The 144,179-nt window shown below is 37.2% G+C and overlaps 1 long non-coding RNA gene across 2 annotated transcripts; it reads right to left on the bottom strand.

Annotated features, from left to right (window-relative positions):
- Nucleotides 1-37,691: 37,691 nt before the first annotated feature.
- LOC107510007 lies at nt 37,692-135,369 on the bottom strand. Of its 2 annotated transcripts, XR_001596687.2 has the most exons (5): nt 135,196-135,369; nt 130,936-131,030; nt 55,981-57,814; nt 46,836-46,972; nt 37,692-39,473 (listed from the first exon to the last, which is right to left on the bottom strand). It is a non-coding gene; the product is annotated as an uncharacterized LOC107510007 (long non-coding RNA). The 2 variants fall into 2 exon arrangements; XR_001596688.2 differs by lacking the exon at nt 46,836-46,972.
- Between the last annotated feature and the right edge of the window lie 8,810 nt (nt 135,370-144,179).

Here is a 144,179-nt window from a genome sequence, read left to right as displayed (position 1 = left end):
GTCATTAGAGTAACTACTCCTAATCAAACAAAACTCAAGCAACCAGACCCATTCATCCTATACACAGATCATCCTGTAAAAGAATGGAAAGAGGTGTTTTTGAAAGCTTGATTGTTAGTGATGCCTGTTAATGTCTTTTAAGTAGGTAAATAGTATAGCATGTAATCATAAATACAGATTACAATGGCATACAGTATTAAAATTTGGGGGGTGGGGTTAAGGAATTAGACTCTCCTCTGTACTAGATGCTATTCTATGCAAAGTTTATCATGGTCTGAATCCCTCAAAATGCATATCGTCTACTAACTGAGGAGATCTGACTTTTATAATAAAAAAGATAACCTGTAATACAAAACCTGTGCCCAAGAGCCTGCTGTATCTGTCATTACAAGAGGCACTAGTAGTAAGAGTCTCAGAAATAAGGTGGTGGTAAGTGCCTGGGTTTTGGAATTTGACTCACCCAGCTTCAAATCCAAACTCTTAACAGTCACCTGGGCAAGTTATGAAGATGCTGTGAGTTTTGTTTTCCTCCTTTGTAAAATGAGAACAAAACTACCAATCTCAGAAGTTCACATGAGATATGGAAATCATCCAGCACAAAAATGCCTTGCCCACAGCAGACACTCACATATATTGGATTTCTTCTTCTTTTTCTGCAGGCTGTTCAAGAGAGGATTTGTTAGCTTACTAGGGGTTAAAGAAAGGAATCTTGAGGAAATAGACTAGGTTTCCCTTTTGATATTTTCCTGCATGGTCCAGAATTCAAAGCCTGGAGAAATGTTTGGGAATGTCCAGGAGAAATAATGATGATGGAGGCTGCAATGGCAGTTTTTCTTAATAGCTCCCATTTACTAACAACAATTCATGCTTCCCATCACAGGTTCTGCTGAAGTGTGTGTGGTGTCAGGTGTTAACCTGCTTGGTAATGGCATTGCCATCAGCAGTGATGAGACCTTTATTTGAAGAACCTTTTAGAAAGCCTTTGAGTTCCCTTTCTTTTGAAGATGAAGTAAGGAAAAATCAGTTTTCTTGGAAATTCTTGCAGTCTTGCAAGTATTTTGAAAATTGATGCGAGCATTGAAATTGGCTTGGAATTATCAAGCAGCTTCACTCTGTTTTAAATATTAGGCTTCCTGATGAGATTTCTTTGAAAAATAGTTCCATAGCCCCAAGGAATTTGTAAACCACTAGCCTAGTGCAAGAGAGATATTGTCTGAGAATCTTGTACTAGACTGAGTTCTGTCACTCATTTTCTGTGGAATGCTCTACTGCTGTGTGCTATTTTCTTCAGAGTTATAACAGAGAAAAGATAATGTATATGAAGATTTTTAAAAATCTTAAAGCAGCACACACATAATCTAAACACCCAAGCTCACTTCGTCCTCAGTGGAAGGTTTGCATATCGTAATTGTCTTGATGACCCATCTCAAAACACAGCTGAAATTAACTAGATCAGTTAAAAGAAACAGAACATCTTTTTTTTTTTTTGCTTATGCTTTTTAAACACTAGACATTTAGAAGTTTCCTAGTTTTTTCAGTTAAAAAAACATCTATTTTTGTATAAATTTGGTTTCTCATCTATTCCAAAAAATATTTTCTCTCAGATGCAGAGTTTGAAGCACTATTATTAGGATTGCTTAATGAACTTAAGAATAAATAAACTCAGTAAGAACTTTAACAAAGAGATAGAAAACATAAAAATGGAGCTAGAAAACAAAACAACTAAAAGTCAGAAATGAAGAATACAATAACTGAAATAAAGAACACCTTAGGAGGAATTAACAGTAGATTAGATTATGTGAAGGATTGAACCACCAATTTAGAAGAAAAGGTAGCATAAAACATCCAATCCAAATAGAAACAAGAGAAAATAATTCAAAAAAATGAGAATAGTTTCAGGGGGCTCTGGGACAGGATCAAGCATCCCAACATTCGCATCATAGGGCTACCAGAAAGAGAAGAGAGAGCAGAGAATTGAAAATGTGTATGAAAAAATAATGACTGAAAACTTCTCTAACCTGGTGAAGGCCAGGAAGCCCAGAGAATTCCAAACAAGATGAACCCAAAGAGGCCCACACCAAGAAAATTTAACCATAAATAAATCACCTCTTTTCAGTCTCAAGGTGGCTGCTTCTGCGTGTTCCCAGCTATAGGACTTCTGTTCAGCTAGACTTCAGGTGACTTCCAATGATGGCTATTTTGTAGTTTAGTTGTAATTTTGATGTAGTTTTGAGAGGAGGCCAGCACAGCATTTACCCACATTGCCATTTTGACTCAAATAATGACCATTTTAATTTTAAGCTTGTCTTACTCACAACACACATCTTTTACCAGGAGTTATCATACCATGAGATACCTTTTCTATTTTTGAAAAATAGCGGATGAATACAGTTTACAAAAGGTTTCCATAGAAGCCTAATTTGGAGTTGAAACAAATATGGAAAGTTATGATTTTTGACATTTATATTTTTACTGAAATTAGAATTGGTTTAGGAAAATTTTTTAACCAGTTAGGATGAATAATTCAGTCATGGGAGACCCTAAAATGGGTTTCCGTCATTGTTGGGAAAGGAGGTGGAAGAAGGAAAATCATTTCCCTCTGTCCTTACTCCTACTTCCTGCCCTAGACCATTAAGGGGCTTGCATACTCTCGGCCCACTTGAGAGCTTCCTTAACACTCTCTATTACAAAAAGAGTGGCTAATCCGATTGGTCATTTTCAAATTTTTCAGAGTTAATTTGCAGGGGTCAAGCTCTATCAATGGGCTACTCTCTTGCTATTCTCCATGTACCCAGGTGGGTCATTAGCTTCCAAGTGTGCCCAGCAGGAGTAGGAGCAGTCCTTTCTCCCTCTCTCTAGGGCACCTCACCTGCAGAATTCAAGATGTAGAGTTAAGGTGAGAAGCCTGGCATTTGCTTTGGTCACATTTTCCTATCCAGTTTTCCCGAACTCTTGCCTTTTCCAGTTTTTAGCTTCTTATCTAGATTAAAAAGTTGATATTTCATGTTTATTTGTCTAGTTATTATTTGCTCTGTCAGAACTTGAGTGAGAAAGAGAGGCAAGTAATAAGGAGTATTTAAAGGGAGAGGGACATAGGGATTTTAAAAAGTTTTATTTAGTTCTCAGGAGAAAGAAAACATGGAAAACAAGGTCAAAGCATGTCAAGGAGGGACATCCTGGAAGAATATTTTCTCTTCCCACATCCCATCTCTCCTACCCTAGCCACTCACTGCTATCTGTGGGAAGACTTTCTGGAGGTTATAATTGACAGAAACAGCTTTTTCTAGTGCCTGAACCATTACATGCCCAGAATCAAAAGCAAGTAACCAGAGAATGAATAACTGAGAAAGAAAAATTAAACGCAATGTTTTGTTTTTCAATATAACATATATATATATTTTCTAATCTTATGTGTAAATGTATATTTATATTTGGAGAATAGAAAAGAGTATAAAAAGGAAAACAAATATCTGCATCCTACCAACCAAGAATAGTGACTTCTCTTTCTGTTTCTGAGCTCCCTTTGGCCACCTCCAAGCTGTGGGCTGCCCCACCTGGTTCTGCTTAGACTCAGCTGCTGGTTAGAGTACAGGTGTTAAAGACCTCATTAGCACAGTTTTGCTACTCACTTGGAGAATTAAATACTCTCCAGTGACTCTTAAGTACTCCCAGCACAATCCCTTTCTCCAGCTGGCAAGTTTAGATTTTTAGGAGTTTCTGTGTCACTATTGCCCCCCTCATGAGCTGTTCTGATTTGTCTTTTAAAAAGGACATGTACAACTGCACTGTGTTAGGCCCAGCTGTTCCTGATTTCCTCACTTTGGGTTACTTCCACACGGCATATTACGATATATTTTATTTGTGGGGCGGGAAGGTATTATTATTCTTTTTTCTTTTCCACAACTGAAGGTACAAACAATACAAATAAGAAGCAATGGGTTGAGCCCATTTCTTCACAACTCCATCTTAAATTGTCCAAGGAAATTAGGTCCCCACATGATAGAGTTGTTCAACTTATGTGATACTGCTGGCTGAAATGCTAGTACAGGACACTATCTTTCTAATAGTTGAATAGTAAGACATAGAAAATCCAGAATCCTAGGCATGGTATAGAGCCCAATGTGCTCCAACATTCATGTGCCTGGGTGTGGTGACCATCTTTTCTCTCATAAAATCAGTATATAATCTCAATAACACAGTTCAGGCAACAAAGAATAAAGCGGGTTTTTTTTTCCCCACAAATGTACAGTTAACCCTTGAATAACATGAAGGCAACAACCCCATGCACAGTCAAATATTTGTGTATAGCTTTCGACTCCCCTAAAACTTAACTGCTAATATCCTATGTTGACTGGAGCCTATGGATAATATAAACAGTCAAATAACATATTTTTTATGTTATATATAATATATACTGTATTTTTACAATAAAATAAGCTAGAGAAAAGAAAATGTTATCAAGAAAAATATAAGAAAGAAAATACACTCGCAGAACAGTATATATTTATTGAAAAAATATCTGTATATAAGTGAACCCCCACAGTTCAAGCCTATGTTGTTTATGGTGTTGTTCAAAGGTCAGCTGTACTTTCTGCCAACATTTTAAGCAACCCTCATCGAGTTATGTAGTTTCTTTCTGACAATTCCTTTCTGTTTTTTTTTTGTCAGCCTCCTCTTTTACCTAAGTATCAATATTTTCAGGGTTCTAATCTTGATTCTTTGTCTTTCTCTTTTTCAAATTCCCTCTCAGGGATGTTATAGCTCACTTTGACTTCAGTTACCACTGCCCCACTGAGGATTCCTTGATCTTTTCTGAACTTTCCTGAAAGGCAGTTTAGCAAAGCTATTAAGAGTGTTCATTTTTGGACATGGTTCCATAGTGTAGCCGTTAGCACGTCTGCTTTACATTCAGAAGGTCCTAGGTTCATGGCCCAGTGGAGCCATGGTCCATGGTCTATGGCTATGCCACTTTGAACAAACTAGATGTCTGATCTGATTTTGGAAGCTAAGCAGGGTTTGGGCCTGCTTAGTACTTGGATGGAGAACCACCTAGGAAGACCAAGTGCTGTAGGTATAAATGATAGTAGTAATAATAAAGTGTTTATTTTAAAAGTAAGAGCTACACCTCACTGCTCTATGCCACTGGAAAAGGCTTTTAGTCTCTGGGCCTCCACTACCTCATCTATAGAGTTGTGAGCAATGCATTAGGTAGTACTGAAGGCATTTAAATATTGATAAAGGTGTGCTGGTTATAAATTATATCAAGAGTGTTTATTTGAAAATGTCTTTATTTTATTATGATTGAAACCAATTTAGGTTCTTTTTTATCTTTTGAAAAAGTAACATGTACATATGTAAAATTTCAAAATGTACAACAGGGTGTGCACGTAAAGTAAGCCTCTCTTAACCATTATCCCTCAGCCACTCTTCCATAAGCAAACTTTTTCTAGCTGCTAAGAATATTCTCTTGTATGGCTATACAACTATTTATTTATTCATTATTTAATTTATGGATTTCAGGTTAATTTCAATTTTTTTATTATTAAAATCAATGGAGGATATGTTTGAATTTAACTGAGGATAGATTCCTGTAATTGATATTGATGGATGAAAAGATACATATATATTTAGTAGTTAGATTTTTTTGGTATAATTATAGTATAATTTACATACAATAAAATTAACTCTTTTAAGTATACAGATCCGTAGTTTTATAAATTCATATGACTGTAAAACACCAGCAAAATCAAGATAGGGAATACTTTCTATCACCTCAAAACCTTTCTTTGTGCTTAGTGATATGTTAGAGCTAGCCAAGTGCTAAACTCTGAATTTTTCAAAGCCTATGTTAAAAAAAAAAAAGCCATTGTTTAAAACTAAATTACATAAACTTACAATTCAATATATTGCATTTTTAAAAGGTGTAAGTATTAAAACTTCATTACTTCCTAATTATTTTACACTGTACTCTTATCTATGATTGTAACATTATTTATATTTATTGTGTTTGTATGATAGAAATACTATACAATACTGTGCTGATGTGCATTGCTTCCCAATTCTAAGTGCAGAGTCATCGAAATGGTAGCTTAAAATTAGACATGGTAGAAATATTTACAGTAGCATAATTGGCAAATGTTGCAAATCAGAGAGTTTTTATTTGGAGAGCTTGTTAAACATTTACCAGCATATTATTATAAAGAAATCATCCAGAATGTAGTGTTTTTGTTTTTTGTTTTATTTTGAGTTTGGCTTCTTTCACTTAACATAATACACTAGAGATTCATCCATTTTGTTGTGAATATCAGTTGTTCCTTTGTATTGCGAAGTAATATTCTTTTGAAAGGATGGATATCTCGCTATTTATTCATTCACCTGTTGATTTACATTTGTGTTGCTTCAGTTTTTGATGATTATGGATAAAGCCATTACAAATATTATGTTTTTATGTGAATCTAAGATTTTATTTGGCTTGAGTGAATATCTAAGAGTTAGATTGCTGGGTCATATGATAAGTATATGTTTAACTTTATTTAAAACAACGACAACAACAACAAACTGCTTTTCAAAGTAGCTATACCATTTTGCATTCTGAAAAGTAATGTATGAGTTCCGTTTGGTCTGCATCCTTCCTTTGGTCAGTTTTAAATTTTTAGACATTCAAATAGCTGTGCAGTGGCATCTCATGTTGCACAGGGTCAATGGTCTGACATAGCCTATTATAAGCTTCTTAGAAGTAGAATCCTTTTTCTTAATTTTTGAAGAATATTTTCTCAAAACACATAATTTATAAGTTGGATATTTTCTTGGAGTATGTTAAAGATATTACTCTATTTGTTTCTGGCTTTTAATTTTTCTGTTGGGATTCAATGATCAGTCTTCCTAGCACTGCTCTGAGAGTAATATATCCTTTTTTTCTATAGCTGTTTAAACTATTGGTTTTGTCTTTGGTTTTCAGAAGTTTTACTATTATGGGCTTATGTGTGATTTTCTGTGTAATTATACTAGTTAGAGTTCTTTGAACTTTTTCGCATCAATTGTTTGATGTCTTTCATAATTCTTCTAAAAACTTCAAAGCCATTATGTCTTCAAATTTTATTTTTTTACCAGACTCTTTCTACTTTACTTCTGAAACTCCAATTAACTAAATTTTAGACTTATTAATCTTTCGTATTAGTTTTTTCCCCCTCTATTCTACTTCTGTCTTTCTATACCTCCATTTAGATCTTTTCATCTATTTTTACTGTGTATTGACTCAGTTATTAAACCTATTCATCGATTTCTTAATTGTAATTTTATTTTCATTCTATTTTTTCCATTTTCTTATTTGTTCTGAAATTCTTCCACCTGTCATTTAATCCCTCAAATACATTAATTATAGTTATTAAAAGTCTATGTCTGAACATTCCAGACATCTACCTGATAACTGCCTTATGTTTCTGTTTGTATTGTCTCAGTTTTATTCTGGGTTTTCAGTCAAATATTTATTTTTCTCTTGTTAATTTTGGTTAAGTGTTGAACATTGTCTTTGGAACATTGTAGATATAATTTAAGTCTCTGGACGATATTATAATCTTCACCAGAGAGAATTTACCTTTACTTTTGAAAGGTAGTTAGACTAGAATAAGGTCACCTTAACCTAATCAGGGAATTAGATGATTAAATCTAGGCTTCAGTTTTTATGAGGTTTGTTTTATTTTTTCATTACTCCTAGCGTGTAAATTTGGGGGGTCCAAAATGAAGCCCAGGGACATATATATACCAAGTCTAATATACTTCGATGGGTTCTGAACTCCAATTTTCACCATCTTGTATCTGCAGTCCTATGAAAACTCTCCCACTTCTCAATCTCTCAAGCACTAATTTTGAAATTGGCCTCCTAGAAAAAAAAAATTGCCCCAAATATCAGATCATGGCTCTTGGCTTTCCCCCTCTTCTGGATCTTGGACCTCCAAATTCTCACTTTCTTGGTAGTTCTCAGGTGCTAGAGATTTTTAAAATACATTTTGTCTAATTTTTAATTTAATTTTTTGAGCAGGAAGGTGGGCCCCAAGTAGTCTAGATTGTTGCTTTTGGATGCAGTACTCCAACAGTACTTCTAAAAATGTTCCCAAGTGATTCTAATGGGCAGTTAAAGTAACAAACCACAGACATAAAACATAAAGAGCATGCAAGATTCTTCAGGAATTGATTCTTTCAAATCTATATAGACTAATATTTTACCATAGCCCTTTCTCTACCTGCTGGCCCCGTAGCCCATATGCCTTCCAGCCATATGGAACTACTTACTGAATCTGATGAGCCAAGCCACAGTGCTCTCTCTTATTTTCAGCTCTTTGCATTTACCACAATTCTTTGCCTGGCCCGCTCCTACTCATCCTTTATATCTCTTTTTAAGTATGACCTCTTCACTTACTTCACTGAACTGTTATGTGTCTTCTCCATCAGTTTGTGAGGCAGGGCTTCTGCTTTACCAGTTGTTCACTTCTTTAGGCAAAACTAGGTCCTCTGGGATAGTCTGTCAGTTTGAATTCCTATTTATTTTCCTTCCAGCTACTTCCCATTTCTTTCTCTTCTGTCCTCCTGCTACACCCAACATTTAAGGCTGTGAACTCCTTGAAGGAAGGAACTGACACAGGTGCTTAAATAATGATTATTGAGTTAAATGAAATATATTTTCCAAAAATAAGAAAAAAATTTAAAAGTAAGATTGTCTCAGGAATAGGAAGTCTGTATTCAACCACAGCCTTGGTTAAACTCAGTCCATATCTACCTAAAATAGTACAGAGAAAAATATCATTTGAAATGGTGCTCAATTCTTAGTCTATTGATTAATTATTTACTCTACTGACTTCCCTAGAGATATAATATTAGCCAACTTTTCTTAATGCTTGATATGTACCAGGCATTATGCTATTGTTCCCATGTGTTTTCTCATTTAAGCCTCACAGTAATCCTATGTGGTAATGCTATTATTATTAAAGCTAAGAGATAGTAAGTAATTTTACTGTGATCATATATCTAGTGAGTTGCTGAGCCAAGACGCTAACCAAGGTATATCTCACCCTAAAATCCACGCTCATATAACACTATACAAAACACTGGTCAGGAAAACATGGCTCTAGGGTCAGCTATACCTGGGCCTAGACTTCAGTTTCACCAATAATTAATAGTATATCATAGGACAAACTGCTAAACTTCAAATCCTCAGTTTCTCCATCTACCATAATTAGATTAAATACATCCCTGAAAAGTTCTGAGGAGAAAGTCTGGCATATTATCAAGTGAGTTATAGGTGTTTGAAAAAATATGATCACACACACAATTTTGTTCATGTCTTTATTTCTCTTATGTTGTCTTTTCCATGCCATCTGTCTTTTGCTATATCTAGTTATTTATGCATAATTTTTCTATACTCTAAACAGTTATATTATGGTTTTAACAACTTTTATATGAATTAGTTACCAACGTGACATATTTATTATCAGTTGCATAATTGCTTTATGTAGTTCTAGTAAAACATTACTTCAAGTGTAAAATATGTCTAGTTAAGAACAAATTACCTATACTAATAAACAAATTTGACACAAGCTATTATTTACTGAGCTTAAAGTGGATATTTGTTGAAAAGCTTCAAGTCATTTCATTTTTGCTGAAGACTCATGTTTAAGTAATTAGGTAATATGCTCATTTATTACTGTCAAACTATACTTCTGTCTTCTCAACAAAAAAAAAAGTTTAGTATTTAGCTTGTGTTCCACAGAATTATTTCTCATTAGGGAAGAAAGCCAAGGAGATTTCTAAGAATCCGGGATGAAAGGAAAAAGTAATGTATTAGCACTATGCAATATATTATTTATAAACTGGTCATGAAGTCATCATATTTCAGCAGACTCGTTTTTAGTCTGTCCACCTAGATTTATATTATCACCTCGATTTTTAAATAAAGGCCACACTGATATTAGTTCTCTTAGTTAGTTTAAATATTTAAGTCTGTTTAACAACTACTTTCTGTATATCTAATTGGTTCAACCATGCATAGATGGGGTGCATCTGTGACACAAGTAGGTGAAGACAACTGCAGGCTATTTATAAGACATTATAATACCATCAAGAGAGAGAACTATAGCAAAGGGCTTGATTTCCTAAAGTTTTCTGATAGAAATCACCTTGGGCACTTGTTAAACGTACAGCTCTTTCAGCCTTGCTTCTAGGGATTCTGATTCAATGGACCTGGGCATTTAGAGATCTAACAAGAAGCCCAGGTAACTTTTCAAACTTATCCTTAGGTATATTTGTAAAGCATTGTTATGGAAGTTATATGAAATTTTAAAATATTACCTTTTTGTTTGAAAAAATAGAAGAAATTTATTCTCTTGTGTCCAGTATGTACACAACAAGTTTCTACAGGCTCTACCTTCAAATGTGTGCATCTTCATAAAACAACTTCTCTACAAAGCATATTACACTAAGTTATTTGACGCCATTGAAAAAAATAGATGGATTTATAGAAAGGGCTCTAGAGATAGGAAGGGAAACAATAGCTCTTCTTGATATGACACTTGGGGCCCAGATTCTCACAAGCCATTTTCTGGAAGGGTTCAGCACTGGAATGGCTGCATTAGGTCTGTGGAAAACCCCACTTATTTACCCCAAAACAGCTATTATTTTTAAAACAAAGTAGCATTCTATTATCTCTGTAAGTTCTATGATGATTCTTGCTACACTGGCTCCAACTGGCGGAACCAAGAATTTGTGAGGAAACCAAGAACAACCATATACAAGCTAGACACATGAAAAGCCATCTGACTTTGTAAAAGCTTGGCAGGAAATTTTGCACAATAATAAGTTCCTATTAGATGGAAGAATAACAATCCAATGAAACCTTTTGAAAAAGAACAAATGCTAAGGTACAAAGAGAAGGCAGTATTTTCAAGTTTAGACTGCATATCCAATGACACTGGCCAGTTGTCCTTGTTGCCTAAAGCACCGAGATCATGAGTGACTACAGCTACTGGGATGTGTAATTTACTACACTATAATTCCTTGAAATATTAAAAAGAGGTTTTTCCTCCAAAGTAATCTGTCCATGTCCCTTTATTGCAAGCCTAAATAGCCAACTAATATGAGTACATATTCTCCAAAACATGGGCACTGACCCCACGTCAATCAACAACCATGAGAGAGCTGTGGGACCCGGGAAGACTGGTATATAAAATAAATTCACTACCTTGCCTTTAGCCCAAAAACCTGACTGTATTGATGAAGTTTATGTAATATTCATTTTATATTTATAATGGCCAATACAGCACAGCACTATCTAACCAGAATGGATGATACTATCAAATACTTTGTTCAAGTTTCTTAGTTGACACAACAGAATCTACTCTATTTTAAGCTGAAAAGGATTTATTTAGAGTTCACATAGACCCTTATCTAAGTTTTCAGGATACTTCTCAAAACAATGAAGCAGAACTGGAAAGTCAAGGCAGCTGCCACCTCTGACGTGATTAGAAAATGAAGAGTCAGGAAACTGCTGCTATAACTCCTTTCTCCAGAATCATACCACCCTCACCATGATCCACATAGGCAAGATTGATCCTTTGTGAACTGCCTCTCTCTCCACATGTAGTGAATACTGTAGTATGTCACTCAGAAACTCCTTTTAGGTCTGAGGCATGGTCCGGAAGCATGGTCCTCAGATGCCAGGAGGGTTGGCTGCAGCTTACTACTAGGAATTTCCCTTGGCCATAGGAAGCTGCCTAGCCAAAAGGATGAATTCCACACCATTTATTGGTTTCTGCCAGTGTACAAAGATCCAGCCTCCTTGTCTTAATTAGGCACAACTCTGAAGAGCCATCCTAGCCACAGAGCTTCAGCTATAGGCTTCTCAGAATTAGCTGAAGCCTCTCTTGCTATTGTTTCTTAGTTAAGCTTTTCCTTTCCATCAGAAGCAAGTGGGTGCAATTATTGTAACAAGCAACAAGGTCAGAGTGACAGCCAGGGGGCCTGACTCTTGGAGAGCTATGGAGATGATTAATAGAGTATGGCATTTGTAGGGGCAAGAGAGATGTGCAGCCAATAAAGTATTGCTCAATCTATACAAGTAAAAGAAATCAAGGATGGATGTTTAGAAGACTGAGGGCAGCAGCTTCAAGAAGTAGACATAATTCATTGTTCAGTTCCTAGACTTGAGCCTATGTCCATATCTGGAATTCTTTGACCAAAGGAGAAGCCAAGTCACCAGGAAGAAGGATCCCATGGCATCATGGAAAGTATATAAGGTAATGATTCACCCTGCCCTCCTCAAAGGGACGTACAGTTACTTACTTGGGTAACTATGAACTGGGAAAAGGAAAATACTCAAACATTTTGAGGACTAGTGAACATGGACTCCAAGGTTACTTTGATAGCTGGAGTCTTAAAGTAATATAGCCCCTTTATTAGATATGGAAGTGAAGCAATAAGTGGAGTTCTGGCCCAGATTTGGCTCACACTCTATCACTGGGTCCATAGACCCACCCACTGGTTCCTGCATGGATATTTTGAATGGTCATAACTAGTAGTTTGTAAATCTTCCACACGGATGTCTTAGCCTGTGAGGTTAGAGCTATCATAGCAGAGAATGGCAAATGGAAGCCTCTGAAACTGCTTCCCTCTCCCTGCCAAGATCATATAAAAAATAAATTATATAAATCACATCCTATGGAACACAACAGAGATAAACACCAAGACAAATATTTTAGAGGCTTTGGTAAGTTATTTGAGCTCCAGAGGATAGGAGATACCCTATGAAGTTCAGAGGCCCCTGCATCAGTGCAGTTTAGAATATGGGGAATGCCAGGGTATCTATTCCAAAGTAAAGGACAAGTATTGCATCTCACACTTCCCATCACTAAGAAGAAAGTACAATGTATGATAGACATCTCTGGTTTGGGGTGCAGCAAGTTCCACACTTGGGAATACTTCTCCAATCCATTTATTAGAAGCCATGAAAGCCAGGGCGAGTAGAGGTGGAAAGGAGGGGGAGAGTAGTAAGAGTCTCTGCAGCAGGACCTGGCTTTTGTATAAGAAGCCTCATCACTTAAGAAGTACTAGGATACTAGGCTAGAGATGTCTGTAGTGAAAACCAATGCCCTGTGGAGGTTGTAGCAAGTTTATCTCAATGCAGAAATCATAACACAAACAGCTAGCCAGGCAATTGAATACCTGCAAAAGTAATTGATATCTGCAGCAGAAAACCATATACCATTTGAAAAACAGGTTCTATTATGCCACTGAGCCCTGACCACAAAACATCAAGTGGCCATCCGGTCAGAGCTACCCATCTGTCAGATCCACCAAGTCATATGGTTGGTGGCCCAGCAGCAATCTACTGTAACATGAAAGTGGTACATCTGAGATTGGCACAAATCAGCTGCACAAGCAGATGGCCCCAATCCCTGTGTCATCTACCACTCTTATACTGGGGTCTCTCTCTCAATACACATATGTGTCCACATTGTGAGTCCTTATTGTCAGCTGATAGAAAAAGCAAAATTTATTCATTTCTCAGGGAATAATACACTCGGAACCAAACAACATTATATGGTGCTGTGACCTCAATAGATAGAATGCATATGCCTAAGAACTAAGGGGTAGAAACAGGAGTGGCCATAATTACCACCCTCCCAGTGACCACTTGCGGTGGACTCGTGTTTTTTATCCCTGTGCCTTTGGGTGCTATGGCTCATCATGCCAAATGACCAACAAGAAAAGGCGTCACCATGCAGGTGGGAGCGACTGGCCTTGATCACCAGAAAGAGATATGGAACTACTTCACAAAAGATGCAACAAACTACAATTCTGCCATTCTGATGATTTACTGGAGTTGGTACCTTTAGGCTTGACCCTGTGCAATTTTTATGATAAATGGACAAGTGCAGCAGCCACAGCCTGAAAAGACCAGACTGACCAAGGATTCAGCTCTTCACAGATTAGGATTTGGTCACCCTCCAGTGAGCCACCTAGACCAGGAGAGGTAATAGCTAAGATTGAAAGGAATCTAGAATGGAGAAAAGAGAAGGAAGACAGTGGCTGTCAGTTGTGACCTTAAAACCAGCCACAGCAGTGGGAAGCATAGTTCATTTGTCCAATTTCTTATAAATTTTCTCAGGAAATGAGCCAATCAGAATCCCTGAGAAGGTGTTTGTAGATGGGGTAAATATAGCATAGGCAAATGGATCTGAGCAGCACAGTGGGTACTCCTTAGTGGCCCTGGGCTCTGTGGCAGGCCATCCACATTTCTCCTTCAGGACCCAGGCATTCATTTTCTCAGATGCTGGAAGAGGTGACTGATGACTGTATCCATCTCTGAAAATTTCCCTTGACAGACAGGAGCTGCCGAGGTAAGCCCTGTTCCTAGGGATAGCCCATACTCAATAAATAATAAATGCAGGGTACAATACGCTGGTTCTATTTGCCTCAGTTGGGGATATCTCTGAATGGACTTCTTAGTACACAGAACCCTGTGGGGGTTGATTGAGGTCTCTCTTGCAAATGCATTGCAGTTCAACTTTTCCAAACTCTGTCCTGTCCTGCTTCCCTCTTTTCCTGTTGTCCCTGAGGGCAGACCCTAATAAACCTTCTATATGCCAACCTTTGCCTCAGAATATGTTTCCAGGGAACCCAGTCTATGATACCATATAACTTAATTTCAAATCCAAGTCTCATGTGGTGCATGTGATTACTGCAATCTACATCACACATGAAATGCTAACCTAAGGGATCTGGAAATGTACTAGCTAGACTCACAAACTGAATTACTGGAAAGCATGCCTGAATGAGACTAAACTGTGTGCAAAGGGAGTCAATCCACACTATGCACCATGCCAACACATAAAGATATGTGTGAGAAGCCCGTCTGGAATGCTAATCAGCCTTCTAAATTAGGAATTGGTGGTTGATAATTATTTTTTCTTGGAGCAGATAGAATGCCTGCTTCTACCTCAATGTCTTTGTTCTCTTATTTTTCAGCACAGATTGGTTTCTCCTGTGGAGTTAGCCAATCACTCACTGCCAACAGTCCAAGTAAACTGTTTAAATATGTGCCTAGGCACTTGAAGGCTTTGGAAGGAGGCTGATAGTCATTGATGATTTGCTTTGTGCCAGGCTCGGTGTGAGGTGATTTCCTAACAAATTCTCATAGCAACTTCATTACTAACTAGAAAACTGAAAACAGACTTAGGACTTAAATCGTTGCTTTTTTGTTGTTTGTTTTGTTTTTTGTGTTTTTTTTTTTTGTGTATCATAGTGGCAGTGGTGGGATTTGAAGTTTCCTCTGACTCCTAAGCCCATGCTCTTTCCACAATACTGTGATATCTATGAAGAGCAGGGAGCAAGGTTTCTTTTTCAACCAAAGTCATGTAGAGCTGCTTACTCTGATGAAACAAAGGGTCCTAGTTTTGTATTTCCTCAAAAGATGCTTGTCATGTGTGGTCTCACTGCTCTGGAGCATATTCTGTGCAGTGTCCACCCCGAGTACCAATGGACACAATGGGAATCAATCCATATAGACTTGGAGGCTGGACATAGCTCCACCACCATTCCTATGAAGCCAGCTTGGAGGTCAGTCAGGACAGTAGTGCTTTTGTGTCTTAAAAGCAGTGCATGGTCATTCCTGTGTTCCATGGAGATGAGCTTGAAGCTAACATGTGCAGCTGCAACATCTTCAACTTCATCATACCAAAGGACAGGAGGACCAAATCTCTGTTGGCAACAAGAAGGCAATTTGAACCCTGTTAATTATTTACCTGAACATATGGGAAAAATTTTCCCATCTCTGCTGAATATGGTCTGAGAACTGCATTTATGGAACAAAGTCAAACATTTGCTGAGTATCTACTATGTATCAAGCACTGAGCGAGGCTATTCTACAAATGATTATGTCAGTCACACTGGGAGTTGGGCATTGCTATCTAGCATTTATGGATAAGGACATCAAGCTTGGAGAGATTTAGTAAATCACCCGACATGTCAACACTGGGGAATACCAGGCTGAAATTCTACTCCAGTCTGTTTGGCCTAATGCCCACACTTTGTGTTAAATACTATCTAGGCAGAAAAGAAAGACAAGGTGAGTATTGCATAGCTAGTTTTATCTGTGAATCTAGTACCTTCTCAGAATTCTGTGGCTGAAATGCATTTGCTTCACCTATCTTAGGAATCAAAGATTGCACATCTCTCTGGAAGGGATGTGTTCACAGATGGTGCAGAGATTTCTGAGCCAAGAGCTCTTAAATATTACATGAAATATTCTCCTGAGGAATTGACCAAGTATGCTGGGTCTTCATGCCTTGGACTACACAGACACCTGCACATACAAAACTGACACTCTGCCCTCTGCATTCTTGCGCAGAGATGCACACTTTCTCTCATTCTCTTACACACGCTCGTTATTTCATGGCACACCTGTTGCTGCCTCTCAACAAAGGCAGTTTTGTATGGTGAAAGCACCGACTCGGAAAGAAAACATAAACCATATGGAGGGAATGGCAGAAGGGAAGTTCTAAAGCAAATAAATAATACAACTTGTCTTATGAATTTTCCCATTTTCCCTGGGGGTAAAGATGAAGTAAAGGGAACTAGTGCCCACTTGCCCTGATCTTCTTGGCAATTGCAGTTTGTTTCCAATTTTAATGGAGAAAAGTAGCCTTTTCTAAGACTATCCAGTCCATGACAGAGAGAGGCAGAGGCTGGAAATGTCAGTTACTAGAGGAACTGAATATGATGCAGAAAATTCCAGAATACTGAGGGAAATCAAGATATTCTTGTGCTGAGATTAATTCCAAGTCCCAGATAATTAAGAGAAGATGTAAATTTGGTACCAATTTACATAATTTTCTAATTGTACTCCTAGCTAAATTCTATATCTGTAAATGTATAAGTTGGAAGATGAATACAATATTTTAAAAAATTATCCTACTGAGTAGAAAACACCAGGATGAATCCTTCAGGAAGTTTTCTAGTACTCCACAAAAACGTCCTGAAAAATCCAAGCTTGACGTGAAACACTCAATTCAAAACTGAACAGTTACAGGATTTTACTTCTTTTTGTTGTCTATTCTTCTCGTAGAGAAGAGAGAAAATCTTAGCAAAATAAAGAAAAGCAGATAAAGTGGCCTGAGAAGAAGTAAGAACCATGGAGTGGCTAGAGATGAGGTTTAGTGTTTTAGTGGTCATTTTCTTTTTCAGTTCCCTCATTTTATAAAGATACAGGAGACCCAGAAAGGTTGCTTGAGATAGCTTTTCAGGATCAACAGCTGGCAAGGGAGGAGCAGAGCAGGGTTCTGATCCCACGTTGAGTGTACATTCCTTTATATTACCCTGCCCAGAGGGAGAATGTTAAAGAGGGTAAAAGGGACACCAATGTTCATAGCAGCATTATTCACAGTGGCCAGGACATGGAAGCAAACTAAATGTCCTACAATAGATGATTGGATAAAGAAGATGTGGTACATATATATATGGAATATTACTCAGCTATAAGAAGAGGTGAAATACTGCTATTTGCGACAAGATGGATGGATTATGAAGTAATCTCACTAAGCCAAACAGAAAAAGTTGACAACCACATGATATCACTTATACGTGGGATATAAACCTAAAAGCAACAAACAAACAAGACAAACAAAAAGAGACTCATGGACATGAACAATGGATTAGTAGTTACTAGAGGGAAGGGGGGAGGGAGGAAGTTAGATAGGGGTAAAAGGGGTCAAACGTGGTGATGAAAAGAAATTTGCCTATGGGCAGTGAACACACAATGTAATAGATATATGACTTACTGTTGAATTGTACACTTGAAGCTGATTGGATTTTATAAATCAATGTCACTCTCCCCAAAATTAATTAACTAATTAGTTAAATAATGAAAACAATTGTTATATTGACATCATCTTCAAAATGATCCATTTCCTGAATTCCATGTATTTGTCACTATTTGGAATAAATCTGAAGAAATATTAATTTGTTCTCTCCGATATCCTGGAGTGGATTGGATGGTGCAGTATTTTGCATTGTATCATCCCTAACCCAATTCCAGGGAATGTCTTGGGCACCAAAAGGGCTGGAAGCCAACATTTAGTATTTCTTGCAAGCTCCGTGAACATCTCATTTTCTAATTCTATTTCTAATAAAACAAGCCAACATCTGTCTTTTGTTATTTCTAACGCTCATTGTTTCTGAAACACTCACAGTACATTTTGAGTAAAACTTCCTTTACAGCAAATGCCTGGCAGGGCCTGGGCACAGTCATACAATTGGCAGAAGGCTCGCACCCTCCCTTTCCCCTTGTTACCCATACACCCATGGGTTTATAAGCACCCAAGGGGCAGAATGCTTCATGAGTTTACATATGGGGTTCACCCAGAAGGTTGGACTTCAAGGTGTCTGGGAATGATGAAAAAGAAATAGTCAACCAGGCAGTGTGTAGTGAGGGGATTTTATAGGATTAGATGGAGTAAAGGTGAAAGTCTCTTCACTTTTCTTTTTCACACATGGACAAATTTGTTATTTTCTCACTCTGCCTTCCATTTTCCATAAGGGACTGTAAAAAGAGACAAAGGAAAAGCTATTAAGATGTATTTTGGGGTATAGCAGAAGTGAAAAAGTAAACTAAAGTTCTTCAAAGGTGATCTGGAACAAGTTCTCTCACATCCCACTGCTGTAGAAAGGGACTGTTACAAAGAAGAATAGAAGGGAGGATTTATTCTGCCTTAATCACATGGAAATGAAAGAGGAAATTAGGAGATGGGGAGGAGAGCTTTAAGTCATGATTCTTCACCAAGAATTTGATGAATCTTTCTAAAATATAACATAGTGGCTCCATTATGAAGAAATTAATTTAGGTCACATTTTTAATTTACACTTTCTTCACTCCAATTCACATTCCTTTGAAACGAGGAACTTACCATTGCTGGCTGGAGTTGCAGGGAGACTGAGGATTTGGGGTACAGCTGACATAAGCAATGGCTACTCACCCCCCGCCCCACACACCCACACACACCACACATACATAAAGAGTTGTATAAGTTCCTTCTTAAAAGTTATTGCTACTTCACAAATCCAACCTAACCCAGGGCACACAGGGATAAAAAGAAGTGCCTATAATAGAAAATAAGAAATCAGATCTGGAATCCAAATATTAGAATTGAAATTGTACCTCTGTTGATTTCTAACTGGATGGCCTTCTTTGAGTTGCCTGAGCTCTCAGAGTCTGTTTCCTCAACCATAGGTTAGAGAGATCTTGTGGGATTTATTTGAGAATTAAATAATATAAGTTGAAAGCACTGTGAGAAAGCTTACTAACTATAAAAGATATAAAGATGATTCTAATGAGAGGGGTCATCATTAGTGATCAGCTAGTTGCTGACCATTCCTCAGGGGTCAGTTCTCTCCCAAGAAAAAACAGGGAGTCCTTGCATTAATTTTTAAAATTTTATGAAACATGACCTCATTGTGAAATCTTGAACAAACAGAAGCTTTTCACTCTTTTAATTGAAAGCATTACTAAATGTTCACTTGCCTTATTAAATAGCACATAAAGGCAGTCTTGATTTCAGCACTTTCTAAAGCCCTAGCACTGCCAACTGGCACTAGAGGTATAAATGTGGAGAGGAGACTTCACTGGGAAACAAGCAGATAAATAAGCTGGGGCCCAGGGAGGTCAGGGTACATGCCCCAGTTGATTGGTCTGTCTGGAATGGAGCCTGTACCAGCTAGGACTATGCTGAGTACTGATCTACCCTCCAAACCTGCTCCTCTTGCAGTCTTCTCACACTCAGTCAATGGCAACCCATTCTTCCATTTGCTCAGACCCAAGCCTCTGGAGTCCTTGACTCCTCTCTCACACCCTCCATATTCACTCCATCAGTAAATCCTGTGGGCTTTGCCCTCATGCTATCTGAGAATCCCACTACTCTTTACCATTTTACCACTGCGAGCTGATCCAAGCTGCCATCATTTCTCTATAGGTTATTTCAGAAGTCTTCTTCTTTCTGTCTCCATCTCAACATGACAGCCAGAGAAAGTCTTGTGTAAGTCAGATCATGTTACTCCTCTGTTCAAATTCTCCAGTGGCTCCCACTTTACTCAGAATAAGACCCAAATTCTTATGATGACCTATAAGAGCCTAAGTATTGTGGCTCCCCATTTTCTCTCTGCACTTCAATACTCTTCTTTTACTCGTTCCAAGCCTCTTCATTATTCCTTAAACATACTAGATACTTTCTTGCCTTAGGGCACTTTGTACTTGCTGTTCTCTTTCTTGGAATGCTCTTCCCCTGGACACCTGCAAAGCTGGCTTCCTCATCATCTTTTGGTCTATATTCAAATGTCACTTTCTCAGTGAAACCTTTCCTAGCCACCCTGTCTAAAATATTAATTCCCTCTCTATCCCTTCATAAACTTTCTATCTCTTTTTTACTTTTTCTATTAGCTTTTATGATCAATATATTATACAAATGGACTTGTTTTTATTTCCTTTCCTGCTAGAACATAAGCACCATGAGGGTGGATAGGTTACATTTTGTCTACAGCAGTGCCTAGAACAAAGTACTCAATCAATAATTTTGAATAGATAAATGGAGTGAGCTCAAAAAACCCTTAACTATAGCAGTTTAAATGGAGAATAGAAATCTTAAACAATTGGAAATTCCAATTAGAAAGGTTAGGAGTCTATAACAATGCCATCAGAGACCCAGTTTCATTCTATTTTCCACTTAACCATTCTTAACCCAAAGATCTTTATATGAAAGTTTTTCGCCTCATGGTTGCAAATGGTTGCCACACTTCCAGACAACACATTATCTTTCCAAAGCAGAAAGGAAAAGAGTGGAAAATAGAAAATGGCAGCATTAGGAAAGCAAAAACTTTCCCTCAAATCCTAACCTTAGATAGCATTAACCAGAACTTTGTTAAATGGCCATACTTAGTTGCCACATCAAATTCAAACTGGGTTTTGTAGTGAGGAAGAAAGGGCAGGCAGCTCGCAGCATCTGTCATAGAGCTTAAGTCTCTGTCACCTTCAACACCTCGCAGTGTTGGGCATATTTCTGAATGCTAAGATGTGAGGAGGTTCAGACAGAGCAGCACCTGCATAGCTCAGCATGTTTCTTTGCTTGGACAAGATGGGAAAAGGCTTATTAGACCTCAACATAAGTAGAAGGATTGGGGGAAGCCTTAGCGCAGACTGTTCCTGGAGAAAAAAAAGCTTTAGTCCTAATCTGGGAGAGGAGCTGTGGAGTAGTGGAACACTTAAAACTCTTCAGTAATCATATTCTCAGCTTCGATAGAAAGCTGACCAGAGAAGTTAATGGAAAAGTGTAGAAAGAAAAAGATACACGCACACAAGTAGTGATGAGCCTTCAAGTCTGCTCTTAGGTATGATGCTCACAGTGCTGATGGTGGTAATTTTATTGCATTCCTTAACATAAACAAAAGATGCTTGAGTTTCAACGTAGTTCATTCTCCCATGAAAACCAGCAGTTTTAGCAAAGACAAGTCAGCTGGGGATGTTGGCAACTCACACCATGTGTGCCTCTCCACGTGCACCCATTACAATTACACAGAGAGGGCACACGGAATCTCCAGTACAAACCTTCTCCCTTTGTCTCCAGCTGTGAATATTATGAAACATCTCCCCAGGTTATTATGATATCCAACCCTCCTTGAACAGTGGGGTGCCTCTGTTCTAAACCCAAGGCACAAGATTTGGTGCATAGGAGGAAAGTAATCTGTGTGCACAACCAAATGGGGTCACTGTCCCTGGAGTGACACGGATTTCCTATATGCTGAGCTATGCAGGTGCTGCTCTGTCTGAACCTCCTCACATCTTAGGATTCAGAAATATGCCCAACACTGAGAGGTGGCAGGAGCGGGGAAAAGCCAGGAGAGGGAGGTCTGCCCCATTTGATTTCTCGGCAAGCCAGTGTCAGAAACCTGAGCTGTGGCTCATGTATAGTGTGACTGTTCACCCCAGTCTCGTGCCAGTCACCATCCTGTCCCAGCTCTGAGGTAAAGCCCTTGTTTGGCAGCCATGCTTGCTTGTAAGCTCGAGGCCCACATAGTGGGCTGTACACATATAAGGAGCATAGCTGTTGGAAAGCCCCGAATGCTCAAGTGCTTACTGCAGAGCCAAGAGTAGAAAAGCAGTTATTAGACTTAGTTATTCATTTCTTTTTTTTTTTTCTTGTTGAACTGCCAGAATCCAGGACTGAGCAACTCTGGCAAGAAAGGCCAACAGCCCTTCTGCAGAAAGAGATCTAGGCTGTGTGTCTACTATGATTATGAAAACAAGAAGCACAGAGAATCTTACCCTTTTCCTCAGTGTTCCAACAATGTTTAGCAAGAAGATCAAACCCAATTTTTCCACCACCTCAAAGGCCACTGCCCAGAATGCCCTGGAAGATCTTGTTTTGCAACTATGAGCCAATTATGGCTAAGAGAAACCTTGCGTAAGTATTGATTTATTGGAGGGAGAAGGGTGGAGACCTACATACTGTGATGTGAAAACACTACGACATCTAGTAAACTTGAGGAGGATCTCAAAACCATCATAAAAGGGGTCGTAGAAAGATCTGAAAGTCACCCCAATAAATTTAATAAAAAAGAAAAGATTCTCAAGGCCTCTGATGTGATGCTGATTGAGTAGGTCAAGGGAAGGGTTATAATAATGCTGTCAGGTGATTCTGAAGTTTAGTCAGATCTAAGAATACTTTCCTAATCTTTTCCTGAACCAAATCTACAAAAATCAACTGGAAAGGATTATTTTGACTTTAATCTATCATGCTTGTTAATTTCTGTGGGATGCTCTTATTCTAATCAATGTGTTTGTCTAGACCCAAAAAGCTGCCTCTATCCTCTGCTTCAATGAGTCCTAGACCCACTGGCCACTGGCATTTGGTGGCCAACACTCTTCCATCCCAACCACACTCTTCTGCCAACTTCCCCAATCAGGCTGTAACTTTTTATTCTACTCATTTCAACAGGTGTTATAACCTCCTTAAGAATGGATACATTTTTTCAGCTATTTATACATAATGTTCACCTGGAATTTGAACTTGATGTACATGTTTAACTTTGTGGTCCTGGCTCGTTAGTGTATCCTCTCACCCAACCGTTCTCTATTTCTTCAAGGGCCAAGACTGTATCTTTATCACGGGATTCCCTACATCTAGTACAAAACTGGACAAATCTATGTGCTCAATATTTGGAGAAGGAAGAAAGGAAGGAGGGCCAGTGGGAAACAAGTATATGCTTGTGCCAAGAATTATGTCTAGTTTCAATAAAGATGGCTTGAGTTTGTGCAAAAAAGCAAGTGACAGACACAGGTGGAAGTAAGGCTATATGTGTGTGTGGTGTGAAATGTGCAGGGAATGGAGACTCTGAGTGTTACTAATGTTTTCTGTCTCATCATAGTTATAAGGCTTCATGCTGAGAGCACAACTCACCACTCTTGCCCGCCCCCAGCCTCTCCCAGTGTAAGTTCCAGTTCTTATACTGTTCCTCATAAAGATAGCCAGTTATCCTGACTGCTGTTTTCTAAAGCCATTCACTGACACTTTTTTTTTCAGCAAAAATCCCGAGTACTTTGAGACAAATACTTTACAGAGACAACTGTCATCACGACCACATGTGGTATTATTTATTCATGTCAGTATGAATGATTAATGTGGAAAGTGGCTGGACAACTAATAAGATTGAGGGCCCTATAGGACAATTTCTATGTGATTTTAAACAATACCCGCAGTGTCCATGGCGAGTCACAGACATATGAATAGCTGGCACTGCTGCCTCCTCTCTTTGCTGACTCCCTTTCTCAGCCGGTTTCTCCCCGCAACAATCCCACTCCCAGAGACTCCAAATTTTCCATCTGCAGCCAAGGAAGAAAAAGCAGGGACCCTTTCAATTTCAGCAGCTTGGGGGTTGTGAGTGGTAGCAGCCATCTGGCTGACGTCATTGGTGACTCCTCAGACAGCCAGAGGACAGATGAGACTCATGGGGCCTTGTAAGAAGTCCAGGATTGTTGGTGATCTTTGCCCCCTTTAATTAGTGGCTACACAGACAAAAGCAAATAGCGCTTCATTCCTCAGAGAAACATCAATGGAATGGAAGAATTTAGTAGAGAACAAGGTGCTACAGATAAGTCAGGGATTTGTTTTGTAGGCCTTTCAGGTCTATAAATATCTAGAATCCTGCTTACCAAGTATTGGTTTAATGTTTATCTCCAGGTAATAATAATTTTCTGTGTTCTCTTCTTTGTGGAAAGTCTAAGAGGCTATATAATAAAATAGTTTATCAGCATCCATCTTTACTACTAGTCCTACAATTATTACTATTATCTCCAATTTACTGAGAGCTTAACATTGAAATCTTGCTAGAACAACTTTAAATGCCTTGAATGTATTGCCCTGTTTAAATCTCAAAGTTGAAGAGGAAAATGAGGCTCAGGGACTTGAAGGAAGCTGTTCAAGGTCATGCAGTGGTAAGTGACCAGTTGAAACTGGAATCCAGAACTGTACGACTCCAGAACCTGAGTTCGTCACATATCCGCCTTGTGTGTCATCTGCTTTCATTACATTCCTTTGGTTTTGTGGTGTGTGGGGAAAGCTGGAGCTTAGTGTTACGAGAGGAAAGTGGAGAAAGTGGCAGAGTTCAACCCTTTTCAGGTTTCCTACAACAGGGCAATGAACAGGCCAGTGGATGGGATGTGGGGTGACAGGGCTGGGTGGAGTTATAGGCAAGCTGGCTACCTACCAAGCAAAAGAGAGGATCAAAAGAAACTGTGGCTTTCTCCTTCGAAGTTACAAATCATGGCACCAATCACAGCATACTTGGTTTAGGAGTGTTCCTTTCCATGAGGTCACCTCAGCTTTGAGGCAAGAGTTGCACATAGGACACAAGGTAAATTCAGCAAAAACTGAAAACTGCAAATGTCTCTTAGCATCTCTGACCATTGTTGAGAAGTTTCCTAATGGTGTAAAAAGAAAACTTCAGACACACAATGCACATATTTGGCCTCCACTGTGCTCCCCTTGGAGTCCTTGGTCCTGCTACAATATTCAGATGACTATCAAGCTTCTCATTGGCCCTACAAGATAATCTTGTGAATTAGGTTTGGGGGCATGGTGGGAAGCTGTATGAGCAGTGCTGATATCCCCAGCCTTTGTGGTTTTTGATACTAATGCCAGACAAGAGGTGGAATCAGGTTCAGTAGTTTATTTTCCTGTGATATGGAAAAAACTATGTTTTTCATGCCAGCAGACAGCAAGAAACAATCTATCATTCTGCCTGAGTATTTGATTTCTTTATTACTTGGGGCACTAATTCCTATCCTTAATTTCTTTTATTATGAAATTTTCTTTATAAAAAATTTCTGTTCCTTCCTATTTTGACTTCTGATCCAGTATTAATTATATTTGACCTAGAATAATTTTACACCACCACTGCATCAACGTTTTCCTATCTTTATCCTGCTTTGGAGGTAGGTGTGGGAATAAATATACCTTACAAAAAGAAAAATTACTTTGTAGTTATACTTTTTTTAAAAAAATGTCTGACTAGAGCTACCTGATTTGACTTACAATCTTTTTGATGTTACCTGACTTGAAGACAGCCCTAATGACAGGGTCCAGATGGTAAGCGATAGAAGCATAAACATCCACTGGAACTTCCAAAGTACCAGTCATAACATCAGCTGAGTCAGCTTCCCAGACTCTTTACTCTTTGTAAAATTTTTGACAAATTTTAATTAATAATGTGTCCACATCTATTTATGTCAATGATCCATTTTGATTATTAGTAGAGCTCTTTTCAAACTAACTATGTTATAGCATCTTGTACTCATGGTTTGAATGCAGTGTTTCTCAAAAGATGTTCCTGGAATAGAATCACCCAGAGTGCTGATCAAAATGCAGAGTCCTGGTCCCCACGCTAAAACTACTCAATTAGTGTGGAAGTGGGCTTAAGGATATGCATTTTTAAAATAAGACCTATAGGTGATTCTTGTACTTACTGAAATTGAAACCACTGGTATTTTCTCTTTGTTTGTTTTTAAAAACAATTTAGTTTCATTAATTAAAATATGTTAAATTTTACACATAATCTTATGTAAGGCATTTCAAAATCCACTGCATAATCCTTGGTCAAAATACAGAATACAAATACCAAAGAAGCATTCTTGTTCTTTATATATAATGATCTGAGAGTTGTGCTTTCTATAGCTTTCAAGAGTGAGTCTAATTATTTAGTAGACACGGATGTACAATAACATCCAAGTAACTTGAGCAACACTGTATAGTTCTACATTGTCAACATTAGTGATTAGGGAAGATTCAGAAGTCCTGAGGATTGGCATTTGTTCATTCATTCATTCATTCATTCAGTGAGCCTTTATTGAATAGGTCTGATATTCAGTCTTGGACTGAGAAGACAAATGTGGATTCTATAGAGGCCTCTATATAAGGTCTAGGTTACTGGTTCTCTAACCTGCACATACATCAACATCACGAGAATATAAATAAGAATGCATAGTCTCCCAATAAATACAGATACAGTTATATACATATACACACCATACAGACACACACACATTATGGTCTGGGATGAGTACTAGATTCCTAAATATTTGAAATATTAATTCTGATACCAAGCTGACATTGAAGAACCAATTTATTAGAAAAACTCTGTGAACCAAAACATCAAATGAGCATATTTTTATAGAGAAAGACTTCAATAATTATGGCAAAAACTTATGACCATAGCTTCATCCTGAGCAAAACCATTTATCGATTTCTTGAAGCTGATACTTAGACAAAATCAAGAATGATGTATGTGGCATTTCAGGAGGGATTATCATGAACCACAGCTCCTTGAACTCTGATTCAGGCATGTTTGAAAAATAATTAAAATATCTCTTCAACTGGATGCAACAGATAGAAATTATCACATCTTAGTTGGTATACAAATACTACTATCCTCATGATTTAACTAAATTTCCATCATGCCTCTGGCACTATACTTAGTATTATGTACATTCGCAAAATGAAAATAATTTCAACAGATATAGTGAGAGTAAATTTTAATCCAACTTTTAAGTAGAATTATTGGTTTAACGAAGTATAAAGGTTTCACGCTTTGTCTTTTTGGAAGCTTTAGAAAAGAGAAAAAATCTAGTCTTATCACTCAGTAATGATCATAATTAGTATTTGCATCATTAACCATTTCTCCTCATTGATGTTGTACAATTTGTTATGATCACTTTTTGTTTCATTAAAAGTTACTTTTGCAAGTTACTTTCAAATGGTTCAGCAGAGATAGAGATACATAGGGGTAGAAATAGAGACAGAGACAGAGACAGAGACAGAGACAGAGATAGAGATAGAGAAACTAGGTGAAGAGTATATGCTGGTGTTCATTATACTATTCTTTCAACTTCTTAGTAGGTTTAAAACTTTTCGAAATGAAAAGTTGGGAGAAAAATGCCACTGTAAGAAGTAGGGAGGCAAAAGAATAAATTCTAGACATTAGATGGTTAAGGTCTGGAACTAAAGATATTTTTTAAAAACTTAGTTAACAACCAAATCAAAAAGTTATAATCTATTAGAATTTAGTGGGGAAAATAACTTTAGGAATTATGATTCTAAATTTTTGTCAGTGTACTAGCTCTGGGGAATATTCTTATTTATGTCACTATCCAACTGATATTTGCAATGAATTAAAGGAGAGTCATGGTTTCAAATGTATATCATTAAATAATGGCTCCTAGTACTGGTCAAATTACTTTTAAATAAAATAGGAAAGGTCAAACTAGTTTTAAATAAAAGGGTCATCTGGCTGCTAACTTAATAAAGCCATTGGGGTACATGGGTGAGCATATGCACACGCACACACACACATTCTTCAGAAATATTTTTTTTTCCTAGTGATAACACTTTAAATTCTTTCTGGAATAAGATAAAATGTAGATGGATAGCCCATATTTTAATTAGTCACCTCACTATTGTCATACAATTTGATCAATTTTAATTCTTAGCTTCATAAAGAATAGAATGTTGATTTTTTTTTCTGATTTCAGTATTTCTTTAGAACAGACATCCAGAAATGAATACTGCATGTGGAAAATTCTCTGAAAGTTGACTTAGTTTGCTTTGCCCACTCTCAATGCTAAAGATAAAGGATGAGTTTATGTCACTGAGAAAGCATATATGGATTCTTAGGTGGGACTCTGACCCTAAACCATGGGATTGCTAGGGTTGAGAAAAGTTGTTATAACAAAGAAACCCCACAATACTGTGGTTTAAATCCAATGGTTATTTATTTCTCTCTCACTTTACCATTCAAATAGGATTGTTCAGGGCTGGTAGGGAGGCTCTGAAATTCTCAACACATGGCTTCCATTTCTGGGTTCAAAGTGACTAGCCCATTCTCATTGTTTTACAGACAATGGGAAGGAGGAAGTAATCTGGTAGAATGTATACTAACTATTTCAAACACAAGATCCAAAAGTGGCACTTGTCTTTCCAGATCACATCCTATTGGTTGGAACCTAGTTTCACTTATCTGCAAGAGAGGGTAGAAAATGAAGTAGTTATTTGGGCAGCCTTGTTTGCTCAGCTATAACTGAGAGAAGAGATTTGGGGGCACAAAGAGCAATCTGCCATAGCTTGCAACTGAGGTCTCGAAAACCAGAAGGTAGGCAATCCAGAGAGCATTGTGTAATTGCTCCTTTCTTCCAAGGCCCCTGTTTCACTCAACTTTGAGCCTTTGAGATGTAAGCAATAAAGATATTAGAGTCAGGTAGAGAAACCTTTGCTAATCTGACAAATAATCAAGACTCATTAAACTCCTAAACGTGAAACTTTTTATAGAATATGGCCAAACCGGAATTGGTAAGTGCAAATGTCATTGGCTACACGTTCATTTAAACTCTGTAGTGCCTTTTTCTCTCTCTCTTTCCCTCTCTCTTCCTCTCTGTCTCTCCCTCCTTTCCTTCTAACCTCTCTCTCTCTCCTTGCTTTCTCTCTGTCTTCCCCTCTGCTCCCTCCCACTCTCTACATTACCTTTCTGGTTTTGAATTCTTCTTTTTTTATTATTAATGGACAAACAAGGAAAAAGTTAAGGGTATCAGTGGGGGAAAAAAATAACAAGTTTTAAAGAGAATTTTCAGTGGGTCGCCTGATGAACAATGGTCTATTCGCACAGCTGAAAGCTCTACTCACAAATCTCTTTCTCTTTTAGATTTGTGAGGAACAAGGGGTTACAGTCTCTGCATGGGATTTTGCTTCTGGGCTAGGGTTGACTGCAAGTTTATTGGAATCAGTGCTATGTTTTGTTTTGTTTTTACCATAAGGGACTTCTGCAAAGAGCCCCAGTACTCATCATGTGCCCCAAGGAAAATGGAGAGTTTGCAGAACAGTTCTTTCCCTTCATACAAAATTGGGTTCAAGCTGAGAACCACTGGTGATTTTTCAAGTCTCATTTTGGATGAAATAAGCAGACATATTTGAATTAATTAACATTGCAAGGCGACTCTTACGACTGAGACTGAGTTAGTGCCTGATAGAGGGAACATTGAGCCAGGAATCACAAAACCTGTCTTAGCCCTAGTCATGCCACAAACTCTTTGTAAGACTGTGGGCAAATTGCCACTATGTCTGTGCTTTGGTCCCCTAATTACATAAATTCATAGATACTTACAGTTCTAAATGAAAACTGATTTTATAGCTACTCTGGTCTGACTTCTATACAATAACTCAGGGAGACCGAGGTGCAGTCAGCCCTTGCTGATCTTCCTTCCATGAACCCAGTGGAATAAACCATTCCCTTTCTGGAGACCCCTGGATCTATACCCCAGCACCCTAGACTATAAATCCTACAATATTTGGTGGCTTATATATTATAAACCTGCTTCCCATAAGCTTCTTAGAAACACAGCCCATTTCTTATCTATCTATGTTCTCCCTGCAGTGCCTCATGCACCCATAGATTGGTCCAATGAAGGTACTTGATATTGAATAACTTAATGAAATAAAGTACACCCAAATTCAGATGGATGATCAGGGGCTGATTAGAAATGGGTCAAGTCTCATTACTCCCAGACCAGTCTTTTTCATAGTCAACCTCTTCCTACCCTCAAGAGTAAGGTTCAAATATGATATCAAATGCCAGTGCTTGAGCACTAGAGATCCTGGTGCATATGTGTGATTTCCTCTGCTCAGGCTTATACTACTGTTTCAGCCTCTTGGTCCTTAATGAAAATGTATTCTCATAATGTACTTCTTTCTTCCATTTACTTCAACAACCTCCACTGAGGGTGGTCAGGTAGAGATACCTCAGGCCAAGCCAGGGAAGGAAATATTGCACTGAGCCCAGAGTACTTCTTAGGAAATTTTTTTGTCTATTGTATTGACTTAAATTTGTATTTTGAAATAATTTTAGACTTACAAAAAAATTTCAAAGATAGTACAGAGAATTACTGTGTGCTATTCATTTAACTTTCCTTAATGTTAAAATCTTATATAATCATAGGACAATTATCAAAAGAATGTAAAAGTTCAATACTTTTAACCAAATTACAGACTTTATTTAGATTTTACCAGTTTTTCCACTAATATCCTTATTTTGTCCCAGGATCCAATTCAGTATCATACCTGGCATTTACTTGTCTGTCATGTCTCCTAGTCCCCATGGGGGGGGACAGAGGATATTGGCACTTGAATAATACTGATCACTTATTTTGTAGAATGTCCTTCAATTTGGGTTTACCTGATGTCTTCTAGTGCTTAGATTGAGGTTATGCATTTTACAAGAATATTCCAGAAGTGATACACCATTTTCAGTGCGTTATGTCTGGGGGTATATGATGTTGCTATGCTTTATTTCTTACGATTTTAAGTTTGATGACTTTGTTCAGTTGATGTCTGCTATGTTTCTCGTAGGAGTTTTCTATGTAAAAATCTGAAGCCCACAATATCTGCTAAGATGAGGGCTAACATCTGCTTTCCAAGGTGAGGCTCACAGTAGCTTCCCTAAGGAAGCAGAATGCCTCATACCCTTGGAATCAGGTGCAAGAGACTGAGAGGCATATATCCAGGATTGACAGGGTTCAGCCTGTTTAAGAATGGGGCCCATGCTCTGGTAGTCAAAATAACCACTCAGACATGGAAGAACAGGAGCCAGAGTCTTCGGATGTTCTGAAAGGGGTGCTTTTAGTACATGGAGGGGAATGAGAACTGAAGCCATAGCAACAGGCCTAGGAGGAAGGAAGGCTGCTATGTGGTTACTGAGAGAAAGGCTTCCTGCCATTGTCTGGCCACACAGGGTGGGTTGAAAATAAAAATAAGTGAAATTTGAAGACTGCCTGTATACATCTAGAGCCAGATCTACAAAGAGAATCCATATGTGCTATATTTGAGGGCCATGAAGAAAGGACTTGGGCATTTTAGCCCTGTGATTATGGGACGAGGAGGTAGGAGATCCAAAGAAAGAGGCCCCAACCATACTCTCAGCCATCTAGAGAAGAGTTCTTTAGGCTATGGGTTCCACCCAGCATATTCGATAGAACAGAAAATGATGCAATTAAAAACACTAGAGTCTGATATATAACACTCATGGCATAGCATGGAGCACTCAAAATACTGTTTCATAAGAGCTGAACAAAGGTGTCGAAAGCTAGGTTCTAAAGGATTCTTTGACTTTCGCCCTACTTGTTTGTGATTTGTGGATAGTCTAATAGTCCAAAGAAGGCTATTTGAGAATCTTGTATTCTTCTCAGGTACTTTTTTTTTGTTTAGCTGTTTTGTTTTGTTTTGTTTTAGTTTGTGTTATGGGTAGTGTCAACTATGTATGTAAAATGAACACAATAATTTAATGAACCCTAATATACCCATCAACTACCTTCAGTGATTATCGATTCATGGCTAATCTTCTTTTGTCCATACCCCCATCTACTTTATCATTTTGTATTATTTGGAAACAAATTACAGACACTATTTTATCTAAAGTAGTTCATGTTGTATTTCTACAGCATAAGGATTTAAAAAAAAAACTATTCCATTATGGTGCCTAAAAATATTAGAATTCTATGTTGTCATCAAATATCCAGTAAGTGTTCAAATTTCCAATCCCTTACATATAACCATGTCTTCCTCATGATTCTCTTCAAATCTACTCTATCCTTCATCCTGAGAGACAAGCAAGGCAGACTTATCATGCAAGGAAGAAGATCTGACACCCTGGTCCTTTTGTTTCCATCCTATAGTAATGTAACAAACATGTGGTGCACCAGGAATGGAAAGGGTGACCCCCAAATTGGAGACAAGCACATTGGCAACATAAAGAAAAAGTAACTGACAAACCTCTAATTCTGGAAGATGCCCAGAGAGACTGGGCCTGCAGCCAGGAGCTTAACAAGTTTCCATTGTTGTTGGCAGCCTACAAATTTAGAAGCAGACAGGGGACCTTCTTCTCATGGAGAATTTTGTTATCTGAGGCTGTATGCATTTAAAAAGCACAATCAACCTGTAGTGAGCTAAGGGATTAAAAATGATTTTTCTCAACTCGAATGACCCTTCTCCTTAAATTAAGCTGCCTATTTAGCGCCCTTAATAAATACATAGATAATTTAAACCATGTGGTGGCAAATTGAAAACATGGGCTTTTTGAACTATGTATTTTCTTTCTCATGTTGGAACATTTCCCTTGAGAAAATCTCAGGTCTCATGATTATGGAAAAGAACAATCTGTATATCTTTCTGATTAAGTGTTTCATGATACCCACATACACATTGATTGTTTTTTTCTTCTTTCTTGGCTAAAGTGAAGCATATGCTTCTGAGAAAAGTATTCCATCAACACTTTTTGGAGGCTGCCTGGTCTATTTGTCAACAAAACAAAATGTGAAAGGATTATATTCCTATAAAAGTAATCACATTTCAAAGCATCTTATTATATACCATGTGGCATCGTGTTGAACCAAGATGCTATTTTCTGCCTGATTATTAGAAGTAATGATTTGTATTTTCAAGTCAGTAAAATATTCAAATATATATCTTTATTGCTTGATTTGGGAAAAAAAATAGCCCCCGCTGGAATATCTGGAGGTTGGACTCAATGATTTGACATGCTAATTTTCAGATATCTGTATTCATCTACTGATATTCATTTACATACACACACATTTATTTTAATATTAGGAATCTTGATTTAAATAAAGAAAGTTCATAATGTAACAAAGATTTTTAAAAATAATTTCTGTGTGATTTTTTTCTTTCCTTAAATTAATGAGTCACATCAAAGAGAGTCTCAACTTTTAGAAGCTTTGTTACAATTTGCTTTGTTCTCTTTCATCTGTGTCCAAAAAAGGTCCATAAGCAGTTCTCCATGCTCACAGACCCTGAGAGTCATCTGGTCTTCTCATATCTGTGGTCAGATTGCCTTTGAGACAATTTTGACCACAAATTCTCTAGAGACAAAGTCTGCAGCTTCCCTTCTGATTCCCAGCTTGTGACCCTCACCATTATCAAACAAAGATACTTAGACAAAACTAGATAGCAGAACAAATCTTGACATTCCAATTTTGATCTGCACTGACTTTCTCTTATTAAAAATGTGAAAACTAGAATATCCCATTAGTAGACCATTAGTGGCTTCTGTGAAGACACCAAAGATATTTTAAGATGAGATTCAGCCACTCAAAAGGGGAAGAAATATTCATATAGGCAAATTTTGTCCAATTAAAACTTTTTTTTTCATAGAAGATGAATATCAAAAAAACAAGTCTTCAAGGCCAGACATTATCAGAACAAGAAAGCCTAATTGTCTGGTAAAGCATGTGAAGATACAAAAATGTTGGCCTTTTGAGCCCATTAGACAGTAACATGACATGGGGCTTGCACCCTCCTTTGAATTAGTCCTCTGAGCATCCACTGCCTGACTTGTCTGTGGCTGACTGTCTGATGTTGAGATCAATGGTATCATTTGAAGGAGCCAGTCTTTCAGACAGAAACATGAAAGCTTATTCGGAAGCCTTTATACTGCATTAGTTTATAAATCTAAATATTGCATGCAGCTTCTAGTTCAACAATGCCCCTCTTTTTCTAATAATTTACTGAAACTAATTGGATACAGGACACAGCTAGATGGTGGGCAAGTTGAGATATTTCAGCTTCTGAGGCAATACATGATGGAAGACAGCAAAACTCCGTGGCTATTTTCTTAATGATGTGCATAGTATGTCCTGCAAGAAATTATTAACTGAAAATAGGCTGAGAGTGACCTTTACAAATCATTCAGATGTTATATTTAGAAATAATCTGTAAATTATTCACTTCAGAGGTCATTTGAACAGTTAGAAAATAAAATATAGGAGGGTTATATATAGATAGCTACTATACATTCTCATGCCTTTACTTCCTTACCAGGATTACAGAAAATAAAGATTTATTAGAAGTAAAATGACTATGTATGATGATTTTTTATGTTGGATCCAGTGTTACTTACATAATTACAAATGCAGATGGGTTTTCTCTTTTTTTCTCATATGGAACTCCTGGTGATTGATTGTAAAACATATGTAAAGCAATGCTATAACAAGTGGTACATTTTGGCAGTTTTGGCATAACCAAATCCTAGTAGAGGATGGTAAAACAAGCCTAGTGAGTGGAATTTATCTAGATTGGCTCTCTAAAGTTGTGTTGTCCAATATTGTAGCCACAAGCCACCTGTGCTTATTTAAAATAAGATTAAAATTGAAACTTGTTTCTTCAGTTGCACTAACCACATTTCAAATACTTAATTGATATCATATTATATATTTTTAATATTGCAGAAAGTTCTTTTAGAAAGTGCTTCTCTAAAGAATCATGAATTCACTGGGATTATCCTAGCCATCCACATCTGATCTTTACATTTTCTCACCTGGGAGATATGTAGTCTCTAGAGGCCCGGGATTACGTAGACTCTAGAAGCCTCCTACTTCTGACATTTTCATCTCAAACACTTTCCCTCTTACCTGAAGGCCACATATGCATGACAACTCTCAAATAGGCCATATGGTGTGAAAGATAGCAGTGTGGAAAAAACATTTTGAAACCTACAAAATTCGAATTTAGTTCTAGCACCATTTGTGCAACTGCATAACTCTGGAAAAGTCACTCAGTTCAGTTATTTTGATTATCTTTACTTATTTGTCAAATGAAGGCACTGACCTGAGTGATCTCCAAGTTCTGCTTTGCTCTAAACTTCTAAAATGTTACTGACTTCAAAAAATATCTCATGCTAATGGGGTTGAATCAACCAGATTTTGGTATTATGTAGTCTATGCTGTTTTCTTTGAAAACATTCTGAATTCTCACAACACCCATTCAAGGAAGAAGATACTTATTACTATTTTCTTTTCCATGAAAGGTTTGTGGCAATGGAGTCCTCTTTGTGCCTAGCACTTGGAAGATGTGCGAAAAATTGCCCGTCAAGCAGCTATTTTCAATATGAAGATTCTTGGCATCTGTGTGCAGGAGGGTATCAGAATGATCAAAGTTTTCACTTTTCTTACAAAGATGTGGGCATTTTGTAGATTTACCACGTGAAAAATACTTAGTTTGGTGTTTGAGTTTGGTCTTTAGCTACTTCATTGCAGCCTTTACCTTTTAATGTTATAAGCAGTATAGAAAAAAATTTTTAATCATTCGATTTGAAAATGTTGGCATAAATGTGTGCCATCAGTGTCATCTTTGTTCAGTTGACATTAAGTGATTAACCACAGAATATTTTCATTTATAATGTTTATCTAAAACATTAGAAACCAGCAATCAAATTAAGGAGAACACTCTATATATTCATTAAAGATATTTAATGGCCAGTTCCATATGGAAGGCACTATTTTAGAAAGTGAGTACTCAGCAATAAATACAAGAAACATAAAGCTCTCTTCTAAGGAAACTTTTATTCTAGAGGGGTGTCTCTGGTGGAGTTTCCAAGATGTAAACAGAGAACACACAGGAAAACAAAGATTGTGTTCAAGTAAGGTTAAGAAATTGTGTACTAAACATACTTAATTTTTTTGTCTGTTTATGGGATATCCAGGGTTTTTCTTTGACAAATGCATTGCGAATTTCAGGGATTAGACTATACTAGGCAGTATATAATAAACTCTTTTGATCATTGAACACTTTTCCTCCCACAGAATACTTCAGGAAAATGATTAAAGCTCTGTTGAAAAGGAACAGCTTGGTAGATAATCTTTATAGTTGGATGGTGACCTAAGTCATTAAGACTGAGACCTATTACATTCCCCAGATAGGGACCAACTGTGACTTTTAATTTACTAGTCTCTCCAGGTTGGGGCTTAGGTCTGGACACCATTTCAGACATATGAAAGAGTTGGGCAGGCCACCAAACACATCCTTAACAACTGACAGACACCTGAGAAAGATCACAAGGGATGAAGAGGAGTTCAACTTGTTAAATCAGCACTATAGCCATGCCATGCTGACAGTACAAGTACTCAGAGTTCTTGGGCTGTATATTGAGCAGGCCTGAGTTGGAATCTGAACTCTACCTCTTATTGGCTGAACCTCCTCTGATGAATCACTTACTTCTCTGAGTCTGTTACCCTGCCCGTAGAAAGAGGAGATAGTAGCCCCTCTGTGGGACCATTATGAGCCCTGAATGTGATCTTGTGAGAGAGTGTGCTTTGTATCCTTGGCTCTGACTACAGAGCAAGATACACTAGCATGAGCCACATGGTCATGTCCCCCATCCAAATGGGTATTATGACAATTCAGGGAGCTGGGATCCATAGTGACTTATTACATCTAAGTGATATAACGTGGCCCTTCCGTTACTTATAAAGGATTCTTGCTCCAGCAAAAATACTCAGCATTAAAGACTCAATACCAAATACAAACCACATTCAAAAAGTATGCTCACATTTCCAGCATACTGTCAAATATGGCATTGCATATATGTCACTCTTTTTAAAAAAGAGAACATGCTTATTTTCATATTAATCATGCTAGCAAGCTGATTTTTCTCAAAAGACCAGTATAATGCAGAAAAGACTACAGAAATATATATATAACCAAAATTGCCATTCAACTTTTTAGAAAACTTTGATTTTCCTTAAATTATTCTGTGGAATTTACCACCTTCCAACTGCTATTATAATTCTTGGTCAACAGCTTGTCCCCCCCAGCAGAGAGGCTGAGAAGAAATTGTTGAGTAAAATTCTTTTATCAGCCCCAAGTGGTCAGGGTTCTTTAGTAAAGAAATAGTTCTCCCCCACTGACAGCTTTGAGAAATAAAAGAACAAAAGCATGTTCTCTCCAAAAAAGGCATTAGTGATGGTTAAAAGACTGAAGGAGAGAGATTTGCTGACTTGACAAACCATGATTACTTTTTACAGCTCATGAAACTGTCTTTTTAAGAAACATGCTCTATGGCCTTAAGTTTATTGTACTCAGAGTTTTAGAAATGTCATCTTTTGGAAAGATGAGAAGCCTCGACGAGAAAAGATGAGATTAATAGCATAACTTTGCTCAGTGCTAAGCATCTTAACTTTTACTGCCAAATAGAGAAGAGAATGGAGAACTCATTTTCAGAGGCCCATGGGCTGAGGAGCTATGCCATTACTCAACACAGATAACCCCCCAACTCCACTTCGTTTCTTAATAACAAGGTCTGTTAGTCTGCTCTATTTCATAGACTGATAGTTAATGGCCTGGATCGAAGCATGGCTTTACCTCTTTATATGTGGTGACCTGGAGCATATCACTTATTAACCTCAGTGAGTCTTGATTTTTTTCCTGTGAAAAAAAAGAAGGGGGAGTAATGAACTTCTCTTTGAATGTTGAAATAATCAGCAGCTAAAGAGACCCTGTTGAAATGTAAGTCATATAATGTCACTCTTATACTCAAAATCCTCCAATGGCTGCCTATGTCACTCTAAGTAAATGCTAAAATCCTGACAGTGACGTATAAAAAAAGATTCCACGGGATCTTCTACCCCATACTCCTCTCTGACCTCTATCTTTATTAAGCTTCGTTCTAACCTTGCTGGCCTCCTTGTTATTGTCTAAACAAACCAGGCTCGCGTATTTGGCACATACTATTCCCTCTGTGTAGAGCTTTAACTCTTAGGGTCTTTGCCAAAATATTACCTTCTCAGGAATCCCTATTTAAAATTATAAAATTACTTCTTTCCCTGCCCAGCCCCTTTTCTCTTTTTCTACTTTGTTTTTTCCATAGCATTTATCATCATTTAACACATATATTTTATTATATATTTGTTATCCACCTTTCTCCTCTTGAAAGAAGCTTATGTTAATAGGAGGTTTTCATTTTCTGTTCACTGCTGTATCTTGAGTCCCTGGAGCAGTGACTGGCACATAGGAGACACTAAATAAATATTTGTTAAATGAATGGATGTTAAATTATAATACAATTAAAGCACCTAGCACTGTGTCTTTGGTTTAAAACAAGGAAGAAGGAGAGGGAGAGACACTGTCTTGAATGTGTAGCATGTTCAAAATTTTATTCTACTGATTTGTGGCAAATGTCAAAAAATCAGCTTACACATCACTTGCTAGTCACAAAATGAACATATGTTAAAAATAAATTTTACAAAAGGAATTTTTTTACAGAAGAATACTACCTAATAAATGTTGAAGAAATGACAGGATTAAAGAATCACCATTTTATAGTTTGCAGTGAAATAGCTGATTCTGGCATGGACCATCAATTAATATTAAAACTGTGAGATGAGAGATGGATGGGGAAGTGGATACCTGAGTGAGACTCAACTGTCAATCCACAGATTTCTTGCTGGTCATATAACTAGAAATATTTTTTAAAATCCAGTTATCCTACTGCCTTCACTTGCTATGACAAGAGCCTCAGGAGACAAGAGGAATGTAAATAGGAGGTGCGTGCTCCTGCATAAACAATTTTACCCACCCCAGAGCCCCAAACCCCAGGCCCCAGAGCTTCTTCAGGACAGAACCCATGGCACAAAGTACATGGCCCGAATGCTATCCCACTGGTGTATAGAGCAGCCTGCAATCTTTAACCTTACCAACAGAGCATATAAGGGAGTTATATTAGCTAATGGAAACAGCTTTATTCACAGCTTTATTTTCCCCACCATCTCCATTTTTATTTCCAGTTCTTCTTGTACTCCTAGATTATTAGACTCAAATTCTACTTATGTTTTCTTAAAAGCAACTCATTTCAGTGGTTTCTTCTAGTCTTCGCGGTTACTTGTCACTTTCATCATACGGCAGATCAATAGTCTGGGCTCTGCAGAAGCCACTGGTGAGGAGAGAGCTTCACCAGCCAGATCTGTCCACTCATCCTCTCTATAAACTGTAAGGGGTATGCCTGGTACAAGGATTAATATCTGTCATTGTCAGTTGTAAAACCATCCAGTGCCAAAGTATCTGTAAAAAGGAAGAAGACAGGATTCAGATGTAAAACGACTTGGAGGAAATCAGGAATTCATTGCTTGTAATGGAGTTATCCAGCCCTAGGCATCCTGAAAATTAAACACTCTACAATGAGTGCTCTCTAAATCCAGTCTTCCTTTTTTCTCTTTTTCTTTGTTCTGTTTATTCCTTTTGAAAAAAAAAAAAAAAGCAAAAATCCCTTTCCTACCTAAGTGTAGAATTTATTATGCTGCATAATAGGATGTCAACAAGTCTTGAGAGTAGCTGGGCCCTAGACTGCATGGGGACTTGCTTGTAATCAATGCCATTTCAAAAATCATTATGAAACTTCACAGGAAAGCAATATAATATCCAAGACCATAGCAGAGACAGGGCTGCTGGGCCTTAGAACAGAGGGGCTTCACTAACCACACTCCTTTTTTCTTAGGCCAGCCTTGGGAATATCCCTCCTGGGTTGACAGCCTTACATTTGATTAGGAAATTTACATAGAAATTTAAAAAAAAGAGCACAACTGCTTTATGGATTTAAGTTTGTCAGTGTCGGAGAAAATGGACCAAATGTGGTTTGGTATTTCTTATTATATCATAACCAGGGGTTAATTTTGTGTTGGTTCTGATAGGTGTCCCAGCCTCTGACTTATTTTCTTCTTTTGCTCTTTGAGAATGAGCCTCCCCCCACCCCCAACTTTTTATTTCCATGAACTCCTTTCCATGGACTCCATACTCTAAAAGTTGATTTTAATGCATTCACCATATTTTAAGTAATAGTCCAGATGCCTTTAGGGTTTTCATGGAGCTTTGCAAAATAGCCCTGTCTGATATTGCTCATGGATGGATGGATTGGAAGTCCAACTGGTGAGATCTTGGAGGCTAGCCTGAGCATAGTTAGAGGTGAGGTGAAAGGATATACCAGATGTTTCCTCTGAGGTTCCAGTATCAGAATCAAGGCCCAGAATTAGGAGGTGAGGTTGCTAAACTCAATTGGGCAATCTAAGAGTATTAGCTTAGATGGGGAGCCACTAGGTCAAAGAATCGAGTACAGTCAGAGTGGAAGGTCAAGCTGAGAACTGGAAAAATTCCCTGAACCATGGTTTGTCTTCCAGAGGCATTTAATGTGCTGCATATTACCTCAAGCCTGAATGAGTGAATGATGGAAAGAGCTAAGGAAAAGAGACTTCTCCAGGTACCTAATACCAATTTTGAAGACTTGCCACAGCCCAGGAGAATGTGCAAATGGGCAATGGCAAACCCATACATGCCCATAAGACTCTGACTCACTAGCTCTGCAGCAACCGGCCCAGAATGGTTAGGACCTGGTCAATGACTGTCAGCTTCTCTATATTTTTTATCTCTCTTTTCCAACTCAGGACCAATCACAGAAAATAAAATATAATCCTCTAACCAATCACATAAAATGTACTGCTTTTAGATAGCATACCTCCAGGTTTCCCCAACAATATCTAGTCAGAGCACAGAAGCCTTTCTTTTTTCATTCTGAAGCTTTACTACTCCTCTGCCTGTCTAGAGTCTTTGCCAAATGCAGTGATGAGGGCCAACTCCCCTGCTACAACAAGCTGAGCAAATATCCTGTGTGTTCCCCTACACATCTACATACTGCAGCCCTCTCTGAGTATTCCCTTTGGAGAATTAAGATGTATTTCAATGATACCATCATTTCTCAAAGTGCTTTTTTAGCATTGAATTTGGAGCCAAGATACGGTCGTAGGGTTGTGTAATGGGGTCACTCTCTCTTTGTTTTATCATGCTTTCACAGTTTCATTCTCTCTCTGTCTCTCTTCTCTCTCTCTCTCTCTCTCACCACACACACACACACACACACACACACCCACACACCCAGAACATTTCAATTTTGCCTAGAATATGCCCTGTGCCAGCATTAATATTAATCTTATTTACCAGTCACATCTTTGAAATGATTTTTAGTTATTTCTCTAATCAGCCCACACCTTCACAAGAGTTTGTTATGTATCAAAATGATATTTCAAAGAGTGACTCAATGTTTTGTCATGTATTTGACAGATTTGTCAGACTCCTCTTTAACATTTTGCAGTTTAGGTGGAAATATTTTAATGTGTTTTTTCTTTGTCCCGAATACTTCTTAAGTCCATTCTTCCCAGTGTCCTTCCTCAGATGGCAGTCATTGCCAGTGTGCAGACCAGAGTTGTGGCGGCGGGCGGAGGGCGGGGGGGAGGCGGGGACTGTCTCTCTAGCAAAGCAATTGGTGTGTTCTGATTCCCTCAACCACCCAGGGAACAGGCTCTTTCATGTCTGTGCTCATCTTGCCCTGGAAACAGTACGCCAGCATCTGTAGCAGAAATAAGTTTTGGATAATCGTAAAATATGTGAGCAAATGTAGATTGCAAGCAATCATTTTGACATTCATGCTCATTGTGAATTCTTACAATAAAATGATACTTGTCCCTATACCTCACTGTTTTTATTCATAAGGTTTATGTCAGAATTCTGCCAAGTGGCTCTTGCAGGCTGGTGAGTTTAATGTGATTCTAGCTCTCATAAAGGAACTGAACAAAGCAGCCCTGGGTCAGCAATGTTCATTTCCTTGAAGTCTGGAATGTACTGACACAAATGCTAGGGACATGCTGGAGTGTTTACGATGTACTCAGGACATAGAGCTGAGAGCCTACTGAAGGACAATTGCTGGAAACAGTCTATAAACAATCCATAATAAGCATATTCAAAATGGGCACTTTGCTTTGAAATGATAAAATCATTGAATTGTTTGGAATGCCCACATTAATCCCATAAATTTCTTCATGCATTCCCCTTGTGTGGAATGCTATGAGGATGGAGATGACTGGTAGGATATTTGAGCAGTTTCATTGCAATTTTTCACCTTGTACTACTGGTGGGGATGGCGGGTAGGGAGGAAGTCTCCCCAATCTTTCTTTTCTCATTCTTGTAGCTCAAGAAATTTCCTGCCCTTGTTGGTCTTTCTAAAACATTAATTGCTACTTAGGGACATGTATACTGACACTCCCTTCCTGTCTGCACAAATAACTTTGCGGGGCTGACAGGAAAATCAAGGGGACGCTGAGTCTGGTAGTTGCCTCTGAACATTATCTCCTCACTGGGACACCAAAGTAATGAGGAAAGAATGCTTCTCCATTGATGTCCCCTGACTCAGGAATGGAAGCCATTTTTCAGGAACCCATGCAGTTCTGGGGAAGAGGTCATCCCCTCAGTCTTTTGTCTTTTGTCTCTCCCCTGCCCCTAATCTGGTATTAGATACCTCTCCTCTCTTCTCCTATAGCACTATTTGCTGATCTCCATCATAACGCATCATTCTAATTGCTTGTATATGTGTTGGTTACTCAAAAGACTGTATGTTCCTTAGGGCAGGGACTGTATCTTAGTGCTTTTGTATTAGATGCTGAGCCAATAGTGAGAAGTTACTAAAACCAAAATTTGGTGCTGAGCATTTCAGGAAGTGAGAGAGTAAAATATATAAGTACATATATGTATATACATATATATGTTTGAATAACATAATTTCAATCCTCTGGGGATTATTGGTAGAAGTAAGAAATAAGTCTGTGTAAAATAAACCATGTTTAAGACTACACAGTTGTTTACAATTGGCTTCTTTTGAGATCCAAAACACTTAACAGATATAAAATCACTTTAAAAATGTAAGACTTTTAAGCCATAGATATAATACCAATACAATAATGAATATGACTTTCAAAAACCTTGTTCTATTTCTTTACGAGACAGGAGATTTCAGGCATCAGAAAGCTGGAAACTTTAGGAAAAGAATTTTCTATTCCCTCAGAAAACCTAATATTTCAAAAAAAAAACAGCTAACAATATTAAGTATGGTTTATCTGTGGATTTGATTCTGTCCACTTGAACATTTGATTTGTCTGTATATCATTTGAATTAGACCTTTAAGTCTCCTCGCCTTTGTAATACTATAATTTATTTATTTTTATTTTCCTTATTTCTCTTGATAGATGAGTAGATAGGTAGGTAGGTAGGTATGTAGGTAAGTAGATGATAGGTAAATGATATATAGGTAGATGATAGATAGATAGAGAGATATATACAGACAGATATAGATATATAGTCAAAATCATGACAAGCCACTCATGAAGACTTTAGCATGCATTTTCCTAGGAATGAGGGCATACTATAACATAATTGCATTTTCTTCATCACAGTTAAACACAAATCATACATATTTAAATATGATATATAATTATATGTTTATATATGATCTATAATTAACATGTATCAGATAATATATAATCCCTGTTTAAATTTTCCAATTTTCTTAAAATTGACACTTTTTCTCTCTAACTAGCATCCAATTAATATTAACACTTACTATTGGTTGTTATATTATTTTGATCTCTTTTACTATAGTATAGTTCTCAGTTCTCCTGCCTTCTCTTTTTTTCCTCCCTATTTAATGGCATTTATCTTTCTAAAGAGTTTAGGAAAATTGTCTTCCAAAATGTCCCACTGTCTTGTTTTATATGCTTGTTTCTTCATGACTGAATTGAGTTTAAACTATTTGGTAAGAATACTGTATAAAAATATTACATACATTTATAAGTGATATTGTCCATAATTGAAATAATTTTCATTTATTTTTAAGTATTTTAATAATAAATTTAGTATAATACTGTAGCAGAAGAATTGCTGTCTTAATTCACACAATAAATTTTTTATGTAGTTTCAACCTTTTCCCTATTACTATTTTTAGCACAATTTTAATTATACTGCAGATCTAAGTTCATATTCTGTTTTTGACATAACATCACATCACAAGCATTTTCACTAGAAATAATGGCAATGACACCAACATTACTAACTACCACATTAAAAACTTACTTGGTTGCAGACAGCATCGAGCACTGTCTATATACTATTTCTTCCAAAGTTTATGACAACCCTTCAAAGCAGGTTCTTTTATTATCCCCAATTTAGAGCTGAGAAATCTGAGACTCTATCCAACAGTTGGTGAGGGGGAGAGAAGAGATTTTAATCCAAGTATATATGATTCCCTTGCATCATCGGTCTTCCGTAATTTTTATTGAATGTGCTATGATTTATTCATTTCATGTAAACAAACTAGTAGACCTTATCTGCTTTTCAGAATATTTTACAAGCCCTGACTTTTTTGACCACCCTACTTTTAATTATGGGCATAGCCCCCAGACTGGCTTCAGAGACAAATGCTTTCTATTTTTTCCCTAAGAACTTAATCTGAACAAAAATTGGTTTTTCCAAAGTCTACTTTTATTCATCTAGGAGGCACTGTAATTTATAGGTTAATGACAAAGTCATTCAAGAGATTGGATAGGGAATAGGGAACAAAATAAACCAAATAAGACAACTTCCAGGAGTTAAAGTCTCAAGTACTCCAGGCCACCTTAAGCATTCTTAAAAATGGACAAGCCATGGCCAAGTTATATCCTGGGGCCTAGAGGACCCTCTTACAGAAGTATTATCTTTGACAGCAGCATGGCTGCAGGATATCTGTCTTTTCTTTGGTTTTACTAGAAAACTCAAATTTAAGCTATACAAAATCATCCTGTTATTAAAGGCCTCTGATCTATATGCACCCCACTGATCAGTAATGTGTCCTATTTCAAAGCCCTGAGAAACTCAAATTCTAATACTTCTAAATGTACTTTAATGTGGGTTAAATGTCTACTATTGTATTGTAGCCACTGGTGCCAGCCAGGAAGAGGCAGAGTAGCAACAAACTTTGCCAGTCCAGCCTTTGAGAGGGCTTCGAACACAGCAGAAAGGAGTTGAATGCATTTCAACTGCAGCTAAGTTAGTGGTTTAAACTTCACAAACATGTCTTAAATGTTACAACTCTTATCTTTATGCTATGGCATTCCTACCTCAAAGAATAGCTATTAAAATAAAAACATACATTTCAGCAAATAGTTTTAAGAACTTTGATCAAAAAAAATGTTGATTAATCATTTTTGGTTGCCTGTCTTTCTGTTGAACTTTCCCTCTATAGCCATCCCCCTAACACAGTCAGGATGATCAATCATTTACCAAAGGGTTAAAGACAATATAAGCTCCTTGTGATTATAAATAAAAATAAAACGACATACAGTTCTTCATAGTTTTACAATTTTACTTGATTCTGGAATTGGAAGTAGTGATCAGGACTTAGCTGGCTTTCACTTATGATAATTTTCTTTCTTTCATACTTGGTATTGAGAATGAGGAAAAAAATCAAGAGAGAGGATTAACCCACGAATTTAATTACATTTGGTTAAAGAATGCCCAAACCTTGGTAAATCATGACAAGATGCCATTTCTAAAGAGTTCAGAAGGCTTATGTATTACCCAGATGCCCAGATGTATCAGTTATCTACTGGCACAATGATGCTACATAACAAAGAAACACAAATTTCAATGACATACAATAATAAACATTTATAGCTCCTGCATTTAAAGTAATTGGCTACATATTTGGTAATGCTGAACTTGACTGTGCATGTTTCCATATCTAGGGATAGTCACTGTCAGCTGATCTAGGCTGCCCTGAACTGAAATGACTGGGACAACTTGGTTTTGCTTCACATATCTCTCCTTCACTAGGAGGCATATTCTCAAGGCAATAGCAAAAGCACAAGAAAGCAAGTACCAATGTACAAGATAATTTCAAGTCTTTATGTTATATTTGCTAAATTTCATAGGACAAAGCTAGTGACATGAGATTTCTGGTCAAGATGCAGAGTAGGTAAATGCTGTGCTCATCTCTTGTCATGACCACATCAAAATTACAACTAAACTACAGAAAAACCACCATTGAGAACTGCCTGAAGACTATCTAAACAAAATTCCTATAACAAAAGATGTAAAGAAGAATCCATGGTAAGACTAATAGGTGAGGTGAAATGTGAAACAGGCTGATCCCACACCATATAGTTAAATTCATGGGTTTATCATGTTTCTTGATTTTTTTCCTTCATTCTTAATACCAAGTATTAAAAAGAGAAAATTATCGTAAGAGAAAGTCAGCTAAGTCCTGATCACTACTTCCAATTCCATCTGTGGTAGTTGAGAATAAGCAGAGATATTTCAGCTGTGGAGGTCACCTCTGAAGAGTACAGAATTCCACCTCATATTGGGCTCCCCAGCTTAGAACTCTTGTTTGGGGAAGAGGAGTCCCCACAATGTCTCCCTGTGAAAATCAGCAGTATTCCCTTCAGGTGAGATGGAAGACTGCTGAAAACCCAGGCCGCCTCTTAAAGTCCCATTCGTAAACTCACTGACTCACGAACACTCATCCTAAGCTTCAGTGAAGGGACAGCAACTCAAAAGATGCCAGAGACATACATGGAGAAACTGAATTACGTGGCTTCAGGGCAAAGGCTAAAGAAGCAGCCATTGATCCTATGTTGAGTCTTCATCCCATATACCCTACAGGCACAGGAGGGCACCATTATTCCTTAGTTGAGCCTTCCTCTGCACACCTGCAAAGACAGGCACAGAGTCATCAAAACTGAATCTTCATTACCCTGGAACACTGCTTACCCCACCCTAGTGACTCCCTGAGACCAACCAACCAACACATACACCATTCAAGCCTCTTTCAGCAAGCCTCTGCATAAGCAGCAGGACTCAGATTATGCTGCCGATTTTTCTAAAAGCTCTCAAAAGTTTGCAGGCCCCCAGGCATGCAGTGACTGGCCTCAGCATGCCTTGTGCCTCCTGATGAACAGCCATAGAAATGGCTCTAATGACAGCTGGCCTCGATTCACAGCATCGCTGCTCCCTGGCACCTCCAGGACCAGGTCAAGCAGCAACCAACTACGGATCACTTTGTAGCTACTACCAGGTGGCCCTAGGCCAGGCACAGGAAGCAGCTGACCTAGGCCTGCACTGGAGCCCCTCCCAAGAGGCCCCAGAACCAAAATAGCTTGTGGCCAGCTTCAAACCACAGCAGAGCACCACCAGATTAGCTCCACAAATGGCAAATCTGAAAGGTAGTCTTGGCAGGTACCAGAGCTCTGCTAGGTTGAATCCTACTCCATTTGGTTAGCCTCCACACAGCAACTCATCTGCTGTGGTCACAGCCAGTTCTCATAGCCAGACAGCCTGAGGGTATGGAGCACCCGTTTCAAGTTACATGGGAAACTGTGCCACTTGGCCCCATAGGACACTGACTGTATAAGGCCATTCTATCAAGACCAGGAAGTATAGCAACCCTACCTAAACCATATAAAAAACAAACACAGGGAGGTAGCCAAAATAACAAGACAAAGAAACATGTCCCAAATGAACAAACTCCAGAAAAAGAACTAATCAAAATGGAAGCAAGCAATTTACCAAATACGGAATTCAAACACTGGTGATAAGGATACTCAGTGAACTTAGAAAATATAGATGAATTCAGTGAGAATTTCAACAAAGAAATAGTAAGCATAAAAAGTGACATAAAAACCATAGAAAAGAACCAGCCAAAAATGAAGAATTCAATAACTGAAATGAAGAATACACTCGAAAGCACCAATAGTAGGTTAGATGAAGCTGAGGATCGAATCAGCAATCTGGAAGACAAGGTAGCAGAAAACACCTGTTTAAAATAGAAAAAGAAAAAAAAAATGAGGTTAGTTTAAGGGAACTCTGGGACAACATCAAGTATACCAACATTCACATCATAGGAGTACCAGAAGAAAAAGAGAGAGAGCAAGATTTTAAAATCTAGTTGAAGAAATAATGATGAAAAACTTCCCTAACCTGGTAAATAAAATAGACATATGAATCCAGGAAGCTCAGGGAATTCCAAACAAGATAACTCCAAAGAGGCCCCCCACACCAAGACACATCATAATTAAAATGCTAAAGCTTTAAGACAAAGAGAGAATTTTAAAAGTAGCAAAAGAAAAGCAGTAACCTACAAAGGAGCTCCCATAAGACTATCAGATGATTTCTCTATAGAAACTATGCTGATCAGAAGAGATTGGCACAAAATATTCAAAGTGATGAAAAGCAAGGACCTACAACCAAGATTGCTCTATCAAACAAGGTTATCAGTTTAGAACTGAAGGAGAGATGAAGAGCTTCCAGACAAGGAAAAGTAAAGTTCATCACCACCGTACTAGTAGTATAAGAAATATTAAAGGTAACATTAAGAGGAGGAAAGGCTCCCAAGCTCTTATGAAGAAGAAGAAAAAATGTTAGACAGATGATAGATAGATAAACAATAAAATGAAAATAATTACATATCTATCAGTAATTACTTTAAATGTACATGAAGTAAATTCTCCATTGAAAAGACATAGTGTGGCTGAATGAATAAGAAAACAGGACCCTCCCATACATGGTGTCCATAAGAGTCCCACTTCAGAATGAAAGACACGCACAGACTGAAAATAAAGGATGAAAAAGATATTTTATACAAATGGAAATGGAAAAAGATTGGGGGCAGCAATACTTTTATCAGACAAAATAGACTTTAAAACAAACTATAACAGAAGACAAATAATGACAAAGAGATTAAACTAACAAGAAGATATAATTTTTGAATCATTTACATTTACATAAACATTTACTCAACAATGAAGGAGCACCTAAATATATAATTCAAATATTGATGGACACAAAGGGAGAGATTGACAGTAATACAGTAATAGTAGGGGACTTAAACACCCCATTAACATCAATGGATAGCTCATTCAGACAGAAAATCATTGAAGAAATACTGGCTTTAAATGACCCATTAGACCAGATGAATTTAATTAGCATTCTTTGAGCAGTTCACCCCAAAGCATCTGAATTTACATTTTTTTTTGAGTACACATGGAACATTTTCCAGGATAGACCACATCCTAGGCCACAAAACAAATCTCAGTAAATTTAAGAAGATATAAATAATATCAAGCATCTTCTTTGATCACGATGGTCCGAAACTAGAAATCGACCACAAGAAAAAAAACTTAAAAACACACAAACATATGGAGAATAAATAGCATGCTACTAAACAATACATGAATTAACAATGAAATCAAGTAAGAGATCAAAATGGACCTTGAGATATATGAAAATAAAAACACAATGACCTAAAATCTATGGGACCGGCCAAAGCAGTTCTTAGAGGGACATTCATAGCTATACAGGCCTACCTCAAGAAACAAGAAAATCTCAAATAAACAGTCTTGCCTTACACCTAAAGGAACTAGAGAAAGGACAACAAACAAAGCCCAAAGTGAGTAGAAAGAAAGAAATAATAAAGATCAGAGCAGAAATAAAGAAAATAGAATTTTAAGAAAACAATATAAAAAATCAATAAAATTGAGAGATGGTTCTTTAAAAAGATATATGAAATTGACAAACCTTTAACAAGACTCATCAAGAAAAAAAGAGAGAAGACCCAAGTAAATAAAATCATAAATAAAAGAGATATGACAACTGACACCATGGAGATACAAATTATTGTAAGAAAATACTTTGAGTAATTATATGCCGACACATTGAATTAACTGAAAGAACTTGATAAATTCCTAGAAACATAAACTCTTCCAAGACTGAGTCAAGAAAAAACAAAAAATCTGCACAGACCAATAACTACTGATGAAATTAAATCAATAATCAAAAACTTCCAACAAATGTTGTAGGCCAAATGGCTTCACAGGTGAATTTTACAAATATTAAAAGAATATTTAACACCTATCCTTCTCAAACTGTTCCAAAAAAAATTGAAGAGGAGGTAAAGCTCCCAAGTTCATTTGACAAGGCCACCATTACCCTGATTTCAAAACCAGATATAGACATTACAAAAAAAATTATAGTCAGATATCCCTGACAAATATAGATGCAAAAGCTCTTAATAAAATATTATCAAACCAAATTCGGCAAGACATTAAAAAGATTATACATCATTATCAAGTGGAATTTATTCTTGGGATACAAATTTAGTCAATATCCACAAATCAATTAATGTGATACACCACATAAACCAAATGAAGGATAAAAATCCTATGATCACATCAATAGATGCAGAAAAAGCATTTGATAAAATCGAGTATTCATTTATAATAAAAGCTCTCAGCAAAGTGGAAATAGAGGGAACATACCCCAACATAATACACGTCTGATATGACAAACTCACAGCTAATATCAAACTCATTGAGGAAGAACTAAAAGTGTTTTCCTTAAGATCAGGAACAAACAAGAATGTCTACTTTTGCCACTTTTATTCAACATGTTATTGGAAGTACTATCCAAAGCAATCAGACAAGAAAAAGAAATTAAAGACATTCAAATTGGAAAGAAAGAAGTAAAACTGTCATTATTCACAGATGACATAATAATATATGGAGAGAACCCTAAAGATTCCACCAAAAAAATTAAAACTGATAAGTGAATTCACTAAAGTAGTGGGATACAAAATTAATATTCAGAAATCAGTTATATTTTTATACGCCAATAACAAACTATCAGAAAGAGAAATTAAGAAAACAATCTCATTTAAAATTGTATCAAAAAAATATACCTAGGAATAAATTCAACCAAGGAGGTAGAAGACTTATAATCAGGAAATCATAAGAAATTGAATTTAAAAAATTGAAGATACAAATAAACACAAGTATATATTGTGCTCATGGATAGGAAGAATTAACATCATTAAAATGCCTATACTCTCCAAAGCAAAGTATAAATTCAATGCAATCCCCATCAAAACACCAATGGTATTTTTTACAGAACTAGAACAAATAATTCTAAAATTCACGTGGAACCACAAAAGACTCAGGATAGCCAGAATAATCTTGAGAAAAAAAAAAACAATATTGGAGATACAACACTACCTGCTCAAACTATACTACAAAGATCTAGTAATCAAACCAGTATGGTACTGCCATAATAACAGACACGGATCAATGGAACAGGATAGAGAGTCTAGAAATAAATCCATGCCTATATGGTCATTTAATCTATGATGAAGGAGGCAAGAATAGATAAAAAGGTAAAAACAGTCTATTCAATAAATAATATTATAACTGGACAGATACATGCAAAAAAAAAATGAAACAAGACTTTCAGACATCATATGCAAGAATAAACTCAAAATGGATTAAAGACCTAAATGTAAGACCCAAAACTATAAAACTCCTAGAAGAAAATATAGGCAGTAAATTATCTGATGTTGCTCTCAGTAATATATTTTTGTTATATCCCCTTGGACAAGGGAAACAAAAGAAAAAATAGGCAAATGAGAATACATCAAACTATAACTTTTGCTTAGCAAGGAAACCAACAACAAAATGAAGAGACAATCTACTGAATGAGAAAAGATATTCACCAATGACACATCTGATAAAGGGTTAATATCCAACATTTATAAAGAACTTATATAATTCATAACCAAAAAACAAACAACCCAATCTAAAAATTGGCAGAGGATCTGAATAGACATTTCTTCAAAGAGGACAGACAGATGATCAATAGACATATGAGAAGGTGCTCAGCATCATTATTCATCAGAAAATGCAAATTAAAACCACAAGGAGATATTACCTCACACCTGTCAGAATGGCTATTATCAATAAATCAACAAACAAGTGTTAGTGAGGATGTGGAGAAAATGTGCACTGATGGTGGGATTGCAAATTGGTGCAGCCACTATGGAAAACAGTACGGAGATTCCTCAAAAAATTAAAAATTGAACTACCTTATGACACAGCAATTTCACTTCTAGATATTTATCTGAAGACATCCAAAACACCAATTTGCAAGCTATGGAAGCAATCTAAGTGCCATCAATAGAAGATTGAATAAAGAAGAATTGGTACATATATATAATGGAATATTACTCAGCTATATATAAAAAAAAAGAATAAAATCATACCATTTGTGACAGCATGGGTGGACCTGGCGGATATTATGCTAAGTGAAGTCAGACAAAGAAAGATAAATGCCATATGATATCACTTATATGTGGAATCTAAAAACAAAATTACTGAACAAACAAAACAGAAACAAACTCATAGATACAAAGGACAAACTGAACATTGCCAGATGGGGGGGTTAGGAGGCTGGATGAAAAAGGCCAAGGGATAAAGAATTTCAAATTGACGGTTACAGAATAGTCATGGGGATATAAATTACAGCATAAGGTATATAGTCAATAATATTGTAATAACTATGTATGGTATCAGGTGGGTACTAGACATATCAAGGGGAAATCACTTCATTAAATCATATAAATGTCTAACTATTACGCTGTACAACTGAAACTAATATGGTATGAATGCCAACTGTAATTGAAAAAAAGCTAGTCACATGTTTGAGCCCAGTTTCAAGGGGTAGAGCAAATTACCCTAATCACAGAAGGGTATTTAGATGCTACATGACAAAAAAAAAAAAAAAAACATTTAAATAAAGGAGTAAAACTTAGACCCATAATTTCAATATACATAAGCAGCTGTTTTTTGTCCTATTGGATAAAGTCAGTATGAATTATCTGCCAATAGTTCATATCCAGCACTGATTCAAATATGAGGCTAATTTGCACCAAGAAAAAAAAATATAGTCACTTAGGCAGTTCATCTCAAAATCTAAGGAAGAAGAAATTATTTGGTATCAAAAGATGGCCAGAAAGACTCAATATTGTTAATGTTAATCCTTCCTCGAATGATTTGTAAGATTGAATGTAATCCCAGCAAGTTGTTTTCATAGAAATCACCAACATAATTCTAAAATTCATATGAGAAAGCAAAGAAAATTGCAGCGAAAACAATTCTGAACAAGAGCGAAGTTGATTTCAAGCCTTACTATAAAGCTGCAGGAATTATTAGTGTATGCATTGATGAATGCAGACCAATGAGATAAAACAGAATACAATGTAGATGCAAATATATGACAACTTTATTCATAAACTCCAAAAACTAAGGATGCAAAGAAATTCAAAAGAGAAAAGATCATTTTCAACAGATTATGCTGAAATTTGAACATTCATATGTAAAATCATGAACCTTGACCCATACATTGCATTGTACACAAAAATCAATTTGAAATGAAACATAGACCAGTATGTAAAACCTAATAATATAAAATGTTTAGGGAAATATAAGAAAAATGTCTTTGCAACCATAGATAAGACAAAAATTTCCTAGCTGGTACAAAAAATGATGAATCATGAAAGAAAAAATAATAATAATAAAATTCTGCTCTTTTCAAGGCACTGTTACGTAAAGGGAAATAAGTAGGAAACACACAGACGAGGGAAAAGTAATTTTAAAACACATTTAGTATAAAAAGACTGGTATCTAGAACATATAAAGAAATTTGACAAATAAGAATAAGAATAAACCACTCAGTAAAAATGGGCAAAATATTTGGATACCTCAGCAAAGAAGATGGATGGAGGGCGATGATTAAATGAAAATATACTCAGCATAGTTAGTCATTAGGGAAATGCAAATTAAAACTACCATAAAATACTAATACATATCTATTTGATAGCTAAAATTAAAAAACTGTCAAAATTAAAAACTGATAAGAATGTGGAGCAATTGATACCTATGTACATTGCTTATAGTAGTACAAAATAGTACAGCCACTTTGGAAAACAGTTTGAAAGTTCCTTATAAGATTAAATATCGCTTATATGATTTAGCATTTGGGTACTTACCCAAGAAAAATGAAAACATATGTCCACACAAAAAGCTGTATGTGAATGTTAATAGCAACTTTATTCATAATCTCCAAAAACTAGAAACAACCCAAGTAACCACCACCTGGTGAATGAATAACACTGGTATATTGATACAATGGAATATGATTTGAAAATTAAAAGAAATGGACTAATGATAAAGGCAACAACATGGATGAATGCAAATATATTATGTTAAGTGAAAAAAGTCAGTCTTAAAAAGCTACATGTTCTATCGTTCCACTTTAATAACATGCTGGAAACTGAAAAAATTGGGGAATGAGGAATGGGTTGCTAGAAACTGAGAGTAGAATAAGAGGCCTGACAATAAAGATCTATGAGAAGTTTCGGAGTGATGAAAATGTTCTACATCATGATTATGATGATGCTTACGTAAGTATATGTTTTTCAGAATTCATAGCTCTGTATACCAAAAAAAGTTGAATTTTACCACATGTATATTATATCTCAAAATACCTGTATTTGGAAAAGGGGAGTTAAGGAAGCAAAAAGCAGAGCCATTTACATTACGTATCAATAATGTGTCGTTGAAGTCTCAGAACCACTCCTACTTCTGCCCCTTGGTTCTCAACCCTATGAATTCTTCCTATTGGGGTACCATACCTTGAGTGGCTATTGATTCACTCTATGTACTACATTTTGAATGATAACACTCAAGTCCTGCAGGTGTCATCCTCAGGCTGGCACCTTAGTTACACTTTTAAAAAGCCATTTAAATTTTCTATCAGACTAGAATTTTTAGGATGACATGGTATATATAACAGGATGAATTGAAACCATGGCTTTGCGTTTATTGTTGCACCTCTTCCTTAGAAAGTGAGTCTATTAACCCAGAGGTGTTATGTGGGATCCTCTACAAGTATATCAGACTCTGTGAGTGCTCAAATGTCTTTAAAATGCTGGTGATATTATGTAAGCCAATCCACCCATATCCCATCCAAACCCATCAATAATACTACAGTACGCCAGGGTTATCACTTTCCAAATGTATCATTAAAGTCACAGTATGCTGGAGCTTATCACCATACCCATTAACAACAGTGATGAGATTTGTTTATTGCTATTTTGTGTGGTTCCAGAATCCATCCTAAAGACATGTTTCCTTAGATCACTTCTCATACCAATTGTGTTAGCTTGCATTCCCCTGGAAGCAGATTCTGAGATAAATCTTTGAGTACAAATCTTTTATTGTAGAGTTGACCCCAGGAAATATTGGCAAGGAAACGGAAATGAAACAGGAACAGCAAGGCCGTCACTGAAGGGTTCATTGTCAAAAAGTTAGGATAACTAGAGCAACTGAAGCTAAATCCACTAAAGGACCTATGGTAGACCACATAGGGTAAACTCTGAGAGTTATCCCTTATGAAGGGTGAGAGAGCTGGGATGTTGATCCATCAACTCTCAACTGTCATTGGTAGAGATAACTGTTAACTCTGCAGCACTTCCAGTTTTCCATGGATGTATCGGGACAGAAAAAATTGGGTGTCAGAGAAAACCCTCAAGCAAGAATCACAAGTGCTGGCAATTGGAAGTTGATCTGCAGACACATGGGTGAGGCTGTGGAACAATGGGAGCCATCTGTTATAATATGGAGAAATGGTATATGAGTAGCAATTAATACTTAACATTTATTGAGTGGTTAATGTGATCTAGGGATTGATTTATGGATTTATGTACATTACCTCATGTGTTTCTCACAACACTTCTATAAGATAGGAGCTGCTTATTCCTATCCTCATTTCCCAAATGGAGAAGCTAAGACTCAGAGATGTTAAGTAACTTTCCAAAGGTCATTCAGCTACTTACTAGAGTTGCTGGAATTCAAAATCAGGCACTCTTCCCCATTCCAGAACATGGAGGATTATGATGCAATTGACAGTAAGACAACAACAGACACTGTCTGAGGATATAAATTTACATTAATAGAAAGAAAGCAGACATTATAGAGGTAACTAAGAGCAAAAACCTACACAACATGCTCATGGTTATAAATACTGGTTTCCCAAATGCCCTAGTCCTCATGAGAATTCACAGCTGCAAATAAGAACAACTACCTGGAATTAGGCCTCCAGCAGACATAAGAGACTATACTTAACATTCTCTTAGGATTTTTTATAAACACCTTCCCCCACAACTCACCCTTACCTAAAGAGTGAAAAATCTCTAAACACATGTTTACCCCAACACATTACTGAAGGTTGATTCTGAGATTGGGTAAATCAAAGGTCAGTTTCCCTTGTGCAGCATCACTCAGCAGTTTTGTGTTTCAGACATACCTGAAGGTCATTCTGCAAAGGGGAAAAGATGGAACTGAGAATAAATCTGAAGCAATGAAGCCTTACAGAGGACAGAATAGGAACTGCAAATACAAACGTCTCATAGGCCAGCCAAATATTATAAAACAAGGAAAGTAGGGCCAGTGAAAGTGATAGGGAGGAGTGAGGACTGTAGTGAACAGGTGAGCACATTCTCCATCTAAAAGCGGCACCTGCTACTCAACTCAGCCAATTATCACCAATTGGGTATATGTGCCCACTGCTTCCAGAGCTTCTAAAATTTTAAGAGGCTTGAAAAATATGTTTTTATAGGTGATTTTCTAATTTTTAAATGTCAGTAGCTCATTTGTAATTATTTAAAATTACTATGTGAGTTAATTTGTAACCCTTGCCTTAATGTTGATATGACTAATTGCCAGTGGGATCCTGCCTGGGTATGACCCTGAATGATAGAAGTAGGACCAATAAGTGGAAATTACAGAGAAACATGCCTTGATCCCAAAATAAGAAAACCTTTTTTAGTAATATTATTCAAAGATACAATAGTCTGCTCTGATGAAGTGAGTTGCTCATTTCAAGTGTAAATGGATGATCTCTCTGCCAGAAGAGTATAAAAAAGATCCAGGCATCAGATGCCTGAGATTTCGAATCCTGAGCTTCTTCGAATCAAAACTGCTGTTTCCTTCATTAAGGCTGCAATTCAAGCTGATTTAGACATTCAGAGTGAGCCTTTAGTTTTACTTACTGTGTTACACATAGAGCACATATGTATCTCTTCTCATCTATTAATGTAGGATGTTATTGATATGTCTTTTCCAAAGGAAATGTCTCTAATGATATTTATTACTACTTTATACTTTCTATCTCATGGGTTTGTCTTTCCCTGAGTTGGCCTATGTTTCCTCAAACCCACCCAAAAGGCTTGACTTGGCTTAGCTGTGTCTCTGCTGCTATTATTTGTGTGTGTGTGTGTGTGTGTGTGTGTGTGTGTGTGTTGAAATAAATGCACACAAACCCTGATAAATTACACATGTTCAGAAGTTACCCTAAAAGGAAACCAACACTGTGTGTGTGTGTGTATAGGTGTGTGTGTGTGTGTGTGTATACTCCTGAAACATTGACTATTTCAATGCAATGCTGAAACATATGAGCATTTAAGCAAAAATAATTTGGCCAGTTAAACCAAATATACCAATTAATTTGATGTCAAAAGTAAGCCAAACACTTAACTTTAGGCTCCTATGAAGGCATTCAAGATACTAAGGTCTGTTTTATTCTTGACGGCAGCATCTGGTCCTCACAGATCCATCTAACACTTTCATCAGATCTTGACTTCAGTATGAAACTTGCCCACATCTTCAGATCTACAAAAGACAGATTTTAACCATTATTCTGAAAATGCTTTCCTTCTATAAGAAAATAAAGGAGAATTTAAAAAAAGAAATACTGCTTTACATAAACTGCTTATTTTAGCCATAAAGATAAGCCCTAGTCTTCTGCAGATGCTGAAATATTCTGGTTTGGAACATCTTTATTGCTTAGTTCTTGGCCTGGAGCCTTATCGTGCTAAAGAATTGACTTGAATGTTCTCTTTATCAAATTCCTTGTTTGCAAAGTCTAATCTGGGAGTGAAATTAATATTACGATTAAGTACCATTTATGTACAAGGTTCTGCAAGGCATTTAACATGTATTATCTCATCTAATCCTTACAGCAGTCCAGTGGGGTGAGCATTAGTACTTACATGGGAAAGCAGATTGAGAGGGTATAAGAATCAGACTGGGACCCAGGGTTCCGATCAGCTAACTCCAAGGTTCATACTTTTTCTTTAGCATCACAGAAAAACAATGGGGGTAAGAAGAAGAGAAGCCCTTTATAAATTTAGGTAATCCAAAGTTAAACTTCGGGAAATCATTTATGAAACTATCTCCTTGAATCATAATTTCAGCGGCACATTAAACCATAAGGAGATGTGAGTGCAGACAGCTATTTTTTCGCCTCGAAGTAAATCTGTGAGATAGAAAGTCACTAAATCCTTGTATTTCAGATTGTACTAGCTACTGACTTTGACTTTTAGCTGTTAGACTGATCATTAGCAAATAACTTTTGAGCTATGTGCCCCATCAGCTCTGAATAAACTTTAAAATCCCCCCCCCACCCCGCTGACTTATATAACCTGTTGTATGTCTTTTCTAGGAACCTCTATAAATGCTTAAAGTATGCCCACCCTAAGGCCAATAATTTTGTATTCATTTTCTCCTTGATGTTTAAACACTACATCAAATCAACATTTCCTCAGGGAATTTTTTGTGCTTTCAACTAAAAAGTTGAAGTGAGAACTACATTCAGTTCAACTCTCTCTGTTCCTTTTCTTTCCCTGGTTTAGTATGTTGAAAATCCTTTCACATCAGCATTTATGCAGCATATAATTTTTTAACTCTCATCCAACAGGCACATTTGGATTTACTATTTCACTTGAACAGTTGGTGTTTACTGGCAGCAACAAGTACAAAATTTATAGCAGCGAATGGAAGCTGAACTTGCATGCTGGCTTTGCACTGAAGAACTTTGTGTTTGCCATTTCCTAATTGTGAAAACAATATGTCCAAGATTTTGCAGTCATCAGCATTCTAATGTAATGATTTCCATCTGGTCAAAGGAAGAAATTCAGAATCTCTATCTTCTTGAATGTAATTCCACTCCAATGCAAAGGTAACTAGCTTAGCAGAATGTTTGAAGACAGGAGAAAGTCAGGCTAAATACATTCTGAAAAGTGTCTGTAACATACACTTATACAGAACATATTTTTCCTGAAGAGCAACAACGGTAGAAAGAGGGTTCGCCACAATCTTCTTAATGTAAGCGGCTCTGACTAGAGCAAGATGACAGGATTATTTTATGGTGAGAGAGGGTAAAGAAAGCAGGATGATTTGCAGGGTGTTCAAATTGAAGGTAGTAAGGAGTCAGAGATCCACAGAGACAAAGCAATTGAAGAATAATACAGAGGCAACTGAGGTCAACAAAGTGGTAATAAGAAGTGGTTCAACACCCCACCTCGTCCCTCTGGCACTAAGAATTTGGCACTGGTGGTTGAAATGTGAAATTCACAATGGCCCTCACACTCTTCCAGTGACCTTCACTCATTCGTGTGGAGTTGAAGTTGAAAGAAATGCAGTGTAATATTTCAAATGCTTGGTTTATATTTTTCCAGATTCATCGATTCAACAAATATTAATTAGACACTACATTGTATGTCAGGAACGGCACTGGGTACTGGGGATATGGGACATAAGCATTTCTTGCTGTCTATTATAGGTAATTAAATGAGAAATATAAATATGAATAGAATGGTCCTAATTTTGAGGCATTTCAGCTAAAACAACTACCCTCACAACTGATTTTTCTATATATTAATATATATTTTTTATATTTGTTGTTTTCTTCTTGAAATGACTATGGAAAACAAACAGAATTCTAGAAACTAACTATTGTTGCCCTTACTTATGGAATAAGTGAGCTCTTGTCAGGAAGATTCTATCCATGAGCTCACAATTCCTTCACATGGTAGGCAGTGATGAAGAGATATTGACTGGCCAAACAAAGGAAGCTGGGCTAGATTATTAGAGGCTGCACAATCATGGCTTCGAGATGATCTATAAGGGCAGCTACATGGACCAGAAACTGTGAAGAAGTTACCTCCCTCTTCAGATACACACCAATCTGCAGATGTGAACACAACCAGAATCTACCCAGCATGTGGCCTTTGATAGTGGGCAGTGGGTCCTGCCAGTCTTGCCCTCCACCCACACACAGACCATGAGTTCCATCATAGAACTTCTGCTCCATCCCCTGCTTCCATCATCCCCATTCTCTGTTAGAAATTCAAACTACAAAATCATAAATTCCAGAAAGAAAAGGGTCAATTATTTTACACATTAGCTACATAGTTCCAGTTCATTCCATTCTTTCAGATACTATTGAAGATACAAGTATCATATTTACTCTGAGCCATTCCGCATCCAGAACCACCAAACACTAACTCCTCTCCTCATGCCATTGCCTCTACCATGAATCCCACCAAGCCTAAAGTCCCGGGCTATTTCCTCTACACAAACTCATGATTTTGGCAACTTAATTTTTTCCTAACTTTTCTCTCATCTCATTCTGGTGAAGAATTCTGTTTTTGGATCTCAACTCTCTCTCTCCTATCATCTCTCTCTATCAGGGCAACCCTAATCCACTGAACACGCTTTAAGAATGTTAAATCTGAAAAGGAAGGCAACTCTACTGATATGTATATGTAACAAAATATTAAAATGAGATTTTCCTGTTGTCTCTGTTCTCTGTATTCCATAACAGGTAATAAATTTTTAAAGAAATCTGAGATTACTTAGTATGCTATTAATGGTCCATTGTTTAATAACCCATGCTTAATGGACTATTTCTGGAAAGCTACATCAGAAAATGGTAACAATACTTGCCTTTAGGTAGAGATTTGATGAGAGTGATAGGGAGGAGAAAGACTCAGTTTTAACTCTATTCCTTTAGTATATTTTGAATTAATTCCATATGTATATAGTACGCATTCAAGCAAATAAAATGTAATAATAATTTGAGAAATTGAAGAAAGAAAATATGTTTATTCGTAATAAACTGAACACAGTCCTAACATAAAAAGGACTTTTTAGGATCTTTAATGCTTCAGGATTAAATGAGGTGACTTAGCTGATGCAACTGGCACAGAACTTGGCACAGAGTAGTTGTTCAGAAAGTGGTAGTGCCCTTTTTCTTGAGGTCATTATCATGACTATCAACTCTCAGTGAATTAACTGTATACAAGAATATAGCTAATGGGATGCTAGGTATTGAAAGTTTATTGGATTTTACTGGGATTTTGGACACAGATGGCAAGTGGAGATGCCAGAAAGTTGATGAATCATCTGGTAAACTAGGAAAAGGTAAGTGGAGCTAGAAACAGGCCAGGGAGGGCAAGGAAACAAACAGGTCTGGAGAAAGGTGACTACACTCATTATATCATGTAACCTGCTTTGCAGTTGCTGATGTTTCCAGAATATTAAGTATATTTTACAAATTGGAGTCATTCTGATCTTCATGGAATTAAATGCTCATTAAATAGAAAAAGCTTGAAATCTCATTAGCTAGACTATGGAACTTCTTTTTTCAAATTTATTATTTCTCTTCATTTTACGGTGAGGAACAGTGAGTCTATAAATCAGAACTCTTTATGGAATGCTGTAATACCTAGCCCTAATGCCAAAACTGAGAATGATAGCATAGCTATTAAAAAATGAAGACCCCTGAAAGACTGCAATTCCTGCTAACAGGAATGCCCAAAGCAGCCAGATATTGTCTCCTTTTTTGTTTTATTGTAGTTGTAGTAATTCTGCTACTCTGTTAAAAATCAAATGCCCAGAATGACACTTAGAAAGCAGGCAAAATGAAAACAAAACAAAATTGGAAAGAACTATTCTGTGCAGAAATCACCACTATTGTTAAGACATTGTTGGCATTGTCGAAATGGTTATGGAACAATTTAGAATCATGCTGCTCAAAATTTGATTGCCGAACAGCATCATCAGCATCAAATTGGAATTTGTTCCCAATACAGAACTGCAGGCCCTGCTGCAAGACCTACTGAATCAAAATCTCTGGTTTCACATCATCCCTAGGTAATTTATATGAACATTAAAATTGGAGAAGTACTGATGTAAATATATCAATGTGCTTTAGGTAAAAGGTACTTTTGGAAATGGTTAATTTTAGATTGTTTCTTGAGAATAAATAATTAGTAAATAAATTCAACCAAAAATATAACATGGAGGTACTTTTTCCAAAGAAAGACTTTAGGACAGTGTGATCATTTGGGGACCATAAAAACTGAAAGAAAGAAATGCATAGGAAAGGAATAAACCCAAAGATGGAGGCTCTACATCTTGGCAACTGATTGAATGTAGAGTCCAGTGCAGACTGCAGGCTCCCATTCTGGTGACAAAAAGAATAAGGAAGCGATTAGCTAAAGAAGGGAATCTACTAACTAGTGAGATGCCAATGAAATGAAGCCCCCATTTAAAGGCTATTTAAAACCTCAGACATTTTCCTTATGGGATTGTCTGTTCTTTGAATTAGTGATTCTGTTTGACACCAAGGGTTTCTTTTACTGCTTTTCCCTCCATGGACCCTTGATTTAAAAAACTTCATCTTTTACTCTCCATTTCTTAAGTCAGAATATGCTTCCCATTTTTATTTATAAAGTGCTGTGACCAGTGTGAGATAGTGTGTGTTACCACTAGGCTTGCTATAATTCCAGATAACAGCAAAGAAACTTAATAACTTAATTGGATATGAATTTTCCCGTAAATGACTTTGATTAGAAGATAGCTCAAAGACTTATCCTACTGTGAATATAAAGAAGGAACCACTGCTAACCTGAATGAAAATTTCCAGGGTTGAAAAGGGAGAAGAAGAACTGAGAGCAATAATTGGGACAAACTTAAGAAGCTTTGCTGTTCCTGCCATGAGTGCTTCCCATTTAAGAACTGAGTAAAAGGAAACAGGAATAAACATATATACCTGGGAATGCCCAGACCATACCACTTGGAAATAAACTGTGGAAACACTAGATCTCAGCACCAAGCTGGTGAATCTTTATTTTGATTCTTGGTAATAACAAATAATTTTTTAAATATGCTTTTAAATATATCAAAAACAATTACGTTTCAAAAAAAATCTGAAATATTACTTCCAATGTGAAAGATACTGTCATTTTAGTTGCAGAGAACCAGATTATAATCCATTACAATGAATAATTACTTTTGGAAAGTCCCTGTATAATAAACCAGACTATCAGGACACTAGCCAGCTTTATGTTACATTTTTGGTAATTTAAATGATTTGTTACAACAGATGACATTTCCGATAGCAAAGATTTACTTACGTGGAACCAAAGTCTTAAACTCTTGAGTCATTTTCAGTTGGCAGAGATGAAAACTCTTCTTCAACATTTAACTACAGAGTTAAATGTTGAGGTTTTCAATTACCAAAACTTAAGAAACTCTTTCTTATTGGGGTAACTTTTATAGGTACGTAAACTAGATAAAAGAGAGTTCTGAGTTGGCAAGTTTGAAGAATAATATAGCAGCTTTCATGCATAGATGATTATTTGAGTCCAAGTTTGAAAAGAGAACAACTCTTTTAAAATCTCTGTTATATTTGCAGATCTAGGTGCAACCATGTCAGATTTGAGTCATGCTTATGGGTTTCCATGTGTCACAATGACTGGGTGAATCTGCTACTGTTGTTCAATGTTAATAGGAATTAATAAATGGCTTAGTTAGCAAGTCAGAACTGTTTTACATTAGACACGCAACTTTAAAGCAGACAGTTCCGTAAGGAGAATGGAATGAATTAAATATAGTCACTTGAATTAAAATATCTTTTATATTCTCTGTGTTCCCTCAGAGCTGATGACAAACCTAGAGAAGCATGCTAGAACAAGCAGACCAGAAAACTAAATTCTTCTTGTTCTCACTTTGTGCAGTAGGCACCATTCAAAGTGTTAGCCTTAAATATATTTCTATGTTTTCTGTTTTCTTTTCTTCCTTTCCTTCTTTATAAGTCAGCCAAACTTAGTAAGATCATTAAAAATGGGACTTTTACAAACCTAATGACTAAGTCAGGGAAAAATTGGGCTGGAAAGATCTTTTGCATGAGTCAGGTCTCCTGCAGCCTGAGGTCTCAGGACTTGTGGGAACCAAATGCCAGGACTTGTGATGATGTGTGTGAGAATACCGCTAAAATGCAGCAGGCAAGCTTTTGTAAAAATACACATTGTTATTTTTATGAGTTTACACTATTTCAGATTATTAGAAAGTTTTGTTGTTTTTTGGTCAATTTTATAATAAATTATTAACTAATTTAACTTAACAAATTCATAAAATAATTTATATTCCCATATTTACCCTAAATGCATCCTCTAAACTTATCAGACTATTCTCTCATTCATTCTTAATAGATAGGGATAAGAGCTGGTCACAGCTTTCTCTATATAGTGAAACCTACTTAGTTTAACACAGGAATTTTTTAAGGTGAAGAATAGTAACTCTCTAAAAACTAAAACAACTAGGAAAAATAGGCAAACAATTGCATACACCAGGACAGAGAAGCCCTTTTTAAGTAATGGAATGCCAAAGACAGGAACTCTAAATTTTACAGATTTCAGTTTTACTTATGTCCATTTGCAATATAATTTTAAGACTGTATAATATTCCATTGTATCAATGAGTGTATCAAATCTTCTTAAGTAATTTTCTATTGGGTGTTAGTATGTTTCTAATTTTCAGAATAATGAAGTTTCTGTTAACCTATAATTAACATCTGTTATAAATATTATAATGTACATCTGTTTTTATGGATTAAATTTCTGCAAGTAGAAATATTAGGTCATAGAATTTCCATATTTCTGATGAATTCTTATTAAATTCATATTAAACAAGTGAAACCTGATTGAAAAAAACATCTTATTTAATAATTAGACTTTAATAATACTTCTCAACATACATTAATATACGCATTTAAAAATGCCATCAACAACAAATACTCTCAACCTCTGTATCTTCTAGCTACCATGTATAACATACCGTCTTTCACTAGCTTTAAATGAAAGTCAGTGATTAGATAGATAGATAGATAGATAGATAGATAGATATAGAGATAGTTGGCTTGGACTGTCTTAACAAAATGCTATAGATGCAGTGGTTCAAACAACAGAAATTTAATTTCTTAGAATGCCAACACATGTTGTAGTTAGGGTCATCTTCTTTACTTGCAGACAACCATCTGCTTGCTATGTTCTCACATGAAAGAGAGAAAGAGAACAAACTCTCTGGTGTCTTCTCTTATAAAGCACTAATGCCATCATGGGGGTATCACCGTCTTGACCTCATCTAAACATTATCACTATCCAAAGGCCCCATATCTAAATGCCATCACATTGAGGGTTAGGACTTCAACATATAAATTTGAAGAGGGCACAATTATATACATATACATATACATATACACATACACACACATACAGACACACATATACACAGATACATACACATATAAACACATGTTTAAAAGTCTACAAAATCATGTAACAAAATGACAAATGGCTATTTTCTGGGTGGCAAAATTCTAAGAAATTTTAGAACTTATTTCTTTGTGTTTCTCTCTGTCTTCCAAGTCTTATTCACTGAGGGTGTACTATACTTCTGTCTACAAAATATAAAATTTTCAAAAGAAATTATTAAATTATGAATTACAGTGGTCAATTGATATGTTTAATAACGAAAGTTGGGGTGGCATGTAGCCCATCACTTATTGAAGAAATAACTTTGAATCTTACATTCTTTAAAACAAACCGATACAAAACTAACAAAATTCTACTGTACATGATAATTGTCACTATCACCCTCAATATATTCTTTCTCAAAATAATTTCAAAACTTTAATCTCTTATTATGTCTTATTTATTAATTTATATTCTAAAATTATTTTTTGCTTTTTTTGAATGTATGCCTTATTTCTTTATCCCTGAGTCTCCAAGGTGATGTCAGAATGAGATCCTTCCAATAATCTGAATTATCAAGAAGAAACCATTGAAGGGGCAATGGAAGCACATGATATAACAACTCCTCTTTCTGTTCTCCCACTGGTGAGCTTTGGTGAAAAAAAAAAAAAAAGCAACTACAACAAAAACTTAAAGGACTACCTTAATAGAGCAAAAGTACATTGGAGGGAAAGTTGATATAGTGTTAGGGAAGAGAGAGGGAGAGAAAGTGTTGAATGCCTTGGAAATAATATTGGAGGTTCTAGCAATCAGGATATGTTAAGTTTTGCTGCAGTAACAAATAACCTCCAAATTCTAAGTAGCTTACTTCTCACTCAGTCGTGTCATATGTCATCATATAGAGGCAGATCTGCTCATCATGATCACTTAGGAACCCAAACTGAAGGAAGAACCACCATCTCAAATGCTGCTGGTTGCCATACCAGAAGAAAATAAAAACTTTTGAGGGTTCCACATCAGAAATTAAATGCTTTGGTATAGAAGAGACAAACATCATTTCTACTTGTAACCTACTGACTAAAACTATTATATGATCCTACTTTTCCTCCTCATCAACAAGGAAGCAGAAGGTCATCTTACCACAGACCTAACAAAGGAGAAGACCTGGAAACATTTATCAAGCAGCACTAATATCTACAACAGGGATGGACTGGGCGGACCTGATTTACATAAGTCCAAGTCTGTTTAACACAATTCTTAACTTCCCCATTTGCAGTGCATTTGAGCTTCTGCTTGGTGCCAGCAGTGGACTGCCTTGTCTCCAATGCCTAAGAGTATGAGATGGATACGAAATGGAAAACACTGAAGGAATCTGAGTCTTAGCCTTGGTTTGCCTGCCTCGTGGCCTTGGACAAGTCACACACCACCTTAACAGGCTGTGATTCTTCATTTACAAAATGAAGAAAATCTTCACATCTCTTCCTACTGTGACCTGCTTTGATAGGGAAGTGCATCTTCATAATAGTTTGCCAAATTTTGAGGATGGTGAGAGACTGTATACTATTCCCAAACCGAGGTTTGTTTTTTCTCTCGTTTAGCCAAGATGGGCTTGGAGGCAAGGATCTACTGCCTGGAGGCTGGACTTCAGCCTCATAAAACATAGCACTTACTCTACCTGCAAGGCTTTTAGTACAAAGGAATTAATCATTCATAAGATTCAGAGTGAAAATTCAGCCCATAGCATATTTAATGCTTTTGTAAATTAAACAAACAAACAAACAAACAAACAAAAAACAAAGAAAAGGAAAGGAGTCCAGCAGTGGTAACTGAAGGAAGGAAAAGTGAGTGAAAAGAGAAAGAGGGTCTTATTCTTAGTCTACCCAGAGCTACTGGTTCAGCTATTGGAACTGATCTGACTAGACTAAGTTGAATAGAGTTTCATTAACTTTTCATATTTATTTTTATATGTTTTCTGTACTACTTCAACCAATAGATTTTTTTTAATTTCATCAAGTCAAACAATTATTTTACCACTTTGGGGTGTAGTCTGTAAATATTGACAAGTAATCTTAATCATTAAGGTCTGCTGTCTAGATATGCTAGTGTTTGGTTGTTTGGGTTAAAAACGCATTATTTTCTTGTTTATCATATATTTTCTAAGCATTTTCCAGCAGCTACTCTGTGTTAAGCATTATGTTAGGCCTTAGTGATATAAAGATCAGTACAGTGGGATTCCTGACTTTAAGGGACCCACTGTCTTATCGAAGAAACCCCCAAAAGAATAGTCCACAAACAGCCTGACAGCTAATACTCTCCTCACTCCTGTCCTGTGGCCTAGAATCAGGTGGCTTGGCCCTGCTGACCTCCTGGGTGCTGTTAAACTTTGAGGTCCCCAACCCAGCATACTCTCTCCGTTGCTCAGCACTCTTATATGCCTCCTCTTACCATTACCCTGGCCAACATTCCCATCCCTTTTCCTACTCTTCTAACACCCAACCCACCTTCTCCTTTACAGATAATCCACCTATCCAATGGCTTTTCCCAAATCTATCTGGGAATAAGCCAGCAGTAGTCTCAGTACTTTCCTTCTTCCTCTTTGTATATAGCAAAGAGTTCCATTTAACTAGAAAGACATGTTTTTCAACTTAAATTTTTCTTGAAAATACACAAGGGTTTGCATTAAGGTTAAAAATCGTATTTTCAAATCACAAAAGTTTTTGCCGAAGTCCAAAATGTTTTTTTAAAAAATAGGTCAAGATGGTTTCTTAAAGCATTAAGTTTTCCCATCTGTGGTTAGAACTGTGGATCACATGTGAGGACCTTTCATGTGTGGATGTCATTGTTCTAAGAGCCTTCTGGCTATGCATTTTCTTTCTCCGGGCAGGAGAAGTGTGCCATGGGAGTGGGAGTCTAGGCAGCAGGTCTAATGAGGACTTGACCTTGGATGTAGTCCCTAACTCCCTGAGTCTCAGTGAATGAGAATGGCAATGGGTTAGTGTTAGGTTGGTGGGGGAGGGCTAGCCGAATGTCTACCTGGAGACTTCCCAGCCTGCTATTGGAATCCAGACCTCCCAGCCTGACATCGGAATCCTGACGCCCAAGTGATAAAGGCCCACCCTAAAGCCCGACAACCAACTGATAAGGGCCCACCTTAAAGCCCTGGCGCCACTACCCCAACCCAGATGCTCAACTGACACTCCCCATTCTATACCCTATCACCACATAACCTCATAAAAATTACGCCCTCCCGTCCCAGGACGCAACTTCTCTGGCCCCTCTCCTCTTGGGACTAGTGAACCTCGCTCAGGAGCCCTCTCCCAATAAAGTCTTGCTTTTAAAACTTCTCTCAGCATGTCATGCATTTGCCTTACATCTGGTTCTGAAACCCAGGAGGAGATTGTGTCCCTCGGCCTCCCAGCCTTGAGGGGCCTCTTCTCCCTCTTCTTCCAGGACCTTCGCTGCCACCTCCTACTGTTGGATAGGGTAAGTTCCCTTTTGGTCTCCCCACCCTCTCCGGGCCTGGCCTGCCAGGACCCCTGTCTGTAATCATGGCAGTGTCAGGGTCACCCCCCATCATATTCGACTCCTGACTTGGTAAGTTACGAGAGACGTCTCTAACTTTCTATGGTCCTTTCTGCCATTGGGTTAAATCAGTCTCGGGGACGCCTGATCTCTGGTTTCACCTGTCTGGGTGGCTGAGACCATGGGAACTTCTCATTGGAAACCAGACCCCAAAACTCCACTTGGGTGTCTCTTAACAAATTTTAGCCATCTAGGCCTTGGTCAAGATTTAAAACGTAAAAGATTAATCTTTTACTCCACTGTCTCCTGGCCTAGAAATACATTAAACAGTCAATCTAAGTGGCCTGCTGAAGGCACTTTTAACTTCCAAACTCTGACAGATCTAGACACTTACTGTCATAGGACAAGAAAGTGAGCTGAAATCCCATATGTGCAAGCCTTTTGGGATCTACGCTCCTGTCCCTCCCTCTGCTCTCAATGCTCCACTGCTCTGGTCCTCTTAGCTTGGGAGGCTGGCCCTAAGCCTTCCACCTCACCGACCCCTGACACAGAAGGCGAAGTTGCAACTGACTCATCTGCCTCTCTTCTCAACCATCCTCCAGAAACCCTTTCTCCCCCTCCACTCCGGCCTACCCTGCCGTCTCCCTACCCTAGTCCCTCAGCTCCTCCTCTGTTGCCTGTCTCAGCGGACTCCACCACTCACCTGATATACTCTTCTCTTCCTCCTCCATCTCCACCTGCTCCATCCCCTATCTCAGCTCATACCCACTCTCGCTCTGCCCCTGCCCCCAACTCTGATCTCCTCTGCCCTCTTCGAGAAGCTGCCAGGGTTGAAGGTGGTCCGAATCCACATTCCTTTCTCTTTACAGGATCTCTCTCAAATAAAAAAGCGGTTAGAATCTTTTTCTTTTAACGCCACTAATTACATCAAAGAATTTCGCTATCTTACTCAGGCCTATGATCTAACCTGGCACGATGTGTTTGTCATCCAGTCCTCTACCATCACACCTGAAGAGAAAGATCGCATCCTCACCACTGCCAGGGCCTGTGCTGACCAAACTCACCTCACAGATGCCACCATACCCATTGGACCTCAGGCCGTCCCGGGAACTGACCTGGGATGGAAATACCAAGCTGGGCAAGTTGGCCGCCAGCGACGTGACTTAATGCTACAATGCATCCTTAACGGCATGCAAACTGTCTCCAACAAGGTAGTTAACTGTGATAAATTTCGGGAGGTAAACCAGGGGGCCGACAAAAACCCAGCTCTCTTTCTTAATCGCCTCACCAAGGCCCTTAATACCTGTCTAGATCCAACTTCCCCAGAGGGTGCAACGGTACTAGCCACCCATTTTATTACCCAATCGGCCCCAGATATCAGAAAAAAATTAAAGAAGGCTGAGGATGGCCCTTAAACCCCTATACAGGATTTGGTGAAAATGGCCTTTAAAGTTTTCAATGCCCTAGAGGAGAAGGCTGAAACTCGCTGCCAGGCTCATCTCCACTAGCAGGTGGCACTCCGCCCAGGAGCTGGGGTCAACCTAAAATAAACCCCCTCTGGGGAATGCTTCAAATGTGGCCATGAAGGCCACTGGGCCCGTCAGCGCCCTAACCCATGGGCTCCCACGAAGCCCTGCCTGATCTGCAGGCAGATGCGCCACTGGAAATCGTCAGCGCTTCCACGCGGGGGATCATCCAGTCAGGCAACTGGAACTTCTCGGGTTAGCAGATGACCGACGAGGCCTAGACTCGAGGACCTCTTTCACTCGCCGAGCCCAGGGGTAAGGCTCCAGGTAGCGGGTAAGTCCGTCTCCTTCCTGGTGGACACGGTGGCTACCTTCTCTGTTTTGCCATCTCACGCGGGTCCTACAGTCCGCTCACCTATCTCAGTTATGGGGCACAGCCTCATGCCCACCTGAAACCCTTCCTCTCTCATATTCCCTGGATGGCTTCCCCTTCTCACACTCCTTCTTAGTCATTTCCTCATGCCCAGCTCCCCTCTTAGCTCCTACACAAGTTAGGTGCCTCTTTATATATAAGGCCACGAATACAGGTCTCTCCGCTCCTGCTACCTCTCCTAGCACCAGATTCTACTCCTCCTCTCCCTACCCTTTCTGTCCCTGCAGATCCCTCTGTCTGGGACACATCTACCCTTGTTATTGCTACTCATCACACTCCTATCTGTATTTGCCTCAAAGACCCTTCTCACTATCCAGCTCGCCCGCAATTTCCTATTTCTAAGACTCATTGTAGGAGCCTTAAACCTATCATTACCAAACTTCTCTGTCAGGGGATCCTCATCCCTACTAGTTCACCCTGTAATACTCCAATCTTACCTGTCTGTAAGCCCTCTGGGGCCTACCGGTTGGTTAAGACCTCTGCCTTATTAACGAGGCGGTTGTACCACTCTACCCAGTAGTCCCCAATCCATATACTCTCCTTTCCCATATCACCCCTTCCACAACTCACTTCACAGTATTATATCTAAAAGATGCATTCTTTACCATCCCTCTCCACCCTGACTCGTACTTCCTCTTTGCCTTTACCTGGGAAGACCCAGACACCTGTGCCTCTGGACAGTTAACCTGGACAGTCTTCCTTCAGGGGTTTAGGATAGCCCACATCTATTTGGCCAGGCTTTAGCCACTGACCTGACTTCCTGTCCCTTGCAACCGAGCACACTCCTACAATATGTAGGCGACCTGCTCCTTTGTAGCCCTTCATTTGAACAGTCCCAACACAATATAGCGATCCTCCTAAACTTCCTACGGTTTAAGGGATATTAGGTTTCACCTTCTAAGGCTCAGTTCTGTACCTCCTCTGTCACCTACCTCGGAGTAGCCTTAACTCCTACCACCAAATCTCTTACAATTGATAGGATCCAGCTCTTAAGAGATCTGCAACCCCCACAAGATGATGAACAGATTCTCTCCTTCTTGTAGGGTTTTTCCGATAATGGGTTCCTAACTTCGCCCTGTTAGCTAAGCCACTATATCAGGCAGCCAAAGGAACCCCTACAGGCCCTCATACTGCTCCTGCTCTTGTTAAACAGTATTTTTCTAAGCTCCGAGATGCCCTGGCCTTGGCACCCTCTCTCGCCCTACCTAACCCCACTCGACGCTTCCACTTATTCACTGATGAAGGTTCAGACATAGCCACTTGCCTACTATCTCAACCAGTAGGTCCCATATATCAAACAGTAGGTTATCTCTCTAAACAGCTAGATCCCACCATAAAAGGATGGCAACTATGCCTCTGAGCCCTAGCGGCAGCCACTGAACTCACTAATGAGGCCATTAAAATCACCTTAGCTCAGCCTTTGACTGTTTTCTTATTGCATCACCTCACCAACCTCCTTAGTCATTGGTCTCTTGCACATCTAGGCCCTTCCAGGGTACAGCTTTTCCACTTACTTTTCATTGAAAACCCTCACATTGCTCTGCCACCCTCCCCTCCTCTAAACCCGGCTACTCTCCTTCCTCTCCCTTTCACGTAAATAGCATTTTCTAGAGCCCCCCTTTTACCACCCCTCTCTCCAATCTAGAGTTCAACAGATCCATGCTGAGTGTTCTACCTGTTCCAAAATATCTTCTCAAGGTGCCATCCGATCCCATGCCGCTATCCACCAGCTCCACGGCCACCAGCCAGGCGAAGATTGGCAAATTGACTTTACCCATATGCCCAGACACTAATCTTTTTGATATATATTCTGACCCTTGTTGACACCTTTACAGGTTGGATAGAAGCCTACCCCACTGCTAAAGAAATGGCTGACATGGTCGCCTCTACTCTACTGAAACACATCATCCCAGGGTTTGGCCTCCCCAGGACCATTCAATCTGACAATGGTCCTGCCTTCATCTCCAAAGTAGTACAACTTGTCTCTGAAGCTCTGCACATCACCTGGAAGCTCCATATCCTATACCATCCCCAGTCTTTGGGTAAGGTTGAGTGGGCCAACGGTCTCCTCAAAGATCGGCTCACCAAACTCTCCTTAGAGGCTCATACATCATGGCCTACTCTCTTGCCTCTGGCTCTTACTTGCCTCCGCGCCTCACCTCGGACCCCTTCTGGTCTCAGGCCCTTTGAACTCCTTTACGGAAGACCCTTTCTCCTTACCCATGACCAACCCATAATTCTTATATACCTTATCTCTCTCTCCTCTGGAGCTTATTCAGACAGCACGCTGACTCGTGCCTCCCAACCCCTACAACAGACCCAGCTACCGGACCCACTTCCTCAAATATCGATCTGCTGTCTCCAGGGGATCAATCCTCCTCAAGGAGCTACAGCCTTGGTCACTAGAACCTCGGTGGTCAGGTCCACACACTGTCATACTGACCACACTGACAGCTGCCAAACTCCTGGGTCATCAGTGCTGGTACTACCTCACTGGCCTGGAGCATGCTCGATCCCACTATGCATGGTCTGTTGAACCCCTGGGACCCACCAGGATCCGTTTCTACCATCAATCTTCTGTCTTTCCTTCTCCTCCTTACTCTTCACCTATCTCCAGGTAACCTAGCCATTGCCCCTGCACAACCACAAGCTGCTCCTCTCTTCCGTTGGTGCTTTTTCCTCCACAAAACTTACCAAGACCAAAACTCTAATTGGGTTTCACATCTCCTGAGCATGGCTGATTGCCAGCCTGGAGGCTGCTAAGCCACCATAACCTTTGAATTTTCCCAATTTTGGTCTTGCCCCAGCAGTCTGCTTTGTCTATGTCCAAAAACATGCCTCCTGCTGTGAAGACAGGGTTAAAAAAAATGGAGGATGTCCTTACATGTCATGTAACATTCACATAGTCCAGTTAAACACAGCTGGAAATCAATGCCACCATCACCGATTGGCCTCTAATGGGGACTCCAAATATTTCCTGACCATTCCCCACCCTTGGGATGACCGGTGGCTCCAAGGGGTTGAAGGCAAAGTCTATAAATGGCCCACTAGCTCGTGGCCTACAGGTTCACTAGCTATTTACCGCTCTTATGTTCATGTTCTCCTGGAGATTCTGTCCTAATTAGTGTCCCTATCCCAAGATATCCAAACTTAAAAAGAATCCTTAAAGTCCCAACTCCAGCCCGCCACACAGACACATCGTGACCCTTTCTCCTGGCTCAGCCTCATCCAAGAAGTTGCCAAACTTGCCAATCTCTCGGGCCTAGGCAACCTTACAGGATGTTTTAGGTGTGCTGCCTTAGGCCACACTCCTCTTATCGTGGTGCCCATACCCGAAGCCTTCAACATCTCCCTGCCTACCCTGTCTCCTCCGTCTCCACACCAGAAACTAAGGGATATCCCACTCTTCACTGACCTGCTCTCTTCCCAATTTCCTTTCTGCTATTCTTCTTCTAACCACTCCATAAGTAACACTTCCTCTCAAACAACTAATGCTTGGGCACCTCCGGGAGATTTCTTCTGGTGTAATGGGACTCTCTCAAAAAACCTATCATCCCCCAACTCATCTGATCTTTGTTTCCCTGTTACTTTAGTACCCCAGATCACCCTGTATAGTCAGGCAGAATTTCACATCCTCTACACCCCTCCTCCCATCACCGGCTGTTCTCACTGAGCCATATTCCTCTCTCTAATAGTTGGAGTTTCCCTAGCATCTTTCCTAATCGCCACTGGCCTGAAAAGGGGTGCACTAGCCCATTCTATCACTGCCACTAGAGACCTGGCAGAAAAGCTTCAACTTGCAATTAATGCCTCAGCCCAATCCCTAGCTTCACTCCAACGCCAAACCACCTCCGTAGCTCAGGTAGCCTTACAAAATCACAGAGCCCTATACCTTCTCACAGCAGATAAAAGGGGTACCTGTTTCTTTCTTAGAGAAAAATGTTGCTACTATATCAATGAATCAGGCTTAGTTGAAACTAATTTAAATACCCTTTCTAAGCTCAGTGAGGACCTCCTCCGGTCCCATTGAGAGGACGAGGCACTCCCCTCTTGGTGGGGATCCACTCTCATTAGCTTAATTACACCAATTATAGGGCCTATCCTTATCCTCTGTATACTACTAATAATAGCCCCATGTGTAGTCTGATTCATTCAGGAACGCATCCACGAAGTCTCCCGGATCATGGTCAACCAGCTACTTTTACAACCATATGCTCGCCTCCCCACCGAAGTCCTGACCTCAGACCCCCAATCTCTTTGCCCCTGGTCAGCAGGAAGTAGCCAGATTTGACTCAGCGCCCTTATACCAAAGAGGTCAGGATGTTAGGTCGGCAGGGGAGGGCCAGCCAGATTCCTACCTGGAGACTTCCCAGCCTGCTATTGGAATCCAGACCTCCCAGCCTGACATCAGATTCCTGACGCGCCCGACTGATAAAGGCCCACCCTAAAGCCGGACATCCAACTGATAAGGGCCCATCCTAAAGCCCTGGCACCACTACACAAACCCAGATGCTCAACTGACATTCCTCATTCTATACACCCTATCCCCACATAACCCCATGAAAACTACGCCCTCCCATCCCAGGGCGCGACTTCTCTGGCCCCTCTCCTCTCGGGACCAGTGAACCTCACCCGGGAGCCCTCTCACAATAAAGGCTTGCTTTCAAAAGTTCTCTCGGCATGTCACATGTTTACCTTACACTTAGTGCATAACTGAGCCCGAAGACTTCATTCCTTGAGGCACATTAACATTATTGGATAATACGTGGATAGTTCAATTAATCATTTTCTTTTCAGTAAGGGGGAGATGTGGGAGGTGGACTTATTTATATCCTTGATTTATAGGCAATTCAAACAATGAACTACATTTTGCAAGCAATGTTTTCACCATCATACATTCTGTGTTTCTGCTGTGGATGCCCAACAATGTGAGAAAAATTCCCATCAGGGAATGGAATGGAAACCTTCCTCCTCTGAGCTGTAGTCAACAACTGTGTCCTCTGAGACCAAGGGTTTGTGATTATTGCTGTGCTGAAATGATAACCCTGTGGGTTCTGTGATTTTTTTTTTTGCCCACAATATATTAATATGTGATAAGCATTATCTGAAGAACAAGAAGTGTTGTATGTGTGTGTATACGTACGTGTGTGTGTGTGTGCATATATGCGTATGTGTGAGCACCAGGGTTTATAAATATATAAAGATGGAGAGATTAAGACACAATTTTGTGATATTCACAAACATGAGGTCTAGGTATTTTTTCCTTCTCCTTTTTTTAAATGAGTATATTTGTATGTGTATGAGAGCTGAAGAATGAACAAAATCTTCAACTAAATGCTAAGTCAATTTGAAGGTAGTTCAGATGAGCCCTGACTTTATAGCTGCATGGAGTCACAGTATTCTCTTTTCCACTGAGTTGTTTATTTGGGAGATTGGGTCATTATATTCAGTTATTCTTGGGTTCCACATTGGTAAAGAGCTGCTTAGCTATGCTTAGTGGACTCCACAAGGTCTGGGTGCCCTATATCCCCAGAGCTCCTGTGTCGGTTGGTCTCAATTCCCTGGGCCAGTCCTCTTTTATTTACCCCCAGCTTTTCTCTGCTTCCAGCACTACCACATCCCTAAATCCACCTTCGTGCAGAGCCACGTTCTACCCTGGGCTCCAATTAGTGGACTCTTGTTATCAAAGCCAGGCGAGCTGACTTGTGCCACTGGCTGGATGACTTCCCCATGCTCCATTGTCTTCTGGAACCAGGTGTCTTCCCCCTGTTTTCAGCCTTCTTGGCCCCAGTTTGCTGCAATGTGCTTTTCATCAAGTTCCTTAAACTTTAATATGCATGTTAAGCACCTAGGAATCTTGTTAAAATGAAAATTCTCCTTCTGTAGATCTTTTGTTGGGCCTGAGATTCTGCATTTCTAACAAGCTCACTGGTGAGACAGATGCAGTCTGGCCTTGAGCCACACCTTCAGAGCAAGCCTTGGCAGTACATCTTAGGCTGCAGCTGTTGATATCTGGTAGGACTGTCACATCAGCCTCTATGAACTCTGGCTACCTACACACCTCTCACAAGATGTCCTTGGGTTGGAAAGGAATCACATTAGGCTAGATTTGGGGAGAGAAAAATAAGAAAATGGAGTTTCTTCTAATAGAGATAAGAAACTAGTTATTTTAAAGAGAAATAAGAAATGTTATAGATTAAATTGCAGTCCCCTTGGTATATTCTATGAAATATTTGTCCTGTGAGATGTTAACAGTTGTGTGCAAAAGTGGTCTATGCTCAAGTGAGTTCTAGAATTCAGAATCTAAACACCGGGTTAAACAAAGTTTAATAGATTTCCTTACCACAGAATTTTTCAGAGACTTTTATAAGTTAATGTGCATTGTATGTCTCCAGAAAGAACATAAAACATACAACATTTCCCAAAAGTATTTTCCAAAGAAATGACCCTCCTCTTTTATTCCAGGGAGGCTAATAATACTAAAGCTCCATATATTGCTCTTTGGGAAAGGTTGCATAAACACACGTCCAGACTCAACTTTATCTGCTCTCTCCTTTTCACTGCTTCCTTCTGCTGCCCCAGAGATTACAAAACAGTGAGGGAGAGCCGAGTTTGCCACTCCAAAACATGCCATTTGGGATACTGAATATTTTAAGCTGATTGTTTTTAAGAAGCAAAGGACTAAGGAAAAAACTTTGCCCTTACCCCTAACTGTCTAAAAGAATTTAAACAGAAGATCTGCTCCAGAAAGGGAGCTATCATCCTAAATAACTGTAGTTCAATATGAATTAGTGTGTGATAAACAGGGAGGAACCTAGCAGTGCCTATCTTATCTAAATCCTCTTTGTGTTCCAGTGTTAAAAAAGGCCCAGCAAACATTTGTTTACCAAACATTTGCTTTTTCATCTCCATGTGAATTGCCTTCCTCCCCTTTGAAGACACAAACCACACTCCCCACCCCTCCCTTTCTCCTTAGCTCCAGATGGCATATAAGCCTCAACTGCCCAATCTGTCTATAAGTTTCATATTTTTATGGAACCCCCATATGTACATATGTAATAAATTTTGTCATTTTCTCCTGTTAATCTGTCTCATATTAATTTGATTATTAGATCAGCCAGAAAAGCTTAGAATGAATGTAAAAGTCTTTTTTTTCCTCCCCTGCAAAGGAAAAGTGTTTGTTTTCTCAGGTTCATTTGCTGATAACTTAGTCATTTTTAGCATGTTCTTGGGTTCATAAACATCTGGCCATTGTTATTTAGTTTTTTGTTTTGTTTTGTTTAGTGTTTTTTTTTTTAACAAATGTCACACATTTCTTTCAAGTGCTAAAGCTGGAAAGTAAAAAATCATGACATCTGTTCATCTCCACTTTATATCAAGACATAAAGATATTTCTTCCCCCCGTTCCCCCTCCTTAAGTAGAATGGCTGAGGATGAGAGCAGAAGAAAGGAAAGAAGAAAAGTATTTAAAATGATGAAAAGACCACATTTCTCTCATTGCACATCACCTAAAATTAGACAAGCCTGGGAGCCTTGATTTGGCTAAGCATCTGAGTAAGCTTCAGATTTTCTCTGTGAGATTCAAGAGTTTGTCTGGACAGATAGGAAAACATGGGATAGGTATACCTGGAGAGCAATGCTCCCTCCATATTTTGCTGAGGGGTTTGCATCCTGGTGAGCAAAAGTCAAGATATTGTCTGGGGAATGAGGCATGCAACTGTAGCAAGCAGGCAGGCACAGGTATTTCTTATGGTCACAGTCACAAACTCGTGTGCAGAAGGGACATCCAAGTCACTCAATGGCTGCATCCTCAACCCAAATTCTGTTGGTAACCTCTGGAGAGAATTAAGTAAAAGAGATGGAGCAAATAAAGTGTTAGCACTCAACTGATAGGTAGTTGGAATGGAAGATGGGTGAATTTATGAATTGAATAAAACAATAAATATTGTATTTAAAAATAATAAAGTAGAAAATCATTCCTTCACTGTGATAGCATATTTCTCCTCAAGGAATATGTTGGACATATAAGAGCTGACAGAGTAGGGCCTATATTGTTGAGGTTGCTATGATGATTACAAAAAGTAAGCTTTCCTCTAAAAACCTCACTGGCCCAAGAACAAGCCCAGGCAAACCCACAATTCGGTGGCTTATACACGCTTTCTTATTCTAAAAGATTTCAGTAATAATTGCTAAGAATCACAAATAGAAGAAAGGGAAGCTATTTGAGCTCGTCTTTATTTCCTGTTTAGCACCTTTCCTCACATAATGACCTTTCCCTAGTTATCTACACACCTGACACAAGATTCTTCCAATTACAAAGCCAATATTTACTTTCCAAAATGCAAATTAGAATTTTTTTTTCCAACTTGAATATATAAATGTTTAGGCATCTAAATGAAGTAAAGATTCACTTGTAATATTTAATTTCTTAATTTACATTTATGTATATTAATTACATAAAACTAAAAAGAAAATGAAATAGATTCATAATAATTTGGAAGTACTGCTTTTTTCTACTATTACAATTCAAAAAGCAATCTGATTCAAATGCATCATGGGCATCTTGGCTGTCATTGACTTTGTCATAACTAGATTTTTTAACAATTTTCCAAAATACACTATCTTTTCTGCCATTCGGGTTTTGACAACACAGTCATTTTTAAATCCAGTTGTAATGCTATCATAGGAAATTTTATCTCAGACCACGAGTACCCATTTCCTCAATATTAGGACAGATTTTCTTTTTGTAATTCCTTATAAATAGTTTAGTGATCTCTGTGATGTGATGACTTACTCTATTGCCTTTTTAAATAGCTCATTTACAATGATATAAAACAATTGAAAGGATGAGGTTAACCACCCAAAAGAAATATAATTACACTCCATTACATTTCTTTGACTCCTTTTTATTAATTTAAACTTAATTCTATTAGATGATCTCACAAAATAGTTTTAGTAATGACAATAACAATAGTTAACACTTCTGAGCTCTATTATGTGCCAGGCACTGTTTAAATGCATGTTATGCATAGCAGCTTATGTAAGCATCTCACAGAGTAGCAGATGAGGTTTCCTGAGCAGATACAGCTGTGGACTAGGCAAAAGCATCACTCACTCTGTGATGTGCTGAAGGCATTGAATGGTTTCCACTTGTATGTGCATTACTACTGCTTAATCGCCTGGTTTCCAAACACACACACACACACACACACACACACACACACACACACACACACACAGAACATGGCAATTTTTTTTTCCCTAGAGGGAAGTACAAAGACAAGATCTTAACAGTATGTCATCATTTTAGATTAGTGGTTCTCAGCCCTGTCTGCACATTAGAATCATCTGACAAGCTTTTAAAAAAACATTGATGATGCCCAGGCCTCACCCCAGAACAAATAAAGCAGAATCTCTGGTGTAGAGTCAAAGCATCAAAAAAAGTTTTTGGGGTTCCACAGGTGATTCTAATTTGTGGCCAGATTACAAACCAAAGTTTTAGATTATTAGACATAAACAAAATCCTCATATCTCCACCTAGATAAACCGAATGCCTTGATATATACCTAGGCAGTTGGGAAGTACTCACTATACTCTTTCATTACGCCGCAGATTTTGAAAAGTTCTGCTTTGTAAGAATGTCTTATTGGCACATTGTTTTTCCTTTCTATGCTTCCATCCTTCCTTTGCCCCATCCTTTAAAACACCCACCTCACCTGTAACCTTAGAATATAACCAAGTTCTCTTGGACTAATAGTGCCACCCAGAGACAGGTTCAGGGAATTTATCTCCCCACCAGCTCCCTTTCACTCACTATTAGGGGTACCCCTAATTCTTCAATTCTGTCCCCGGCCTGCCTACAGTCACACACATTTTTCTTATCTCATATCTCCCAGTCTTCAGTTGATAATATTAGAGACATTCTCCTTCTGATGTAACAACTTTCCTTCTACACTTTTCTTCAAATTAACTCCATGTGACAAAATAATACTAACAACTTCCTTTTGGACCACATTATATGTTATAGGTTGTACGAGGCACCCTACATAGCCAACATTTACACCTCACAACAAACCTAGGAAAGACTCATCTTGCAGATAAAGACATTAAAGCTTGAAGAGAAAAAGTAACATGCCTACAATCACCCACGTAGCAAGTAGTGAATCTGGGATCCAAATTCTGATGTATTTGACTGGAAGTTCTGAACTCTATCATATTTTCTGGCTTTATTGACATGCAACTTGTCAGTTACATAGGGCCATGTACTCAAAGAGCCTCATGCTTGGTTTAGTGCTCTCTGTCATTGTCTTGAAATTCTTAATGATTTTTTAACAGGAGCCTCATATTTTCATTTTGCAGGGGCCCAAGAAGTTAAGTGGCCAGTCTTGATGCTCACTCCGCCCCGCCATTTCTGTCAAAAATAACGGCCAGTCATTCCATTTCCTTTGGTAACCAACATATACTCAAATCATGATCATTTAGAAAAAAAAGAGCATTCATATTTAAAACAAATCTTTGTTTTGAAGATAGATCAAAATGACATGATCTAAAGAACAGAGGGTAAAAATGATAAAAGAAGAGGGAGAAAAAGATAACAATAATAAACAACAGCAACAATGTCTCAAAAACCTGTGGTCCAAATCAAAAAGTTCAGTATACACAGCATTAAAATTCCAAAAGGAGAGAAGAGAATGGGGTAGAAAAATTATTTGAAGATACAGTGTGCAAAAAATGTCTAAAGTTTGGTGAAAGATACACATTTAAAATTAAAGTTAATTAAAATAAACTCCAAGCAGGATAAATATAGAGAATATAATATCCCTGTCTTCAAAGAGATAAACCTTACATCCAAAGACTCAGGCCAACTGAAAGTAAGTGGATAAGAAAATATACCATGCCAACAGTAAACCCAAGAAAGCTGGATTAGCTATATTAACATCAGATGAAATAGACTTTAAAACAGAGAGTTCTCAAAGTAAAGAGAGACATTTCATAATGATAAAGTATCCAAGTAATCATTAAGATTTTTAGTCATAGATGTGTATGCATCAAATAACAGAGCTTCCAAATACATGAAACAAATATTGACAGAATTAAAAGGAAAATTAGACAATCCCACAATCATAGTCATAAAAATAGACAAATCCTTTTCTCAGATATTGATAGACCAATTAGACAAAATAGTTCAGCAAAGACATAAAAGACATGTAACATTATCAACTACCTTGACCTAATTGATATTTGTAGAGTACTTCATTTAAAATAGAATAAGATAGAAATTCCTTTAAAGAGTTTACCAGGACTGACCATTTACTTAGCCATAAAGCAAGTCTTAATCAATTAAACAGTATAAAATTAGGCAGAGTATATTCTTTGATTATTGTGAAGTTAAATTAGAAGTCACTATCAGTAGGATATTTAGAGAAACTCCAAATAATTAAAAATTAAATAAGACACTTCTAAGTAATTTATGGAACTGAAAAACAAATTATGATAAAATTAGAAAATAAATCGCACTGAATAAAGATAAAAATATATTGAGGTTTGTGAAATACATCTTAAGCTGTTAGTTCTCAGAGGAAATGTTATAGTTTTAAATATTTATATAGCCAAAGAAGAATGGTCTAAAATGGGTGACCCAAGATTCTACTTCAAGAAGAAAGGAGAGCTGAATAAGCCCAAAATAAGTAAAAGAGAGGAAATAATAAAGAGCAGAAATCAGTACGATAAAAAGAAGACAATAAAGAAATTTAACAAAGCCAAAAATTGGAAAAGACCAAAAAAATTGATAGATATCTAGTTAGACTTAGAGTCAGCAAGGAGAGAGAGAAAACAGAAATAGAGAACAAAAATTATCAACATCAGTAATGAGGGAGGGATTATCACTACAGATCAAATAGATATTAAATGGATAACAAATAATTAAATGGATAGTGCCAAAAATTTCACAATTTAGATGAGGTGGACACATTTCTTTGAATATTACAGTTTGCTAAACCAGACAAAAGATGAAATTGAATTCTGCATAGCCCAATATCATTTAAAATTTGAAGTTGTTGTTAAAAACATTCCCACAGGAAAAAAAAAAAGCTTCATGGCCAGATGGTTTTACTGGGAAATTCTATTGAACATTTAAGAGGTGGAGGAACTACAGTCTTACACAAAAATCTCTCAGAAAATAGAGGGATGAATCACTTCCCAACATTTTATGAGAACAGGAAAACCTTAATACAAAAATCTGTCAAAGGCATTAAAAAACAACAACAACTGCCAGGCCATTATTCCTCATGCTTAAATTATTAGCAAACTGAAATCATCAAAATATTAAAAAATGAATATAATTGTGACCAAATGGGGCTTATTCTAGGAATTCAAAGTTGTGTTAACCTTCAAGTTTTAATTAATGTAATTCATTATATTAACAGAATAAAAAAGAAAGCGCATATGATTAATTTAATAGATACCAAAAAATATTTCACAATACCTAATACTCATTCATGATAAAAATTCTTATCAAACTAGGAACAAATGAGAACTTACTCAATCTGATAAAGGTTATATCTAAAAAAAAAAAATCCTATAGCTACCATCATTCTTAACAGAGAAATAATAATTCCCTCCCCCTTTCTAATATCAATGATAAGGAAGGAATGCTCACTCTCACGACCTCTATTTGACATTGTACTAGAGATCCTCTTAGTCAGTAAAATAAGACTAGAAAAATAAAAATATAGCATGAAAGTTGGAAAGGCAGCAATAAAACTGACCTATTTGCCAATGACATGGTAGTTAATATAGAAAGTCCTAAGGAATCTAAAAATGACTACTGAAAATAATAAATTAACAAGTTTTGGAGATAAAAAATAATGTTCAAAAATCAATTGTATTTTTAAAAACTAGCACCAAACCTCTGAAAATAAAATTTAAAATCTTCTATTTGCAATAGCATCAAAAAATTGGGGGAAATCAATTTGATAAAAGAGTTAAAAAACAATGTATTAACACTATAAGAGAAATTAAATAAAGGCTAAATAAATGGAGAGATATATTAAATTGTTAATTCTCCCCAAATTGATCGATAGATTCAATGCAACCTTACTCATAATTGCAACAAAGTTTGTTGTAGAAAATAATAAACTAATTCTAAAATTTATGTGGAAACAACGTACCTGAAATGTCCAAAGCAATCTCTTAAAAAAAGAGAATAATTAGAGGACTTATACCACTTAACTTTGAAATTATCAAAAGCTATTATGGGACTGGCCTCGGACTGACAAATAGATTAATGAAACAAAACTGAGAACTTATGTGGCCACTTAGTTTTCAGTAAACATGCCAAAGCAATCAGTGGAAAAATGGAAGTCTTTCATAAATGGTGTTGGAAAACTGAATATCTATATAGGTGGAGGAGGGGGGAAGGAAGCTGCACCTCTACCTCACATTATGTACAAAAATTAATTTAAGATAATCATAGACTTAAAAAAGCTTAAAACACAAAGCATTTTTTTTTTTTGAAATTAACATAGGAGAATATCTTCATGACATGAGGATAGGCAGATTTCTTAGATAAGAAAAAGTAATAGGTAGCCATTAAAAAAAAAACTGGACCATCAAAACTAAAAGTTATGTCCCATTGAAGACACCATTTAAAAATGAAAAGGCCAGCCACAGACCAACAGAAAATATTTTCAAAGGTATATTTGGAGTGACATTAGCTGCATGGTGGCATGAGAGGATCTCTAGTTCTCTCCTCTTGAAGTTACAACAAGTCAGATAGCTATAATTCAACAAAGGAGTCCCCACTCAACACACAAACATGTCTGAGAGATCTTCACATTGAAACATCTGAAGGTGGGCATATTGGAGCCATCAGAGGAGATATGACAGGGGGAAGGACAGAGATGAGAGCCACAAACACAGTCTTGTGCTCACTGCAGTCCCAGCAGATGTGATAGCAGTAAAGGGTCAGGGGACAATACCTCTGAGCAAACTGGAGGGTCGGAGGCAGCACTCAGGCCTGGGTGGCTGGTATACATTGAAGCTGAGCTCAGGGTCAGGAGCAGAGGAGTAGTACAAAGGGTAGCAACATCCCACAAACCACCATCACCAGACAAAAGAAGCCCCAGATGCAGAAACCCACCCACTACCCTCCCCCCATCCTCCTGGCAGTAAAATCCTCACTTCACAGATCACAAAAGGGCAGAAACAACTTCTCAGCCTAAGTGGTCTGTACTCTTTGTGGCTGAACCCATTAGAAAGGACAGAGCTGCAGACATGAGAACCTACTTCCATCTACCACCTCTCCCATCTATCAAAGCTGATCCTGGTAGAGGCGACTGAGACACCTCAGACAGAACAATTAAGTTGACAGCTTCTGGCTGCAAGAAGGCAGTGCTGGAAACACACAGGCCCGGAGACCCATAGCCCAGCATGGGGATTGTTCCCGAAGACCATGGTCAAGAAGTTGTAAAGAGGATGCTCACCTCCTTGGAGAATATGAGATGTTTTCCATGGTGGAGGGGACACCATCCTACGGAGATCCAAGAAGCCCCAGTTGTGCGGGTAAGAGAAAACAAAAACGTGCGCTTCAGCACCACCTACTGGAAAACCTACTAAACAGTTAAGAATCAAATACTTAAGGAAAAAAGTCATTCCCACAAATGCTCAGGCAGAGAAAATAATCTATCTAGCACAATGAATAACCAAGGTAACGGGGAGTTCAGGGGAAAAAAAATTAATCTCCAGAAAATAAACTTAAAGACATGGAAAACTGTGGTTTAAATGACAGAGAAGTTGAGGTTACAGTTCTGAAAAAATTCAATGAGATACAAGAAAACTCAGAAAAGCAGATCAACAAGCTCAGAAATAAAATCAATGAACAAGAGCAGAACTTTATCAAAGAGATTGAATGTATAAAAAAAATTCTGGAACAAAAGAACTCAATAAATGAGATGAAGAATGAACTAGAGAGTTTAGGAAAGAGAGTAGACCAAGTGGAGGAAAGAATTAATGATATTAAAAATATAAATCTACAAATAACTCAGGTGGAAAATGAGAAAGAATTGAGAGGAACAAAAGAAAGAAAGAAAGAAAGAAAGAAAGAAAGAAAGAAAGAAAGAAAGAAAGAAAGAAAGAAAGAGAGAGAGGAACTCTATGAGAACCATATGACTCCATTAGAAAGAGCAATATAAGAATAATGGGTGTATCAGAAAGAGAAGAGTGGGAAAAAGAAAAAGAGAGCTTGAAACTAAAAATCAACTGCAAGAACAAAATTGTAAAATATGAAAACACACAGAGACTAATAACATGCTACTAATATGAGATCAAGGAAGCAATCAAATATACCTAGAGACAAATGAAAATGAATATGAAACAATTCGAAATCTATGGGACACAGCAAAAGCAATCATAAGAGGCAAATTCATACCAATACAGACCTACCTCAAAAAAAAAAAATCAAATAAACAATCTAACCTCACACTTAAAAGAACTAGAGAAAGAACAGCAAATAAAGCCCAACATGAGTAGAAGGAAAGAAATAATAAAAATCAGAGCAGAAATCAACAGAATAGAGTCACTACAAAAGATTAATGAAACCAAGAGCTGGTTCTTTAAAAGGATAAACAAAATTGACAAATCCTTAATGAGATTCATCAAAGAAAAAGAGAGAAGACTCAAATAACTAAGGACTCCCTGGAAATACAAAAGATCATAAGAAAATACTATGAGAACTATATGCCAACAAATTGGACAATTTGGAAGAAATTCCTAGAAACATATAATCTCTCAGGACTGAGTTAAAAAGGAACAGAAAATCTGAATAGACTAATTACAACCAATGACATAGACTTGGTAATCAAAAACCTCCCCAAAATGAAATTCCTGGACCAGATGGCTTCACAGGTGAATTTTACCAAACATTCAAAGAACGATTAACACCTCTTCTTCTCAAATGATTCCAAAATTTTTGAGAAAAGAGAAGACTCTCTAACTCCTTTTATGAGGCCACCATTACCTTGATTCCAAAAACAAAGACACTACAAAAATAATTTTAAAAAAACTACAGGTCGATATCTCTTATGAATATTGATGCCAAAATCCATAACAAAATATTAGCAAGCTGAATTCAGCAATACATTAAAAATATCATACACCATAATCAAATTGGATTTATTCCTGGGATGCAAGGTTGGTATGATATCTGAAAATCTATTAATGTAATACATCACTTTAACAAATAAAAAAATTAAAACCATACGATCATATCAATAGATGCAGAAAAAGCATTCAACAAAATCCAGTATACATTTATGATAAAAACTTTCAGCAAAGTGGAAATAGAGGGAACATGCCTCAATACAATAAAGGCCATATATGACAAACCAGCAGCTAACATCATACTCAACGGGGAAAGGCTAAAAGTGTTTTTCTTAAGATGAGGAACAAGACAAGGATGCCTACGTTCACCACTCCTCTTCATCACTCCACAGCAATAAGTTAAGAAAGAAATAAAAGTTATCTGAATTGGAAGGAAGAAGTAAAACTTGTTATTTGCTGATGACATAATACTATATATAAAGAACCCTAAAGACTCCACCAAAAAAAATGGTTAGAACTGATCAATGAATTCAGTAAAGTACTAGGATATGAAATTAATATTCAAAAGTCCATGGCATTTTTATGCACCAATGATGAACTTTCAGAAAGAGAAATTAAGAAAACTATCCCATTTACAATTGCATTAAAAATAATAAAATACCTGGGAATCAAACCAACCAGGTAAGTAAAAGACCTGTTCTCATAAAATTATAAGTAATTGAAAAAAGAAATTGAAAAAGATACAAATTAATAAAAGCATATACCTTGCTCATGGGTAGGAAGAATCAACATTGTTCAAATGGCCATTCTACCCAAAGCAATCTGTAGATTCAATGCAATCCCTATTAAAATGCCAATGGCATTTTTCAGAGAGCTAGAACAAATAATCCAAAGTTAGAGATATCACACTACCTGATATCAAACTATACTACGAGGCTACGGTAATCAAAACAGCATGGTACTGGCATAAAAACAAATATATTGATCAGTTGAACAGAATAGGGAGCCCAGAAATAAATCCATGCCTATACATTCACTTAATATGTAATTAAGAAAGCAGAGTATATAATGAGGTAAAGACAGTCTTTTCAATAAATGGTGCTGGATACATGCAAAAGAAAAAAAAAAGAAAGAAAGAAAAGAAACAGACCACTTTCTTACACCATATATAAGAATAGACTCAAAATGGATTAAAGACTTAAATGTGAGATCTGAAACCATAAAACTTCTAGAAAAAAAACATAGGCAGTAATATCTTTGATTGTGCTACTAGTAGTTATTTTTGGACATATAAAAAACAAGAATAAAGAATGGTAATGTTTATCAACAACTACCTAAAATGGAAATGAATTAAGTGCTCTAACCAAAAGATAGGGAGGCTGAATGGATAAGAAAACAAGACCCCTACATATATTGCCTACAAGAGACTCACCTCAGATTAAAAGACACACACAGACTAAAAGGAAGAGGATGGAAAAAGATATTGCCATGATGAACCTAGAGGGTATTGCACTGAATGAAATGGGTCAGATGGGTCAGATAGAGAAAGACAAATATCACATGATTTCATGTACATATAGAATCTAAAGAACAAAATAACCACTACCAATAAGCAAAACAGAAACAAACTCATAGATACAGAGAATATTTTGAGGGCTACTAGATGGGAGGGAAGTTAGGAGGATGGTGAAAAAGGACTAATGGATTAAGAAGTACAAATGGATAAATACAAAATAGTCATGGAGATAATCAAGTGTAGCATAAGGACAATAGTCAACAATGCTGTAAAATTTATGTAAAGGGGAAGTGGGGTACTAGATTTAGTTGGGTGACCACTTTCATGAGTTATATAGATCTATAACTACTATGTTCTACAATTGAAACAAATATATTATTATATGTCAACAATAATTGAAAAAAATTCATTGAATTGTAAATGAAAATTTCAGTAAGACTTCCAACCTGGGAGCGTCAAAATATATAAAGCAATTACTAACAGAAATAAAGAGAGAAACTGACAAAAAATAGTTGTAGTATGGGACTTAAACACCCCTATTGATGACTTCAGAAATAAGAAAATGTTGGCCTTAAATAACAAATTACTCTAAATGGACATAACCAATATTTACAAAGTTTTCACCCTGGAATACCAGAATATACAGTCTTCTCTAGTGCACACAGAACATTCTCAAAGATAGACCATATGTTGGGGCATAAAACTAGTCTCGACAAATTTAAAATGACTGAAATCATACAAAGCATATTCTCCAACCACAACATTTGGAAACTGAAAATCAATTGTAAAAAGAAAGTTGGCAAAAGCACAAAAACATGGAGGTTAAAATACATGATACTGAACAATGACTGGGTCAAAGAAGAAATAAGAGAAGTCAAAAGATACATAGAGACAAATGAGAATGACGATATGACATCAGAATTTGGAGGGTATAGCAAAAGTGGTGATAAGAGGGAAGTTTATAACATTATAAGACTACCTCAAGAAACAAGAAAGTTCTCAAATAAACAACCTAACATTTCACTTTAAAGAACTAGAAAAAATAAAAGAAGAACAAATGAAGCCCAAAGTCAGCAGAAAGAAAGAAAGAATCAAAATTAGAGCAGAATTAAATAAAACAGAGAAAAGAAAAACAATAGAAAAAATTAATGCAATAAGAATTGGTTTTTTGAAAAGATAAATAAAATGAACAAACCTCTGGCTAGACTTAGTAAGGAAAAAAGAGAAAAGACTCAAATAAACATAATCAGAAATGAAAACAGAGACGTTACCATGGACACCACAGAAATACAAAGAACTATGCAAGACTATTAAGAAAGGCAATATGTCATCACTTCAGTACCTATAAAAAATGGACAAGTTTTTAGAAATATACAACCCTTCTAGTCTGAATCATGAAGAACAGGAAAATATAGTCTGATCAACAGTAAGGAAATTGAAACAATCATCAAAAATCTCCAAAAATAAAAATAAAAATGTAGGACCAGATGGCTTCACTAGCAAATTTTATCAGTCAAAGAAGATTTACTACCTATCCTCTCAAACTCTTCCAAAAAAATTGAAGAAGAAACAATACTTCCTAACTCATTTTATAAGTCCAACATTATCCTGACACCAAAACCTGGCAAGAACAACACACACAAAAAAATTACAGACCTATTTCTCTGAGATATATAGATGCAAAAATCCTAAACAAAATACTGGCAGATCGATTATAACAATATACTGAAAATATAGTATATCATGATCAAGCGGAGTTTATTCCTAGGGCACAAGGATGGTTCAGCATATGCGAATCAATCAGTGTGCTATACCACACTAACAAAACAAAGGATAAAAATTGTATGATCATATTAATAGATTCATAAAATGAATTTAACAAGACACTACATCCATTTATGATTAAAACCCTCAATAAAATGGTTATAGAAGGAAAGTACTTCAACATAATAAAGCTGATATGTTACAAACCCTGAGCTATTATCATACTCCATGGTGAAAAACTGAAAGCTTTTCCTCTAAGATTAGAAACAGGACAAGAATGCTCACTCTCACCACTGTTATTCAGCATAGTATTGGAAGTTCTAGCCAGAGCAATCAAGAAAGAGAAAAAATAAAAGGCAGTCAAATATGGAATGAAGGAGTAAAATTGTCACTTATTCCAGTGACATGATTCTATATATAAAAACTCTAAGGACTCCAACAACAACAACAACAAAACTACTAGAAATAATAAACAAATACAGTAAAGTTGCAAGATACAAAATCAATACACAAAAATCCATTGCTTTCCTATCGAAAAAAGAAATGAAGAAAACAATTTTATTTGCATTTGCAACAACAACAACAAATCAAATACTTAGAAATAAACAACAAAAAATGTGAAGGACCCATACACTGAAAACTTCAAGATGTTCAAAGAAATTGAATGAGAGACAATGAAATGGAAAGATATTCTATGTTCATGGATTGGAAGGTCAGCATATCTAAAATGGCCACGTTACTCAAAGCAACATACAGATTTAATGTAATCTCCATAAAAACCCCAATGGCATTTTTCAAAGAATTAGAACCAAAAATCGTCAAATTTGTGTGGAACCACAAAAGTCCCTCAAAAGCCAAAGAAATCCCAAAGGGAAAAAAAGAACAAAGCCTGAGGTAGCACACTCCTTAAATTCAAATTATACTACAAAGCTACAAAATCAAAGATATAATAATCAAAACAATAAGGCAGAAAAAACAGGCACACAGACCAATGAAACACAATTGATATCCCAGAAACAGACTTACACATATATGGGAAACTAATTTTCAACCAAGGAGCCAAAAACATACAATTGAGAAAGGAAAACCTCTTTAATAAACGGTGTTTGGAAAATTGGAAAGACACATGAAAAAGAATGAAACTAAACTGCTATTTGATGCCATACACAAAAATTAACCCAAAATGGATTAAAGACTTAAATATAAGAGCTGAAACAATAAAATACATAGAAGAAAACATAGGTATAAATCTTATGGACCTTGGTCTCAAAGTGGCTTTTATAAACTTGATGCAAATGTAAGGGAAGTAAAAGCAAAAATAAGTGAATGAGACTGTATCAGACGACAAAGCTCCTACACAGCGAGAGGAACCACCAACAAAACAAAGAGTCAACCAACGCAATGGGAGAATATATTTGCAAATAATACCTCTGATAAGGGGCTAATATCCAAAATATATAAAGAACTCATACAATTCAACAACAGCAACAACAACAAAAAATTCTGTTTAAAAAATGGGCAGAGGACCTGAACATACACTTTTCCCAAGAAGGCATACAAATGGTCAACAGATGTATAAAAAGATGCTCAACTTCACTGGCTATAAGGAAAATGCAAGTCAAAATCATGATGAGATATCACCTCACACCTGTTAGAATTGCTATCATCAATAAGACAAGAAATAACAAGCATTAGAAGGGATGAAGAGAAAAAGGAAAACTCTTACACTGCTGATGGAAATGTAAACTGGTACAGCCACTATGAAAAACAGTATGGAGGTTCTTCAAAAAATTAAGAATAGAACTACCATATGAACAGCAATCTTCTTCCAGATATCTACCTGAAAAAAATTTAAAATGTTTATTTGTAAAGTTATATGTACCCCCATGTTCATTGCAGCATTATTCATAGTGGCCATGGCATGGGAAAAGCCTGTATCCTTCACTGGATGATTAGATAAAGATTAAATATATACAATAAAATACTACTCGATCATAAGAAAGGATCAAATATTTCTATTTGCTGCAACATTGATGGATCTTTAGAGTATCAAGCTAAGCAAAATAAGTCAGAAGGAAAATGTGATTTCACTCATATATGGGATATAAAAAAAAAAGCAACAAATGAACAAATAAACAAACAAACTCATAGACACAGACAATAGTATAAAAGTTACCAGTGGGGAAGATGGGTAGAGGGAAGCTGAAGATGGTAAAGAAGTCAAAATTAAGGTGGTAGAGGAAGACTAGACATTAGGTGGTAAGGACACAATGCAATATACAAATGATGTGTTAAAGAATTGTACACTTGAAACTGATATAAAATTATTAACCAATATTACCCCTATATATTTGATTTTCAAAAAAGATATATCTGACAAAGTATTAATAGATAGGAAATATATCTGTCTCCTACAAAACAGCAATAAAGGAACCAAACAACTCAATACAATTAAGTAATTGATTTGCACAGATACCACATAAAAGAAGATATGAAATACCAATAAGCACATGAAAAAATATTCAACATCATCAGTCATTAGAGAAATTCAAATTCAAACCACTATAGAACTACAAACTCATTAGGATAACTAACACTAAAAAAAAACAAGCTGAAAATAGCAAATGTTGGCAAGAGGATAGAGCAGCTGGCACTCTCATACATTGTTGATGAGAGAGAAAAATGGTGTAAAAAGGCATACACACTTCGAATAAAGATTTTGCAGTTTCTGATCAACCAAAACACATATCTACACTACTAGTAGTAATTCTACTGTTAAGTCATTTTCCCAAGAAAAATGGAAATATAAACCCACAAAAATAAAGTTAATTAAAACTTATTCATAACTGCCATAACCCAGGAAACAGGTGTCCATCAATAGAAGAATGAATGAGCAAACTGGAATATGCATACAAAAGGATACTACTAAGCAACTAAGAAAGAAAAACTACAGATAAATTCAACAACGTGGTTGAATCTGAAACACATTATGTTGAGAGAAAGAAGTCTCATATAAGAGTATATATTGTATGATTCCCTTTGCATGAAGTTCTGGAATAGGCAAGACTAATCTGTTGGGAAGAATATCAGAACACAAGTTTCCTCTGGAGAGATGAGGAGGGGGGTTGCCTGCAAAGGGTATGAGAGAACTTGCTGGGATTATGGTTATTTTCTGTACCTTAATGGTGGTTTGGGTTACACAGGTGTTTGCCATTTATCAAAACTCATCAAATGGTGCCTTTGGGTTTTACAAATTTCATGCTAGGCAACTTTATCTTGAGAAAAAAAAATAACCTTAAACAAATATCAAACTTCTATAAATAAGTAATAGTTAATGACATGCATACTGAAATATTTAGGGGACAATGTAGGGGACAATGAATGCATCTTACTTTCAATGTACCCAAATATTGATTGACAGATGAATCAAAAGATTGATAGATTGATATAGATGAAGCAATAAAGCATGTTTATTTTAGAATCTAGATGGTGACTTTTCACTATAAAGTCATTTCAACTTTTCTACATGTTTGACATTTTTCATAACAAAATGTTGAGAAAGAAACTCAATAGTAACCACTACTATTGTTTAGAACCTAGGCCCACAAAAGAATCTTTTAGGGAGGAGTATTTTATCATTGACATTGTTTAGAATTGCCAGCACATGGTGATAATAAAAAGCAGAATGACTTTCAGTCAGGTTTATTATTGTTTTTAAATTCTCAACAGCAATACACACCCTTCTTGCCTACACCCAGGGTGGGCCCTCCTACTACATTGCCCTGGGTACATGGTTAGTATCATAGAGTTGGAAAACAGCGACAGGAATCAAAGCCAGATCTGCCTGATTCCAAAGCTTCATCCATGCCAATAAACTCTTTCCACATTATCCTGCTAGCTATGCTACAAATTATACAAAAATGGAAAAGACATAATTCTTGCCTACAAGGAGATCATAATATAGTAGAGATAGATCCATACTTATGTGTTTCTAATACAAGATGAGTATTGCAGATATTCAAGTAACATGCTGGATAAAAATGGAAAAGCTTCTTAGAAGTAGTGTCTGAGGTATACTTTGTTCTCATGGTTTATAAGCTTGAGTACAAAATCTCTGACATGGACCACAAGGTCCTACATGATCTGTCCCCTTTCTACTTCTCTATCCTCAACTTGGGCATTTCCCAGTAGACACTCTCTAAAAATAACACACACACACACACACACACACACACACACACACACACACACACACTCTCTACTCTGGCCACACTGGCCTGCTTTCTGTCCTCTTAGTCATGTTCCTTCTTGCCTGTGGCCTTACCTAGAAAGTGCCTTTTTCCTGGAATGCTCTTCTTTCTTTCCTCCCCTCCTCCCATCTCCCACTTCACCAATTCCAATCCTATTAATTCTACAGGGTTCAAGTAAAAGCCTACTTTCTCAATAAAGGTTAAGTCACCTTCTCTTCTCCTCTAAAACACAAGACACAGTTGTAATTATGCCGTTGGTGTGGTCTGAAATCGTATTTGACTTCTCTCAGTAAATACTGGTTGAGTAAATAGAATTAAATGACTCAGTAGATAAATCCATGAATGAATAAAGAGCAGGACTTTTAACATTCAGTTCTAGGGTGGAGATGGAGGGGAATTCCATCAAGAGAGAGGCAAAACCTTAAGCCAAATTCCAAAGGGAAGATGTTCGAGAAGAAGTACAGAGACACTGGTGTTGGGTACTTTCTGAGATTAAATTTTTAATGGAATTTAAAAAATCAGCCTTCGAGAGGCTTTTGGGGACTAGACATGAATTACATTTTGTAAGAGTCACGTAGATTGGAGGAATTCAGAAGAATCTGAAAAAAATTCTCACCATTCCTGTCTTTTAGAGTTTCTGGAGATTGTTCCTTTTTTAAATTATATCTCAAAACTCTAAAGAGACCAAAATTAGGATACAGTCAGATACCTGGGAATTCTCACTTTTTATTAGTAGTGAAATTCTGCCTAGTCTCTTTGGGCCAAATACATGGTGACACTAAATTTTCTCTCTTCAGGACATGTGAAGCTTCCCCAAGAAATAATTCTAAATGCTTAGCATTTCTTATTAAATCAGCAACTAACTAATGGTATAGTATGTAGAGAGGTGAATTCTGCCTTTTCATTGAGACCACATTGATTTCTGCTCCATTTCTTAAGTCCTAATGGGAACATGGAGGTACGCTCAGCAATTTAAATGTTCCTTGAAAGAGCTTGAAAATTTGTGGAGTTTTATTCCACAAAGGTGTTCACACATTTTATCCCTCATTATTTAGGCTTCCATTTATTGATCTCTTGGTCCATTCTGTTCTAAGAATACACAAATAGGAAGAGGATGAGAGCTAAAACAGTACACACAACAAACCCCAAACCACAAAAATATAACAGTGAATCCTGGAATTCTGAGGGCAACTTTCCTAAGAGAGAAAAATCAAGAAATCATTTTCAAATTCATGCTCACACAAAGATTTGCAAACCATCAACTTATTTTTTCAACCTTTCTGAGGTTTCTCTGGGACTAAATCTGAATTTCAATTCTCCGATGTGTATATAATTAGATTTTAGATTAATGTAGTTTTGCCTACTCCTGTGACAGAACAAACACTGCTAATCACTCACAGAATTCTGTAAAACACAGTATACCAAGCAGTCACTACTAATCAATTAGAGATTGTACAGGAGTTGAAATCTTTTTGCTGTCATGGAATCAGGAGATGTTTTAGGTTTCTTATAGCCAGTCTCTGAAAGCTGTGATTCTAAAGCATGACTATAAAAAACAAGAGTCCCAGGTACACAAGCATTTTAGTTTACAGAATTTCCACTTAAGATCTTCCATAGTTACAAATAAACTAGAGCAAAAAGTACAACAATTCTATTAAAAACCCTATAGTATTACCTTGATCATATAAGTGAATGGACATCACCAAAGTTTTTAGAACCTTACAAACTTACCAGCTTGTAAATGGATAGCTTTCTATATTCCACACTTTTCCTTTCCCATTTCCTCCGCACATCTTCAGTTCTTCTCGAAGTCATAAAAAACACTTAGAATAGCTTTATCCGCTTTGGGTCCTTCACCTCTCTGTGCTCTAGGCAGCAGTATCCCTAGCACGATCTGCCCCTTGTCAAAATCTCTCCAAGGGAAGATCTAATAAAATCAGCCAAACAGAGGTATAGATTATGGCTAAGGTCCAAATGATCTTTGCCACTTAACATATTTGTGCTTTATTAGGGATAATATTTCAAGCCAAATAAACACATTTACAGTTGCAAACTTATTTTTTTTTCCAATTATAGGTGCTAGAAAGTTATTTTGGAGAAGAAGCAAGAAGGGTCTTATCAGTCCCCCTTAACTACTCCCTGAAGGGATTGCCAAATCCTCCTTCTCAAATTCCAGCTTTACTTCCATCTTTTGTTCTTAAAAATACTTGGGGGTAATCTTCTGTGTAGATATGGCTTATGAACCACCTAAATAAAAAAGCCATGGGTAATTGGTAAATATACAGATGACTGAGCTCTACCTCTGAACTAAAAATCAGAATCTTTCCAGTTTGGTCCCAGAAATGTGCCGGGCATCAAGTTTCCTTTCCCCACAGAGAAATTTTTATGCACAAATAAATTTGAAGATGACTTTTTCAAAGCAAAGTCTCAGTAAATCTGGCTACATCCACTTTTACACTTTTCCTGTTTTATTGCTATTTCTCAGTAAGATTATAAACTGCCCAAATGCAAAGGCTATATTCTATACTTTTAAGAAGTCCTTGGAGTGTTTCTTACCTCATACTTTTGATAACTTTATATTTTAAGCAGTGCTTTCCCAATTAATATCACAAAAGAAATAGCATTATCTCATTAGAGACCATGAGAATTCAATAAAATGGGCATTAATAAGATATTTAAATTATGTATGAATTAAGCAAGCATCCCCAAACACAGTAACACATTGTTCTTTGTCCATTTTAAGAACTTTTAGTGTTTGCATGGGAAAGCCAAATGCATAGGACATGCAAATAGTCAAACATAGCTTGCTCTTTGGTGCATTACTGTGATTTTTATTATATATTAGAGCCAAAATTTTCTCTCCAAACCTGGAAATCATGATCTCACATATAGATGTTTACTTTCCACAGAATTTCATGAGTATATCTACTCAGTTAAGTGTATTTAAGCAGTATTTACTTTACCCTAAGATGTGTAAAGAAATGTTCTTAATACACTTAAATTTTATTATTTTCTCAGAATCTCCATTGTTAAAAGGAGTAAAATAATGCTTGTCTCTTTGTAAGATAGGGAAATTAAGGTACAAGAAGATTTTTCAGGTTTTAGAACATAAATAATAGTACACAGATATATTCGTGTTTTTATGTCATCTGAAAAAAAAAGAAATGCAATTAATAAACTGATAAAAAGCAAGATTAAAAACAATTCACCTTTGTGTGTGTGTGTAAAATCATTTGTTGGAATATTTATTGTTCTCTTCTATATGAATGATCCTTTTTGAAATTAAAGACTTTAGTCCTTGCTTTTTCTTTTTCATTTTTAAAGTTTAAAGAAACCCTAAAATAACTTAAATAATTACCCCAGATCCTTTAAAGATCAAGCAACACTTTCCACTTGCCCAAGGAGTGCATGTTTCTTAGAGAGGGGAACACTATTTTAAGGCTAACACAGGAAACCACACTCAGGATTCAAAGCCTAGGCTTTGTGTTTGGTGTGGTTTGCAGCCTTGTTTTCTTTATGTGGGTTATGCCTGAAGAGGAGCTCACAGTCCCAAGGCACCAAAATGAAGCAGCTGCAAACACTGATGAGGTGTGTGTGTGGGGGCGGGGGGGGGGCGGGATCAACTGGACATTGGTCTGTATAGATCAGGGGCCAGTAAACTTGCTGTAAAGGGTGAGATAGGAAATATATTTCATTTTGTGGTCACACAATCTTTGTTGCAACTAGTCAACTCTGCCATTGTGTGAAAGCAGTTATAGACAGTAGGAAAGAGATGAATCAAGGTGCATCTCAAAAAATTATTACTTACAGAAACAGACTAAAGTTTGCCAACCATCAGTAAAACTATGAAACCCTTCTTGTGGTGTGAGAAAGAACTCTAGCATGAGTGAAACCTGTGTTTGGAGGTTCACAGCCATTGAATATGTACCCCTCCATACTGGAGTCATTCTGTAAAAGGTCACAAAAACATCTTACTTAAAGGGGTATAGAGTAACTGGTTTAGTTGTTTTTCCTAATGTATAAATGTTTTTTCCCTTTAAATGTTCATATAGCTGAACCATTAATGGAATGAGAAAAAAAGAGAGAGGAGAGATGAGAGAGTTAGTGGGGAGAGGAGAGAGGAGAGAAGAGAGATAAGGAGAAAAAGACAAAGGAAAACTCAATTATGCAAGGACATGGACAGATTCTGGAGGACTGGCCCTACAAGGCCAGAACAGTTTTGCTGACAGAACAGAATGCTAAAGAGTGGTCCCGTGAGTGTCTTTAAAAACAATGGTCAATACCACATGAAGACTGAATATGTGACGTTAATGGTTAAGAGTACAGCTTCTGGAAACAAACCTAAGTTTTAAATCCTGGTTCTATTATTTACTACCTGGCTAATCTTAAGCACACTGCTTAACCTCCAAACCTCAGTTTTCTCATCTGTAAAATGAAAATAAGGATATCTTCACTTATAGAATGTCTAAAAGCAATAAGAAATATGTTGAACCTTTAACAAAACTTAAGTGCCCAGTAAATGGAAACCACTATAATAATGAAGTTTTGAGCAGGAAATTCATATTGAGAGCATCTAAAGTTAAAATAAGATTAAAGTCCAAGGTGAGTGAAGAGCAAAGCAGTTAACTCAAGCATTGTACTTCCTTTTCTAAAATTTGTTTTCTAGGTCCATTTCTTTTTTATTTAGCAAAAGTTCCTTAACACTTATTATATTCAAGGCACTCTGCTATTTTTGGAGGCTATCAAAATGATCAAGCTTCCTAATTCTCACAGTAAAAAGTCAAAAAGGCCTTGGTGGCTGTCTTTGTCATTAAGCTATTGTCATTCAGTTGTAAACCCACCCTTCTATACTCTGCTTACTGATACTCTGGCTGACACTCAGGAAACCACTATTCATCTCTGTCACTTGCTCCCTATTAGGCTCTGCCAGTGGTATGCCAGCTGGAAGGCTGGAGGAAGGAGAAGAGGCAAATTCTTTTTTCTCTACTTTGTGTTCCATCAGTGTTGGCGCCTTCACCCTTGCAGTGTATCCACACTCTTAGACTAAGCTTCATCACTGTTTCTCCAAGACAACAGCAGAGGACTGGGCCAACTTCACAAGCTCCTTCTCTCACCTGCTCAATTTTAATAATCCCAACCCTCTTCCTTTTATGCCTCCACCCCTATGAATGGTAGCTGTTTACTATCTCTGTGTTGTTTTCCCCTTTGGCCTTTTCAGTTCTCCAATATTTGCTTAATTGGTCTTTATATTAAATTCACTTGGTTACAATCATTGGTGTGGTTTCTATCTTCTGACTGGATCCTGACTATGTATGGTATTTCAAGTCTAGCTCACAAAGGTCTATTAACAATTTTATAAATTGTGTATCACATTGAGGAAATAGGCTCAGGAAACATACTTCTGTGGGTAAATAACTTTAGTCAAGGAAGGAAACTTTTAAAAATACAACACTGTAAAAGTAAAAAGCCAGCTTAAAAACAAATACAAGGTGAAAAGGCAATTCATAGAATGGGAGAAAATATTTGCAAATCATATAGCTGATAAGGGATTAATATTTAGAGTACTGAAATAACTCCTACAACTCAACAACAACAACAACAACAAATCAACAAACTAATTCAAAAATGGGCTAAGAATTTGAATAGACATTTTCCCAAAGAAGATACAGAAATGGCCAATAAGCACATGAAAAAATGCTCAATATCACTGATCATTAGGAAAATGCAAATCAAAATCACAGTGAGCTACCACTTCACATCAATTAGGGGAGCTACCCAAAAGTAGAAAATAAAAAGAGTTGGCAAGGGTGTGGAGAAACTGGAACCCTTGTGCACTGTTAGAATGTAAAATGGTGCAGCCACTATGGAAAACAGAAAAGAGGTTCCTCAAAAAGGTAAAAATAGAATTATCATGTGATCCAACAATTCTACTTCTGGGTATATACCCAAAAGAGTTGAAAGCAGGGACTCAAACATATATATCCACATTCACAACAGCATTATTTACAATAGCCAAAAGGTGGAAACAACCCAACTGTCTGTCAAGAGATGAATAGATTAGCAAACTGTGGTATGTATATACAATAAAATATTATTCAACCTTAAAAAGGAAGGAAATTCTGACACATACTGTAACATGAATGAACCTTGACAACATTATGTTAAGTGAAACATGCTACTCACAAAAGAACAAATACCGTATGATTTCACTTATACGAGGTATCCTAGAGCAGTCAAATTCATAGAGACAGAAAGTAGAATGGTAGAATGGTGGTTGCCAGGGATTGGACACTTAATCTATATCTGGTTGGTGCTATTTGAAGAGCAGTGGATTTCCTGGTTCTCTTAGTTTAATTCATAGGAAATAGAACATATATAATTGAAAGGAATTGGAATTAGAACAAGAGAAAGGAAATTAAAACATTAGTTGTGGTTACAGCAAAGTAAATTTGGAAAAGAGAACAAGACTAAAGCAATTCACTAAATATTTTGCAAACCATGACAAAACAAACTCTAATATACATTTAGGGATATGTAATGCTTAATAAATTTTCTATATCAAGGTCAAAAATGAGTATGATCCATCAAGTTATTACTGATATGTGGGCTTCAGTTTCCTTACCTATACAATTTAGATAATGGCAGTAGATACTCTTAGGGTTCATGGGAGAATCAAGTTCTTGGACTAGTACCTGGTGCGCACCACTATATAAGTGTTTGTTAAAAGCAACAAATAAATATTTGTTTACTTAATGGCAATTAATGTTGGTTAAGTACTTCATATTACAACCCAATTTTATGTTTATTAACTCATCTGATTCTTAAATAATCCTACAATGAAAGAAATGCTGACAATAATAGTCATACCATTCAGTTGAAGGAGTGTGGCTTTGTTGGCATCAATGAGCCTTAATTTATTTTTCCTCCAAACCAGCTGTAACATAGCCTTCCAACAAGGGTGTCAGCGAATAAATTTAATTTCTTGATGAAATATGCAAATTTTCAAAACAGTAATTTTATTTAAAAATTGCTCTAAATCAATGAAATAGAGACAAAATTATTAACCTTTTGATATGTCCTTTCCTCCCTAGATCTTAGTTACTTTTCAATGTTATACACATATACACAGTGTAATTTTACTTTTTCTGGAAAACTTCTATTTGGGCCCACCAAATTTTCCACTGAATTTATCTCTTTACAGTAAACCTCTTTTCTTCCACACCGATTTCAAGGGCCTTCTAAGTGAAGATTGGCAAGCAGAAGAAAAGAGGCAGCCTAGTAGATAGAAAAAGAATGAATTTTGACATCAAAATGATCTATATTCAGACCAAAGTTTTGCCAGTTAGCTACAATAATTTTGGAAGAATTAGCTTCTCCTGATGTGAAAACATCTGGCACAGAGTAGATATTCAAACATATATGTATGACTATATATTCAAATATACATATATTAATTTATATAAGCATTTATTTGTGGAATATAAACTTTAGCATTGTCCCCAGATATAAATTTCCATGTACTGTAACCAAAAGAAAATGATAATAAGAACCAGAATGTATTATAGGTAGCATTTTGATTATTTTAAAGTGGATTATGATCATTATTGCTAAGAAAAGTAATCATAAGTGTTTAAATCAAAGCTTTCTGAGGTTAATCCTCAAACTCCTATAGCTATGCTCTCTGTTTGCAGGTTAGAAGGGGTTGATTTTGCCTACACATCTCATATAAACATGTGAGGCATTCCACTGATGCTCTCAAACCAATAAACATTTAAAAATATCTAAATAAAGCCGTATGTGTGTGCCTGGACATGTAACACGAATGTGTCAGCATTAAGAGTGGGTTTTCAAATCACAGAATCTGGAGAATAAGAGGGACCTTATAGATATTCTCTCTCACCCACCTCATTTACAGATGAAGAAAACCCAAAATGTCATAACTCCAGGTCAAACATTTAGCTGGTGTCAGCTGGTCACAGAACTCAGGTTGTCATTGCTTCCTACTACACCACCCATCTGTCCCCACTACTGTCCTTGCAAATCACTGGAACAGATGAGCCTATGAGCCTGTGCTGTGATGATTCTGTGAGTGATGATTTTTCGTTCACACTCCCCAGGCCTATTGCAGCTGGAAAGATGGCAGTTGTAAACTTTGACTTATGTAGTTGAATGAGACATTGTTTGATGGAAGTGTGTGGGCGGGGAGGCTAACAAACCCCAATTGCAAACTCTTGAAGCAAACATGCTTTCTTCATCCCCCAATGTAGTTTTGGACATAATGAGCATGGCTTCCAATTTTCCTTGCAAATCAGCACACTGGTGACCATGGCAACTGGCATGCTCAAAAGAGGCCCTGTCAAAGAGCTTTGAAAAGCTTACAGACATTTGTATTAGATGGGCACGATCACTCTGGCCAGTGCTGAACAAACACCCAACTAGACTATGCTCCTCACAATGAAACACATGAACATTTGTGTTTCATTAAACAGAAATTAATAAGACTTCAATAGAAAGAAGCAAAAGGGACTGGTGTGTGTGTGTGTGTGTGTGTGTGCGCGCGCGCGCACGCGCGCGCGTATGTGTACAGCCGTGTTATGAAGTAATAGAATGCTCATATGAATAATGATTGTACATGTGTGATCAATTTATTTATTTTACTTCTTACATGCTCTCCTTTAAATTTTTTTTTTGTATAGGTATTTCCAAAATCAATTGCAGATTTCACAGTTGGCTAGGAAAGGTTCTTGACTGCTCGCTTCATACAACAGGGTCCCCATAGAGCTTCTATATTTAAAAGCCACCCTAGGTCATTAATAAGTTATACTTTTAGAAAATTTAAATGCTCTTTTTCTTGATGATGAAGGACATGAGTCTATTAGAGAGGAAAATAAATTTTTAAAAAGTTCAGGTCTAGAAATAATGAGTTTCTAAATCAAAAAAAAAAAATAGTATAAGTATGGTTTTTAGTGCAACTAAAAACAGGAATCAGTGCCCCTTGTCACAGTCCTTCCTTGGGCCTCCACCCCCACTTCTTTGGTGGTTGTTTGTCTCACCATAGCATAGAAGGAAGCTGGTGCAAGAGGCTAGTAAATGTTCTTAAAGAGGAAAATGAAGGAAAGCGAGAGAGAGAAAGGAGGAAATAAAAGCAGAAAGAAGAGATGGGGAAGAAAGAGAGAGAGAAGAGAGAAGAAAGGGGAACAGAAGAGAGATGGAGAAATTCTTCAATATGCTGAGTGTATATGCTTCCCGAAGCCGTGGTGGTTGCTCTTATTTCCTCAGGCAAATCCATCTAAATGTTTTTCTGAAAAGAAATTAGCAACAAAATGTGGGGATAGGGGAACATGTTGGGCTCCCTACCCAGCACACGGATATAAACAAGCTGCACTTTAGTCACAGAAACCTTGAATTCTATTAATCTTTACTGATTACAACTCTTCTTGACTTCTCTCCTAATCTGCCATTCTGGGTTTTTTGATAGACATCCAAAGTGATCACAGCTCCCTTTCACTTCAGCCACATGGCACTTTGGAATTTTCCCCACCTGCCAAAACTCCCCATAACTTCACTTCTAGAGCCCGTTTCTCATTTCATAAACCAAATTAATTAAACAACTTTGAATATTTTTAATTTATTTATAAATGTATGTCATTTTAAGTACCATTTGAATTGTCTAATGACAAAGCTTCCCATGCATTATGCTTCCTATAAATCTAATAAACCAAATTTTTATGTAATTAATCTTAAATTATGTAAAATGTTCCAATATTGTTTACAAATTTAGTAAATACATTAGACATTATAGGTTAGGCTATGATCTATTAACAAATAAAAGAGGAAATCAAATAAACAAAAACACACTTTCACACTGTAAAGCTTAATCCCTTCATCCTTATTATGCTAAACAAACAAAAAAACAAACAAACAACACATCAGTTGCCTCCCCATTATTACAAGAAGTCCCCCTACTCTTGCAAAGATTCACCTTTAGGGAGGGAAATTAAGGATAGCAATAGAATCAAAGAGGAAAAGATAAAGTCCTTTCCACAGTGTGCCTCACATCAGTGGAGAAAGAGAGAGACCTGCAAACCAACAACCTACACGTAATGAGAGCTTGGGAATGGAAACCGTATGTCTACCTGGGCCAGTAGAAAAGGAGACAAAGCTAGAGAGTGAGGAAGCATCTTCTTGGCAATTAATTGAGGTAGAGTGGGAGAGAGAGACAGTTTTGAGTAGAAGGTCAGTGATGTGAAAGATACAGAGAAGTTCGAGAACAAACTGCACTTCCGCACTGCTGTGTCAGGAGCCTGCAAGGAGAGGTGGGGCCAAGTCAAAAAGGAGACTATATGGTGATAAGGAGCCTGGGTTTAGTTCTAAAGGTGATAGGATGGCATTTAAAGATGCTAAGTAGAGAGATAATATGTTTAAATTTTCATTTAAGGAAAAGCAGTCTAGCATGAATTGCTGGGTAGGGGGAACTGGCTGAATTCAGCGAGACAAATTAGAAGGCTGCTGTGGTTATTCATGTGAGATGCAGTTAGGTCCTGCATCAGGAATTGTATATGTGCTGATGAAAGAAAAATATCAGTAATGCTTTTAGGAGACAAACATTGAAAGAAAAGAATTATTTGTGTGAAGAAAGAATTTTCAGAGTCAAGAGTTAGAGGGTAATGCTAGTGCCTTAAACAGGATAATGGGAAACAGACTATCAGAAAATTCTGCAATTCCCAGCAAACAGAATTTAACCTCTGTACTGAAATGATCAGCTGGCCATATTGCCCTTCTGCCCCATTCCCTTTGATCTACCTTTCACCAATTGTAGCTCCTTGACCTTCTCTATAAGCTCCCAGACCTGCTCTACAAGCTCCCTAGTGACCTGGTCCATGGCCCATCTTCCTTCCAGAATCAGCTCGGACACTGACTGGCTCTCTGACAAATAGCAATTCCATAATCACTCCAAATTCTAGGTTTCATATGTATAAACTTCAAACAAAAGTAATACTACTTCTCAGGGTTGCTGTGAGAACTAAATGAGATGATGTCTATGAAAGCACCTCATAAATGTCTGTAAAGACCAGACAAATGTGAGGTGGTGTTATTGATGACAGCAAAATAAAAAAAGGTATTTGGGAGGAAAGCAGGGTGAGAGAAATAATAGTGGGTGGTGCAATTTCTGGAGCTGGTCTCTAAGCACAGTGCTACAGCAAAAATATTAAGTACAGGCCATGCTCAAGTCCAGCAGTGAGATTAAAGCATTGCAGACAGAGTAGAATGTGCTGGAAAGTGCATGAGCTTTGGACTTGGCAAGGCTAGGATTTGAATCTCAGCTTTACCATTGTCTAACTCTGTGGCCCTGAGAAAGTTATCTAATCTCTCTGAGCCCCCATTACTTTACATGCTGTATAAAGATAATATCTCCTCCTTTACAATGTTTTTGTAAGAACTAAATGAATTAACACTTAGAAGTTGAGTAGTGCATAGAAGAAGTTCAACACTGTTGGTTTCCTTCTTCCACTTTTACTTTCTCTCTTCCTGAAAAGTAATACAGTTCCAGCAGAAGCACGCTTTTACGAGAGCTGCTTTCAGAAAGGAAAGTATGCTGGCCTGAATTTTCATCCTCTCCATTCTGGTGCCAGAAGTGCTTAACTATCAGCCAGTGAAATCTGCAGATGGCCCAAGAGCCTAGATTATTTAGAAACATGTGAAATGCTGATGAGAGCAGTGAGTCAAAAAAATAATGGACTCAAGTAAGTCAAGCATCTTTAAGTGTTACTTAAAATACATATGTGTAAATCCATAATCTTAGTAATTTCTGGCCCAGTTGTTATTCAAAAGATTTGTTCATTGTTCAATAGAAGATCTGGCAAATTTAGCTTATGGAAGAGACTTGTCAAATCTCTTAAGTCCTCAGGACATCAGTCTTCCACGTGTGAATGGAGATATAATAATTCTTTATAAATTTAATGTACTCACTAGTTAAGCATACTGAAAGATTAAGTATACTAACTGGATCATGCTGCATCTTAGAATAAAATTGTGTTTTGTGCCACAGTGTTTTTTGCACCCAAAACTAAGAATCACTAAAGATGGGAGATTAATAGAAAATGAGAAATAGCTTTTATCCCTATTACTTAAATAGCATTGCATTCTCCTGTTAATGTTTCTCCTTAGAGGACTCGGAATGCAGAAAGAGAAACCTGAAGGGTGCAGGGAGAAGAAGAAAAAAGAAAGAAGAGAGATGGAAGACAAAAGAATAGCCTGGAGGAATTCACTTTGTTCATACTCCAGTTCCCGACTTTGTCTTCTTTCGGTAGTACCTGGGCACTGGAGGAGAAAGGAGAACAGACAAAAAGGAAGAAACAGAAGAAAAAAGAAGAAAATAAAAGAGAATAGGAGAAATCTGGAAAAATAAAAAAAAAAAGAATTATTAATGCTAGACTCAAAGTTAACCTTAGTAAGTTTAACAAACAAATTGAATCTCTAGTGTGTGCCAGGCACTGTGCTGGGAGATAGGAATACAGAGACAAAGGAAGTATAATCCCTGTTGCTGAGGCACTCACAGGAGGTAATCAAGTCTGGGAAGAAATCAAGTGAAGGCCAACTAAATCAGGTATTTCTTTGATTAGTATGAGGCAAAAAGGGTCAAATACTTCTTCTCTAAGCACTTTTGGTGATGAATTCCCTTTCATCTAATGTGGTTTCTATTGACAGTGGCTCTTGGACTTTGTCAAGAGATTTCTTAAATTTACTATTTAGTGGGGGAGACTGGAGGGTTTCATTCCTTTATCCAAGATATTGTTTGGCTAGAGCAGCACACAGTATAAAATATGACTACTGAATTTGGCAGAAAATTGACCAATTAACCTATGCTGATTGAGTCATGTGAAAGTAATAAGACTGCATTACCTTTGGATGCTGTTCTAAGAAGGACAGTATTGGCCAAATTGCTCATCTCTCATCCTATTCATCATCATATTCTGTACAGTCACCTGGCTGCACACCCCACGACTCCTGTCTCCTAAGTTGACCTGGGGCCCTGCAGGCTAGTGCCAGGCTCTTAATGTGCTTCAAACATGAAACTCTCGAGATGAACCTGATACAGCAGTCCCCAGGGTGTCTCCCTCAGGCCTGGAATAATGAGAATAGAGAGTCTCTTTCCTCTTCCTCTTCCCACATCACTTACCAAACTTTGAGAATCTTTGTATTTCTGTTTATCTCTACCTTCTTTTTTTCTCTTGCCTTTCACTTGCTCAGCACCTTCTCTTTATCTGGTGGCAGTCTCAGGGGTTCTCATGCTATTTAGGCCTAAGACAGTGGTTCTCTAACTATGCATAAGAAAATCCTGGAAAGCTAGTTAAAAACTCAGGCAGGCAAGTCCCACCACTTAATGATTCGAATTAAATAAGTCGAGCATGGCCTGAAAATCAATATTTGTCATGCACCCCTCCCCAGGTGATTCTGACACAGGTGATGGATAGACAAACACTTGAAACACCCCGGAGACCAGTTCAGACAACGGCTGAATGGAGACTTAACACTAGCGTCCTGGTTTTTCATTAGCCTGCCTGACCTGTCTGCCTTGGCTCCTTCTGTACCCACCACTTGGATGTTAACAATCCCCAGGCTTCTATTCTTAGTCTACTTCTCTTATTCTACACAGTCTTTCTGATTGTTCTTTCTTGGTCCTATGACTAGAAGTACCTATACTACATGGAAGACTGGAACATTTATTTCTAGTCCAGATCTCACTTCAAAGCTCCAGACAGATATTTCTACCTGGGTGTTTCACAAATACCTCAGCCTAACATGCTCAAAATTTAATTCACAAGTTTTGATTCTGGGTAAAATGGCTAAGCACACTTTGTCCACCCTGTCTCTCTCACTGAATGTGGCTCTAAAACTTGATAATTGAAATAACTGAAGACTCTGAAAAGTAACAAGCAGACTGGGAAAGAAGATCAGAATTCAAAGTACCACTGAACTAGTGGTAAAGTTTCCATTTTCCCTCCTGTATCCACCAGCCAGGACACAAGACATTGTGAGAGACACCCCTTAGCCCCGGCTTGAAGAGTGGGAAAAGGAGATCTTTCCATTCTTTTCCTTCTCACCATTCCCTGGCACCCAGCCCCAAACAATCCCTCCAGAGTATTGGCAGTGAGAAATGTGGCAGCAGGTACCACACGAGCAAACATTATTTTACCATTCTATGACTTGTTTTCATTTTCCTATTGTGTGTTTTGAAGGACAGATATTGATTTTTGACAAAGTCCATATTTCTCTTATATGTTCGGAGTATCTGAGAATTTCTTATAGTGTGGGTCTGCTGGCAAGAAATTATTTCAGCTTTTGTGTATCTTTAAAAAAAATCTTTATTTCGCTTGCATTTTAAAAATATATTTTTGCTGTGTATAGTATTTTGAGTTAACAGTGTTTTTTTTTTTATCACTCTAAAGATATAGTTCCATGTCTTCTAATCTCATGTTTTTCTTATGAGAATTAGCCATCATTTGTGTAATTATTTGCCTTTATATAATGTTTTCTTTCTTTAGGTGATTTTAAGATTTGTTCTTAGTGTTTAGTTTTTAGCAGTTTGACCACTATGTGGTTAGGCATGATTTTAATTGCACTCATCCTGCTTGGGATTTGCTGAGCTTCTTAGATATCTGGGTTACAGTTTTGAACCAAATTTAGAATATTTTTAACCAAATAGTTGCAATTTTTTCCTTCTTCTTCTCCATTTTTCTCCCTTCTTCTTGCATGTGTTTTAGACTTCTTGAGACAGTCCTACAAGGTCAATGAAGCTCTGCTCATTTTAAAAACTCCTTTTCTCTGTTTTTCAGCTTAAATGATTTCTATTGTCTTGTCTTCATGGTCACTACTCCTTTCTCTTTTTTATTTAACATATTGTCAACCTTAGGAAATGAAATTTTTCAGATATTGTTTTTCAGTTCTTGGATTTAAATTTGATTTTTTCAATTCATATATCACTCCTGACAATTCCCCATTTCTTCAGCCATTATCATCATGCTTTCCTATAAATTCATTAACATATTTGTCATATTTATGCTAAAAATCCCTGTCAGTTAATTTCAACATCTAGTTGGTCTGTGAGTCTATTCCTATGATTGAGTTTTCTTCTATGTGCCACATTTTCCTATATCTTTGCAGAACTAGTAAACTTTTATAGTAAATGTTGTAGATGATACTTTGTAGAAACTCTGGATTCATTTTCCTCTAAAAGTGTTGATTTTTGTTTTAGAATGAAATTAAGTTACTGGCAGATGACCTTTTTTATAAAAGCTTGATTCTAGGATTTGTTAAGGTGATTCTATTTCAGTTTTACCACTAACCTGTGGTGAATCCCAAAGTCAAAGTTCTAAGGAATAGCTTCTGAGTTTTAATTTCAAAAGCTTGAGTTATTTTTTAAAATCTTGGCAAAACTCAGACCCCAAACTACAGTAGTCCAGCCATATCCATAGGGTATAAGTTCCAAGACCCCCAATGAAAACCTAAAACTGTGCATAGCACCAAACCCTACATCAATTATGTGTATGTATATATACACACACACACACACACACACACACACACATATATACACACACACACATATATATATACACACACACACACATATATATGTATATATGTATATACATATATATATATACACATACATATATACATTTTTTACTTAAGGGAAACACTTTATAGCTTCTCATTGGCATATCTGAATTGCCAGCATAATTACTCTTGTACTTTGGAGACATTATTAAGTAAAATAAGGGTTACTGGAACACAAGCACTGTGATACCATGACAGTCGATCTGATAACTGGGATAGCTGCTCAGTGACTAATGGGTAGGGAGTGTATACAGTGTGGAGATGCTGGACAAAGAAATGATTCACATCCAGGGCAGGATGGAGCAGGACATCGTATTATTCAAAATAATTTGCAATTTAAAACTTATACTTATTTATTTCTGGAATTTTCCATTTAATATTTTCATATGACAATTGACCAGGAGTAACAGACACCATGGAAAGAGAAACCATGGATAAAAAGGGACAGGCTACTATATGCGTGCAACAAGCAACTATTAAAACCTCAGCTCAGCCTTTTCAGCTTTCTTGCTGTTGTTTCTCCCTGGGCACCTTGGAGTCTCTCATTCAGTGCATATGTAGGTGAGGCATCAGCTAATGATTTGAGTAGAGTTTCGACACAGATTCGGGAGCTACCCTACCTGGAATTTTCTACCTCTCTATGTCTGCCCCTCCCCCTGTCCCCAATTTAGGCCTATCTAGCTATCTCAAACTCTAACTTTTGATTCTTTGATCCAATAAAACTGCCACTTTCTGCTTCAGCTCTATCTGCCACACTCTGATGGACCTGAAATTACCCTTAAGGGAAAAACCATATAAATGTGGATTTCAGAAAGGATCGAATCCTCACCAGTTTCTGCCAGCTTTTGTTCATCTCCTAGTGTTTGTTCATTTTATCCCAGGGTTTATAATTGTTATCGGCAGGAAAGTGTCCAAACATTTCACTTTTCCGTTACTGTTTTTTATATTTTTCATGTGTTTTTTTCTGTGTTATAATTTCATCACATATATTTTCCCATGCATTAAATTTATTTCTGGCTTTGTTTCAGTGACTATTTAATCTGCCAATTGAGTTTTTAATTTTGATGACTGTATTTTTTACTTATAAAAATTCTCTTTTTCACATTAGTCTTTTTCCTCAAGGGCTTGTTGCTTTCTTTAATTCCTTTTTAAATCCCTCATCATTTCAAACATACTTATTTTATAACTTCTATCTGGGAACTGTTATTATCTGCATATCCTGGAAGATGAAATCAAATTACTTATTTGGTTAGTTGTCTTCTACCCATAGTGAATTGTATCATTATGTGTTTGAGTTTTCGACTGAAATTTGGATTTTGAGTTTATGTTCCACTGAGTTTTATCTGTGCAAATGATTTACGAACCTTGATTACAGCTCTGCAAGGAGGTTTTTCATTGAATTGCCAGATATCTCAGTGCTATCACTGGTCTGGGTACATTTTAACTAATTTCTTAGCTTTAGGATTCCTGTACCTTAGTGAACTTTTTTCCGATCAGAGTCCAGAATGAAATAGACAATTTTCCTTGACATATTTTTATTCTAATAGATTCATTTATAGTTCTCCCGTTTAATAAGGGATTAGCCATTTAAGAATACTGACTGTATAGAAAGTTTTGAGTCTCTTGTGGATCCAAGATCTCAATTTCTATTCCTAACTAAATGATTATTAAAACCCAAGCCTCTTCACATCCATTAAGATGGCTATTATTTTTAAAAATCAAAATAAAACAAAAAACAACGTGTTGACATGGCTGTGGAGAAACTGAGAGACTTGTGCACTGCTGTTGGGAATGTAAAATTGTGCAGCCACTGTGAAAAACTTTATGACAGTTCCTCAAAAAATTAAAAATAGAATTACCATTCAATCCAGCGATTTTAATTCTAGGTATATCCCCCCAAAACTTGAAAGTAGGGAGTTGAAGCGCTACTTGCATACCATATGCATTCATAGCGGTTATACTCACAATAGCCAAATGTAGGAACAATCCTAAAGGTGGGATGGGTAAACAAGATGCGATATACATGAAATATTATTCAGCCTTAAAAAGGAAATAAAATTCTGATACATGCTAAAACATGGATGAGGCTTGAAGACATTATGCTAAGTAAAATAAGCCAATCACAAAAAAGCAAATATTATATGATTTCACTTATGTGAGTTATCTAGAGTAGCCAAACTCAAGGAGACAGAAAGTACAATGGTGGTTTCCAGGAGCTGGGGTTAGGGAGGAATGAGGACTTGTTTGATGGGTGAAGTTTCAGTTTGGCGATGATGAGGAAGTTCTACTGATGGATATGATGATAGTTGCACAAGAATATGAATGTATTTACTACTGAATTATATACTTAAAAATAGTTAAGATGATAAATTTCATGTTATTTATATTTTAGCACCATAAAAAATTAAATTGAAAAAAAAAATCCTCAAGCCCCATAGTTTTTAAGGCTGGAAACTACCTCCAAATCCAGGGAAGGCACACTGTCAGCTCATATGCTCACTACTCTAGGGATTTATCTTATTCTTTAAAGAGCTTACCTACACACCTAAACAATATATTTTTTTAATTTTATATATAATTGTTAGATGTTTGTTATGTGGGCTTCTGTTATTTCTGTTTGTTCATAAGTAGCCTGACCAAGTGAAGATTTTAAACAGAGGTTTCAGCTTGGTGGTTTACAGGTTTTATTTGTTTGTTTTTTAATATGGACATTTTACACAAAAATCCGGATTTTCATGAAAAGCTGAAGTTAGCAGTGGCTTCCTCTCCTTTGAGATGGGATAAATGCTCTGGAGCTTGCCACAGTCATCACAGCACCTGACAGACATAAAACTGACCTGCTTTGTTTTCCTAGCTACTGAAAGTATTAAAGCTTGCAACCAACAGATTGTTATAGTAGCAATCAAGCAAATAATTTCTTCTTTTAGAAAGTCTTTTTTATCCAATTCCAAAATTCAGTCTTTAAAGAAGTCTCTTCCTTTTGTCACCTAACAGAATTAGAAGTCTGGTTGAAGATGTCCTTAAGAAGCAATGAGATATCACAAAGTTTGAAGTAGTGTGGAAACTTTAGTCTGTGCAACCTCCATCTTTCTTTTAATTTTCTAACGTTTTCCATTTCATGTATTAAACAATACTGTGTTTGCTTTCCTTAGAAGGGGCATGATAATTATACATAACACTGCACTGGCTATCAGAACACCTACATTCTAGCTCCAGACTTGCCTTTTACTAGCTGGGTACATTGCTTTTTTTACTAGTAGGATACTCTAAGAAAGACCAAATGACAAATCTAAGTTTTTGGTCTCCATCTATGACTCCTTCCTCTACTTTCCATCCCATGGGTATGGGAAATTAGGTGGATCATCTATTACTCTAATGAATTTCTTTCAAGACACAATTGCATTTGGAAAACTTAAAAGATAAGAAAAGGTAACAAGATTGCCAGTGTCTCTTGTAAAGGAAATTATGGGGATTAAAAAACACACAAACAAACAAACAAACAAACAGCCCAGCCTTCCTTTCAGAGAATAGTAGAATTTTCTCTTGCCAGTTCTTTCAACTTTTAAGCTAAAAATCTCCCAGTTTTGCAATTGATTCACTTGAATGAAACTCTGTGTGGGCAAAATAAAACATACCGTGGAACCAATGTGGCTTACTAGCAGCTAATTTAGAGAAAGAAATTCTCGATAATAGAAGAATTGTTGTATGATTTATATGTTTAGTAAGTTACAGATATTAAACCTCAAGATGTAGCACTTAATTTTATATCATTTTATATTCCCTGATTATTTCATATATAAATCTCTAGCCTCATGGTATTCCCAATGAGAAATCAAGCCAACTCTCATATTTGTATTTTCTTATGAGAATCAACCAGGATGTGAGATAAAGAACATATTGTTAGTCCAGCCAATGTTTTCATGAAATTGTAGATTTGGGAAGTACCTTAAGAGCTTCTGGTTCAGAGAAGGCAAATTGCATAGCACATGTACAGCCACCAACCTCCATCCCCATGACAGACTTTGCTTTGCAGAGTATCTGAAATTCTCACCCTTAGAGTTTATATTCCCTTGTATTAAGGTTTGGAAAAAGCTCTCCAAACCTTAATACAAATCCTTTTTGTGAAGAATAACATTTCTACACTTTTCTTCCTTGAACCACTAGTTTTATGTAATAGCCTTAAATATTCAGTAGTTTCTGACATTATAACAGTTAGGGTTAAATTGAAACCTGGATTCAGTTTAGCTAGTTTAAGTACCAAAAGATAATAATAATTATTTATTTTTATTTCTATTATTCTTTAGAAGACTAGTTTTTTATGTTACTCTGCCAGAAACAATGCAGCCAGGGCAAACAGAGCAGAAAACAATGCCCAACCACACTATAGCATTTTCTTCTAGCAGAAATACCACTGCAATTGCCATCATCTGCCACTTGGAAACTATGGCCCTTAAGAGTGGACACCAGGCACTTCATAGCGTCCTCAGCAAAACCAGACACCTGCATCACTATGCTTGTCAAGAGATTTAATTTTCCCCTAATATGCTGACCTCCTCTACTAGGTATACCCTGGGAGCACATCTAATTGGATACAGATCTTATGGGTCACATCTAGGTCATGTGCCTGCATCTGACCTCCAATGAAGTCCTGGGAAATGTAATTTTTAGGAAATGGAAACATGCATACTAAAAAGGGGCTTAAAAATAGCATTGGTCTTTGCTCAAAAGGATTCCTGCAGAAACGAGATAAAATACAAGGCAGAAGAAATAAAAGAACACTGGTTGGTTGATCTCCTGGAAGTGGAATCTATGGGCATGCAGAAGGAGTGATGAGAGTCTGTGGCCAGGCAGGGAATAGCCAGGAGTCAGTAAATTCTGTATCTTGTCTTCTTCTCCACTCCAGTTCTTTCATTTTCTTACGGATGGGTCTCTATTTCTTCTACCCAGAGTTAGCACCTGTGAAGGTTCATGGTTTTATATGCCAACCTGACCGGGCCACAAGATGCCCAGCTTTTTGTTTAAACATTATTCTATGTATATGTGTGAGGGTGTTTCTGAATGAGATTAACATTTAAATCAGTAGATGAGTAAACCAAATTTATCATATTCTATATATGCCTCTTTAGAAATTAATTAGAAATAAGAAAGAAATGTTTAAAACACAAGAATAAAAAAGCACATTTTACCAGCCACTGGAGAAATGATGTAATCAACTATCATTTATTTACTAGAAAACTCTACTGTACAACAGTGACAGAATAAAAGTGAAAGAGAAATACCATCTTAATGTTATGACCTCACAGACCTCTAGGAATGTCTTGGGGACCCACCCCCAGAATCTCCAGACATTTTGATAACTTCTGCTTTAGAGTATCTTCAAATGGCCTTCCTGTCTCTTTCCTTGGATTCTTATTTCCACAACACTGCCTCATTAATCTTCCTAAAACACATGTTTGATTAGGACAGTCACCTATCTAGAGACATTTTTGTGGCTCCTTATCATTTATGAAATAAATTATAAGCCTAAACATGGCACATAATAACAGCTATGATCTGGGCCATGCTCATCTTTGCCTGAAAAACTCTTATCCATCATTTAAGTCTCAGCTCAGATAAGTAGAAAATTGTGATAATTTTCACAAATACTTGCTTGAGATAAAATAGAATAAATAAAAAATTTTACTAAATTGTTTGATGTGAAGATTTTTGAGGATATGAAATAGGAGGGTTTAGGGATCCTGAGTACTTCTTAATCCCAGAGTCCGTGTTTTCAGCCGACAGGGGCCCATGGCCTTTGTGGCCTGTGATATCACATTGTGTCCTTAATAAGAATTTTTTGAGTTCTTGTCAAGATGGAGAAGTAGATAAGTGCTGTGCTTATTTCCTCCCATGACCACATCAAAATTACAGCTAAATTATAGAACAACCATACTTGAGAACCACCCGAGGACTAGCTGAACAGAACTCCTATAACTAAGAATACAGATAAGAAGTCACACTGAGACAGGTAAGAGGAATGGAGATGAGAAATGGGCTGGTTCCACACACATGTGGGGTGTTTGAGAATCAGGAAGGGCCTCCCTGTAGAGTAAGGGCTCCCTAGCCCAGATTACCAGTGCCAGGAGGAGGAGTCTCCATATATCTGGCTATGAAAACCAGTGGAGATTCTTTCAGGATGAGATGGAAGTCTGCTGGAGAGGACCCTCTTCTTAAGGGGCCTGTGAACGATCTTAGTCACTGACAGACATACTTACCCTGAGCTCTAGGGCTGAGGTAGCAGCTCAAAAAGCACCAGAGACATACAAGGAAGGAACTGAATTGTCTGGCCTCAAGGAGAGGCCTGGAGGGGCAGCTCTCTTCAAGATGGAAGTGCTGGCAGAAGCCATTGTTCATTTTCTGAGCTCTTCCCCTACTCAGTCTAGAGGTGCAGGCTGATGTGATTTTTGAGACTCCATCGAACTTGCCCCACTCTGGTGATTCCCTGAGAACCTGACCCACCCAACTTACACTGAAATTTTCAATGGCTGTTACAAGAATTTATTCATTTCTACCAAGTTGTCCAGATTGTTGACATACAATTTTTCATAGTATTTTCTTAAAATCTTTTGTGTTTCTGTGGAGTCAGTTTTCACTTCTCCTCTTTAGTTTCTGATTTTATTTATTTGGGCTCTCTCTCTCTCTCTCTCTGAGTCTGGTTAAAGGTTTATCAATTTTGTTTATCCTTTCAAAGAACCAGCTCTTGGTTGTATTGATATTTTTTATTGTTTTTCTAGACTGTTTCATTTATTTTCACTCTGATCTTTATTATTTCCTTCCTTCTACTGTTTGCTATTCTTTTTCTAGTTCTTTTAAGTGTAAGGCTTTACTGTTTATTTGAGATTTTTCTTGTTTATTGAAGCAGGCCTATATTGCTATAAATTTCCCTTTGGACTGCTTTTGCTGTGTCTCATAGATTTTGAGTCATTGTGTTTTCATTTTCACTTGTCTCTAGATATCTTTTGATTTCTTCTTCAATTTCACTTTTTAGTAACATGTTGTTTAACTATCATATGTTTGTGTATTTTCCAATTTTTTCTCAGTTGATTTCTAGTTTCATATCATTGTAGTCAGAGAAGATGCCTGATATGGTTTCAATATTCTTAAATTTATTGATACTTGTGGCCTAATATGTGGTCTATCCTGAAGAATGTTTCATGTAAGCTTGAGGGGAAAATGTATATTCTGTTGCTTTAGGGTAAAATGTTCTAAAAATATTAATTAAATCCATCTGGTCTAATATGCCACTTAAGGCTGCTATTTCCTTGTTGATTATATGTCTAAATGATCTATCCATTAATATTAATGAGATGTTAAAGTCCCCTACAATTATTGTATTACTGTGTAGATCTATGTTTGCTTTATAGGTTTAGATGCTCTTACAGTGGGGTTGAGTGAAGTGTTTACAAGGGTTACATCCTCTGATTATCATTTTATCATTTTATTATTTTATCATTATGTTATGTCCTTTATCTCTTGTTAAGTTTTTATTTTAAAGTCTAATTTTGTCTTATATAAGTACAGTTAGGCCAGGTTTCTTTTTGTTTTTCGTTGCATGAAATATCTTTGTTAATTCTTTTACTTCCACTCTGTGTCTGCTTTCTGACCTGAAGCGAGTATCTTATCGCCAGCATATGTGTAGATTTTGTTGTCTTATTCATTCAGCCATCCTATGTCTTTTGACTGGAGCATTTAATACATTTATAGTTAATGTAATTATTGATAGGTATGTAGTTATTTCCATTTTATTATTCATATTTTGCATCTTCTCTTCTTTTTCTTCTTCTTAAAGAAGTTTCTTTAAGACTTTTGATCAAGTTGATGGAGTAGGAAAACTCTGTGCTCACCTCCTCCCAAACCACATCAAAATTACAACTAGACTAAGGAACAACGAACTGATAACTGCCTGAAGATGAGCTCAAAAGAGCTCCTACAAGGATAGAAACCACATCAAGAATGTCAAGAGGGGCAGAGATGCAAAACAGGATGGCCCCATACTTATGTGGTAGTTAAAAATCAAAAGGGATACCTCAGCTGTGGATGTTCCCCCCTGGGAAACTAGAGCCCCACCTCAGGCTCCCCAGCTCAGGGTTCCAGTGCCAGAAAAAGAAGTTCTCATAACTTCTGGTTGTGAAAATCAGTGGAAATTGTGGCTGAGTAAGACAGAGGGCTGCTGGAGTTCCAGGCATTCCTCTTAAAGGGCCTGCATATGAATTTACTCACTAATAGACACACTTGCTGTAAGTTCCAGCACTGAGACAGCAGGTCAAAAAGCTCTAGAGACATGGAGACAAACTGAATCATGTGGCTTCAGAGTGAGGGCTGAACAAGCGGCTTTCTCCCAGACAGAAGTGCTGGCAGAAGCCATCATTATTTTGTTGAGCTCACCAGTCACCCACTTTGTAAGTGCCATATACGAGTCTCCATCAACGTGGCTAATACTATTTACCCTACCCCAGTGATTCCTTGATACACTGCCCCACTCGACTTTCAGGCCAAAACAAGGTGCTTCCAGTGGTTTTTTCATATAAACGTCCCTGTTTTGCACATGTTGTAGACTTTCCTAAAATCTCTCAAAGATCCACAAAAGCCAGAAAAGTATTATCTTGCCTTGGCATGCCCTGCAACTCTTGATAAGCAACCTCAAGCTCAGCCCCAATGGAAGCCAGATTTGGTTCAAAGCTTACTCCCTCTCAGGCACCTTCAAGCCTAGTACAAGTGGCAACCACCTGCAGATCACTTTATACCTCATACCAGATGTCCCCAGGTGGGACACAGGCAGTGACTGACCTTAGCTTTCACCAGAGACCCTCCAAAGAGTCCCTAGAACCAACACACCTGCTTATCAGCGTCAGATCACACCAGAGTACCACCTAACCACTTCCACAAATGACACACCCCAAAGACTAAAGCTAATTCTGCTCCATGATATTAAACTTGTACAATAGCTCCTTTACTGTAGGCATGACCAGTCCTCACAGCCAGTCGGCCTGAGTCAATCCCTCACATCAATATGCCAACAGCAATTAAAGCTCACCAAGAACAGGAGGGCACACAAACCCATAAAGGGACACTCATAAAACATCCAGTTCAGGTGACCATGGAAACTGTGCCACTGGGCCTCAAAGGACAACTACTACCTAAGGCCACCCTGCCAAGACTGAGAGACATAGCATACCTACCTAATGCATAGAAACAAACACAGAGTTGCAGCCAGAATTAAGAGATAAAGTAACATGTTCCAGATGAAAGAGCAGGAGGAAACTCCAGAAAAAGAACTAAACAAAATGGAAGCAAGCAATCTAACAGATCCAGATTCAAATTACTGGTTATAGGGATGCTCAAGGAACTTAATGAGAACTTCAACAGAGACAGCGAACATAAAAAAAAGAACATAGAAACCATTAAAAAGAACCAGTCATAAATGAAGAATACAATAACTAAAATGAAGAATGCACTAGATGGAATCAACGGTAGATTAGATAAAGCAGAGGATCAAATCAGTGATCTGGAAGACAAGGTTGCAGAAGACATCTATTCAAAAAGCAAAAAGAAAAAAAAATTAATGAGAATAATTTAAGGGACCTCTAGGACAAAATTAAGCATACCAACATTCTCATCATAGGGGTACCAGAAGGAGAAGAGAAAGAGTAAGGAATTGAAAACCTATTTGAAGAAATAATGACAGAAAACTTTCCTAACCTGGAAATAGACATATAAGCCCAGATAGTTCAGAGAGTCTTGAACAAGATAAACTCAAGTTGTTCACACCAAAATATATCAGAATTTAAATGCCAAAGATTAAAGACAAAGAGAGAATCTTAGCAGTAAGAAAAGGCAGTTAGCTACCTACAAGGGAGCACCCATGAGACTGTCAGCTGATTTCTCAACAGAAATTGCACAGACAAGAAGGAATTGGCATGAAATATTCAAAGTGATGAAAAGCAAGGACCTACAACCAAAATGACTCCCAGCAAGGCTATCATTTAGAATTGAAGGACAGATAAAAGTCTTCCCAAACAAGAAAAAGCTACAGGAGTTCATTACTGCCAAATCAATATTACGAGAAATGTTAAATGGAAAAAGAAGGGGAAGGAGATGAGTAGGGGGAGAGGAAAGAGAAAAAGGATAAAAATATGAACAATAATGTGGAAATAGTTACATACCTATCGGTTATTACTTTAAATGTCAATGGATTAAATGCTCCATTCAAAAGGCATAAGGTAGCTGAATGCATAAGACAAAACCCTTACATATGTTGTTTATAAGAGTCCCACTTCGGGTCAAAAGACAGACACAGAATGAAAGTTAAAGAATGGAAAAAATAATAATTTTTGCAAATGGAAACAAAAAAATCTGGGGTGCAATTACCCATATCAGACAAAACAAAACAAAGGCTGTAACAAGAGACAAAGAACCCAGAAATTTTGCTTCTGGGTGTTTATGCAAAGAAACCCAAAACACTAATTCAAAAACACATATGCATCCCTATGTTCATTGTAACATTATTTACAATAAGACGTGAAAGCAACTCCGTGTTCGTTTCTATATACGTAGCACTTATTCTTTATCCATTCACAGATAGATGAATGGATAAAGAATAAGCAGTACATATATACAATGGAATATTACTCAGCTGTAAAAAAAAATTGAAATCTTACCATTTGTGACAATATGGGTAGACATGGAGGGTATTATGCTAAGTGAAATACATCAGACAGAGAAAGACAAATACCTTACAATTTTACTTATATATGGAATCTAAAGAACAAAATTAGCAAACAAACAAAACAGAAACAAAGTCATAGATACAGAGAACAAACTGACGGTTGCCCAAATGTGAGAGAGGTTGGGGAGCTAGGTGAAAAAGGTGAAGGGACTAAGGAATACAAATAGGCAGTTACAATATAGTCATGGGCATATAAAATACAGCAAAGGTAATATAGTCAATAATATTGTGACAACTATATAAGGTGTAGGGGAGTAGTAGACCCTATTGAGGGATCACTTCATAAGCTTTATAAATGTCTAACCACTATGCTGTACACTTGAAATTAATATAATATTGGCTATCGACTGTAATTAAAAAATAAAAATAATTATTTCTGTTGTGTTGTTTGTTCATTTAAGACAGTGACTTTCAAAAAGTTTTGCTCTCAGGACTCCTTTACATTTAAAAAAATTATTGAGAATACCAAAAAGATTTTGTTTCTGTACTTTATATTTATGGATATTTATGGAATTTAGAATTTAAAAATGAGATGTTTAAAAATATTTATTAATTCATTGAAAAATATCACTAAGAAACTTAAAAATCCCATCAATATTGGGCTTCCTAGAAGATGGTTGTCTTCTCTCTGCTTCTACATTCAGTCTTTATGAGAGAATAAGAATAGAAAGGCAAATAACATTTCTGAAAGTGGACCATAGTTACGGAACCACAGACTTAGATTTTACTTAAGTTGGTTATGTGATTAACTGAAGGATCTTAACTAAGACAATGATGAACCCCTCCGCCTCAGGAATGTTGTTTTAATATGCTAACAATTTCTAATGAGATTACTTATAAATAAATGAATAATTCTTTAGTTCAGAAATGTAGTTGTCACCCTGAACACCATCTATTGACTCCCCAATATTTAGTAGATGGTAGTCACTTAAGGAACCTTACCGTAGATACACACAGACACATATATACACACAGACAGGTACATAAGAGATGGAAACTAAACAAATGGTCAAAGTAGCCATGAATGCAAGTGTAATGTCTTCTTTAATTTTTTTTTTTTTTACTAAATTATACATGCTCCTTGTGGAAAAACTAGGAAATGCCAGTAGACAAAGGAAAAGATTATCCTTAATCCCACTACTCCAAGGTAATCTCTGATAACATTTTGGCACACATTCGTATCAATATGTCGGTTTTAAAATAAAAATAGAGACACACTGCATGTAATTACTATAGGTTTGCTTTGTAATATTTTACAACATATTATAAATATCTATTTAAGTAACATATACATCAATAAAATTTTTTAAAAGTAAAAAAAGAAATAGGTGACTTTGGTGTTAAAATTTTATATTAGAACTCCCAATATGTTAAAATTTGATGTCAAATGTCCATTATGCACTTTAATTTAAGGCTCTGTGAGACATTAGTACCTTTTAACATGGTCAATCCTTCATATGTACCCAAACTGTGGTTGTATTTATATATATAGGTTTGTATTTATATACAAAACAAATGAATAAACTAAAAACTTCACCCAAATGTCATTTCGTACCTTCCTTACCATGCCTTCCCTCCCCTTTGAAGGTCTTCCCATAAGCTCATAGCATATTCGGATATCCACTCTTTCATAGAGTCTGTAAGCCCCTTGGAGACATAAACAATTTTTCATTGGTCTTTGTAAGTAGACTTCAGTATAGTAATTGGCATGGTTCCTGAAATATAGTTGACTCTCCAAAAACATTTATGAATAAATGCTAATGGAAATTAGACCTGTATGTATGTTGTTCACAGTAATTATTTCCCCGATATCCATGTTATCTTCTAAAACAGCTCTTCTCCTTACCATCCAAGATCTTGTTCTTGGCAGCATGATACTCTCAAATAGCCATTATCAGAACTCCAGTAATTATGAATCCTTCCTCACTCTCAATCCTTACATTTAACTAGCTACTGAGACCTCTCCATTTTATCTCTGCAATATCTATCACATCCACTGTCTTTTCTACCATTCTCTGCCACAGCTTTAATTTACTTCTTCATTGTCTCACTTTTCAGCAATAGCCCCAATTCCCAGACAGTGAGCTTCCTGATAGCAAAAGATTTATTCCTTACCATATTCTTAGTGTATTGCATAGGACTCAAAAAATGTCATTTGAATAAAATGCGAACTCCTACCTTTCATGTATAGTGTCTCCAGAAAAATATTTTCAAAGAAACTTCTAATTATGTCTCTTCCGATTCAAAAAATTTCTGTCTCCCATTAATTACTTAATGAAGGGGATGCTATTGGTTCCCTAGACTCACATCCCCTCACCCTCTGAGTTCACAAAAGCATAGAGTACAGCTCCAAGGATAATTCTCTACCTTAAAGGCCTCATCTCTCTTTTCTTCCTGCTAGTTTTCTCCGTCATCAAAGGAGCTTGTTCTGCTAGAAGTAAAACCCAGAAGTTGGAAAAAGCCAAGACCCCTGAGGGTAGCCCTCAGCCCATGTAGGTTGAGAGTCACTGGCTGTATGTCTCAGTGTCCACATCCCTCAGTAGATCAACTCTAAGGCATGCTTCTCAGTTTCTCACAGGGCCCAACGAGATTGAGCGTCAGTCGCCCACAGAAGTAAATCACCCACTAACAAACATTTCATTGGCTCTTCTGCCTTTCCTGTCTCACTTTCCTCACTTCTTCCCTTATGTCTTCCCAAATAACTATCTGAACCAAAACAATGACACTGAGCAAAATTTAAACTTCCTGACCTATTATTCAAAGCAACCTATAACTTGATTCTAACCTACTTTTCCAAGCTATGTCATCTATTCCTTGCACATAGTCCACTCTCTGGCATAACTGGTCCCCAAACCATCTCACTCTAAGTTATAATCATTCTGTACTTTTCATTCATTGATAATGCAGTGATATCACTATGATTCCCTTAGACCAACAAAGCTTCTCTTCCTAGTATGAGGGAGGGCCTATTCTTCCTAACTAGAAGCCTCTCAATGGAAGGCAAACACATTGTGGTTCTGTAAGCAAAAGAAAATGTAGGGTGTCACTGATGAATCGACAGCCAGTGGTGTCTGCCACGAATAGGTAGCAGGAAGGTAAAAAGAAAGAAAATAAGTGCTTATCAAATTCAATGCAAGATGTTGGAAATGAACTGGTGGACTGAGGTAAGTAATCTGATTTTCATACCAGAAACAGACACTTTGCAGGTATGCATAGACCCAGACCCATACCTTGCAGCTGCCTCCCTCATCCTGCCATAGGCCCTTCCCAATGCTGGCCCATACTGTGCCCAAGTGAACACGTATGGAAGCATTGCATGTCCCCTAGGCCTCTGCTGTGACTGCTCCTGCCAGAATACGAACCCAAAAGAAAACCACTCCCAGTTTTTCAGAAGTGGCCACCCCCTGCTATAAAGCTTCCTTGCATAGCCTAAGCTCCACCTTCGGTTCAAAACCCCACTCCCATGTTGTGCCGGGCACATGGGGTTTTTGTTCAGCCTGGATGCAGAGAATTTCTAAACATACTCTGGAGCTGCCGTGGGCTCTGAGATGTTAATCAAAAACCCCCTTAAAGTGCTTTGGAAGCACCTCTGTTTTTTGGCTTATTGATGTGCTCATGTTGAGTGAAAATATATTTCTGGTCCAATCATGAGTTCATTTCAAGACATATTAAAGAAAGATTTTTCCTAGCTGCTTACTTTAGAATATTGCTCCCTAGAGACCAGATGCTTTTCACAGCTCCTTAGAGGCCCACAAGGCGTGATGGAAAAATACAGCTGGGCATCTCACATGGAAATCGAAGGTACTGAAATTCCATTTGCATATCTCCTTTAATTTAGGCTGGTTATTGATTCTCCTGGGGTGTTCACTTGACACCTTCACTATCTTTCTTACCTTTTTCTCACCTCAAATGGGATGAGAATTTTCAAGCAATGGGAATTTTCAAGCACATTTTTTTAGTAAAGATATGCGTGCCCAGCTAAGTAATGGACTTTTTCCTCAACAGAGAGCACTCATACTCAGAAGTGTTCAAAGATATTTTCCTAAAGACACAAATAGCAACTAGTCCTGGAGACACTCACAGATAGATGAGCTCGCCATTGCATTTGAGAGCCTGGACCCTATCCCTGATCTGCCACTTCTCCCTATTAGTGACCTCAGATAAGCCACTTAAATTGTCTGAGCCTCCTTTCTCTAATCAGCAATAGGGGACCTGGATCCTTGCCATAAAATCCTTTCCCTGGATCTGTATAAACAGTTACGGGCTTTATAAAAGTTAGTGACTCATATTCCTACTTGTTCTGCAGCTCTGGGTGAACTGGCCTTCCCTATAAACTGGCAGTCTTCAGATATGTAAATTAGTACTTCCTTAGTGGAGGACAGTCTGGGATTCCTTGTTCTTTTCCAGATTTAACACAATTGTGCTTCTACTTGTGCCAGTTATAGGAGGAGAAGTAATGACCCCTCAGTTTACATCATGTGCTACAGAAGTACCATGCACGACTCTCATGTCACTAATATACTATTTGATCCACTATAGCCAGAGTTTGCTAAGAGGTAATCTACAAGGTTCCTCCCCACTTACTCAAGCTGAGGAATAACTCATCCAGATGTGATGTCAAATTATTTGGAAAAAACTCAGATTCAATGAACACTAGGGGTTGGAACAATTGAGACATAGAAATGGATGTATCAGCAATCAGGAATGAGGTCAGACACTCACCAGCATTTCAGTCATTTAACATCCTGGCAATTTTAGCTTAAGTCAGAAGATGTGACATTATTTTTAAATCTCTTGAATCAAAGTCTTCAGATTAACAAATCTCTGGTCAAGATTTTAAGCAATGAGACAAACCAAGGATATTCCTTGAGAAAATCCTTGAAAATTTTTGCTCTTTCATACCATTTTGCCTTCATTCCAAGTTTTAGATAATTTTTCTGGCAGCATCTACCTTACTGGGTTATTGTGAGAATTAAATAAGTTAATATATGTGAAGTCCTTAGAACAGTGTCTGGGATTTACTTAGTAAATGCTATTAAAGTTATTCTGACTGTGAGTTTGCCCAGTTAAGTCAGGTCCACTTAATAATGTCCTGGAAGGGATCTAACATAAAAATCAGAAATGTTATTATTAGCAGCATTGCTTATACTCCTTTACTCAAGAGAGACTTCCCACTGGTAAATCAGAGGAGAAATAAATAACATTATAATTACCAACATTAAAATTAGCATTTTGAGGTGGGAGTAAAATGGAGCATCAGCAAGTGCTGAGGGCAGGTAGGACAGGGGACAAACAGAGAATCGAAGTGCCAAGCCCCTCTCATGCCACATCCAATTGTCTGTCGAACTCCTTGAGGAGTCTCAAACAACCCCTTTCTCCCCACCTGCTCTGCTGTCTCTTCCCCAGGGTGTGGAAGCAGCTTCCTCACCAGGCTCCCTGACTCCTGCTTGATTCTCCAATCTTTTCTTTATCCTCTACATGCCGCTAGGACCTATTGCCGGTAATATGGATCCAATCATGTCATTCCCCTGTACCCCAACATTCAGCAACGTCCTATTCTCTAAGTAATTTCTCACTATCTATTCTCAATCCAACATTTCCACCTCCATCTCCCCCATTTAGCTCTGAGGCTTCACTTCCCATTCACATTCAACTATAGGCCAGTCCTTGTCCGGCTTAGAAAGTTCACTCTGCTCATACCCACCAGCCCTTTCTCCTCCTCACAAACCATGCTCGGCCTTCACAAACTCACTGGAAAGTAACCTCTGCCTTGAAACCTTCCCTAAGCTCAGAGGACAGGCATTCCTCTCCTCCCTGCTCCCACAACTCTGTTCACAGCACTGTTCACACCACCAGCAGGAGTTCCCCATCATGCTGTTACCTACCCTTAGAGGAACTGCTAACCTGCTCTGCCTCTAAACTATGAGTTTCACTTCACCTCTATTTCCCATGTCTGCCCCAGTGCCCGAAGAGTCACCAGTAATAAATATTCACGTATTGAGTGGTCTAGCTTTCCTCCAACACCTTTTCTGGGATAGAGCCTGGCTGGATATTTAGCAAATCTATTTCCTCCTCTCTCAGGGCACATGACTAGAACAGCTAGAATAGCCTCTCCTTGGAATATGGATGGAAATGTAGGTACCTATGCCAGGCTGGCCTGTGACATCTTCCCAGATATGCCCCACCCCCAGTCCTTCTGTGTATGTATGAGAAAACATCAAAAAATAATACCAAAGCAGTGAAAGAAAAGAGATGAATTCAAGAAAAGCAATTCCTGGCACTTAATAAGAAGAATCGCATTGTGAAGTACACTCTTTGAATATTATTTAGGCTACACCATCATCCTGCTTTTCACCTCTTTAGCTCCAATGTATCACTTAGAACACAAAATTATCACACTGTTCTCTGTTTCCTGGAGTGAAAAACAGAGCAGGGGGCCAAGAAGTGAATATATTATAAAGGAAGAAATATTTCCTGAGAGGATAATAGAGTCAAGAGCACTAGCCTGAGATGTTCAGATGTGGAAACCTTATGTGGAAAAGCACCTTATACAGGTATGATGAGAAATGTTGGGTTCATACTTCTATTACTAGATTTACTCCTAGTTCAGGTGATTTGAGGAAGAGTGATCTCCTGTTTGTAGGGTCCTTACAGAGAGCTGAAGCGACATGAGGAAAGAACATAAGGAAGCAAATTTCCCACTTGCTGGGGACACTCTCGACCTAAGCTCCTGGGGACTGTGGAGGCAGGCACTCTGCCAACTGCGCCTTGTTGTCAACCATAAACAAAGGGGGAGCCTGGGTTATATCAAAAAAGAAAGTGGCTAATAAGAAGTCTGCAGCAGAGGGAGGTATATTTTCTCTTTGTATGTCTGTAAATAAATGGTTTTAATTTGAGGAAACATACATCTGGAGTATCACTGTTCTGCCAAACAGACAGAGCCTCGTCACAACATGACAACAGTATCCAGAAGGTTGTCTGTTTTTCGTGAAATCTTGCCTAAAGGGTCCTTGGTGTCTCAGAGCTCAGTGTGTTCAGTGGAAGTCCATTAACACGTTAATTCTCAGAAAAACTAACCAGGGAAAGACATGTGCAATGTTGGGGTCAGAGTGTGGGCCCAGTTTCCAGAGTTCTCATCTTGGTCCTGGGGTTGCCTTTACTGCTCAGCAACCCCATTTAACCTCTCTGTGCCTCAGTGCTGATCTCTGGAAAATGAGATTCAGGGCGGTGCAAGCACCCAGTATTACCATGCCTCCTTTAAGAAAACCGATCTTGACATATTAGACAAATAAATTGTGCAAAAAGTGTCATCATGGGATTCTTGAAAGCAGTAAATCCCACAGTGTATATACAAAAGATGTCAACCATTATCATTAATATCTTTCTCTTGTTGAAAAAAAATGATAAGATCTGAAGGGGGAAAGAGTAAGAGTTGTGTGGGAGTGAAGTTTGTTTTTATTTTTTCAGATCTTTCTTTATTCTTTTTGTGACACAATGAGAACTTTGAGATTCTCTCTTAAGCCCACAAAGATCTCATGTGAACCAAAATAACACTTCCGTTTAAAGAGACTCCTGCTGTTTTTTCTTATTATCTTTGCCACGAAGGTATTTGCTATGAAATCTGATGTGACATTTGTTTACAGACAGTTCTGAGAAATTCCTGGTCTCTCAAACACTAGTATAGAGGAAGCAGAGTGGCAGAAAGTGTGGATGACCAGGCTGGGGTGAATGGCATGGGAAAAGCAGTCTTTCTAGCTAGACAGAGAGAAGAACAGGCCTCTTCCCCAGCTGTTCAACCAATAAGGTGGATATTATCATTAACACTGTTTTACAGAGCAGGCAACAGCAGCCAAAGAGACTACCTGTAAAGATTAGCCATGGATGCTATTTCCCGGTTCCTCTGCATTCCGGAAGTAAGGGCCAGGACTGAGCTTCTGTGCTCATTAAAAGAAGTGTGCCCTCTTCAAAAAAAAAATTATTTAGCGTATTATTAGCCAAACTGAATAAACTTGCTTGGACACAGTCCAAGGAAAAACAAGAGAGGTGGCGAAGGGGGGGCATCGAATCAGTGACTCTGGACAATGGCTTGTGTGTAGAAAAGGGGAGGGAGCGAAGGGGGAAAAGACACAAAAGAAGGTTCAAGGGGAGCTCTGGCTCTGGGGTCTCAATAGTAAAATTCGCCATAAATGTACCCAACCTGTGGTGCCATTAATCACATTCTATTAAGTCAATGTACGAATCCCATTAAAGTTTAGGAGAATTACTGCTGCATAGACACAGCCCCTTGGCTTGCCTAGGCTTTTCCTTGGGCTCTTTGCAGGGACAGACAAAGCTGTATGCACAACCAGGAGTACCTACACTCCCTCCCACTCACACAGGCAGCACCTGCCTCGTGCTCCCCACCCCAGCCCATCTCCCCCACCCCACCACAGGAGGCGATCATGTGAAGTTTAAGGAGTGTGTGCAGTGAGGCTTGTATCTCCAGAAAAAGCCACCCCAGGGCCATCTTGGGAATAATCGGAACAGGGTAGAGCTGGGTGCATGACTGTGTGCCTATGAGTATGTATATACTTGCTCTTGGCCATTCCAGGAATGTCTGAATTTCCCCTCGCCTCCCTGAGGGGCCTGCTGCACGGATGGATTCAAGTTTCGTGGAGCCTAAAAACTACACAATAAGAGTACTCTGAGGAAAAAAATTACAGAATTATGAATATTAATTTTTGTGAAAATAAACATTTATTTAGAATGAGAAAAAAACCTACCACAAATGACAATTTTAAATGACAAATATCATAAACATCACAAAATTTGGAAACAATTTTTACTTGTAAACGGCCTGACACTTTTATATATTTTCCACATTTCCTTGGCTGTTCTTTGACCCTCTTTCCTTATGACAATAATATTGTAATAGCATTTTCTACATAGAGAATGGACAGATGATTTAGTTTCAGCTTCTCCTTTCTAACTGAAACCTCTATCAAGTTTCTTTCATGTATGAGCCACAGGATTTAAGGTCATTTAGAGTTTTAGTGTACAGTGATTAATTCTAAATATCCTTTAAATTGATAACACTCATTAACCAGTACATCATATATCCTGTTGTAGTAGTAAATATTTTTCCTATTTTCTTCATTTATATCAATATTTTATGTCAAATAGGCAAGAAATTAACATTTTCAATAAATCTCATAAATTAGTTAAATAGGCAAGAAATTAACATGTTCAATAAATCACATGAATTAGTTACTCCTCTTCATTAATTATATTATCAAGTAATCCAAAACTTACCCATAAGTTCCATACAAAATTTTATCCTGGAGGATATATCTACATAGGAAACATAGTAGTTCAATAACTATACAGAGAATGGACCATGTATCAGGTAAATACACCTCACTTAACACAAACTAATTGAATCCCCAATGCAATGTCCATTTAGCTATTTCCAAAAATGTCCTCAGTCACTCCAACACCCCTCAGTAGAGGGAGAAGTGTTACGGAGGGGAAAACATTGGAAATAGTAGTCTTAACTGATTGCAATGTCTTTTGCAAACTTTACTTATATGGCCAGAGGAACACATTTTCTCTTCCCAGGGCCTTGGAAGTACCCCTTATATGTGAGGGCCCAAGACTGCAAGCAGCATCACTAGCTTCATAGTGAAATATGTCCCCGGCTCACATGTAAGTAGTGTGCAAGTGATGGAGTAGGCACCCTAGGGCAATAGATCACCTATAATTATACAGACAACACAGAGGAAGCAGGAGGCGGAAAGGATGCCTTCTGGAAACAAAGCTTACATTTGTCCCTGGGTGCTTGAAGTTGTAAAGCTTGTTTGGATAGAAGTTTAGAATTCAGTGCCAATGCTAGTCTTCTAAAATTTTAAATATAGCCTGTGACTCTAGGGAGGGGAAATATCTCACCTACCTTAGTGGCCTCATCATTAGAGGAAGAGAGAGGGATTTTAGTTACAAACCTTGTCCCACAACTTCCTCACTGGGGGTGTTCGGTTTTAGATGGTGGAGAAGGTGTAGGCATACCCGCGCTTGCTCTGCATCTCCCACATTGGCACTGTGAACGAGGTGGTACCTCATTCAGGGATGATGTCATCAGAGTATGATGTCACCAGTTCTGTGAGATAGCTGAACTGGACTAGCAATGGTTTCTTTTTACCTCCTGAAGGATGACTGATTCATCAGAGTCTGCTTGGTAATCATACCCTCAGAGTCATGGTTACATGATTGGATCTTCAACATGTAATACACATGAAGATATGTCAATAACAAGAATGGAATATAGAAAAATGAAAACATCTGTGTTGGAAAGGCAGAATTATGGTATCTTAAAATTTTCATTTAAAGATAATACAATCTTGTCACAATAGCTAAAACTTAAGAAATGATAAGTAAAAAGAATAATAGATGTAGATGGAGAGAGATAGAAAAAGACAATAACTTAGACAATCACAGAGAAGCAAGTAGTAAATAGCCAAATTGTTAGGTAAGGTAAATTTGTCCTTGATGCCCTTCTAATTTCTTTTCCTTGGCCCATTTCTTCCTTTTACTGTCCCACCCTGCTTCTATACCCATTTCCAAGAAAAAAACTTAACTAAAATTAGTGAATGGCAGCTGCACAATCATTTTCTTATGTCATTCTATTGTTTAAAGGTGTCTAATAACCAAATATATTCTTTGTGTCTCAGCTCAAATATCATCTCCCTAGAAAGGCCTTTCTTAAACAGCCAGTTTAAGCCAGCCTCCTTTTCCATATTTATTCTCTTCACATTGCTTAATTCTTGGACTGTTCACAAATATTTGAAATTATTGAGTTTATTTGTTTATTTGCTTATTGTTTATATACTTAGACGCACCTTTCCTACTCACTGCTGTATCCCAGCTCCTCAGGACACCCAGCGCAGCAGAGGAAACTAGTTAATATCTATTAAAGGAATGAATCACTCTTTGTAGGCCCTGTGTCATAAGAGTTTAAGTATTTTTTAAAGTTGCATAGAAAGGACCCTGTTTAACACAAAGGTACTAATGATAATGATGGAATTATAAGTACTATGACATTTGGGCCTTATATCAATCCCAGGAGGTGATGAAGCAGTTATGTTCTCCATCTTATAAATGAGGAAGCTGAAAGTTGACTTGCTCAAATTCACACAGTTAAATTGGGGATAAATGGGTTTGGACCCCAGGGCTTCTGACCCCTATTCCTGTGTTCTACCTACCATTTCGGGCTGTGAGACTGCCCCTGGCATCTGATTAAAATGCTGTGTTTTTTTTTTTTTTTTTTAAGATGAGGATCATGGCGCTGACTTGACGATTAGTTGGAATTGTAGTTTGAGTTGCAGAAATTGGTAATAGCAGTGAATTTGTGCTCAGAAAGAAAAAGTCAAAGAAAGAAAGTGTTTTTTTATATGTTCTTACCAACCTCATAACAATCTTTGATATAGGTTTTATTTAGTAATTCCATTGATTGAGTTGCTGCAAGTCACAATAAAAGAAAAAGATTTCAAACCTAGATTTATCCCCAACAAATGACTCACACATAAATCTCTTGGAGATTAAAAGCCCACATTTTAAGGCTGGTGGGTTGAGTTGGGAATTAATTATATGGTTATCAAATACAATACAATTTATTTGATAAAAGTTAGGCTGATGTATGATCTCCATCTAATTAAGAATTAAATACTCTATCACCCATGGGTCTGGCTTCAAAAACCATATAAAATGGTCCCAAGCTGTGAAGTTCTTGGCTTGCTTTGTGAATGACCATTGTTAAACAAAAGCTGGAAATATGCTAGTTCGTATCACCTACAGGATATCTATATGTGCTTGCCTAGAGAAGGGAGCTGACCTGAGAAAATCAGCTTCTAGTCAATGGGTTATATATATTTTACACCAAACAGACCATCTTGGGTCCTTGAGCTTTTTCTCAAGAGTCTCTGGCTATGAAACCAGGGGCAACAGTGAGATGAAAGAGGCAAATTAACCTTGAACTCAAGCCCATGCTGCAATCATCCCCAACTGCTATCCAGTACCTTGCCTATTCTCTCAGTCAACCAACGTGACTTGAAATGAAAGGCAGAGTGGCTCCTCAACCTTGTTATCCTTGTTCCGGCTATGAGTTCCATTCCTTGAAAGAGAGTGGTAGAGACAATGGTGAAGAGGTGTGCTGAGGGTAGACTGGGAAGGAGCATGACATTTATCCATATATCTTGTTTTTGTTTACTATTTCTCAAATGGAAGTTAAAATATTAAAATTTTCCCTCTTGAACCACTCGCTACTATTTGTATATTACACATATTTGGACTTCTATTGAATTCATTAATAAATAACAAATTCACTTTAAAATATTCTCTTATCAGCAATCTAAAATGTTAATTCATACTGAAAGTATTTTAAAGCAAGCTACAGAATTGATATCACGTATTTAAACTGGAAATTGAAGATAATTAGTATAATTACTACGATTGATTTTTCTGCCTACTCTTTTGTCTATTCTTATAGTTAAAAAAATTGTGACTGCAAACAATTAGTCTAGATCACTGTAGCCAGATCTAGTTAGAGTATGATTTGCTTTATGTATTAATAAACACTTTGACCTAAAGGTTTTAGAAACTATGTATCTTCAGCAGTGGAGGTTGTAAAACTTTGACTCGGTTTACTAGTGCTCACTGATATGTGCTCTCTTCTTGTTTCTCAGCATACTACCAGATTACATGTTCTATTTCGGAATAGTTATGTAACTGAGTTCTGGTCAATGGAATGTGAGTAGAAGTACCACTACCAATCGTGCTCCCAAAAACCTCCTATGTCCAGACCTTAAGGTTTCTTCTACCATCTTCTAGTAGAATGAGTAGGTCTGTGAAGACCTAGAGTACAGCGGAGCCACCAGATGAAAGAAAAATGAGTCCCTGAGAGACCATATGGAGCAAAGCCACGACTCCCCTTTCTCATCTGCCTTAAACTGCTGTGAGCAAGAAGTATAATTTTTTGTGTTAGGACACTACAAATTTGGGGTGGATTTTTAAAGTAGTTAGCCCATTCTGCCTAATACTTTGAACAAAATGTGCTACAGACAAGCAGAAGGAAAACTCTGCAATAGAAAACAGGAGTCCACTGTAGGTTTTGAAACAGACTTAGTACATGACCAGGTTTGAGAGGATATAAGACCTGAACATAGAGCACATTGGATGGAGTTGGTTGTTCTGGGACAAGCAGGCAGGCATGTGGGTTCAGAGAGTAAATCTAGAACCTGAATTAAATCCAAGGGAATCAGCTACATTAAAAAACATACAGGGACTCATCCTCTTGGCAACCAGGGCACATGTATTAAGAATCCCAGCCCAGAGCCCAGGGCAGGAAGCTGAGAGAGTGGAACGTGGGAGAAGAAACTACCATAGTCAATCTTGAGAGAAATCTAATATTTTTCTGAAATATGCTAATGTAATAAGGGTTCCAGACATGGGCGCCTTGTGTCGTGTTTTCAAGTCTTTAATCATAGAGCAACATTTAAATAAGAGTTGTCTTTTTGCAAGTTTTTATATTTTCATTAAAGAGTCAGAAAGACTTTTAAAGTAGGAATGGGAAATGAAAAAAGATAGGGATTAGTTTCTTTTTTGCAATATTTAGAAAGCATTTTTGTGCCTTCTTAGGTCTTAAGTTCACTCTCGGGACAGGAAAATATATGAAAAGATCTTTAGAGATATAATTAAGGCAAATGAACAGGGATGCAGATTCACTTTCTCTCGGAAAGTGCTGAGGATCCTGAACAGCGCTTTCGTTTCACATATCTTCTCTTTTTAAAAAATTATTTGGTCATTCACTCAATGAATATTGAGCCCTGATTTTGTGCCCCCAAATCTGCCAGAATCTGAGAGGGCACAAAAATGTCATAAGAATTACTCACTGCCCCCCTACCATTAGGCGTATTCTTCAATTTATTTAACAAATGTTTGTAAGTCCCTCTTCAGGGTCAGAAAACAAAGATAACTAAGAAGTTCGCAGTCTAACAGATGCGTAGATAAAGAATTATACCAAACCTCCTCCTACCCTTCCCCTCAAAATCACATACTTCACTGCAAACTCAACTGTATAAAAAATAAAACATGTTATGGTTTTGGTTACTTACTGTAATTTATAAATTAAGCCCCTCTGCATGCTAGGATCTGGGTCCCCACTTGCTCTTGGACCCCACACACCTATGTGGGGGTCCTTCCCACCTCACCTTCTGTAAAGAAATGATGTGCTCCTGTCTGAGTGCTCTTTGCTTCTCCAGCTCTTCTCTTTGACCCAAGCTGGGGGAGTTTTATCTTTCTCCTGGAAGTTGGAATCTTTGCTTTTAATCTTCTCTGTTTTTTCTGAGCTTTAGTTTCAGAAACTCAAAAGCCAGAAGAGCTCCCCTCCCTTCTCTGCTTTTGATTAACACAACCTTTCCTGAGTCAGTTAACCACAAACAGTTAATGAGCTTCACCTGCTTGGGGGCAGGGCAGCAGATGGGTGAAGATATAATAATAATATTATTGTACTACACACGTGTGCACACATGCACATATCCCAGCCTCCAAATTACACAGAGCTAATTATGGTCTGGATTCACTAAATGCTCTCCCTCACTAACACACTGATAAAATCTACAGCACAAATGGCCATGCAAAACACCTTTGCCTGTCCTTGCCTAGATTCTCTCCTTGATTTCACTGCCTTGTGGTATTTGCTGATGCTGTTCTCTATTCCACTTTGGTCCATATCTCAACCTAACCTGGCAGTTTGGTCCAATGAGTTACTATCAGAGTGATTTTATTAACTACAGAGAATTCTATCTCTCTGCAATTGTAAAAAAGTTCTGACATTACAGTTTAAATTATAAATTTTAGATTTTGTAACAACTACATTTCTACAGTACCAGCTATTTCCATTCCGAGTCAATACTGCACAGATCAGGGCAGATGCAAAAAGTTAGGGAGACTTGGGTCTCCTCTAAAATGGACTCTATAAAATGACTGCTATAAAATGTCTTCTCTCAGCACTATTATGAAAGGGAGTGATATTATAGGCCCCTCCCATTTGAGGACAGCAATTGAATTTTTTTCTGCTTAGAAACTAGCTAGAAAAGCCATTTCCTCTTCCTTCCATTTATTGGAGTCACTTACTTTGTGATTACCACCTGTATAGTGTTGCCTTCATTCTCCCAATGACAACAACAGTGGTTTTTTGATGATCGCTTGCCTCCATTGCTGAAGTTTTGCTATATAACTATTTCATGTCCACGCATATGTGCAGATACACTATCAAAATGTACAGAATACTGAGAGGGGATGGAGAAGAGAATGATTAATTTTGCCTGGGAGAAAACAGGTTGGAAAAGGGCGCTGAAAGTTTTATGCAGGAGGAGACATTTGAACTAGGTTTGAAGAACAAATAGAATTGCACCATTGAAGAAAGACATCTATCTTGCAGGCAGCAGGTGTAGATAACACAAGGAAAGGAATGTGACTAATAGAAAGTAGCACGAGTGAAAGCATAGGAGCACGAAAGTCTGTAGAATGAAAAGAACAGAGGCAGTTTCTGGTAACTAAAGTACATGACGTTTGTATTGTGTATCAAAAGAGAAATATCTATGGCTGATGCTCAGCCTTGGTTGACTGAGAATAAAAAAAAGAAAATGAAAATCTTCAAAAAATAAACACAAATATCTAAAGAAGAATACCAAACTCAAAAACCAAGAAAACACTCATTTAAAAAAAAAAATTCTTTTGCTTTTTGGAGCTTTGAACAGGAATCACACACTCTGAGGAATAAAGAGAACTCCGTTATGTATAATTTTAAGTCACTAATTGCTACCTACATTCCTAGTCACTAACAAACATAGAGAACTGCCATCAGTCCTCCTTAGCTGCCCTTTGATGAAGAACAAAAGCATCCGGAAATATAACCACTACCAACAAGGATGTTAAAACCATTTAAAGTGGGGCTTTCCTGAACTTCTGCCCACCTCATTCCCCTTTAGCCAAGTTTAATAATGAAGACCCAAATAATGGTACTGAATGAAACTCCAAGAGTTTAAATATTTGATTTGGACAAATACTCCACTCAGTTCTTTATACCTTCAAATCCTCAACTTATGGAAGAGAAATCTTGTAGCCCGTAAGTAGGAGAGAAAAGGCGAGATGAGGAGAGAAGAAATCTGTTGATGGTCCGTTCATGTATTCTGTCTCCTGATGTCCCCCTGATGTTAGTGGGTTAGTTCTGGAGCATATAGCCCCAGGCTCTTTACACTTTAAAAGTCCCCACTCATGCACACCTACTAATTAATAAAGCAGGTCCACCCAGAGAGAGAGCACTAGCAAGCCAGCAGTGGGGTTGATTCTCTGTTTGGAATTAATGTGTGAGGAGGCTTTTTAAACTTCATAGAAATAAGGATTGTGACCCTGAGAAACACATTGCTCTCAAGAAGTTTCCTTCAGTCCTGGTTTAAAAACTCTCCTTGCTTTTAAAAACTCCCGAAGACAACAAGGAGATCAGCACGCTCCCTTTGGATCCCAGAACCTCTCAGCAGACAGGAATTTTGGAAGCTGTCAGTTTAAAAGACAGGTCCAGCTCTTTCTTTATTGCTGAAGCTGCAAGTATACATGGCCACCCCTTTATCCACTATGTAGCACGTCTTCATGAGTTTGTTCCAAATGTTCTCAGCTACTCCAAGCAATCATTTTTCAGCATCATGGAACTGCTGTTTACACTTTGAAGGGTGTTACAGGCCCATATTTTTAGCCTTTGGTGTCTTTTTTCTGTCTCTGTTTTATGAGTAAGGATTTTATCGAACATGGTTAACTTCTGCATCCAGTTAAAACAAGAGATCAGTGACTCAACACTGACCTCCACTGGATGGCACAGAAATACCTAATCCCTTTCTCCAAACCTAGCACATTTTCACAGGCTGGGCAGCAGGCCATCAGCATCTTGCATTGCGATATTAGCATTTTGCTGTTGATTGAAATTTAAAATGATTATAAATCTACTGTCCATGTAGTTTCTGAAGAACTCTGGTCAAATATTGAGCTATGGGACCACAGACTTTGGAGCCCACCACACTTCCCAACTCTCACTGCCACAAACCAAAACAGGATGTGGCAGCATTTTGACTACATTAGGTTTGGAAGATCAAGATTGAATTCACAGGGATCTGAGAAATCTAGTTCAGTCTATTCCCATGGTGTTATTAATGGCAACTCATTTGCCAAATGATTTATTGTCTTTTAAATGCCTCAAACTCAGATTGACAATTAAAATCCCATTTTCATCTGCTGTTATAACCTCACCTACAGACTCAACCTGATGCAAGATATCATTGTGCCAGTGACTTCTTTGTCTGGATGGCAGTGGGCTGGGAAGTCTGCTTGGATCGGTGCCACCAAGGGTGGTCTGTGATTCTCCTTGTGGAGGTGGTTGGGATTTGGAGCTAGTCAGGATTTTCTAGAGAGATGGAAGGCAAAGTCCACAAGGAGTCTTCTGCACTCTAAAAAATACAAGCTCATTACATTTTCTGGAAATATGTCAGGAAATATTTACTGTGTACCCTTTAAATCCAGGAAAGCCCCTCAGGAATTTGGGCACTTGCTGGTTATAATGAGGCCTCCCCACTCAGGAGTTTATAGTAAGATTAAGGGAGCAATTGGTGGAGGAGATTCTGATTTGGAAATAACTGCCATTTAGTACCACAAAACAGAGGTCTGAAAGGTCTAAGCAAACACTGTAACAGATGTTCCTGACTGTTGAGGAAACCGGAGCCAAAAACGAACTCTCAGCAAACCTGTGTTACTCAGGTCCGTGCTTGCATTTGGAAAGGATATTTCCTTAACACCACTATGTTGAGGTTAATCTTAAGCAGAAATTTTAAAATATATGTTTGCAATAGATATTTTTAAAAATGAGTTAAATGGTGTCAATGAATATTCTTGTTGCTTCAATGACCTTTAATATATTCATATATTTTATATAAATTTTGAGTAGATAATACATATTAATGGTACTAAAAAAAGCATAAATTGTAAACAGGAAAAAAAAACTCTCCCTTTTAACCCTGTTCCAGACTCAGCCAGTTCCCCTCCAGTAGGCGACCTCTATTATTCATTACTTATGAATCTTTCTAGACACATTCAATATGTCTATACAAATATATGTGTAATATATAGACACATAATTTTTTCACACTTAGTACTAGACTATTTATACTTGTCTGTCTTGCCTTTTACCCCCACAAAACAGTACAGCTTGAACACCCTCCCATACAATCACATATAATATTTCCTTGTGAGTTTTTATTGCATAGTATTTTATTATATGATTTTTCATAATTTATTTAACTATTCTATTGATAAACATTTAAGCAGTTCCAAATTTTTATATTTATAAACAGTATCTCAATAAATCATTGGTGCATAAATTATGTCTCACATTTGCAAGTATGTCTGTAGAAAAATTCCTGGAATTGGAATTGCTAGGTCAAAGGAATTTGCCTTGGTCTTTTTGATAGATATTGCCAAATTTCCCTCCCCCAATGCTGTACCAATTTATATACTTACCATCAATGTATAAGATGACCAACTCTCCTCTTCTTCATGGACCTAACATGTAATGAAATTTACTGATCTTTGCAAATCTAAGATAGAGTCTTACAATTTACCTTTAAATTCACTAATTTTAGTAAATTAATAATGCTTTGTTCTTTATTCTTAGGTCGTTAGACTTTTTCTTATTGATAATAAAAACTTTCTATATTATAGTATACTATTTTAAGAAAAATAACCACTTAAAGTGCTGTCAAATATAATAGCCACCAGACACATGTGGCTCTTGAGCACTTAAAAGTAGCTAGTCCAAATTGCAATATAAAAGTATATAATATACACCAGGTTTCTTAGTGAAAAAAATGGAAATATCTCTTATAATATTTTATATTAATTATCTGTTGAAATAAAAATATTTGAAGCATGTCAAGCTAAATAAGTTATTAAAATTAATTTCACCCAATTTTTTACTTTTTTAATGTAATTACTAGAAATTTAGAATTAGAAATGTGTCTTGTATCATATTTCTATTGAAAAGTGCTAATTTATATCTTGAGTTATACATTTTTTGCCCATTTATATTATTTTATTTTGTTTATTTATTTTAAATATATTTTTTCAATTATGTTAACATAGAATATTGTATTAGTTTCAAGTATACAACATAGTGATTAGACATTTATATAACTTATGAAGTAGCCACCCCATTAAATCCAGTGCCCATACAACACCATGCACAGTTACTACAGTACTACTGACTATATTCCCCATGCTATACTACACATTCCCATGACTATTTTATAACTACCAATTTGTACCTCTTAATTCCCTCCCCCTTCCCTTTACCCATCTTCCCAATCCCTTACCCAATAACCATCAAAATGCTCTCTGTATCTATGAGCTTGTTTCTGTTTTGTTTGTTCATTTAGTCTGTTCTCTATGTTCCACATATAAGTGAAATTATATGACATTTGTCTTTTTTTGTCTGACTTACTCCAGTCAACACAATACCCTCTAGGCCTCACGTTGTTGCTGATGGCAAGATTTTATTCTTTCTCATGGCTGAGTAGTATTCTATTGTTATATGCTCCATTTCTTTATTTATTCATCCATTATTGGACATCCAGATTGCCTCCATAATATGGCTACTGTAAATAATAATGCAATGAATGTATGGTTGCATATGTGCCTTCAAAGTAATATTTTGAGTTTCTTAGAATAAACACCCAGAAGTGGCATTACTGGATCCTTCTTTGTCTCTTGTTATACCCTTTGTTTTAAAGTCTATTTTGTCTGGTGTAAGTGTTACCACCCCAGCTTTTTTTGTTGTTTATTCCATTTTCAGGAAATATCTTTTTCCATCTCTTTATTTTCATTGTGTGTGTCTTTTGAAGGGAGTCTCTCATAGGCAACATGTAAGAGTTTTGTTTTCTTATTCATTCGGACACCCTATGTCTTCAAATTGGAGCATTTAATCCATTTACATTTAAAGTAATTGTTGATAGTTATGTAGTTATTGCCATTTATTATTCATATTTTTTATCTTTTTCTTCTTCTCAAAGAACTCCTTTTAACATTTCTTCAATATTAGTTAGGTGATATTGAACAGCTTTAGCTTTTTCTCATCTGGGAAGCTCTTTATCTGTCTTTGATCCTAAATGTTAGCTTTGCTAGATAGAGTAATCTTGGTGTACTTCCTTGCTTTTCATCACTTTGAATATTCTGCGCCAATCCCTTCTGACCTGAAAATTTTCTGTTGAAAAATCTGCTGACGGTCTTATGGGTGCTCCCTTGTATGTAACTAATTGATTTTCTCTTGCTGCTTTTAAGATTCTCTCTTTGTCTTTAAGCGTTGGCATTTTAATTATGATTTGTATTGGAGTGGGTTTCTTTGGGTTCATCTTGTTTGGAACATTCTGTACTCCTGGGTTTGTATGTCTATTTCTTTCACCAGGTTAAGGAAGTTTTCCATCATTATTTCTTCAAATAGGTTTTCAGTTCTTTGCTCTTTCTCTTCTCCTTCAGGTGCCCCTATGATGCGAGTGTTGATACTCTTGATATTGCCCCAGAGGCCCCTTAAACTATCATTTTTTTTTTGTCTTATACTTAGATAGGTCTTTTCCACTACAATACTTTGCAATTTTTCCATGGAATATTCTAGTATTTTTATATTTTTATTGTTTACATAAAAATCTTTGTTTTGTCAGGAAATTATTTTGATGTAAGATGTAAAGTTAGAATTCAATATTACCGTTTTTCTGGAAGACAACCCAGTAGAATAACTGGGCCAGAATAAACAGCATTTATTGTTTAATTTCAACTTTTTCCACTGATTTAGAATGCCATACTTATCATACTCTAAATATTTTAACATCTGGCTGAATTAATATTACTTTTTTTTCCTGAATTATCCTGGTGATTCTTGATTCTTTATTTTTCCATATGAACTTTAGAATCATATATCAACTCCCCAAATTCCACTGATATACTTATAGAAACTATTAAATGTTTACATTAATTTGGAAAGAATCGAAAGCTGCATGATATTGACTTTCCCTTCTAAGAATATAGTCTATCTTTACATTTGTACAAATGTTCATTTGTGTCCATGAGTGGTATTGTAAAGATTTCTTTATATAGATCTTTCACATATAATAAATTTATTTCTAAATATTTTCTAGCCATATTACTATTAAAAATTAAGTATTTTCTTCTATTTTTCTATTTTATTTTAATACAGAAAAAAATGATGATTTTATAAATTAATTCTGTAACCAAAGAGCTAATTAAATTCCACTATTATTTGTAATTTTTTTTCCAGTTGGCTTAATTTTTATCGTAATTTAATATTAAATCTTAAAGTCTACAGCCAAGTATGATTTCTTTTTTCTTTTCTAAATTGTATACATTTTACTTGTTTCTCTTGAGTAATAGAATTGCCCAGGATCTCTAGATCATAATAGTGGTGATAACAGATATTCTTGTTTTATTTCTGTCTTTAAAATGAATAGTTCTAAGTTTCCCCTATTAAACATGAAGCTATATTTTAGATTAAGATAAATAAATTTAATTATGTTAAGGAAATATCTATTACCATTTTATTGATAAGATTTTTAAAATAAATAAATAAATAAATGATGTTTAGTTTTATCGAGTGCCTCTCAGCATCCAGGAACCTGACTTTTAATCACTTTTTGCGTGATGAAGATAAATTAACAGTTTTTCTAATAGTAAACAATTCTTACACTCCTAAAATAAATCACAGTTGGTCATGGTGTGTTAGCTTTTCAATGCACTACTGAATTTTGTTTAATGTTTTGTATGGATTGTTTTTGTGTAACAGCCCCAGACTGATTTCTTATTGTTTTGATTTCCTTCTTTAGGAATACCAATTATGGATGTGTTAAAATTTATTTTGTTTCTATTCCATATCTATTATATAATCTTTACAAGCTTCTTGTCAGTGCATTCTTTGTACTCTCTTTCTTCCGATCCTGTCTTCCACATCTCTAGCTATGCTTTCAGCAGTGTCCAATCTTTGTGCAGCTTCCAAGCTGCACTTTGACCCTCATTTCTGTGATTTTTAAAACTATCTTCCCTTAATTCTGCCAGTACATATTTAATCTTCTTCTGTTGTCTTGTTTTTTGTTTGTTTGTTTGTTTGTGAAATCGCATATAGGTGATTACTCACTAATTTTTTTTAAATTCAGGAATATATTTGGTCACAATTTTCATTTGGTTCATGAGACACTTTTCTGGTGAATATTTCTTGACTACCATTTAGTTTTCTTCCTTTTCTTTCCTCCTTCTTTCCTTTCCTTTCATATCTTTGTATAGATCCTGAGTTGATTTCTTTTTGATTAATCACATTGGAATAGAGCAAGTTTTTCATGAATCAACTATTAAAAAGCTTCTGTAAGACAGAGGTATGGACCATGTTCCAGCAGTAAGAGTGTTCCGTTTTGTTTGTTTGTTTTATGAAAAACGGGGTTATTTCAGCCTTTAACTTTCTCCAGCCAATTGATATTAATACCTTTGGACCATTTATAAACCAAAGCCATTTTCCTCCCTACTCTTTTTAAATTTAGGAATGTCGAAGTCAGACTCACTTTAAAAACATAAGAATTCTTCTTTAATGGACATCTCAGGAACTTTGAAAGTCTAAAGTAAGGGGAAGAAGAGGGAAAATATGTTGCAGTAAAGTACCTTCTCACAATATAATCATAAGGCCAGCGTAAGCATTACATAACTTAGTCGTACATTTCACTCTGCATCTTATTGTTCTCCAGTTTGAGGAGAGGGAGATAGCAAGTGCCGTAACAGAGAGAAAACACCATCTAGCCTGAAGAAGTCAGTGAAGGCTTCCCAAAAGAGATAATGCCTTACAGAAGAGCCTTTCTTTCTAACAAAAGGGATCAGCATGCACAAAGGCTAGAAGGTACAAAAACTGAAAAGTGAGTCAGAGCAATGGGAATTTAACTGCTGACCTCCAACAGAAGATTTTCTACTTAATAGCAGGGGGAGGGAGTGTCTATACTACTAAGGATCAAACTGTGAGTGGTTCAGCTTTGTAGACTTATTAGGAATACAGAAGGTCAAGAAAACAGATCACGCAGTAAATAAGGCTTTCTCAGAAACAAAGAAA

Source organism: Rousettus aegyptiacus, unplaced genomic scaffold, assembly GCF_014176215.1.
Source record: "Rousettus aegyptiacus isolate mRouAeg1 unplaced genomic scaffold, mRouAeg1.p scaffold_m13_p_11, whole genome shotgun sequence".
Classification (NCBI taxonomy): domain Eukaryota; kingdom Metazoa; phylum Chordata; class Mammalia; order Chiroptera; family Pteropodidae; genus Rousettus; species Rousettus aegyptiacus.
This window is presented reverse-complemented; position numbering and strand designations above follow the sequence as displayed.